Genomic DNA, 142744 nt, shown 5'->3' with positions numbered 1-142744 from the left:
TATGGAAAGTAATTCTTTGAGGGGCTTGTTCGGGGTATCTTCACCCCGTCCAGTAGAGCAAAGAGTTACTCCTCAACCTACTAAACCTATTGAAAATGAAACTCCTTTTGAATTTCCTTCGGGTATGATGGAAAAACTGCTAGCTAACCCTTTTATAGGAGATGGAACAAAGCATCCTGATGAGCACTTAATATATGTGGATGAAGTTTGTGGATTATTTAAGGGAGCCCATTATTTAAGCTTGCAGGTGTACCCGATGATGTTGCTAAGAAGAAGATCTTCCCTTTATCTTTGAAGGGAGACGCATTGATATGGTATAGGCTATGTGATGATATGAGATCATGGAACTATAAAAGATTGAAATTGGAATTTCATCAAAAGTATTACCCTATGCATCTTGTTCATCGTGATTGCAATTATATATATAATTTCTGGCCTCGCGAAGGAGAAAGCATCGCTCAAGCTTGGGGGAGGCTTAAATCAATGTTATATTCATGCCCCAATCATGAGCTCTCGAGAGAAATAATTATGCAAAGTTTTTATGCTCGGCTTTCTCATAATAATCAAACCATGCTCGATACTTCTTGTGCTGGCTCTTTTATGATGAAGACTATTGAATTCAGATGGAATTTATTGGATAGAATTAAACGCAACTCTGAAGATTGGGACCTCGACGAAGGTAAGGAGTCAGGTATGACACCTAAGTTTGATTGTGTTAAATCTTTTATGGACACCGATATTTTCTGTAAGTTTAGCACTAAATATGGACTTGACTCTGAGATAGTAACTTCTTTCTATGAATCTTTTGCTACTTATGTTGATCTCCCTAAGGAGAGTGGTTTAAATATCATCCTCCCATAGAAGTAAAAGTAGCTGCACCTATTAAAGTTGAAGAAAAGACTGTCACTTATAATGATCCTATTGTTCCTACTTCTTATGTTGAGAAACCACCTTTCCCTGTTAGAGTAAAGGATCATGCTAAAGCTTCAACTGTTGTTCGTAAAAGCAATATTAGAACTTATACACCTCCTGAGCAAGTTAAAGTAGAACCTAATATTGCTATTGTTAAAGATCTCTTGTCTGATAATATTGATGGGCACGTTATTCAGTTCGATGGTGAAACTGCTAGAATTGCTAAGCCTTGTGATAAAGATAAACATAGACCTATGGTAGGCGTGCCTGTTATTTCTGTTAAAATAGGAGATCATTGTTATCATGGCTTATGTGATATGGGTGCTAGTGCTAGTGTTATAACTTATGACTTGTATAAAGAAATCAAGCATGAAATTGCACCTGCTGTGTTAGAAGATATTGAGATGTCACAATTAAACTTGCCAATAGAGATACTATTTCAGCGATGGGAATTGTTAGAGATGTTGAAGTCTTGTGTGGGAAAACTAAATATCCTACTGATTTTCTTGTTCTTACTTCTCCGCAAGATAGCTTTTGTCCCATTATATTTGGTAGAACCTTCTTGAACACTATTAATGCTAGGACAGATTGCGAAAAGAATGTTGTTACTATTGGCTTGGATGATATGGTTCATGAGTTTAATTTCTCTAAAATTAGTAAAGAACATCATGAGGAAGAATTACCTAGTAAGGATGAGATTATTGGTCTTGCTTCTATTGCCGTACCTCCTAGTGATCCTTTAGAACACTATTTGCTAGACCATGAAAATGATATGTTCATGAATGAAAGAAGCGAAATAGATGAAGTATTCTTTAAACAGGAACCTATTCTGCAACACAATTTGCCTGTTGAAATTTTAGGGGATCCTCCTCCACCCAAGGGTGATCCCGTGTTTGAGCTTAAACCTTTGCCTGATAATCTTAAATATGCTTATCTTGACGAAAAGAAGATATATCATGTTATTATTAGTGCTAACCTTTCAGAGCATGAAGAAGAAAGATTATTGAAAACTCTGAAGAAGCATCGTGCTGCTATTGGATATACTCTTGATGATCTTAAGGGCATTAGTCCCACTCAATGTCAACATAAAACATATTTGGAAGCAGATGCCAAACCAGTTCGTGATCCTCAATGACGTCTGAATCCTAAAATGAAAGAAGTGGTAAGAAAAGAAATACTCAAGCTTCTGGAGGCAGGTATAATTTATCCCGTTGCTGATAGTCAGTGGATAAGTCATGTCCATTGTGTCCCTAAGAAGGGAGGTATTACTGTTGTTCCTAATGATAAAGATGAATTGATTCCACAAAGAATTATCGCAGGTTATAGGATGGTAATTGATTTCCGCAAATTAAAAAAAGCTACTAAGAAAGATCATTACCCCTTACCTTTTATTGATCAAATGCTAGAAAGATTATGCAAACATACACACTATTGCTTTCTAGATGGTTATTCTGGTTTCTCTCAAATACCTGTGTCGGCTAAAGATCAATCAAAGACTACTTTTACATGCCCTTTTGGTACTTTTGCTTATAGACGTATGCCTTTTGGTTTATGTAATGCACCTGCTACCTTTCAAAGATGCATGATGGCTATATTCTCTGACTTTTGTGAAAAGATTTGTGAGGTTTTCATGGACGATTTTTCCGTCTATGGTTCCTCTTTTGATGATTGCTTGAGCAATACTGATCGAGTTTTGCAGAGATGTGAAGAAACTAATCTTGTCTTGAATTGGGAAAAGTGCCACTTTATGGTTAATGAAGGTATTGTCTTGGGGCATAAAGTTTCTGAAAGAGGTATTGAAGTTGATAAAGCCAAGGTTGATGCGATTGAAAAGATGCCATGTCCCAAGGACATCAAAGGTATAAGAAGTTTCCTTGGTCACGCCAGATTTTACAGGAGGTTCATTAAGGACTTCTCAAAAATTTCTCGGCCTCTGACTAATTTATTGCAAAAAGATATACCATTTGTCTTTGATGATGATTGTGTAGAAGCATTTGAAATACTTAAGAAAGCATTAGTCTCTGCACCTATTGTTCAGGCACCTGATTGGAATTTACCCTTTGAAATTATGTGTGATGCTAGTGATTATGCTGTAGGTGCTATTCTAGGGAAAAGAGTTGATAAGAAATTAAATGTTATTCGTTAGGCTAGTAAGACTCTAGACAATGCTCAAAGAAATTATGCTACTACTGAAAAGAGCTTTTAGCAGTTGTATTTGCTTGTGATAAGTTCAGACCTTATATTGTTGATTCTAAAGTAACTATTCACACTGATCATGCTGCTATTAAATACCTTATAGAAAAGAAAGATGCTAAACCTAGACTTATTAGATGGGTTCTCTTGCTACAAGAATTTGAATTGCATATTGTTGATAGAAAGGGAGCTGAGAACCCCGTTGCAGACAACTTGTCTAGGTTAGAGAATGTTCTTGATGACCCACTACCTATTAATGATAGCTTTCCTGATGAACAATTAAATGTTATAAGTACTTCTCGTAGTACTCCATGGTATGCTGATTATGCTAATTATATTGTTGCTAAGTTTATACCACCTAGCTTAACATACCAGCAAAAGAAAAAGTTTTTCTATGACTTGAGACATTACTTTGGGATGACCCACATCTTTATAAATAAGGAGTTGATGGTGTTATTAGACGTTGTGTACCTGAGCATGAACAGGAACAGATCCTACGCAAGTGTCATTCCGAGGCTTATGGAGGACACCACGCTGGAGATAGAACTGCACATAAGGTATTGCAATCTGGTTTTTCTTGGCCTACTCTCTTCAAGGATGCCCGTAAGTTTGTCTTGTCTTGTGATGAATGTCAAATAATTGGTAATATTAGTAGACGTCAAGAAATGCCTATGAATTATTCACTTGTTATTGAACCATTTGATGTTTGGGGCTTTGATTATATGGGACCTTTTCCTGCCTCTAATGGATACACGCATATTCTAGTTGTTGTTGATTACGTTACTAAGTGGGTAGAAGCTATACCAACTAGTAGTGTTGATCATAACACTTCTATTAAAATGCTTAAAGAAGTTATTTTTCCGAGGTTTGGAGTCCCTAGATATTTAATGACTGATGGTGGTTCACACTTTATTCATGGTGCCTTCCGTAAAATGCTTGCTAAATATGATGTTAATCATAGAATTGCATCTCCTTATCACCCACAGTCTAGTGGTCAAGTAGAGTTGAGCAATAGAGAGCTCAAATTAATTTTGCAAAAGACTGTTAATAGGTCTAGAAAGAATTGGTCTAAGAAACTTGATGATGCATTATGGGCATATAGAACTGCATACAAAAATCCTATGGGTATGTCTCCTTATAAAATGGTTTATGGAAAAGCATGTCACTTACCTCTCGAACTAGAACATAAGGCATATTGGGCTATTAAAGAGCTTAACTATGATTTCAAACTTGCCGGTGAGAAGAGGTTATTTGATATTAGCTCACTTGATGAATGGAGAACCCAAGCTTATGAAAATGCCAAGTTGTTTAAAGAAAAAGTTAAAAGATGGCATGAGAAAAGGATACAAAAGCGTGAGTTTAATGTAGGTGATTATGTATTGCTATACAACTCTCGTTTAAGATTTTTTGCAGGAAAACTTCTCTCTAAATGGGAAGGCCCCTATGTTATCGAGGAGGTCTATCGTTCCGGTGCCATAAAAATCAACAACTTCGAGGGCACAAATCCGAAGGTGGTAAACGGTCAAAGAATCAAACATTATATCTCAGGTAATCCCATAAATGTTGAAACCAATATTATTGAAACCGTAACCCTGGAGGAATACATAAGGGACACCTTCCAGACCGTTTTAGACTTCGAAAAAGAATAGGTATGTGGTACCGTAAGTAAACCGACTCCAAAACAATTTTTAAGGCAATATCTCTCCGCTTTGGAATATTTAGAAAAATAGAAAAATAAGTAGCAGTCCGGGAAGGACACAAGGGCCCCACGAGGGTGGTGGGCGCGCCCCCCTACCTTGTGAGCATCTCGTGTGCCTTCCGGACTCCGTTTCTTGCACGATACGTATTTTGGTCGGTAAAAATTCATTATATATTCTCCCGAAGGTTTTGACTCCCGTATCACGCAAATTTCCTCTGTTTTTGTTTTCGAGCTGTTGCTGCTGCAGATTAGAGCAAGATGTCTTCTCAAGAGTCAATCGGGGAGAACCGGGTATCTAATATGGCACCGGAACCAAGGGCAAACAGCGATGCTGACCACTTTGGGCCAACAACGGAGGAAGAGATGGAGGCTGACTTGATGAGAGTAGATGCCATGGACAATCAAGAAGTCACCTCTCGCCTCCGAGCTGGGTTCACGATGGGGGAACTACAGAGCTCAGCTATTCCAAATTCGGTTATCCCTTCTAATGTTAGATTTCTTTCTTATGAAAATATGAAGAGGAGTGTCACTTGTTCTCCCGCAGCTATGCAACACCCTTGGGTGCAAGGAGCTTTAGCTGTCACAGGAAAGCTTCGTAAGGAAATAATGGACCTCAAACAGCAAGTCAATAAGCTCGAGGAGGAGAACCACATCCTGAGGGGAATCATCGCCAAGAATATTACACCGAAAACAAAGAAGGAGATATAATCACATGGGTATGGGCACTCCCCTTGGCAACCGCCAAGCTTGGGGGAGGTGCCCCGACACTGGTAGAAAAAGGGCCTATAGTCCCGGTTCGTAAGGGCACGGCCACGTGGAGCTCCACCTTTAGTCCCGGTTGGTAACACCAACCGGCACTAAAGGAAATTTTATGATTTTTTTTGAAAAAAAAATTTGAAATTTTTTTTTTTGAATTTTTTTTATTTTCAAACTTCTAAATTATTTTAACCTCTAGTCTGTAATCACCACCCCTCATCACTTCTCAACTTATCCTCTAATCACCCCTCATCATTCCAAATCATCTAACTTCCCGAACGGCCACCCATCCTCCCACTCCTCCAGCCTGAGCACGCTTAACTTACGGGTTCTATTCTCCCTCGCTCCAAGTCTGCACTTGTTGTTTTCCTGACAATAGTAAGATGTCAATCCTATTAACCTTCAGGAATTTTGCTTGAGCATGAAGTGACACATTTCACTGTTTGAGTTTGAAACTATTGTTTTAAAAAACAATAATTATTTAGTAACACTAATATTTCTTGAATAATTAGTTTGACCATTGTTTGACCACAGTTTGACCACAGTTTGACCAGATTTGACCAAAATTGAAATAACTAAAATAATTATTTAGTAACACTAATATTCTAGAATAATTAGTTTGACCATTGTTTGACCACAGTTTGCCCACTGTTTGAATATTTTTCAATTTTTTCCACTCTAGATCTTAAAAGCCCCGTAACTTTTTTTCTATTAGGTTTTTGAGGATTTTGAAAATGTTTAACAAGGTTCCCCGTTAAATTTGGATGTAACTTTTCAAGTAGATGATTTTTCATATAAAAAACTTTTTCATCCGAGTTAGTATGCAAAAGTTATGCCCATTTTTACAAATTTCAGAGAGATTTTGCAAATAAAGTCAAAATTCACATTTGCAAATTTTCCCAACAACTAGACCACATATCACATGAGAAACTTATTTTCTTTTATTTTTTTGACATTTCCATTATTTTCTTTTTTTAAAAAAAAACTGAAAAGGCGATCCACTGTGGGGGGGTAGAGTTTGAAAATGGGACCTTTAGTACCGGTTCGTGGCACGAATCGGGACTAAAGGTCTCAACCCCATTAGTCCCGGTTCGTGCCTCAAACCGGGACTAAAGGTCTAATCTTTAGTCCCGGTTTGAGGCACGAACCGGGACTAAAGGTCATCGCACCCTTTAGTCCTAGTTCATGTCTTAAACCGGGACTAAAGGGCCCGAGTGAACCGGGACTAATGCCTTAGCCGCACGAACCGGGACCAATGCTCACATTAGTCCCGGTTCTAGACTGAACCGGGACTAATGGGCTGAGCCGGCCTGGACCATAGCCCTGTTTTCTACTAGTGCGATATCGTATCACAATCAAAACTCCTATCTTTATCGTTTTTCTTAGTTCGATCCTATTAGTAGTATCTTGATCTAGTAGAATAAAGTTTATGGCATGATCTAGTTTTGAGTTTTGCTTTATGATATCTCTTTGTAATCGAGTCTGTGAGCTATATATAATAAAGATTAGTGTTGAGTCAAGGGCTTGATTATTTTGCCATGATCTTGGGTGAATAAAAGAAAGAAGAAAATAATAAAAAGAAACAAAAAGTTCATATTGATCTTATTGAGAGTAATGATTTCACATAGAAAGAGTATGATGATTAAAAGTTGTTGGGAGTTGGCAGACATAGCTTTGGTCATTGTTGCAATTAATAGGAAGTAATAAGGAAAGAGAGGTTTTCACATATAGATATATTATCATTGACATCTTTTATGATTGGGAGCACTCATTAAAATATGACATGCTAAAGGGTTGATGTTGGACAAGGAAGACAACGTAATGAGTTATGTCTTTCTTATATCTGAGATAAAGTATGTTGTCATGGATCCTCTAACTTGTTGAGGTTGCCTTTCCCCCTCATGCTAGCCAAATTCTCAGCACCAAGTAGAAATACTACTTGTGCTTCCAAATACCCTTAAACCAGTTTTGCCATGAGAGTCCACCATATCTACCTATGGATTGAGTAAGATCCTTCAAGTAAGTTGTCATCGGTGCAAAGCAATAAAAATTGCTCTAAATATGTATGATTGATTGGTGTGGGAGAAATAAGCTTTATACGACCTGGTGGGTCTCCGACGTCCATCTTCTGCTATATGAAGTCTTTCGATGAGAAAAAAATCAGAAGGAACTTTTCGAGACGAGACTCCGCCGCCACGAGGCGGAACCAATCTAGAGCTCCGGCAGAGCTGTTCTGCCGGGGATACTTCCCTCCGGGAGGGGGAAATCATCACCATCGTCATCACCAACGCTCCTCTCATCGGGAGAGGGCAATCTCCATCAACATCTTCACCAGCACCATCTCATCTCCAAACCCTAATTCATCTCTTGTATCCAATTCTTGTCTCAAAGTCCGGGATTGGTGCTAGTAGGTTGCTAGTAGTGTTGATTACTCCTTGTAGTTGATGCTAGTTGGTTTATTTGGTGGAAGATCATATGTTCAGATCCTATATGCATATTATTATCCCTTTGATTATGAACATGAATATGCTTTGTGAGTAATTACGTTTGTTCATGGGTACAAGGGAGAAGTCTTGCTATTAGTAGTCATGTGAATTTGGTATTCGTTTGATATTTTGATAAGATGTATGTTGTCTAGCCTCTAGTGGTGTTATGTGAACGTCGACTACATAACACTTCACCATTATTTGGGCCTAGAGGAAGGCATTGGGAAGTAATAAGTAGATGATGGGTTGCTAGAGTGACAGAAGCTTAAACCCTAGTTTATGTGTTGCTTCGTAAGGGGCTGATTTGGATCCATATGTTTCATGCTATGGTTAGGTTTACCTTAATACTTTTGTTGTAGTTGCGGATGCTTGCAATAGAGGTTAATCATAAGTGGGATGCTTGTTCAAGTAAGAACAGCACCCAAGTACCGGTCCACCAACATACCAAATTATCAAAGTATCAAACGCGAATCATATGAACGTGATGAAAACTAGCTTGACGATATTCCCCTGTGTCCTCAGGAGCGCTTTTCCTATTATAAGAGTTTGTTCCGGCTTGTCCTTTGCTACAAAAAGGATTGGGCTACCTTGCTGCACTTTATTTACTTTTGTTACTTGTTGCTCGTTACAATTTATCCTATCACAAAACTATCTGTTACAACTTATTTCAGTACTTGCAGAGAATACCTTGCTGAAAACCGCTTATCATTTCCTTCTGCTCCTCGTTGGGTTCGACACTCTTACTTATCGAAAGGACTACAATAGATCCCTATACTTGTGGGTCATCACCAGATCATCAACTCACACACCGATGCAGGTTGTAGTGTAGATCCATCAGCACGTACATATTGCAAAAAGTGTTGATTGATTGGTGATTGATTGGAGTTACCTGCGTGAGGATAGTATTGAGGAGTGTCGTGCGGGGACAGAGATGGAGAAATCTTGGGACGAGATGGTTACGCCACGAGAGATCCTCCTGAATTGAAGCGTCGCACGAGGGGAGATCTCGGCGAGCGAATAACCTGCGTCACGTCTGATTGTGGGCTACTCAAGGCAAGGCCCAGTACAGAAACACATCTGCTGGGGGACCCTTTGGGGTCGGGGGCCCGGGGCGCCCCCCCCCCCCCCGCCTCAGGGTCGGGCCTGTTTCTCTTGCCATGGTTAGCTTCATGAACATGTCATCTTGTTATTCATATGCTTATATTGTCATGCAATGCTTTGTGGTGAGTGGCATGAGCTCACAAAGTTGCTATCATAATTCTGTTTATGACATGCTCTGTTTTTTCTGCTGGCTGAAACTGTTAATAAAACCTGCTATGTTTACATGGGTGCCATCATATCTTCTGTACCCTTTTGGCTCATGTTCAGTAAGGGACTTTTGATCTATGCTTTTAGTAGAATCATGCCATGCCTTGGTTTGCTATGATATGTTCATGTAGCATGTTGTTTGCTTGCTCTAAACATTGCTTCCTGATGTTGTTTTTGACATGTTAGTATTTTCACGAAGTCTGTGAAGTTGATATCTTTTGCACTTTTGCCATTCTTGTTTGAACCTGTTGTAGTATGATTTAGCCGTAGCTCAGTGTTCATGTTTTCTCAAGCATCTCTTGTACATAACTTCCATATGCTTTGTTATTATGTTGGAGTGCAGTAGCTTAGTTTCTTGTTGCATTCTAAGTGGCATCGTGCTGTTAATCGCAGTTTTGCGTCATTCTTGTGATGCTTGCCATTTGCAAACCGTGCATCCGTTTCCGGTTGTCGGTGTCAAAACCGGCGGATCTCGGGTAGGGGGTCCCGAACTGTGCATCTAGGCCGGATGGTAACAGGAGGCAAGGAACACGATGTTTTACCCAGGTTCGGGCCCTCTTGATGGAGGTAAAACCCTACGTCCTGCTCGATTAATATTGATGATATAGGTAGTACAAGAGTAGATCTACCACGAGATCAAAGAGGCTAAACCCTAGAAGCTAGCCTATGGTATGATTGTTGTACGATGAAGTTGTCCTATGAACTAAAACCCTCCGGTTTATATAGACACCGGATAGGGTTAGGGTTACACAAAGTCGGTTACAATGGTAGGAGATCTTGAATATCCGTATCGCCAAGCTTGCCTTCCACGCCAAGGAAAGTCCCATCCGGACACGGGACGAAGTCTTCAATCATGTATCTTCATAGTCCTGGAGTCCGGCTGAAGGTATAGTCCGGCTACCCGGACACCCCCTAATCCAGGACTCCCTCAGTAGCCCCCGAACTAGGCTTCAATGACGACGAGTCCGGCTCGCAGATTGTCTTCGGCATTGCAAGGCGGGTTCTTCTCCAAATTCCGTGTACCTGCTGAATAAGGTCTGATTTTTGTAATGTAGCGCACCTTGGCTTCCACGCCTAATAATGGCCATCTTCCACGTGTCAAACGAATGCGAAAAGTCGGGGTGTTTTTACATTCACACCCCTAGCCGCATAAACGAGCCGCCTATTTAATGGGATGGCGATTCAGATCCAAACCACACCTTCTCCTCCCCGCGAGTAATCATCAGAGCGCCTCCAGCAAAGGTCCATTCCAACATGGCCAGCCATCACAGCTCCTCCTATCGCCCTTCCAGTCCTAAACCTGGAGACTGGGAGAGGTGCTCCATCCCGCACAGCGAGCTAGTGTCGCTTCAGGCCAAGGGATTTCTCCCTCAGGCCTACATGGTCCCGATCCGAGCCAGACTTGCCACCTATAACGGTGGAGAGCAAGCGGAGAGCACCCCCAATCCCTCCAAAGGAGAGCGGGTGTGCCTCGTCCCTTATCTAATAAGAGGACTTGGATTTCCAATTCATCCATTTCTCCGTGGGCTTCTGGAGTTCTACGGCCTCCAGCTGCACAATCTCACGCCTGGCTCTATATTGCATATCGCGGGCTTCGTCGCCTTTTGCGAGCTATTCTTGGGTGTTGAGGCTCATTTCGCGCTGTGGAAGAGGTTATTCTGCCTGGTGCCCCACTCTAAGGAGGGGTCAATGTATCAAGTGGGCGGAGCCGAAGTGTGGCGCATCGCCGGGACCGGATATCTATCCGGAACCCCAAAGAAGGCGTCCAAAGACTGGCCTTCGGAATGGTTTTATGTAGAGGACGTCCCACTGCCGGATCCTGTTCGGATCGGCCTCCCTGAGTTCAACAGTGCTCCCTTAAAGAAGCGCCTGAGCTGGCGTCCACGGAGCCCTCAGGGGGAAAGCGACAGGGACATCATTTACCTGATGGGCCGAATAAGATTGTTAGCCCATTCCGGACTGACCATGATCGGGGTTATGGCCGAATGCATTATGCGGGGGGTGCAGCCACTTCAGTATAGAAGCCACCCCATGTGGAACTTCAACGGGGAGGACGACGCCACCCGCTACGGCCGTAAGGGGCCGGATTCGGCTGCCGCTCTACTAAAGATCTTGTCCACTTTGTATAAGGGAGAAGAGGAGGAATTTCTCTGTGTCAACCCACAGGGTGGATTCTCTATGCATAATCCACCAAGCTGGGTAAGTAGCCGCATTTACTTGCCCATCCGTTTTGTATTCCCATTGTTAAATATTTAGTCTAACGACTTCAACGCAGGAACTGCGCCGGGCTGTTAAGGAAATAAACAGCCCTCCTCCACAACCCGAGGATCCAGGAAGGTCCCTCGACCCGGCCTCTCAAGAGGATCCAGACATATCTGTGGAGCTGATTGATGGAGTGTTCCATCAATTGAGCAAGGACAACGCCTTGGTGGCCATTACGGCCGATTACCCAGGGCTAATCCCGGCCTCCCAGGTAACTAAGATCGAAGTACCAGTACCCCGAATAGGTGTCCGCCCTCTCGTGTTTGCAGTTTTCTGATTACAACCGAGCTTTGCAGGGGAGGTTTTTGAGACGGGAGGCCGAACCTGCGGCGGCAAGCCAACGAGGGGCCGCAGGGCCCTGTGGGCGGAAAAGAGGTGCAGTCCGGACCGAGGTGTCAGCGCAAAGGTATGGCGCGCCCCCTTATCCCAGGTGTTACACCTGCGAGGCATATTAACACTCGTGCTCTCTTCGGGACAAAGAGACCTCGCCGGACTATACCCGGAGAGGCTGCCAACCGCGCCTCCACCAGCCAGGCTCCAAAGCCTGGTCCGGAGGCGGAGGCGAACACCAGGCGCGCACCGGACGCTCCTCCGATGGAGGATGTGGACAGGTTGTTGGGGAACGTAGTAATTTCAAAAAAATTCCTACGCACACGCAAGATCATGGTGATGCATAGCAACGAGAGGGGAGAGTGTGATCTACGTACCCTTGTAGATCGACGACGGAAGCATTTGGTTGATGTTGTCGTACGTCTCCACGGCCCGACCGATCAAGCACCAAAACTACGGCACCTCCGAGTTCTAGCACACGTTCAGCTCGATGACGATCCCCGGACTCCGATCCAGCAAAGTGTCGGGGAAGATTTCCGTCAGCACGACGGCGTGGTGACGATCTTGATGTACTACCGTCGCAGGGCTTCGCCTAAGCACCGCTACAATATTATCGAGGACTATGGTGGAAGGGGGCACCGCACACGGCTAAGGATATGATCACGTGGATCAACTTGTGTGTCTAGGGGTGCCCCCTGCCTCCGTATATAAAGGAGCAAGGGGAGGAGGCCGGCCATCCCTATAGGCGCGCCAAGGAGGAGTCCTCCTCCTAGTAGGAGTAGACTCCTACTAGGAGGGGGAAGGAAGTGGGGAGGGAGAAGGAAAGGGGGGGCGCCGCCCCCCTCTCCTAGTCCAATTCGGACCAGGGGGGGAAGGAGGCACGCAGCCCACCTTTGGCTTCCCCTCTCTCTCTCCACTAAGGCCCATATGGCCCATTACTTCTCCCGGGGGGGTTCCGGTAACCCTCCGGCTCTCCGGTTTTCCCCGAAATCACCCGGAACACTTCCGGTGTCCGAATATAGCCGTCCAATATATCAATCTTTATGTCTCGACCATTTCGAGACTCCTCGTCATGTCCGTGATCACATCCGGGACTCCGAACTATCTTCGGCACATCAAAACTCATAAACTCATAATATAACTGTCATTGAAACCTTAAGCGTGCGGACCCTACGGGTTCGAGAACAATGTAGACATGACCGAGACACGTCTCCGGTCAATAACCAATAGCGGAACCTGGATGCTCATATTGTCTCCTACATATTCTACAAAGATCTTTATCGGTCAGACCGCATAACAACATACGTTGTTCCCTTTGTCATCGGTATGTTACTTGCCCGAGATTCGATCGTCGGTATCTCAATACCTAGTTCAATCTCGTTACCGGCAAGTCTCTTTACTCGTTCCGTAATACATCATCTCGCAACTAAATCATTAGTTGCAATGCTTGCAAGGCTTATGTGATGTGCATTACCGAGAGGGCCCAGAGATACCTCTCCGACAATCGGAGTGACAAATCCTAATCTCGAAATACGCCAACCCAACATGTACCTTTGGAGACACCTGTAGAGCACCTTTATAATCACCCATTTACGTTGTGACGTTTGGTAGCACACAAAGTGTTCCTCCGGCAAACGGGAGTTGCATAATCTCATAGTCATAGGAAGATGTATAAGTCATGAAGAAAGCAATAGCAACATACTAAACGATCGGGTGCTAAGCTAATGGAATGGGTCATGTCAATCAGATCATTCACCCAATGATGTGATCCCGTTAATCAAATAACAACTCCTTGTTCATGGTTAGGAAACATAACCATCTTTGATTAACGAGCTAGTCAAGTAGAGGCATACTAGTGACACTCTGTTTGTCTATGTATTCACACATGTATTATGTTTCCGTTTAATACAATTCTAGCATGAATAATAAACATTTATCATGATATAAGGAAATAAATAATAACTTTATGATTGCCTCTAGGGCATATTTCCTTCAGTCTCCCACTTGCACTAGAGTCAATAATCTAGATTACACAGTAATGATTCTAACACCCATGGAGCCTTGGTGCTGATCATGTTTTGCTCGTGGAAGAGGCTTAGTCAACGGGTCTGCAACATTCAGATCCGTATGTATCTTGCAAATCTCTATGTCTCCCACCTGGACTAGATCCCGGATGGAATTGAAGCGTCTCTTGATGTGCTTGGTTCTCTTGTGAAATCTGGATTCCTTTGCCAAGGCAATTGCACCAGTATTGTCACAAAAGATTTTCATTGGACCCGATGCACTAGGTATGACACCTAGATCGGATATGAACTCCTTCATCCAGACTCCTTCATTTGCTGCTTCCGAAGCAGCTATGTACTCCGCTTCACATGTAGATCCCGCTACAACGCTTTGTTTAGAACTGCACCAACTGACAGCTCCACCGTTTAATGTAAACACGTATCCGGTTTGCGATTTAGAATCGTCCGGATCAGTGTCAAAGCTTGCATCAACGTAACCTTTTAGGATGAGCTCTTTGTCGCCTCCATATATGAGAAACATATCCTTAGTCCTTTTCAGGTATTTCAGGATGTTCTTGACCGCTGTCCAGTGATCCACTCCTGGATTACTTTGGTGCCTCCCTGCTAGACTAATAGCAAGGCACACATCACATCTGGTACACAGCATTGCATACATGATAGAGCCTATGGATGAAGCATAAGGAACATCTTTCATTTTCTCTCTATCTTCTGCAGTGGTCGGGCATTGAGTCTTACTCAACTTCACACCTTGTAACACAGGCAAGAACCCTTTCTTTGCTTGATCCATTTTGAATTTCTTCAAAACTTTGTCAAGGTATGTGCTCTGTGAAAGTCCAATTAAGCGTCTTGATCTATCTCTATAGATCTTAATGCCTAATATGTAAGTAGCTTCACCGAGGTCTTTCATTGAAAAACTCTTATTCAAGTATCCCTTTATGCTATCCAGAAATTCTATATCATTTCCAATTAGTAATATGTCATCCGCATATAATATCAGAAATGCTACAGAGCTCCCACTCACTTTCTTGTAAATACAGGCTTCTCCAGAAGTCTGTATAAAACCAAATGCTTTGATCACACTATCAAAGCGTTTATTCCAACTCCGAGAGGCTTGCACCAGTCCATAAATGGATCGCTGGAGCTTGCACACTTTGTTAGCTCCCTTTGGATCGACAAAACCTTCTGGTTGCATCATATACAACTCTTCTTCCAAAAATCCATTCAGGAATGCAGTTTTTACATCCATCTGCCAAATTTCATAATCATAAAATGCGGCAATTGCTAACATGATTCGGACAGACTTAAGCATCGCTACGGGTGCGAAGGTCTCATCGTAGTCAATCCCTGTAACTTGTCGAAAACCTTTTGCGACAAGTCGAGCTTTGTAGACAGTAATATTACCGTCAGCGTCAGTCTTCTTCTTGAAGATCCATTTATTCTCAATTGCTTGCCGATCATCGGGCAAGTCAACCAAAGTCCATACTTTGTTCTCATACATGGATCCCATCTCAGATTTCATGGCTTCAAGCCATTTTGCGGAATCTGGGCTCACCATCGCTTCTTCATAGTTCGTAGGTTCATCATGATCTAGTAGCATGACTTCCAGAACAGGATTACCGTACCACTCTGGCGCGGATCTCACTCTGGTTGATCTACGAGGTTCAGTAGTATCTTGTTCTGAAGTTTCATGATCATCATCATTAGCTTCCTCACTAACTGGTGTAGGTGTCACAGAAACAGTTTTCTGTGATGCACTACTTTCCAATAAGAGAGCAGGTACAGTTACCTCATCAAGTTCTACTTTCCTCCCACTCACTTCTTTCGAGAGAAACTCCTTCTCTAGAAAGTTTCTGAACTTAGCAACAAAAGTCTTGCCTTCGGATCTGTGATAGAAGGTGTATCCAATAGTCTCCTTTGGATATCCTATGAAGACACATTTCTCCGATTTGGGTTCGAGCTTATCAGGTTGAAGCTTTTTCACATAAGCATCGCAGCCCCAAACTTTCAGAAACGACAACTTTGGTTTCTTGCCAAACCACAGTTCATAAGGCGTCGTCTCAACGGATTTTGATGGTGCCCTATTTAACGTGAATGCGGCCGTCTCTAGAGCGTATCCCCAAAACGATAGCGGTAAATCAGCAAGAGACATCATAGATCGCACCATATCTAGTAAAGTATGATTACGACGTTCAGACACACCATTACGCTGTGGTGTTCCGGGTGGCGTGAGTTGCGAAACTATTCCACAATTTTTCAAATGTACACCAAACTCGTAACTCAAATATTCTCCTCCACGATCAGATCGTAGGAATTTTATTTTCTTGTTACGATGATTTTCTACTTCACTCTGAAATTCTTTGAACTTTTCAAATGTTTCAGACTTGTGTTTCATTAAGTAGATATACCCATATCTGCTTAAGTCATCTGTGAAGGTGAGAAAATAACGATATCCGCCACGAGCCTCAATATTCATCGGACCACAGACATCTGTATGTATGATTTCCAACAAATCTGTTGCTCTCTCCATAGTACCGGAGAACAGTGTTTTAGTCATCTTGCCCATGAGGCACGGTTCGCAAGTACCCAGTGATTCATAATCAAGTGGTTCCAAAAGTCCATCAGTATGGAGTTTCTTCATGCGCTTTACACCGATATGACCTAAACGGCAGTGCCACAAATAAGTTGCACTAACATTATCAACTCTGCATCTTTTGGCTTCAACACTATGAATATGTGTGTCACTACTGTCGAGATTCAATAAAAATAGACCACTCTTTAAGGGTGCATGACCATAAAAGATATTACTCATATAAATAGAACAACCATTATTCTCAGATTTAAATGAATAATCGTCTCGCATCAAACAAGATCCAGATATAATGTTCATGCTTAACGCTGGCACCAAATAACAATTATTTAGGTCTAATATTAATCCCAAAGGTAGATGTAGAGGTAGCGTGCCGACTGCGATCACATCGACTTTGGAACCGTTTCCCACGCGCATCGTCACCTCGTCCTTAGCCAATCTTCGCTTAATCCGTAGTCCCTGTTTCGAGTTGCAAATATTAGCAACAGAACCAGTATCAAATACCCAGGTGCTACTGCGAGCATTAGTAAGGTACACATCAATAACTTGTATATCACATATACCTTTGTTCACCTTGCCATCCTTCTTATCCGCCAAATACTTGGGGCAGTTCCGCTTCCAGTGACCAGTCTGCTTGCAGTAGAAGCACTCAGTTTCAGGCTTAGGTCCAGGTTTGGGTTTCTTCTCTTGAGTAGCAACTTGCTTGCTGTTCTTTTTGAAGTTCCCCTTCTTCTTCCCTTTGCCCTTTTTCTTGAAACTAGTGGTCTTGTTGACCATCAACACTTGATGCTCCTTCTTGATTTCTACCTCCGCAGCTTTCAGCATTGTGAAGAGCTCGGGAATAGTCTTATTCATCCCTTCCATATTATAGTTCATCATGAAGCCCTTGTAGCTTGGTGGTAGTGATTGGAGAATTCTGTCAATGACGCAATCATCTGGAAGATTAACTCCCAATTGAATCAAGTGATTATTATACCCAGACATTTTGAGTATATGCTCACTGACAGAACTGTTCTCCTCCATCTTGCAGCTATAGAACTTATTGGAGACTTCATATCTCTCAATCCGGGCATTTGCTTGAAATATTAACTTCAACTCCTGGAACATCTCATATGCTCCATGACGTTCAAAACGTCGTTGAAGTCCCGATTCTAAGCCGTAAAGCATGGCACACTGAACTATCGAGTAGTCATTAGCTTTGCTCTGCCAGACGTTCATAACATCTGGTGTTGCTCCAGCAGCAGGCCCGGCACCCAGCGGTGCTTCCAGGACGTAATTCTTCTGTGCAGCAATGAGGATAATCCTCAAGTTACGGACCCAGTCCGTGTAATTGCTACCATCATCTTTCAACTTTGCTTTCTCAAGGAACGCATTAAAATTCAACGGAACAACAGCACGGGCCATCTATCTACAATCAAACATAAACAAGCAAGATACTATCAGGTACTAAGTTCATGATAAATTTAGGTTCAATTAATCATATTACTAAAGAACTCCCACTTAGATAGACATCCCTCTAATCCTCTAAGTGATTATGTGATCCAAATCAACTAAACCATGTCCGATCATCACTTGAGATGGAGTAGTTTCATTGGTGAACATCACTATGTTGATCATATCTACTATATGATTCACGCTCGACCTTTCGGTCTCCGTGTTCCGAGGCCATATCTGTATATGCTTGGCTCGTCAAGTATAACCTGAGTATTCCGCGTGTGCAACTGTTTTGCACCCGTTGTATTTGAACGTAGAGCCTATCACACCCGATCATCACGTGGTGTCTCAGCATGAAGAACTTTCGCAACGGTGCATACTCAGGGAGAACACTTCTTGATAATTAGTGAGAGATCATCTTAAAATGCTACCGTCAATCAAAGCAAGATAAGATGCATAAAAGATAAACATCACATGCAATCAATATAAGTGATATGATATGGCCATCATCATCTTGTGCTTATGATCTCCATCTTCGAAGCACCGTCGTGATCACCATCGTCACCGGCGCGACACCTTGATCACCATCGTAGCATCGTTGTCGTCTCGCCAATCTTATGCTTCCACGACTATCGCTACCTCTTAGTGATAAAGTAAAGCATTACAGCGCAATTGCATTGCATACAATAAAGCGACAACCATATGGCTCCTGCCAGTTGCCGATAACTTGGTTACAAAATATGATCATCTCATACAATAAAATTTTAGCATCATGTCTTGACCATATCACATCACAACATGCCCTGCAAAAACAAGTTTGACGTCCTCTATTTTGTTGTTGCAAGTTTTACGTGGCTGCTACGGGCTTAAGCAAGAACCAATCTTACCTACGCATCAAAACCACAACGATAGTTTGTCAAGTTGGTGCTGTTTTAACCTACGGTCTCGCGTAAGCGTACGCGTAATGTCGGTCCAGGCCGCTTCGTCCAACAATACCGCCGAACCAAAGTATGACATGCTGGTAAGCAGTATGACTTATATCGCCCACAACTCACTTGTGTTCTACTCGTGCATATAACATCAACATATAAAACCTAGGCTCGGATGCCACTGTCGGGGAACGTAGTAATTTCAAAAAAATTCCTACGCACACGCAAGATCATGGTGATGCATAGCAACGAGAGGGGAGAGTGTGATCTACGTACCCTTGTAGATCGACAACGGAAGCGTTTGGTTGATGTAGTCGTACGTCTCCACGGCCCAACCGATCAAGCACCGAAACTACGGCACCTCCGAGTTCTAGCACACGTTCAGCTCGATGACGATCCCCGGACTCCGATCCAGCAAAGTGTCGGGGAAGAGTTCCATCAGCACGATGGCGTGGTGACGATCTTGATGTACTACCGTCGCAGGGCTTCGCCTAAGCACCGCTACAATATTATCGAGGACTATGGTGGAAGGGGGCACCGCACACGGCTAAGAATATGATCACGTGGATCAACTTATGTGTCTAGGGGTGCCCCCTGCCTCCGTATATGAAGGAGCAAGGGGAGGAGGCCGGCCGGCCCTATAGGCGCGCCAAGGAGGAGTCCTCCTCCTAGTAGGAGTAGGACTCCTACTAGGACCTCCTCCTAGTAGGAGTAGGACTCCTACTAGGAGGGGGAAGGAAGTGGGGAGGGAGAGGGAAAGGGGGCGCCCCCCCCCCCTCTCCTAGTCCAATTCGGACCAGGGGGGAGGAGGCGCGCGTCCCACCTTTGGCTGCCCCTCTCTGTCTCCACTAAGGCCCATATGGCCCATTACTTCTCCCGGGGGGTTCCGGTAACCCTCCGGCTCTCCGGTTTTCTCCGAAACCACCCGGAACACTTTCGGTGTCCGAATATAGCCGTCCAATATATCAATCTTTATGTCTCGACCATTTCGAGACTCCTCGTCATGTCCGTGATCACATCCGGGACTCCGAACTATCTTCGGCACATCAAAACTCATGAACTCATAATATAACTGTCATCGAAACCTTAAGCGTGCGGACCCTACGGGTTCGAGAACAATGTAGACATGACCGAGACACGTCTCCGGTCAATAACCAATAGCGGAACCTGGATGCTCATATTGGCTCCTACATATTCTACGAAGATCTTTATCGGTCAGACCGCATAACAACATACGTTGTTCCCTTTGTCATCGGTATGTTACTTGCCCGAGATTCGGTCGTCGGTATCTCAATACCTAGTTCAATCTAGTTACCGGCAAGTCTCTTTACTCGTTCCGTAATACATCAACTCGCAACTAACTCATTAGTTGCAATGCTTGCAAGGCTTATGTGATGTGCATTACCGAGAGGGCCCAGAGATACCTCTCCGACAATCAGAGTGACAAATCCTAATCTCGAAATACGCCAACCCAACATGTACCTTTGGAGACACCTGTAGAGCACCTTTATAATCACCCATTTATGTTGTGACGTTTGGTAGCACACAAAGTGTTCCTCCGGCAAACGGGAGTTGCATAATCTCATAGTCATAGGAACATGTATAAGTCATGAAGAAAGCAATAGCAACATACTAAATGATCGGGTGCTAAGCTAATGGAATGGGTCATGTCAATCAGATCATTCACCCAATGATGTGATCCCGTTAATCAAATAACAACTCCTTGTTCATGGTTAGGAAACATAACCATCTTTGATTAACGAGCTAGTCAAGTAGAGGCATACTAGTGACACTCTGTTTGTCTATGTATTCACACATGTATTATGTTTCCGTTTAATACAATTCTAGCATGAATAATAAACATTTATCATGATATAAGGAAATAAATAATAACTTTATTATTGCCTCTAGGGCATATTTCCTTCACAGGTTGTCTGCCACCAACTCTGAGGTGGAGAGTGCCATGAACCACAGGCGTCGCCAGACAATTCTTCGCGACGCTTGTTTCTCCCAAGAGGCATTAGATGCCTTTAATTCGGGAGATGCGTACCTCCGTGCCGCTCAAAATGGTCTAGCCAGAGCCATGGAGCAATATGTAAAAGACATATGGCTAAGAAAATTTTGGTAATTATATATATATATACCAGTAGCCCCCGAGACTTGAAACAGTTAGAGTAACTGATTTAAGGATTATTTGTTATGCAGGTTCTTACAGAGAAGAATATTGTACTGTCCCAGGAGCTGGAAGAGTGCAAAGCCCAACTGGAGGCCGCACTAGCCGCGGCAGGGGAGCCCAAAGAGACCCCCTCTGGTAATATACACTTCGAAAGATTAGTATCTTGCGAAGTGCGGCGTGGGTGTAAATCTGACAAATCATATTGCAGATGGCGCCGAACTGGATCTGGAGAGGCAACAACTCTTACGCCGGCTAAAGGCCAGTGAGAGTATGCTAACAAGGGTGAGGCGGGAGAAGAATGATCTTCAGGACGCCAACACCAAGCTGGACGTTGAACTTAAAGATGTTCGTGGCCAGCTGTCGGACTCCACTAAGGAGAATCAGCGGCTTCGACGCGGCATATTTAGTAAGTGCTTAAGCGAATCTTTGAAAGAAAAGAGTTCGGCGAGGAAGTCGACTAACAGAGTAATGTCTGTAGGTATGCTAACGGGTCGTCCTGCAGAGGAGATGCCCGGTTCTACGGGTGACCTTCTTCCTGAGCTCTCGCAACTGTACGAGCGAGTTCGGCAGGCGATGCGAGGCGTTGCCCAAGCCTTATGGCCTTCCCACTCCATGCCCGAGGGCCTTGGAGAGCTTTCGGAGAAGCTTAAGGGAGCTCGGCGGCGCTTCCGATTGTGGAAGATATCGGCCTGCCGACAAGGCGCTACGGAGGCCTGGGCCATGGTGAAGACGCGGTACACGAAGTCTGACCCAGACCACATGGCCGAGGTCGGACCTGTGGGGCCTGACGGGAAGGAGATCCCTGTAAGCTTAGTGTACGGCCAAGTAGAATTGGCCGCAAAGTATTCCTAGCAGGACTGTAAGTTAGACAGCCTATTAGATGGTATTGAAGAGGAATACAATCAGTCAGAGTGACTATGTAATTTTTAATTGACATGTGTAATGCCTTCTAGCCGGATTGTAGATCGTTTGTCGTTGCCGACCTTTTCGCTTCAACCTCAGGACCTGACGGTCCCGAGTGTGTCCGAATACCCTACCGGTTATGTAAGAACCGGGGTATGCATGGAGACAAGGCATAGGGGTCATTAGTGCTTTATCATACAAGTGCCCAACTAGTTATGTTATATTACATGGTTAGTAAGAAACATCTTCCAGAGAGAATAGTTCCGTTAGGGGTTCCTTTCTCTGGGAGGCATGCCCTAAAGTGCATGTCCGGACTGCAAACGCAGGAAAATCATCTGGGGGCATATATATAAATAAGTAAAAAAAAGGTCATCTTTTAGTTCACCGACCGAATATTCCCTTAAGAATGCTAGCTTTCGGCTTCACCCAGTCTGAGGTACACATCCGGCTGATCCGGCAGTAACAATCACAGAGGTGCTCCCTTTACCACCTAGCCGAACAATCGGGAACGTAGGGGTAAGCACAGGAGCCAGGCAACCCAGATTGGCCAAAACTTAAGTCATATCGATGCATATAATGGTGAAGAAAAGGTATATGCGGAAGTTTGACACAGGTGGTGGGCGTGAAGCCCGGGTAAATAAGCTTCTGTTAAAGAAGCCCCAGGTTCAATGAGCGCAAGTAGCACGTCACTTGAGGAGCCTTTAAGGGCTATAAAAGAAAAGAGGGGATGGAGAGAAATGTAAGACAGAAAATGTAAAAAATGGACAGAGGAAGGAGACAAACACAGAGTCCGGCGCTAGGCATAGAATCTTTGGAGACGGGCTGCGTTCCATGGGTTCGGCTCGAGTCGGTTATCCGACGCATCTCGCAGGCGGTATGCTCCACCAGTCAGGACTTGGTCGATTATGAAGGGACCTTCCCACTTGGGCTTCAGCTTGTCCTTTTTCTTGTCCGGCAGGCGTAGAACTAATTTGCCAATGTTGTAGTTTTTGGCCCGCACTTCTTTGCTTTGATATCTTCGAGCCTGCTGTTGATAGAATGCGGAACGGGCTTTTGCCACGTCGCGCTCCTCCTCTAAGGCGTCCAAACTGTCCTGCCGATCGAGCTCGGCTTCCCTTTCTTCGTACATGCGCACTCGAGGTGAGTCATGAATTATGTCGCAGGGCAAGACTGCCTCTGCGCCGTATACCATAAAAAATGGTGTGTATCCGGTGGTGCGATTCGGCGTGGTCCGCAACCCCCAGAGTACGGAGTCGAGCTCCTCTACCCAGTGCGTGTTAGATTCCTTGAGGGACCGCACTAATCTGGGTTTGATGCCGCTCATGATGAGACCATCTCATCTTTATATCGATTTCAACCGAAATCATCTCATCTTTCCAGCGGCATACTTGGTTTGCCAAGTTGATGCCTTGTTCATTCTTTCCCTTCCGGAGCACGCATATGCATTGCATATCATATCTTGCATATCATGCCATGTATTGCATCATGTTGCTTGTGCATTGTACCATGATTGATTGTTGGTCCTTTGCTTGTGTTCTTGCTTTGGGTAGAGACGGGAGACGAGTACGTGAACGAGGAACCTGTTGAGTACGCTAACGAGGATCAAGCTTTCGACAACTCTGAGAACTTTGCAGGCAAGATAACCATACCCTCGAAATCACTTTTATCTTTGCTTGATAGTTGTTCGTTCTATCGCTATGTCGCGCTACCTACCACTTGCTTTATCATGCCTCCCATATTGCCATGTCAAGCCTCTAACCCACCTTCCTAGCAAACCGTTGTTTGGCTATGTTACCGCTTTTGCTCAGCCCCTCTTATAGCGTTGCTAGTTGCAGGTGAAGTTAAAGTTTGTTCCATGTTGGAACATGGATTGATGGGATATCATTATTATATCTTATTTACTTTAATGCACCTATATACTTGGTAAAGGGTGGAAGGCTCGGCCTTTTGCCTGGTGTTTTGTTCCACTCTTGTTGCCTTAGTTTTCGTCATACCGGTGTTATGTTCCTTGATTTTGCGTTCCTTACGCGGTTGGGTGTTATGGGAACCCCTTGACAGTTTGCTTTGAATAAAAGTCCTCCAGCAAGGCCCAACCTTGGTTTTAACATTTGCCACCTAAGCCTTATCCCTTGGGTTTCCGCGAGCCCGAGGGTCATCTTTATTTTAAACCCCCGGGCCAGTGCTCCTCTGAGTGTTGGTCCAAAACAAGAGCACCGTGCGGGACCGTCCCTTGGCAACTTGGGTTATGTTGCTACCTGTACGCTTAGCTTATCCAGTGTGCCCTAAGAACGAGATATGTGCAGCTCCTATCGGGATTTGTCGGCACAGTCGGGTGGTCTTGCTGGTCTTATTTTACCATTGTCGAAATGTCTTGTAACCGGGATTCCGAGACTGATCGGGTCTTTCCGGGAGAAGGAATATCCTTCGTTGACCGTGAGAGCTTGTGATGGGCTAAGTTGGGACACCCCTGTAGGGTATAAACTTTCGAGAGTCGTGCCCGCGGTTATGTGGCAGATGGGAATTTGTTAATATCCGGTTGTAGAGAACTTGACACTTAATTTAATTAAAATGAATCAACCGCGTGTGTAACCGTGATGGTCTCTTCTCGGCGGAGTTCGGGAAGTGAACACGGTCTTGTGTTATGCTTGAACGTAAGTAGTTTTAGGATCACTTCTTGATCACTTCTAGCTTCTCAACCGTTGTGTTGCTTCTCTTCTCGCTCTCATTTGCATATGTTAGCCACCATATATGCTTAGTGCTTGCTGCAGCTCCACCTCACTACCTTCTCCTACCCATAGGCTCAAATAGTCTTGATCTCACGGGTGTGAGATTGCTGAGTCCTCGTGACTTATGGATACTTCCAAAACAGTTGCAGGTGCCGAGGATACCAGTGCAGGTGACGATACCGAACTCAAGTGGGGGTTCGACGAGGACTCGGGCCATTACTATGTTTCTTTTCCGGATGATCAGTAGTGGAGCCCAGTTGGGAAGATCGAGGATCTAGCATTTGGGGTTGTCTTCCTTTATTTTGGTTCCGTAGTTGAACCTTTGATTGTACTTTGGATGATGTATGGATTATTTATGTATTGTGTGAAGTGGCGATTGTAAGCCAACTCTTTATCCCTTTGTTATTCAGTACATGGGATGTGTGAAGATTACCCCTCTTGCGACAAGCCTACCATGCGGCTATGCCTCTAAGTCGTGCCCCGACACATGGGAGCTATAGCCGCATTGTGGGTGTTACACTTAAAAATTAATTTTCATAAGAGCGAGTTGTTCTGCTTTGGGAAGGCCAAAGACGAGGAACACACTTACAGACAATTGTTCGGATGTGAATTAGGTGCTTTACTATTCAGTTACTTGGGTATTCCGATCCATCACCGTAAGCTATCCAATAAAGAATGCAAGTGTATTGAAGAACGAATTGAAAAAAAAACTTAGCTGCTGGAAGGGCAAGCTTATGTCGTATGGAGGTCGGCTAGTCTTGATTAACTCAGTTCTGACTAGTATGACAATGTTTCTACTTTTGTTCTTTGAGATTCCAAAAGGGGTTCAGAAGCGACTTGATTTCTTTAAATCTCCGTTCTTCTGGCAGTCTGATGAGACCATGAGGAAATACCATCTCGCGCGATGGGATATCCTTTGCCGACCTATGGACCAAGGCGGTCTCGGTATTGAGAACTTAGAAATTAAGAATAAATGTCTTATGAGCAAATGGTTATACAGGCTACAGACAGAGCCGGAGAGTATGTGGTCACAAATCCTGCGCAATAAGTATTTACACTCGAAAACACTAGCTCAGGTTACCATGAGACCAACTGACTTGCCATTCTGGAAGGTACTTATGAGAATGAAGGACTTGTTCTTTCGTAGGGTCAAATTCTTGATGGGTAATGGGATGTCAACAAGATTTTGGGAGGATGCGTGGTTAGGAGAGATGCCACTGGCTGTCCAATATCCTACCCTCTATAATATTGTGCAACGTAAGGAGGATTACGTAGGCACAGTTCTTCAAACTATTCCCTTGAACATCCAGTTCAGACGGGTGTTAGTTGATGCGAGATGGACTGTCTGGATGCATTTGGTTCGGAGATTGATAGAAGTTCAACTCTCCGACCAGCAGGATGCATCACAATGGAAGTTAACTATGAATGGGATGTTTACGATGAACTCATTCTATACGGATTTGATTAATTCTGGCCCACTTTCAAGGTCATTGCACATCTGGAAAGTTAAGGTTCCTTTGCGTATTAAAATCTTTATGTGGTTTGTTCACAAGCAAGTAATACTCACAAAGGACAACTTAATTAAAAGGCGATGGGTAGGAAGTTCGCGGTACTGTTTTTGTGATCATGATGAAACAATACAACACTTATTTCTTGAATGCCCACTTGCCAAGCTACTTTGGAGATCGATTCATATAGCTTTCAATATTAATCCTCCAGTCGATATTGCGTCATTGTTTGGGACGTGGTTAGCTGGGGTTGAACAGATTATTGCGGCTCGTATCCGGATTGGAATATGTGCGCTATTATGGGCTATATGGAATTGCAGGAGTGATATGATTTTTAACAAACAACACACTTTAACTTTCTTGTAGGTCATCTCCAGAGCTACAGCTTGGATCCATACGTGGTCCTTACTCACTTCTATGGACTCCAGGAAGTCTTTGGTTACTGGATGCAACCAATGGGAGATGGTAGCTCAGGTTATATTCAACCGGTTCGGATGGCGCTCGCATAACATGATAGGAGTCTAGGGAGCTTATCCTTCTTATTACCGTATCGGTTGCCTTTGATAGCATGTAATTTTTCTTTTTTTTCCACTTTGTTATGCTCCGCTTGCGAGCTGTAAGACTTTTATGACAATACTTTGTGGATTTTTAATAAGATGGCTGCATGCATCATTATGATACAGAGGCCGGAGGCATGCCTCCATTTCTAAAAAAAAACAACTCATTAGAAGTATGTGTAGAAAAATCACAACACCTTGCCGGCATGCATGCTTTGTTGGGCTGCAACGTGGTCCTCTTCCTCTTCTTTTCCTCGGACTTGTCGCCTGCGTTCTTGAGTTGGAGCGGAACATATCACCATTCTCACCATGATGATAAAGATCCGGTCAAGGACGGCGGTGATGTCGGTGAAGAGGGTGAGCGCGTGTCCGATGTAGTCCATGTCACCGCGGTGTGCCCTCTCAACGATCTGATGCATGTCGTACACCATGTATCCCACGAAGATCAAGATGCCAGCATAGACCTGCAGGTACGGAAGCATTTGTATCATGTTCATTCAGCCAAGATGGATAATGTATATTGGGTGGCGGCTTCACAGTATGTATCCTACCTCAACCATGAAGCTGCCAGTCAAGAGGCCAAAGATGGATGTGGCCAACTGCAGCCAGAGCAGGATCGACAGGTCAGAGGAGAGAAGTACACGGAGGAACATGTACTCACTGCGATTGGCAATGCTGGTGACATTGCGCTTGGCAATGCTGGTGACGCAAGAGAAGCACCCTAATGCGATGGCAATTCCAACAAACCCTGTCACAAGGATGCTGGTTGCGCAGAGCAACAGCCATATTATGGCAGCCCTGTCAGCCAACATAAATTAGAGCAATGAAAAGCAACAAACTAAAGTCAAGCCCAATTGGCAAACAATCATTACGTGCAAGACAGTTGAGACAGCAGCAAAAACAAATTACCACAGTGTTTACTCCTAAACTATTTGTTATGTGCAAGACATTGGGGTTGGGGCATAAGCAAAAAATGAGCAGGCGTTTTATTTCAGATTTCTTTCCTAAGAACTGTTACCCTGCTTAATTTCCTTTGCTCCGAACACCTCTAAAGGGGGAAAAATCCACCGGAAACTAAACTGCCAAAATTCCTTCATAATTCCTTTAAGCTGAGAAAAATTCCACCGGAAACAATTTATCAAGGTCAGGAGAAGAAAGCTCGACAAACCTCCTCATAGACTGGCGTCAATGAAAACAAGACAATGTTTCCCATGCACGCGAGCGAAACCAGCCGGCGGCAGAGACCAAATTGCAATCGCGTAAATCAACGCCGTCGCATCCCGTATGTGAAACCCTAAAGACAATAAATCCTCGTTGAAGAGAGAGAGAGGGAGAGAGGGAGAGAGACAGACAGAGAGAGAGAGAGAGAGAGAGGAGGAGGAGGAGGAGGGGCGCGTACGAGCTTGAGGTGCGACCGCAGGGCGGGGGAGATCTGGCGGAACTTGTTGAGTGAGTCGTAACACCAATCGGCCGCCGCCGCTGCTGATGAGGTCGAGTAGAAGGCGTCCATCGTCCGTGCCGACTACCGTCCTTGATCTGGTACTTTATTGATTTTGATTTGATGATTGATCTGGTACTACCATTTACACGAGGGGGTAAAGAGATATATAAAGAAGCAGTTTTGCTAAAGCACATTTAGATGTGCCATAAGTATTGCACATCTAAGTCCTATGCCAATGATTTTACGTGAAGATTCGTGCAGCCATTTTCGTTAGTCTTTTTTCTTTTTCTTTCTAGTTTGATGGAGTCACTTAGATGGGCAATAACTAAAGGGTAATGTTTATACACGGCACACCGGCTGAACCGTTGCGCAGGTCGTGCGCGAAGCGTTTGACAAAGGAGCGATCCTGCGGCCCAGCGCGCTCGTCCCCCTGTAGGCCCACCTTATCCTGTCCCGGCTGTCTTCGTCCTCAACCCGTCTCCTTTTTCGCATCTCCATGGCTTCTCCTCGCCAATCTCGCGCGCTGCGGGCGAGCCTTTCAGCCATGGACACGGCACCCTCAAGCTTGACCTCTCCCCCTCCTCTATTTCCACCTCCCCACCAGAACCACAGTTTTGCACGCCCTCACCCCCGCTGCCGCACGGGCCACCCCTGCTACTACTCCAAGCTTTCTTTTGTCGGGCTTCTGCAGCCGACGACGACGCTGAGAGCGATGACCTTTTTCTTGCTTCAACCGAAACACACGCTGTGAAAGGAGACGAGGGTGAGGATGGCTCCAACGGCTCCTGTACGGACAGCCGTCCCGGGCGATGGTGGCGGCGATTCCGCGCTTGTCTCTGCTTCCGGCGGCCTCGACGCTGACGCTCAGGTCTCGGAGAGGGACGGGGTGGCGACGGCTCCGGCGGAGTCCAGGAGGACGGCCGACCATAATTACCGTGAGGGTGAGGATGGCTCCAACTGCTCCTGTACGGACAGCCGTCCCGGGCGATGGTGGCGGCGATTCCACGCTTGTCTCTGCTTCCGGCGGCCTCGACACTGACGCTCAGGTCTCAGAGAGGGACGGGGCAGCGACGGCTCCGGCGGAGTCTAGGAGGACGGCCGGCATTTCCTTGGGAGCGGCTCGGTGGTCGGGGAGCCGTTTTTGGGCGCTGGCTGAGGAGGTTTCTGACGAAGATGAGGTAGATGAGGTGTGCGCCGAGCCGGGTTCTGCGGCAGGCGTGCATGCGGCCTGCTCCATTGGGGAGTTTGTGGCGCGCGCGGAGGAGCTCGGGGGCTCCTTCAACCCCGGGCGCCGGCGTGCTTTTGCGCCCGGAGGCCGTCGCTCACGGAGGCTTACTCTGGCTACTGCTAGGGCGCCGCGTGCCTCTCCGGCGCGTGAGGGCCGTGGATGTCCTGGTTCGGCCGCCGCGAGTCTGTCCCTCAGACCTACGCCGGTCCTGCCCTGTGGTGGTGGCGACGGCGGCGCGGAGGTGGCGGTGCCGGCGGGTTCGGGGTCGTCACGCCCTAGGGTTGGGGAAGACGCGCCAAGTGGTGGGCTGGGCCTGTCTGCCAGGGCGCCTGAGTCGCAGGGGGCCTCGCTCGCGCTCGTGGCCTAGTCCGGCCCTAGAGTGGAAGCCCTGCCCATGACGGCCCACACCGCGCAGCCATATAAATGGCTTTGGCTCCCCCATGGAACCCTAGACATCTCGCTAGGGTTTCCTGCCTCCAAATCGGAGGTGCGGCGATTCGGTCACTCCGCTCGCTTTCTCCACCCCACTCCACCCCCCCCCACCCCTGCTTCGTTCCTTCGCGGAAGTGGTGTCGATGGGATCCAAGCCCGACCGCCGAGGGGAGAAGCCTCCCATGGAGCCGCTGCGGGACCGCACCCGTGGGCGCGCCGACAACGAGGGCGGATGGGGGCCGCCGCCCGCATGGTGGCTCAATGAGCAGGAGCATAAGAAGAAGAAAAAGGAAGAATACAGGAAGAAAGGTATCGAGCTCAATCGCAAGGGTCAGATGGCAGCTCAGGGTGGCGACCGTGCCGGCGACTCGCTTGCGAAGAAGCAGAAGTCCAAGCCTGCGGGGGCGGCGGCTGCCAAGCCTCCCCTCCCGCCCAAATCCGAGGCGTCGGGCTCGTCCAAGGGCACGCAGGAGGAGCCGATCCCCGTCGAAGATGATGGCAGTCCAGAGTGCTTCAAGTGCGGCCGCACAGGCCATTTCCAGAACCTGTGCACCTTCCAGCCGCTCTGCGTGGTGTGCAGCAAGGAGGGGCACACCTCGGCACAGTGCCCAACCCGCGGCAAGCCTCTGCTTCTCCAAACCATGGGGCACGCCATTGCCGGCGAGGGATTCTTCTGCCTCCAGTTTCCGGTCGATGCGCAGGAGGAGTCTCCGATCCAGCTGGGGGCCAACACGGCGGTGCTCTCCATGCCTTCCAGTGCGCTCTCCCATTAGATCCTGGAGGCGGAGCTACAGCATCTTTTTGAGGGTGAGTGGTATTAGCAGATCTCCCCTCTTGAAGGCGGGGCCTTCTCGGTGGTCTTCCCAGATCCAGCAATGCTTCGGATGGCTACTAGGAGCGGCAAGCTCTTCTTGTCCCTCAACAATCTCATGGTGGATATTCGTGACGCGGTCCTCGACGCGCCCAAGGCACTGGAGATGCGAGAGGTGTGGGTCAAGTTAGGTGGGATTCCCCCCAAGCATCGGTGCTTAGAAAGGCTCTTGGCGGCTACCATCATGCTCGGCCGCCCCCTGCTGGTCGATGAGGAATCCCTGCTCCGCCCCAGGCCGGTCTGCATGCGCTTTGCTTGCCGCAATCCTCGCAAGCTTCGCGGGTCGGTCCAGATCTGGTTCAACAACGAAGGCTACAACATCTCCGTCGACCCTGAGATCCCCCCGGAGCATCCCGCAGCGCCCGCCCTCCCCCCTCCACCCCCTCCCCCTCACGGCAAGGGCCCGGACGGGAAGGGCCGTGACGGCGACAAGGAGACAGACGCAAGCATGGAGGACGACTCCATCGACACGGCGGCGTGGGATAAGTTGGGCATCACCGACATCGGCGGGGCAAGGGCTTGCGAGCTGCAGCCCCCGGTGGAGAATTCTCTGGCGGGAGGGTCATTGGAGATGGAGGTCTCCATCCCGAACCAGTACGGCTCCAACCTGGGATCGGTCACGTCTCCTCCGGTGCGGATTTAGGCGGCGGTGGAATCTCTGCAGCTGGAGGAGCCGACGGGCACCCCCTCCACGGTGTCTGCGGACCCGAAGCCCCTGTCTCCTCCCTCGCACTCTCCTTCCCATGGTGGTCACAGCAGCAGCAAGCTCGGCGCGATGAAGCAGCTCAAGAAGGTGGCGGTGCGCAAGGTGACCGTGGAGGCCGGGCGTGCAGTGGAGAACTTGGAGGCGCCGCCGACGCCGCGTCAGGCGGTGATGGCGCTGGCCGTGCCTGCCTCCACTTCGATCGCGCTGGAGACGTCCATGATGGTGCCCGTCCCGGAGGCCAAGCGCTCCAAGGTGGTGGTGGATGGGCAGGCGGCCCCTGTGCGGGTCAGTGCGCGTGCTAAGGGCTCCAAGGGCAACTTGTCGTCGCTTCAGCGCGCCCAACTTCTCCAAGCACAGAAAAATCTGGAAATCTCAGGTAATCCCATGCCCTGCTTTACGATTCTAGAATCCTTTTCGGATGAGCACTTGAGCGAGGTTTTGGGGGGGAGTGGGGTGGAACCAATGGGAGAAGGCGAGATGAGCAAGCTTATCTCGTTGATCCGCGCGAAGGAATTGGCGCAAGCGGCGCAAGCAGCGGCGGCTGAGCAACACGCGGACAGTTTAGCACTGGAGGCTGAGGCCTCGACGGTGCTAACGACCCGGCCCAATGAGGAGACAACAACAGGGGTTCCTCCTCCTCCTTCGCCTCGCCATGGCAGGGTGAGATGTGTGGCCAAGGCGATCACATCCAGGGGGTGCGCCTGCGCAATCGCGTCATGTAGATGCGTGCGCTCCTATGGAATATCCGTGGCTTCAGCCACTCGGGTCGGCGCACCCAACTACGGGAGTACATTAGGAAAGAAACGATGGATATCGTAGGGCTCCAGGAAACAATCAAAATCTGAGTTCCAGCATCAAGATACCTTAGCGATTGATCCCTTAGAGCGTTTTGCTTGGCACCACAGTTCGGCCAACGGCCACTCGGGTGGCATGTTGCTTGGCTTTTGTACTGACACTTACGAGGTGCTGAACTGGGAGAGTGGCACCTTCTTCATTGCGGCTAAGATCCGCATGCGAGCGTCGCTTCGCGAGCTTGCGATCATGCAAGTCTACGGACCTGCAGATCACTCACGCTCGGCTGAGTTTCTGCGAGAACTGGAAGCCAAGGTGATGGCCTTATCGGCAGCTCAGATCCCGCTAATGGTGGGGGGGAGATTTCAACCTAATTCGTTCGGGGGCAGACAAAAACAACGACAACATCAACTGGCCAAGGGTGGCCATGTTCAACAACGCAATCGCATCTATGGCACTTAGGGAAGTGGCTAGATCGGGGGCAAGATACACTTGGACTAACAAGAAACTAGCCCCTGTGCGATCCATGCTGGATCGAGCTTTCATGTCTCTGGACTGGGAAGTTTTGTTCCCCTTATGCTCACTCCTTGCTGAAACTAGGATTGGGTCGGACCATGTTCCGCTAATCCTATCTTCTGGGGAAGATCGAGTGCGTCGCAGCTCGCATTTCTATTTTGAAACAGCATGGTTCGAGGTCCCAGACTTTGACACCATCTTCAGGGAGAGATGGCTGAGATGTGTCCAACTCACAGGCCAGCAATGAGGCCCTATGGAGTTCTGGACTGTGGTAGGGGGCCGCCTACGTGCAAGCCTAAAGGGGTGGGGCGCGAACCAGGGTCGCGACGATAAGGTCCTGAGGGCGAGGCTCCTTGAAGAGATTGCTCATCTCGACGTCCAGGCAGACACGCGCCCTTTCTCCAAGCAAGAATGGGCGCGCGATATGCCTTAGAGGGGCAAGTCGAAGCTCTGCTTCGGGCCGAGGAGGAATACTGGAGGCGTAGGGGCGGCCTCAAGTGGACGCTCAAGGGGGATGCGAACACGAAGTACTTCCACGCGTACGCGAATGGCCGGCGCATGAAATGCTCGATTCTCAGGTTGCAGGCGGAGCAGGGGCTCCTTCTACAACAATCGGAGATTTCCTGTCACATTTACGACTTTTATATAGGTCTAATGGGGACGGAGGAGGCCCAGCGAGCACGTCTGCGTGCGGATGTATGGCTTCCGTCTCAACGGGTGCTAGATAGCGAAAACGAGGGGCTGGGGCTCGCTTTCCTACCTGAGGAGATTGATGACGCACTCCAAAGTATGAAATCTGACACGGCCCCGGGGCCGGACGGATGGTCGGTGTCAATGTTTAAACATTTTTGGCCTTTGCTGCGCGAACCCATTTTCGAGGTGTGCAACGGATTCATGCGTGGTTTTGTCGACATTGCGTGGCTTAATTTCGGTGTGCTATCGCTAATTCCGAAAGTACCTGGTGCGGACAACATCCGCCCTTACAGACCCATTGCGCTCATTAACGTACCTTTCAAAATATGTGCTAAAGGTTGCGCCACTCGACTCACGCCGATCGCTCATCGCACCATTAGTCGTGCGCAGTCGGCGTTCATTCGCGGTAGGAATATTTTGGAGGGGCCGTTAGCCTTGCAAGAGACCCTTCACGAGCTCAAACGCACGCACGAACCTGCGATCCTCCTCAAATTAGATTTCGAGAAGGCTTACAATCGCGTTAATTGGGATTTTCTCCGACAAATCCTCACTAGCAGAGGCTTCTCGTCGGTGTGGGTGCACCGAGTCATGCAACTGGTCTCGGGGGGCCAAACTGCGGTCTCGATGAACGGAGAAGTAGGGAACTTCTTCAGGAACAAGCGTGGCTTACGCCAAGGTGATCCCATGTCACCGATCTTGTTCAATTTTATCGCGGATGCGCTGGCAGCAATGCTGAGGAAAGCCGTGGAGGCTGGGCACATTAAAGGGGTGTTGGGACACCTTATCCCAGGGGGGATATCATATTTGCAATATGCGGACGATACGCTATTGCTATTTCAGCCGGACCTCCACAGCGTGGCCACAGTTAAAGCCTTGCTTATCAGCTTCGAACTCATGTCGGGCCTTAAAATCAATTTTCACAAGTGCGAAGTGATGCCCATGTGCATAGACGAGCAGGAAGGTAGACGTATCGCGGATCTTCTGAATTGTAAACTAGGCAAACTTCTGCTTACCTATCTGGGCCTCCCGTTGGACGCCAAACGCGTCTCGATAGAGGGGTGGGCTCTGCTCTGGACTAAGGTGGGAGGGCGGGTAAGCCCGTGGAGGGGAAAATTTCTGTCCTCTGCAGCTAGGTTGGTGCTCACGAATGCGAGTCTCTCCTCACTACCGCAATTTGCCATGGGTCTTTTCCTACTGGCAGAAGGGGTGCATGCCAAGATGGACACACCCCGGTCCCGTTTCTTTTGGGAAGGATCGGGACCCAAGCGCAAGTACCACATGGTTAGATGGGAGGCGGTTTGCCGTCCCAAAGCCCAGAGAGGGTTAGGGATCACGAACACTAGAATCCTCAACATCGCGTTGATGTGTAAGTGGATTTGGAAGCTTTCGCAGGGGGCCACGGGTCTGTGGGTAGACCTGTTGCATGCAAAGTACTTCCCGTCCGGGGATTTCTTTGAAGGAGCGGCGAGGGGCTCTCCTTTCTGGAACGACCTGCAAGCGGTCCAGCCGGCTTTCGCTATGGGTGCCAAGTTCGGCATTGGCAATGGGCGTTCGGCCCGTTTCTGGTTAGATCATTGGGTGGGAATCCGGCCTCTATGGCAAGACTTCCAGGACCTCTACAGCCTGGCGGTTAATCCGGAGCAGCACGTTTCCAGGGCACTCGCCTCCTCTCCCCCGGCGATTTACTTCCAATGTGAGTTAACGGGAACTGAACAAGCCCACCTCACGGACTTGCTTGCACTTATCACGCCGGTGGCGCTTTCCTCGCATGAGGACACAGTGACTTGGTCCCTTACCCCCTTCGGCAAGTTCTCCGTCAAGTCACTATATCGAAAACTTTGCCAGGGCCAGTCCTCCCAAGTGCCGAAAGGTCTATGGAATGCGCGACTCCCGCTTAAAATTAAGGTGTTCTTTTGGCAACTGTTTCGTAACAGATTGCCCACCTCGGCCAACGTTGCCAAACGCAATGGCCCGTCGTCCGGCCTATGTGCGATTTGCAACGTATCGGAAGATGCGAATCACATGTTTTTTCGCTGCCCGTTAGCTCGTTTCGCTTGGAGTGTGGTTCGTACCGCAGCCAACACCACATGGAACCCGTGCTCGACCGCCGATCTCGTGACCATCGTTGACTCTGTTCAAGGAGGCAACAAACGCGTTCTTTGGAGCTGTGTGGGAGCTCTGGCCTGGGCTCTCTGGCTCACTAGGAACAAACTTGCGATCGAGGGTATCTTCCCAACCCACCCTGCTAACATCATCTACAAATGTAACCTTTTCCTGCAGCAGTGGAGTCCGTTGGCGAGGCGCAAGGATGCTGATAAACTCAAACATGCACAAGACCGTCTTCGCCAAGTCTACGTGATGGCTAGGGAGCCAACAGCCACTTCTTCGACGTGAAGTGGCCCTTTTGGTTTGCGCACGAGCGAGCCTGCATGCTCTAAGCTCAGGCTTCGAGCCATGTAATCTACTTTGCTTGCTCCGTGCTGCTTTCGGCCTGCCCGATAACTCTCCAGACTATGCGCTCGCTTTGGCCGGAGCCTCCGTGCTCGTGTTTGTGATCTAAGACTCTGTCGGTCACGCTGCCTAGTTGTGGGCTTTATTAATTTAAAGCCAGACGCGTCCAGCGTCTTCGTTCTAAAAAAAAGGAGACGAGGGCAGTGCTACAACCAGCAACGTCGGAAGCTACAACCGGCTTTGGTGAAAGCTACAACCAAAGAGTAGAATGTTGGAACCAGAAACAAAAAAAGCTACAAACCACCCATAGAGTGTTACAACCATTGACAAAAAAGCTTCAGGCACATATAGAAAAGCTTCAACCATCAACAGGGGAAGCTTCAACCAGCCGCTGTCAACTGAAAAAGTTGCAACCGTTTACGAAAAAAGCTTCAACCTTAGGTGAAAAAAGATTCAGCGGAAAGATATACAAAGTTTCAACCGGGCACTGCAAGATAAAAAAATTGCAACCGTTTACAAAATAAGCTTCCATCATAGTTTAAAAAAGCTTCAATCGACATGAATGAAAAGGTTCAATCTGCAAAAAAGCTTCAACCGGGCATGGGAAAAGCTTCAACCGGTGCGATAAAAAGCTTCAACCGGCGTGCCAATGGTGCGAGCGGCGATATTGAGAGCTGCGAGCGGCGGCACGACAGTACAACGACGGGGTGTGCTAAGACGACGGCGGCTGCTAGGTGCTGCATCGGCAGAAGGAGTCAGTGTGCTTCTAGGTGGCGTCGTTTTTTGCTACGAGGGGGAGGGGTGACAGCTTCCTGTTGGACCGGCGGCGACGAGGACGGCGACCGACGGCTACGAGGACGGCGAGCGCATCCAGCAGCGCAGGGCAGCGGAGGGAGGAGGTCAAGGTGAGGGAGTGGTGGCCGGCGGCCGGGAGTGGTGGCCGGCGGCCTGGAGGGACGACCGGCGCGGGGCGGCCGAGGGACGATAGGGGATGCGCGGGGAGAGTAAGAAGGAGAAGTGGAAGTCAACGCGCCCAAAACGCGACCGGCTGAACTGTTAGGCCAGTGCGCTGGCGCCTATAAGTGCCCATAACTAAAGCACATCTAGATGTGCCCTAAACAAACCCAGAAAGAAGCTAAGCTAGCCTACGCTTCTAGGAGTAAATACGAATCGGTGATTGCTCCTAGTCCGTATCGGACATGACTCCTAGACCGTGGTCCCACGGTGGAAGTGTTCCTGGGTTGCGCGGTCTGGTGCTGGTGCCGAGTATACACCATGTCTTCTTTTCAACATGTTTACTTGAGGCGAACCAACCTGTGGTTGAGATGGTTAGGTGGACAATGGTATCCCCAACCCACCAGGGTTCAAATCCTGGTGCTCGCATTATTCCTGAATTTATTTCAGGATTTCCGGAGGTGCTCATAGGGATAGGGTGTGCGTGTGTGCGTTCATAGGGATTTTCTTGAGAAAACAAACCTTACCGCCTGATAACACACATGCATCAGCCGCCTCCCCACACAGGACGGAAACACATGTGCGTCTGATGATTTTTTATACGATCCCTGTGCAATCCACACAGAATGATAACTCACAGACCGTCAGTCACCTATATGCACCCGATGGATGGCGTGCGATCCTGTGCGAGTTCATCACCGATATGCACGTACGTGGCGAGGCGGCTCCTTGTTTTCCGGCGCGGGAGTGATAGGAGACTCGTACGTGCTGCTCGGTGACGCGGAGCAGGTCTTCGACGTGCACGCGGGGAGGGACGAGGATGGCTTCGCCCCCTAATACAGTTAAGAATAAATGAAAATTGTTGAGGGGACAAGAAACCACTTGCCACACGCCATTAGTTTGTCTCATGGAGCAAATACAATAGTGGACTATAAACTCACTTACATGGCACTTTTGCCTATATGAAAAAGAGAGACAGGAAAAAAATAAAGGAGTAGGCTCTCATGCAAGAGCCAAGCTCTATGCGTGCTCCTAGACATTTAATGAGAAGAAAAAGATAGAGAGAAAGTGAGAAAAAAAGATGTGGGCTTATAGCAGTTAACCTTATAGCCAACTCTATTGTATGAGTAATTAATATTGCTAATTCTTCATGACATGGCATGCCTATATAGCTAGCAGCTGGCTATATTATTAACCATGCTCTTAGTGGATGGCAGTCACATGCAAAAATGACAATTAGCGGAGGAAAGGGGACACGAGAGAGAATATTTTTTCCTCGTTGTGATTTTTTTCACTGTGGCAACACACGGGCATGAAGCTAGTTTGAGTAGTGAATATGTTATGCAACATATCAGATAAGTTTCCTCGCAAGAGATGTCCGGTTATTGGGAAACTTTTGATTTTGGGAAACGAGCTGATCTGAATTTTAAAGTTGGGACGACGTCCCTCGATGTTGATTCCTGGGTGGTGGTTTCTGATTGGGATTTTGGGCCTGATTTGGGTACAGTTCCAGTTTCGTGTGGGTCTGTGGATTGGATTAAGAGTATGGTCAACTAACAAATACTACATTCATCGTGATTTACAGGTCCTCTTAGTATTTGTGCCAAACTTTGACCATAGATTTAATAAAAAATAATAATAATGCATGTCATCAAAAATTATATCGTTGGATTCGTATTTGAACATAGTTTTGAATGATATTATTTTTTGTTACATGCATTAACATTTTGTTAGTTAAATCTAAGATCAAAATTTAGCATCAATTGCAAAAGGAACCAATAAACCAGGACGGAGGTAGTACACTACACAGTTGATATTACTTATCTCAGATATTAACCACACAATACCATATGCTCTTGTTTCATCATACAGATATCACCAAAAAATGACACAGATCGACTACTTTCCCACAAACAGTACGCACTCTCCAAACAAATTGTTTGGTCGCAAAGACTGTGTCTCTACACAATTGATACGACTAAAGGGTCGGAATAAAGAGGGGTTGTACGAAAGATAGGAGTTGAACAATTTGTGGAAGTTAGTTTCTAGGACATGTTGTGGAAAAAATTACTAAGACATGTATTTTTAGTTTTTTCATCATCGGCGGTACGAATAAAACCTACCTAGTCAGACCTTAAGGTTCTATATATCTAGTCTTAATGTGCACAAATAGAATACTAACATGCATGCTAAAATAGCATACATAATTTAACCACATTAATGACACATTCATAAGATGCATAGCAAACTTCAAATTTCAACATTAATACAAAGGAATAGAGATCATCATTGTGGACACCGTCATGATCGAAGTATTAGGAAGCACATGGTCGGTCTATGACAGCGCACACATGTGGGGGATACCAGGCCTCTGACTTCCGGGTAGAATGCAACGACCGGATCGGTCAGAGCCCACTCGTCACCACCGACAATGCCACGGAAAGGCAATGTCGATGAAGGGAATGAAGGCTCGGCGGCATCGGGTGGTGGTGAAGCATGGTGACCGCCAATCTGCATCTTCGCGACGCACGGTGCTTTGCTGCACCCTTTGGTACTTTTCGAGTGACGGGTTGGCACCTGGACAGAGATGAGGTACACAAGGAAGACAGCCAGAAACAATGGAAGCCAGGAGAAAATGTCACGCGGGCAGCGAGGGTTTGGAATGGGGATGGGCAGTGGGTGAACGATTATAACAGGCCAGATACAAACTAACTCCGTCTGCCGGGAAACCCGAAGGGTCATATTTGAATCGGCTACATAGACATTCAGTGGTAATTTTTCGCCCATTTTTATCATCGGACCATCTTGTTTTAGTCCGCATTGTGATAAATATCAATCCGAGCCCAAATATCCTTATTATGGACGCCTCTGAAGTGTACGGTCAGTGCTAAGTATCATAAGTGACGCATGTCACAGGGAGGTCAGTGATGAGCGGTTAGTGCTATTCGAATCTATAGTTGTGGTCGGTGGTGTGGTGACGTTGGTACGTAGGGTGCGATGTGTGCTATGGATTTCCCTTTTGATGGTGTTCTTGCATTGTCCTGGCAGATGAGATGGTGCCATGCTGCCACTCATCGGTGGAGTCCATAGTGTTTCATCTCTCTCTCTCTCTGTGTGTGTGTGTGTGCGCGCGCGCGCTTTGTTTGTGCAGGAGTGTTTTTTCGGTTGTTTCTCTTTTCCCCGTGTACCCCATGTGTGCTTTGTTTCACTTCAACCTATCTTGTAGAAGGTTGCAAGGCTTCAGACGCAAAATGAATCAAAATATTCAAGTTGAAATTTAGTCCCCACCGTGACCGTTAAGAAAACTTATTTCCAAAGGAGTCACACTTGTTTGTGCATGCATGCATTCTTCATGTGGAGAGAGAGAGAGAGAGAGAGAGAGAGAGAGAGAGACGCTATACACCATGCACAAGATTGCAGGTTGTTAGGTGTGCAGTGATATACTCATGAGTCATGACTACATACATAGCTATCGGATGATCTACCTAGTAGCATTTGCCTGGTGGATATGTAAGTCTATCTCAAAGTGTACATCTTCCTTCCTCCACTAAAAGGTAGTAATAGCAAGTCAGCTAGCTATAGCTGTACTCGATGGAAGCAAGTAGTCACGGACTAGCAGCTTGATATTCTGATACAGTAACTATTACTAGTCTCAAAACCATTCTTCGATGTACATACAGTTAATTGTTATGAGATGTTGGAGTAAAACAATCAAGCCAGGTGTTTTCTGATACGAGACGTTTGAAAGGGTAAATCCAACCATGGAGGGAGAGTGGGATGTCATTCCTATTACCGAATGCATCCATCAACAGTGGTAGCGCGAAGCGCGGGGTGATCCACTGCGTCCATGGGCCCAGGATGCAACGAGGGGTCCTACTGCGACTTATCACCACCCGACCTCCCCGTGCCAGGTCGGTCCTCTATCGGCTCCACCATGCTCGTCCATATCCTATTTAGTTAATTGGCACTATTGATCTTACACGCACACATATTGAGCGATGCACTAAAAACATACAACATGTAGCAGATGTACTAAAAACATACAACATGTAGCAGACTCGAGGAAACACCAGTATTTGTGTATAAGGTTTGGAACACGATGTACAAGGATTAGCTGGTTGAATAATGCATGCTTACTACTCCGATCGAGTTTGTTTCCCCTACTATTGTTGCATTCGGCCGGCTTCAAGGTCATGGGCCGGACTACTGCTTGTGACTGGTTGTATGGATAGGCTGACACTAGTGCGGAACAAATTGGGTGGCGGTGAGTTGCATTGCAGGATACGATCAGGGAGCATTTTTTACAGATGAACGATGTGCCATTAGTACTCAACTTAGCACACCACTCTACCGATCGGCCGGCTATAAATTAAGAAGATCACAAATAATCTTGCCGGCCGGAGTCCATCCATCCAATGACAACGGGATCGAGATGGATGGAGTTCAGTTACCATGGCGATGGCTCGTTGTCAGTGGGTCACTACGGCAGCGATCATAACGGCAGTAGCGCTGCTGGTACACTATACTGCGGTACTAACGGCAGCAACATAAATTCATTCAGCAATGACGGCGTTGGCCAAGGCACAGAGGTTCCCTCCGGTGCTGCTGACCGAGCCATTCTCAGTGCAAAACCCCGGTGCCCCTTCATCGCTGTTGGCGGAGTTGAAAGCACCTCTTACTGTACCAAATTTTGTAAGACTGCCAAGTCTTTGTTGGATCAGAATATAAAAAATATTGCGGAAGTCTAATTGGGTGTTCTGAAACGGTTATCTCGATTGGCCACTTGCCCCTATTTCGGCCATGGTGTCAACATTTACAGCATAGCCTAGCCTAGTTATAAAAGGGATTGCTATCTTCTTTTTGGAGTACTAAGTACTGAATTTTGAGCAATTTGTACAAAATCAACAACAATTAATATGGATCCGAGGGAGTACTGACGATCGTATGCACGGGTGGGGTTGCGGCGACTGTTGGATACGTGATGTCCCTGCCTTGCTTGTCGGTTTGGCCAAGATTAAGAAACTTATCTAGATTTTGATTGCCTAGGAGTCACACATGTTGTACTTGTGCATGAGTTAACTCTTCATGTAAAGAGAAAGAGAAACAATATACTGATGACTACATACATGGCTATCACATGACTTAGTTAGGCATTTGCTATATATATGTATAGTCCATCACAAAGTAGCCGGTAGTAGTATAAAGTCAGCTAGCTATAGCTTGATGGAAGCATGTAGGCATAAACTACTAGCCATTCCAGTATTTGATGATTGTTGTTCTCAAAATCACTATTTTTAAGCATACTAAGCTTGAATGATGGCAAAACAATTGATATGTATGTGATGTTGGAGTGAAACAAACAATTCAAGTGTTTGAAAGATTTGATCCGGCTATGGAGGAAGTCTATCGTGTCATTCCTACCATTCAATCCATCAATTAGCAATGATACACCGATCAACAAGTGATGCGCCTGTGCACCGACTTAGCGATGATGGGTCATATACTACCACTGGTTAAGTCCATGCTCCCAATGTCGAGTCCAGCAGTGAGCTATACTTATTTTTTGAAGACGGCTACGTGACTGAGGGAAGTAGAAAAAAATTGAAAATTTCAAAGTATGCAGATGGGAGGATAAATGTATATATTTGCAAAGGTAATTAACTTGCCATAAAACCATTTACGGTATGTAAAAGAGAAAACAAATGGCCCAAGTTTACATTGAATCAATTATTGAGATCAATATAGTGGTCTAATTGTCTCATACAGTGATCATACTCTTAAGGTTGGATCAACCGCATGTCTATAGTTTGCTAACTTTGGAAAGGTCGGATTTGAGTAGTGATTTTGCCGCAAAGAGTACACCTTCCAGTTGGTGGAAGAAATGTTGCCCATTCAATTGGCAGGTCAAATGGTTTGTTAGAAGAACGGGGAAGGATATCCAACGGTAAGCTTCCACAAATGTTTAAAGTGAGTTTGAAAAATCACAAGCGATGCTGGAGATGGCAAATAGCACTCCAGGCTTGGAGAAGGGTTTCCGTTCCAGTCACCCATATTTGGAGGACATTTTAGGTTTCAAGACAATGACCATCAGCGCAGCTTAATCGGTTTTGTTCCAAAGATAAACCAGCAGATGTAATGTAATTAACATGATTGTCTTACGAGGCACCGGAAATTGCAACCATACAATCGCCAGACATTTTAGGTTTCAAGACAATGACCATCAGCGCAGCTTAATCGGTTTTGTTCCAAAGATAAACCAGCAGATGTAATGTAATTAACATGATTGTCTTATGAGGCACCGGAAATTGCAACCATACAATCGCCGATTCAGGTCAGGTATCTATGAAGGCGCTATATTTGTAAGTCAATTGGAAATTGTACCTTATAATTCCCTACAGGATTAGTAAAGAAATATTTGAGTATGTGTTGTTGTGCCTTTTATTTATTGTATATGATTGCATACTGGCACGCCCCACATGTTACTTGTTGCTACGCCATTAGGAAATACCCCTACCCGGGATATTTCTTTTTAGTAAAGCACTACTAATTACACAACATCATTGAGCACCTTTCCCATCTCTTTTCTAGTGCATCACCGGGTAACACTCTTGAACGACTCTCAATTGTGGCTAAGAGGAAGAGAGCGGATAAGGAAGAGGAAGTGTACAGAGGTTCCTAGGTTGAATCTTCAGAAATAATCTTGCATGCAATGGGTATATGCTGCCCAAGACCTCGCTAAGCAAAGATTGCATCAAGCAGAGAGGCTTTCACAAAAAAAATCATTCATTTGAGGTCGATTTGGACGAGGATCCTTTGGCCGCGCTCCCTCAAACTTCCACCGTGAACTCAGCCAGATCGGCAGGTTGGCATTGTTCGCGGCCAGATCCAGTATCTATGAGGGCCCGACCGATGGTCGAGCGAGCTTGGCCACAGCTGCGCGCTTGTGCTCAGGGTTGGCGACCTTGCTGCGGATTGCATTAGCCACCGAAAGATCTTTGCGAGGGTTACTTTTATCCTATGGTTGCCATTTATGGGGAGATGCAATCTATTGAAGATGACTTGACACAGAGGGTATGGTTGTGCAGCGGCGGCAGTCGGTTTTCAAGACCAGAGCATGCGGTTGCTAGGATCGCGGAAAAATGGTGGCGGCAACACATGATTGACTACGATGGTGGTGCTCCTCAAGTACTCAGTCTCGAGCTGCAAGGTGAAAACCTAGGTCTGCCCGAGTTGGTTGTATCGGGCTATGGCGATGTTTTTTTGCATCCTTACCTTGTTGAAGGCATTGCTCGGATATGCTCGGACTGGTTCTACAGGGTGAACACCTAAACTATGGCTTTTGGTGGACGGATCCGATGACGGTGGTGCTCGAACATAGCTCCCTTCCTGAAGGCGTTGTTGTTGAAGAATCTCGTTGTCCTTGTGGTGTCACGAAATGGTTTATGCGGATATGGGCATTGTTGTAATTTGTTGACCGTGAATTTGATCGCTTCCATTTTTTTTTTGCTTGCTTAGGCATAGCTTTGGTCTTATATGACTTTGTTATTTGCCGGCATGTTTTTTTGTTGTGTGTGCGTTAGTGTTGCCTGCGTGCATCCTAGCTATGCAAATGTTGGGTGTGTGCTCAATTTGATTGTATCCTCTTAATGCTTCATTTTGAGTAATAAAATTCACCCTTTGTTGAAAAAAAAATTGAGGTAGAAGGAAATTCCACATGAGCCTGATGCATGCGTTTGCTCGGACAGGGTTGGGGAAGTTATATTTGGGTTGTCTCCTCCCTCGGTAATGTATAAGTAGGCATGTTGTGCACGCATGCATTCTTCGTGTTGAGAGAGCTAGAAACAGTATACAGTATACAGTACACTTCAACAAATAGCATGCAGGGGTGGCTGGAGTAATATACTCATGACTACATCATAGCTATCGGATGATCTAACAAAGTGTTTGGCTGGTATATATAGTCCATCACAAAGTGCCTCTCTAGCTTCTTTACTTCAATAGCAAAATAGTAGTAATTAAGTCAACAAGATATAGCATTATGTGGAAGCATGTAGTCCTGGAGTAGTATAGCTATATATTTTAGTAAGTAGTGCTACACACACATGCTTTGAGGGTGTGAGATAGTGGAGTAAAACAAACATGCTATGTATTTTCTTATACGAGAAGTGTGAACGGGTCGATCTGGCTATCAAGGGTACCTCGATCGAGGCTATGTATGCAAGTTCCATCGATCGATAAATGATGCAACAAGCACTAGGCACCAGCGGCGAGACAGAAGATGTTGGGCCTGGCCTCGCCCCCACCGGCGAGATCGATGGATGACCCTTCTTGGTTTTATCCAACTCAACCAAGATGTTCCGGGGCGAGCTAGTAATTTTTTATTGCAATTCAATTCAAGAAAATCAAGATTTAATGAACCTGAAATGTGTATTCGCTAATGTAAGTAGTCGCTAGCCCTGTTATGTAAGGCAACGTCTTCGAATGACTGAATTTGGGTAGGGACTTTTGGGTGGAGACTACTTATCTCCCTGTTTTGGAATGTGTGGATATAGTATAAGCCATTCTATTAGCAGGACAAAAAGGTTTGGTAGAAGGCGAGAGAAAACAAAAATGATCAAAACGACAACGCAGCATCTAGCTAGCTATTGTCATTACTTTCGACATGCCTAAAGGCCGTCATCCTAGGATGTCGGTTGATTCGAGGGTCCATTAAATTGAAGTTTATCTTTTCTCTTTGATTTAATTTAGTTTGGAAATGTAATAAACTTGTAGTGGATACGGTTCTTCTAGCGGACTCTTCCAAGAGCAATATATATCAAGTGGAAGTTGTCTACATTAATTCGTGCGACTAGTTATGATTTGTCACTGCAATGTGATATGTTGTCTAATTAAACTACTAGGTAATCTTTTATGGACTGGTTTTACCACTTGTGGCCCGACTTTTATGGCTGGTATTTTATCAGTTTTGTTTTTTTTTGTTACATTTTGACGTATTCCTAGAAAATAGATCATCTTTATAACATGCATGTACTCCCTCCGTTTTTATTTATTAATCAAACTTAGTAATCTTTTACCATGTTTATAGAAAATTTTGATAACATCTAACATACCAAATTAATAAAATTAATACCATTAGATTTGTCATTAAATATATTATCGCATCACATATACTTGTTTTTTTTTACGAGAAATTTTTCAATCTATTCATCTTCAATCATGGCAGTACAACGAATACCAGAAATAATAGAAGTTCATCCAGATCCATAGACCATCTAGCGACGAGTACCAGCACTCAAGCGAGCCTAAGGCACGCCGCCGTCATCGCCCCTCCATCGCTGGAGTCGGGCACAACTTGTTGTAGTAGACAGTCCGGAAGTCGTCGTGCTAAGGCCTCGTAGGACCAGCGCACCAGAACAACAACCGCTGCAGATGAAGAATAACGTTGATCAGAAAGATCCAATTTCAAGACACACGAACGTAGACGAACAACGACGAAAGTCGAGCAAATCCACCAAAGATAGATCCGCCGGAGACACACCTCCACACGCACATCAACAATACTAGACGCATGCCGAACAGGGGCTAGGTGGGAAGACCTTTATTCCATTTTCAGGGAGCCGCCGCCGTCTCTTCTTCCTGAACAGGCACAAACCCTAGCAAAACTGAAACAAACGATTAAAAACGGAGCCCTCCCGCCGGCCCTTACCGAGATCGACCGCGCTCCCATGGCCCTAGGGCCACCGGAGAGGAGGCGGACCTACGGCGGCGCTGGCGGGAGACAGAAACCCTAGCTTTTTGTGGAGAAGGAGGAGGCGGCGGCAGCTAGAAAGGCTTCCGTGCCAACAACAACGTCTCTGCATCATATATACTTGTCATTGTAAATTTTCATATTGTCATAAACTTTGTCAAACTTCATACGGTTTGATTCAGGACAAAGCTAATATGCATAGTAAATATAAATAGAGGGAGTACGATATAAAAAGCTCTATGCATATGTACTACTTCCTCCGCCTGGGTTTATTGGGTCCCTAATATCGTGGGTCAAACTTTGATTATAAATTTAACTATTAATAAATCATGACTTATATGTCACAAAATTTATACCGTCCAAAATATCTTCTGAGTACAAGTCCAACAGTATACTTTTTGTAACATATACCTCATATTTTGTTAGTCATATAGATGGCCAAAGTTTGACCCAAAATGCGAGCAGGCCCAAGAACCCGGACGGAGGAAATAGATAGGTACCGTAGACACAATTCCAAGTTAGATTGTTGTGTATGCATCGGATGATGTAGCTCGCGTGTGTGAATTCTTAATTGGGATTTCTCACCTGAGAGTGAGCAGCTCAAACGCAGATGCGTGTTCTAGTAAGAGTCACACATGTTGTGTTCGGATGACTATTCATGTAAAGAGAAAGAGACATCATTACAAAGCATGATCGAAATGCATCATGCATGCAGCTAGGTGTGCGGTGATATACTCGTGACGATATACATGGCTACCAGATTATCTAGATAGGCATATATAGCCGGTATATATATAGTCCATCGCAAAGTATACATTTTCCTATAGGTGTACTGGTGGGTTACTCCTAGATTAGAAGATAGATATTCCGATCCAGTAACTATTACTTGCCTCAAAATCATCCCTCAATTGATTGGTAGCTACTTATGTGCAATTAACTGCTATGAGATATTGGAGTGAAACAAGCAAGCTAGGTGTTTTCTGATGTGAGCAATGTGAAAGAGTTGATCCTGCTATGAAGGGAGCATGGCATGCCATTCGAATGATCGAATCCATCCATTGACCATGGTGTAGCATTCAGTAACCTAGGGCTTAGGCTTAGGACAGTTTGCTTAGCCTGAACGATAGCACTGATTGTTATAATGTGCTATGTATTCAGTTGCTGCACTTTCTATTCTTCACTCGGTGTAAAACTTGGCCAACCATGTTCACTCGTCTTTTTTAAAGTTAATTAGCACTGATGATCTTACACTTTCTGTTCTTCACTCGGTGACCGATAGAAATTTAATAAAAACATAGTATGTGTCACACGCTTCTTGCTGTGAAGACAAAAGCACCCGGCAAATGAAACTCGATGTTCAAAAGTTAGCTGGTTGGATAATGCATGCCTACTACTCTGGTGTGTAGATTGTTTTTGCTCTAATTAAGGACACCGTTGAATAGCTAGATGCCTAGATCTTTGATGCTTATCCGATTTTATTCGCTCGGCATTGATGATTGTGCAGGAGCAGCTCTGACAAATTTAGACAAACTACCAAAAATATGGCATCGGGTGAACTCTTTTTATTTTACTTGAATCTCGGCATTTTCCTGGCAAAAACCAGGCGTCCTCTCGCTCCTTCCTTCATGCAGTGATATACTCGTGACTGCATGCACATACATGGCTATCGGATGATCTAGCAAGGCCTAGGCATGCATTTGGCTAGTCTATATATAGTCCATCCCAAAGTGTCTTCTATCCTCCCTCCTGTAAAAAATAGCAACAATAATTGTTAGCTAGCTAACTATAGGATTAAACAGAACCATGCATGTACCCCTGGACTATAATGGATACTACTCCCTCTGGAAACTAATATAGAAGTGTTTAGATCCCTAAAGTAGTGATCTAAATGCTCTTATATTTCTTTACAAGGGGAGTAGAAGAGATTGGCTACATCCAAATGCAGTGAGATATTGGAGTGAACCAAACAAGCCTACTTCTTTCCCTTATGATCACATATTCTGTCTGTATCTTTCTCTTCTGTACTTATCCAAAAAATTTAAGGCCTTGTTCTGTTGAGGTGGATTTAAAGGGGATTGAGAGGGATTGAGGGGGATTAAGTACCCTACAAGTCAATATCCCTTCGAATCCCCTCCAATCCTCTTCAATCCCCATGAGAGGAGGTTTAACCAAACAAGTCGTAAAGGGGAGAGAACCAAACCAAAAAACAACAGGGGACAAGCACAAGGCCTAGAGGTCGAGTGTCAACATTTTCTGTCTTTGCTGGCATACTACCCAGTTGACAAAATGGTGGAGAGAAGGCCTTCTAGCGTATACAGTGTCGCTTTAGCATTCCCACAGCTTTGTTACCAATCTTCATCACTCTCAGCATCATTGTCTGGGTTAATCTTCGAACAACCAGTCCTGCTCAGCACTATAGATCTTGGGAACTATGAGAGCACCATCCTGATGATGAACGTGACACATGTGCGACAACAAGGCACAACGCCCACGGGTGGATCCTAGGACAATCTCTACGTTGGTCTTTTGAATGTCCCTATGTGCGTGCTAATTGCGAGTTGGTATACCTACAAGTGGTCCGAAGGCCACAATCGAGAGCAGTAATTAGACTGTTGTGTGAATCGTGAAGATTGGTGTGAAATTTTACACAACAATGTAAACTTGCTTTGATTAGGCATCTTGATGTTGTTTGTTGGTCTGTTTGTTTGGTCTTACACTAGTATTATATAGGTTCAGCTTTCTGTGCTTTGCGTCGAGCTCGCGTGCTTGTTTCTTTGGGATTTACATGTGAATTTTAAATTAAATCAAAGTAGATCAGGCATCAAGTAGAACAACATGCTTGTTTCCTTGCGATTTCCGTGTGAATTTTAAATTAAATCAAAGTAGATCAGGCATCAAGTAGAGCAACAAGCTCTTGCTTTGACTCTCATTGCCATTGCCATACTTCCTGTATCCGATTCCCAGTCTCTCTCAGGAAGAAGAGCTTGAGAAAGTTCAGCACCAGGGGACTGTACCTGACAGGTGGGGAAGACAAATGTAATTGACACCTCTTCAACCAGGATCCGACCAGATCAGCAATGGGGGGCTCCTGGCAATGCTCCAAGTTCTCTATTTTTTTTTCAGGTGTGCTTTATGATACCTAGCAAATCACCTATAATCCTGACTAGCAAGAAGAATTAAAGCATACATCACTGCAGGGTTTTTTTATATAGACTACAAAAATTGAATATTGGAGCTGCCAACCACAACTAAATTTTTTACAGACCCTGAATTTGTTTTTTTTTGCCGAGAGTTGTTCAGATATCCAAATGACTTGAAAATTAGAGTGAACCTCATGCATCAAATTATCTACCACACAAAAAATTGGAATTTTTTGAATTTTTCTAGTATTTGTTTTAATTTTTTTCGTCAGCGCGGGTGCAGATGAGCCTGGGCTCAGAAATGAATTATCGGTAGACGTGTGCTCTATGCATGTGTCCATGCTAAAGAGGGAGAAGGGAGAAAGAGGAGAGAGATCACATTTTTATTCATTCAATAATTTGGCATCGGCGCACATAGGAGCTTCGGTTTCCTCTTTTTTTTGGCTTTGGCAGCACCCTCCGCAATGGTTTTCATCGACGCTAAAAGCTATTTTATCATTTGGGACTAGCATTTAGCTACACATTTAGTTAGCCTCGAATATTTAGTCAGGAGCCGGGTCACCTGACTGTTTACCAAACCACCAATCTTATTGATAAGATTGTCAATCAACACCTGCCTCATCGAGTCCCTCACTCCTCGTGCACGCTCCCACCTCGTCTTCCACCCATGTCGCTCGTCCTACATCGCCGGATACATCCTGGACCGCCGGCCGTCGATGCCGTCCACCACTTATTCGATACAATGTCTAAATAGAGTTTGACCATCTATTCATTGAACATTTGCAAGTGCACATGATGGACATGGGTGAAGAGTTTCTATACAATGAGTTCACCGAATCGTATATGGTACAACGTAACGCTGATTTTGATAATCTTCGCCAGAGCAGGTTGAAATCATTCTGGAGAAGCATCATCCACTTTGAGAACGAGATGCGCACCAACAACTCTCTCAATGATCCCGCGAATCATCATTTAGATCTGTGGACGTTCCTTGATTTTTTTGTCTTAATTATGAACTCCGTGTAATATTTATGTTTGAACTATGCATTTTAGATTGACTATGTGTTTCGAATATTCAAATAAAGTTTGAACAATAATTTTTTTTAAAAAAGTACAGAAAAATATGGACCGGGCACAGAGATTGTGGAGGCCTCGAGGGGTTTTTGGTGCATCCCCTTGGAGATGCACTCGTCGAAATCCCCAAAGTGCCCCTGTGCCAGATTGACCAAAGCGAGCTCGGCCTCCCCCGTATCGTTCCCCCTTCTCCAGCTCTCCCTCGCTCCCAGCGGCGGCGCCTCGTCGGAGCCGCCCCTCGACGGCGGCTAGCCTCCCTCGTCGGACGCGCTCATCGACGGCGGCGCGAGCCTCCCCGCGCGGCCCCTGGTGAGTCTCTCTCCCCCTCTCTCCCGCGCTCATCCCCTTGTACCCCGGGGAGGCGACCTAGGGTTAGGTGTAGGAGCTCCCCGCCGCCGCCCCGTCGTGTCGCTACCGCTGCTTCGTGCTGACGCCGGTCCCGCGTGCTCGTGCGCCTCTGCCGGCCCCACGCGCTCCGCCATGCGGCTGCTGCTTCTTGATGCCAGTCTCAAGTCTGATGAAAATAGTAGATTCAGTTGAAACAACACAGGGGAAATCATGAATTCAAACATTATAGCAAACACAGATTTTGGATGCTCACTCGCGAACTCTACCATTCGGTCTCCTGTGAATCAGAACTTCCCAATCCTTTGGGACTACAGCACAGCCATCATAGAGCATTGGGGATGTTGTGCTGTTGCTGCATCTTCTTCAGTTAAAAGAGGTATAACGGGTAGTCTGTCTGTCTGTTTGGACATATATCATCGAGAGCAAATGAAAGCAATTTGTTAGGTCAAAAGGGGAAAAAAATCATCCAACACCTAGTCCAGTATTACCTTCACCCTTTTCTGATTTGCGACACGAGGCAGCGACCAGTGGAATAGTTCTGCAGGCAATTGCCTTATAATCTGGTTGGAAGTTTGTTTGCTGGTACTGACTTTGTGTAATCCGTCTGTAGGGGATTCTTGCAGAACTTGAGTACAGCCCTGTGGGGTTCATCATCAGCTGTTGAAGGTTAAAGAGTGACTCAGTGATAGAGACCAGAACAGGTGGTAGTGGTAAGCTTAGAGGAGATGTACCGTGGTGGGCTTGACCGCTTCAAGAAAGCTCAGGCCTTGGAACCCTTCTCGGTGCAGCAGTCTGGTCCTGGCGCAAAGAGCGTGCCCACAGCTGTGAAAGTGCAGCCAGCTCCATTGGTGCCGCCGCAAAGCTCACATCTTGGTCCCAGCCAGAGTCAGCATGCTTCGCAGAGTGCCGGCTCAAGCATGGCCGGGCAAGAAGCTGCTGGAGCCCCCAGACCCGCCGGGACGCAGTTTGGTGGTGGGCAGTCGACGTGGCAACCGCCGGACTGGGCAATTGAGCCGCGCCCTGGGGTTTACTATCTTGAGGTGATGAAGGATGGGAATGCCATTGATAGGATTAATCTGGACAAGAAGAGGCATATATTTGGGAGGCAGGTGCCTGCTTGTGAGATTGTCTTGGACCATCAGTCCGTCTCACGCCAACATGCTGCTGTTGTTCCACACAAAAATGGAAGGTTAGAGACCTGCCTGATGTTTGATGCACTTGTGTTCAGTTGGACGTACGAGTTTATGTTTTTGATGGTTAATGAGACTTCTTTTTAGCAACCTGAATGTTAATAGATTTGATTTTCTTAACTCAATAGACAACGGTTTGCGCCTGTAATGGAATATTGTGCTCCTATATGCTATTGACCTTTTAGACATGCTTCGTTCAGAATTTTCTGCCCAAGAAATGGCAGGATTATAGCTGTAAAATTTTCTTTTATCTATGTTGTGTCTTAGGTGCATAACTAACAGTTGCTCCATGCTTCCTTTGTTTCCTTTCAGCATCTATGTTATCGATTTAGGATCTGTTCATGGTACATTTGTTGCAAACGAGAGATTAACTAAGGACAGCCCTGTTGAACTTGAAGTTGGACAGTCACTTCGCTTTGCTGCATCAACCAGAGCATATGTTCTACGAAAGAACACCGCTGCTTTTTTTCCCACTCAAAGCCTCCCGTCAGATGTGAGTTTGCCGTCTCCTCCAGACTCTGACGATGAAGACGCCGTTGTTGCATACAATACAATACTTAATCGCTATGGTGTTAGCAAATCAGAAGTGCCATTGAAGAGAAAAAGTTCTTCTGGGGATGCTTCTGCTTCTGCTGTAAATGATGACAACCAGGCAGTCGGTAGACCATCAAAGAGAAGCAAAAAGCGGAGAGTGTCATTTAGAGATCAAGTTGGTGGAGAGCTTATTCAGGTGGTTGGGATTTCTGATGGTGCAGATGTTGAAACTGAACCAGGCCCAGTTGGTGTGAAGGAAGGCAGTCTTGTTGGGAAGTACGAGTCTCTTGTACAGGTTACTGTCATACCAAAAGGAAAGGAGCAAACTTCATCAAAGGACAGTGCCTCCCACAGTGGGGTAACAGATAAGCTACAACAGATGCTTAACAAAGTTAAAAGCACATCCAGAGGTGGTATGTATGATGACCTTTACGGGGACTCTGTTCCAGCAAAGCTGGGCTCATCATGGGCGTATAAATCAGATGGCCAGCCAGAGCAAGTCAAAGTTGTTGATGAAAAGAAGTATAGCAGGGACGTGGGTGCAAATCCAGCTGATGATAGTGATGATGACTTGTTTGGCGACTAGTTATTTTGTCACATTTCCAGTTAGTAGTGAATTGCCTTGATTACAAACACATGGCAGCAGAAATGTTATGTTTGCCTTGGGTATTTTGCTTTGTTCTACATGATTGTATCCTGCTGTGAATCAAGGTAATCTCTTTTTTTGCCTAATATTAATGTTAGAGCATGCTTTCTTATGGTTGCGATCATGGGGATTGTACGTACCATGTTGCCCCATTTCTTCATTCTGTCATTGTGTGGTGCGTTAACTCCTTTACCCTGCCCTGGTTTCTTTCGTCTTCCTGTTTTAGCTTGGTTGTGCATTACGATGTACTATCTTATTGGACATCTCATTCTCATGTTTTAAATGCTTAACATTTAAATAGTAAAGCCGGAGTTTGCTTTGTAGCTTGAACCGTTGCTGTATTCATGTTCGTCTGGTCAAGTAGGTATATAATTTTATTGCATATACTCCCATATTCACATGCCATAAGTGTGCTAAGTCTCTAGTTTGTGACTTAATCATTAGTCATTTATTGATATTCTGTCCTATTTTTGGCCTGTTTTGCCTCTACTTTAGGAGCCCCTAATATGTAAGGAGTGATTTTTCTCCCTTTTCATTAATAAAAGGGAAGATAAAATAAGTAAATCACCTCGCTTGGTCCCCTGTTTCTCATAGACTCCCTCCCATTCAAGCCCTGCTGTCTGGACTCTTTCTGCATGGTAGACTTGGTAGTTAACCATCATGATCCTGTTATCCTACTTTTGGATGAAGACCCAAGTCCTTATGTATCCATTTGATAGTATTCCACCATCCAATCCTTGTGGGAAGTATGTTGAAACTGCATAAGGTTGCTTGCTTCGCACTTGTTAAGCCTAACTATCATGCATCTCCAGCTAGTGACCATTACTGCGACTTGGTATTTTTCTTAGTTTGGTCTCTCATCAGTAGGAGTCTTTGGTATCTGTGCCAGGTATGCTAGGTACTCTAGCAGTGGATACTATCTGCATGTTTACTGTCACATGGCAAAATTTATTTCCCTAGAGATATCATAAGAGTGGGTTGTGAGGATAGCTTTGGTGTGGTTCTCACGCCCTGGGCAATCTAATTCTAGACCATAACATTTGACACCCATGGAGTTGAGTTTCTTTGTATCATGATGGACTACCAGCGATTGGTTTGCTGCTTGGTGTTGGCAGATTTCCGAGATTTGCCAAGGAAAAAAATGGAGCTGCCAAACATAGCCTTATCTCTTTCAGTTAGTAATTTTGAATTGGAATCATGATGGAAGTTCAAATAAATCTTTAAAAAATAAGCTACAAAATGCTAGAAGAAGTCATATAATGTTTTCTGTTTTAATTAAACCCTTTCAAAGCTCTTCAAATGCACATGAAAAATCTAAAACCAGTATTTCAAATGTATATTGAGATGATATAATTTGTATGGAACTATGAATGAGTTTAAGAGTTGGCTACTGAATTGGCATTCATGTTCTTCAATATCTGTATGTGATTAAACTGGAACAAATTCGAACCATTAGAGCAAGTTGATGGGCTGGAAAATCCAGTTTTTATCAAAAAGGCGGTCTAAGGTGAACATGCCGTGCAAGTAGATGTGCTCCCTGTGCAATTAGCTCTTTATAATGTCATAGTTCCAACCTTGTATCCAACCTCCGCGTTAACAAGTTGTAGCTCCATACCGGTTCCCTAACTGAGTCTCTGGTGGCCATTCTAGAGCTAATGTTTAGCCACATTAATTTGGGCCAGCTCCATTTACTTGGAGTCAATCAAGATGGTCTAGTATGGTTGCACATGCTTCTAAACCCTGGGTACATAGTATTGCTTGCATATACTTGAAAAGATCTAAAATCAGTATTTTAAATATGCAGTTGTGAAAATTTGGATGTTAATTATAATTACTATCCAACTATTCATGTTCATCAATATCTGTACATGATTAAACTGGAATGCATTGGACTTAAATTTACGATGAGCTAATTTTACTATTAGACCAAGTTGATGGCTGAAAATCCAGTCTTTTTCTTAAAAAAAGTTGGTCACCGAAGAACTAGTGATGGATAGGGGTGCGTGGAAGTTAGCTATCCATGTGCCAGAACCATGAGTTGCTTGCGAGATCTTATGGGTTTCAGCTCTAGCCTACCCCAACTTGTTTGGGACTAGAGGCTTTGTTGTTGTTGTTGTTGTTGGTCTAAAGTGAACTTGCTGTGCAAGTAAATTTGCTCCCAGTGCAATTGGCTCTTTATGATGATGATGGGAATGATCAGGTTCCAGGTTGTTTTGTTTGTTGTTGCAAGAATCTTAGCGTAAAATCAATGACATATGACTTAGATGTGCAACTGTGTTTCATGTAACATTTATATTAAAAAAATTCTGGATGCCTACTCCCTCTGTTCCAAAATAGATGACTCAACTTTGTATTAATAACTTTACTAAAGTTAATACAAAGTCGAGTCATCTATTTTGAAACGGAGGGAGTAGTTGAGAATGACTAGTGTGTATAAACACAAGTAGGACCTTTGGCTGCTTGTGCTATTGGTAGTAGGTAAATCTTGCTTCAGTCCTCTCTACCTCGATTATCCGATTAAGAAGATAATCAAACACGTGCAAAGCTACTGTTAGTTTGGTGTGTCTGTATGTTGTATGGCTGAAGCGAGAGCTGGGACTGCAGATCCCGGTTTGGAGGTTGCATCCTAGCATTTCCCTACTCACCGTCGTTTGTGAACTTGATGCAGGGCAGTGTGTTTGCCTTTTGTTTCTTGTTCAAAACCCTGTGACAAACTTGGTTTGTGCTCCTTGTTTGGAAATTGGTTGATTCAGGTCAAAATGAATCAACTACATAGCCTCTTGTACTTTTGGGTCAAAATGACTGCTTGTCATGAACAAACATTCATGTCCTTCACTTCCTCTATTATTTTATTTTATTTCAGTGGCATATCTCTGTACTATGCTATGCTTTCTTGAATCCTCTCCAGGGTGTGTTCTTGCCAAGGCTACCTACTACTGCTCTTTTCTTTGTGAACATGTTCAAAATCGTTGGAGGGTATTGTCCACAACTGAACGCAGTTTCATGCCCTCTCTCTCTCTCTCTCTCTCTCTCTCTCGCCACTGCCAACCTCTTCCTTTCCATCCATGCACCAAGGATCTCCCGGCTCCATCCTCCCCATCACACTGAGGCCAGGCGAATCTGTTGCCTCACGACGACAAGGTGGGACCATATCTAGGCCATGTCGTCGAGTTCCTCTCCGTCTCGTGCTTTTCCACCACCGTCACCAAGCTCCTCCCTGCTGTTTGTGCTCATCTAATCAGAAAAGTTCTAGAACCAATTGAAACCAAATGAAGGGTTTCAGCCTCCACCCAATTATTTGCCTCTCCTCTTCAGAACTGGATCTAGTCATCACCATCGCCTCCTCCCTCCTCCTATCAAGAACATTCCCTTCCCCACCACTGCCAACCTCTTACCATCCATGTGCCAAGGATCTCCCGGCTCCATCCTCCCCACCACACCGAGGCCAGACGAATCTGCTACCTCACGACGGCAAGGCGGGACCATATCTAGGCCATGTCGTCGAGTTCCTCTATGTCTCGTGCTTTTCCACCACCGTCACCAGGCTCCTCACTACTTGTGCTCATCAAATCAGAGAAGTTCCGGAACCAATCGAAACCAAATGAAGGGTTTCAGCCTCCACCCAATTATTTACCTCTCCTCTTCAGAACTGGATCCAGTCATCACCATCGCCTCCTCCGTCCTCCTATCAAGAACATTCCCTTCCCCACCACTGCCAACCTCTTACCATCCATGCGCCAAGGATCTCCCGGCTCCATCCTCCCCACCACACCGAGGCCAGACGAATCTGTTGCCTCACGACGGCAAGGCGGGACCATATCTAGGCCATGTCGCCGAGTTCCTCTTGGTCTCGTGCTTTTCCACCATCGTCACCAGGCTCCTTGCTGCTTGTGCTCATCAAATCAGAGAAGTTCCGGAACCAACCGAAACCAAATGAAGGGTTTCAGCCTCCATCCAATTAATTTGCATCTCCATTCCTTCCACTCTCCTCCTCTTCAGATCTGAATCGAGCCATCACCATCGTCTGATTCCCTCCTTCCGGCATGAACATTCCCTCCCCTCTCTGTCAAGTACTTTCTTACCATCCTTGTACCACATATTTGTCGGCTCACACCTCCCACCACGACGTTGCATCTCCATTCCTTCCACTCTCCTCTTCAGATCTGAATCGAGCCATCATCATCGTCTGATTCCCTCCTCCCGGCATGACATTCCCTCCCCTCTCTGTCAAGTACTTTCTTACCATCCTTGTACCACATATTTGTCGGCTCACACCTCCCACCACGACGTTGCATCTCCATTCCTTCCACTCTCCTCTTCAGATCTGAATCGAGCCATCATCATCGTCTGATTCCCTCCTTCCGGCATGAACATTCCCTCCCCTCTCTGTCAAGTACTTTCTTACCATCCTTGTACCACATATTTGTCGGCTCACACCTCCCACCACGACGTTGCATCTCCATTCCTTCCACTCTCCTCTTCAGATCTGAATCGAGCCATCATCATCATCTGATTCCCTCCTCCCGGCATGAACATTCCCTCCCCTCTCTGTCAAGTACTTTCTTACCATCCTTGTACCACATATTTGTCGGCTCACACCTCCCACCACGACGTTGCATCTCCATTCCTTCCACTCTCCTCTTCAGATCTGAATCGAGCCATCATCATCGTCTGATTCCCTCCTCCCGGCATGAACATTCCCTCCCCTCTCTGTCAAGTACTTTCTTACCATCCTTGTACCACAGATTTGTCGGCTCACACCTCCCACCACGATGAGTGCCGAACGGATTTGTTTTCTTATTACGAAAAAGGTAGGACCAAATCCAAGCCATGTAGTTGGGTTCCTCTGCATCTCGAGCTTGTCCACCACCGCCACCAGGCTCCTCCCGCGCCTCTCGTTCTCAGCGAATCCCAAGAGTGGATTCATTGAAACAAGATGAAGGTGAGGCTCCACCTGTTAATTTGCGTCTCCATTCCTTCCACTTCCTTCTCTCCTCCTCTTCAGATCTAGATCGAGACATCGCCATCATCTCATCCCCTCCTTGCACCATGACCATTCCCTCCCCGCACTACCAAGTACTTCCTTAGCATTCATGCTCCACGGATCTACTGGCTCACTCCTACCTACCTCGAGGAGGTCGGACGGATCTGTTGTCTTACGATGGCAAGGTGAGAACAGATCCATGCCATGTGGTCGAGTTCATCTATGTCTAGTGCTTGTCCACCATATCCACCAGGCTCCTCCCAACTACTCGTGCTCACCATTCCCAAGAGTTCTAGCACCAATCAAAGCAAGATGAAGGTGCCAACATCCACCCAGTAAATTTGCTCTTCGTTCCTTCTATCCTCCTCTTCAGATCTAGATCAAGTCATTACCATCATCTCCTTCCCTCCCCCATTATGACCATTTCCTCCTCCCGCTGCCAAGTACTTCCTTACCATATATGGGCCACGGATCTGCCGGCTCACTCCTCCCCACCACGATGAGGCCGGATGGATCTGCTCTCTCTCCCTCCCTCCCTCCCTACCTACCTACCTCTATCCACCCAATTAATTTGCATCTCCATTCCTTCCACTTTTCTCCTCTTCAGATCTACATCGAGCCATCACCATCGTTTCCTCCCCTCCTCCCAGCATGAACATTACACCTCACTACCAACTACTTCCTTACCATCCTTGCATCACAAATCTACCGGTTCATGCCTCCCCACCATGCCAAGGTCGGACGGATCCGTTGGCTTACCACGGAAAAGGCGGGTCCAGATCCAGCCCATGTAGTCTGGTTCGTGTCCATCTCGTGCTTGTCCACCACCACCACCACCACTAGGCTCTTATCCACCTCTTGTGCTCATCGAATCCCAAAAGTGGGCCCAATCAAACAAGATTAAGCTCTCGGAACAATCTCCAGAAGAAAAATACTTTTTCTGTCATGTGGGATCATGACCTTCATGAAGTTTAGACATGCCTATTAAATTCCCGGACACCTACCCTAGCATTCGGAGCCACCCAATTATTTGCCTCTCCTCTTCAGATCTGGATCAAGTCATCACCATCGCCACCACCTATAAGAACATTCCCTCCTGACCACTTCCAACCGGCCACTTCCTTAGCATCCATGTGCCAAGGATCTCCCGGCTCCCTCCTCCCCACCACACCAAGGCCAGACAGATATGTTGCCTCATGACGGCAAGGCGGGACCATATCTAGGCCAAGTCATCGAGTTCCTCTCTGTCTCGTCCTTTTCCACCACCGCCACCACGCTCCACCCCGCTGCTTGTGCTTATCTAATCACAAAAGTTCTAGAACCAATCGAAAGAAAATAAAGGGTTCCATCCTTCACCCAATAAATTGGCATCTCCATTCCTTCCACTCTCCTCCTCTTCAGATCTGAATCGAGCCATCACCATCGTCTGATTCCCTCCTCCCGACATGAACATCCCCTTCCCTCTCTGCCAAGTACTTTCTAACCATCCTTGTGCCACAGATTTGTCGGCTCACGCCTCCCCACCACGACGAGCGCCGAACGGATTTGTTTTCTTATTACGAAAAAGTTAGGACCATATCCAAACCATCCTTGGGCCTTTTTTTGGGACAATGCTCTATTGAATGATGATCATCACACTTCTATTTATTTACAACTCAATGATTACAACTCGATACAAGAACAAAGTATGACTCTATATGAATGCCTCCGGCGGTGTACCGGGATATGCAATGAATCAAGAGTGACAAGTATGAAAAATTATAAACGGTGGATTTTCCACAAATACTATGTCAACTACATAATCATGCTAAGCAATATGACAATGATGAATGTGTCATGATAAACTGGATGGTGGAAAGTTGCATGGCAATATATCTCGGAATGGCTATGGAAATGCCATAATAGGTAGGTATGGTGGCTGTTTTGAGGAAGATATAAGGAGGTTTATGTGTGAAAGAGCGTATCATATCACGGGGTTTGGATGCACCGGCGAAGTTTGCGCCAACTCTCAATGTGAGAAAGGGCAATGCACGGTACCGTAGAGGCTAGCAATGATGGAAGGGTGAGAGTGCGTATAATCCATGGACTCAACATTAGTCATAAGGAACTCATATACTTATTGCAAAAATCTACAAGCCATCAAAAACCAAAGTATTACGCGCATGCTCCTAGGGGGATAGATTGGTAGGAAAAGACCATCGCTCGTCCCCGACCGCCACTCATAAGGAGGACAATCAAATAATACCTCATGTTTCAAATTTGTTGCATAATGTTAACCATACGTGCATGCTACGGGACTTGCAAACTTTAACTCAAGCACTTCTCAAATTCACAATTACTCTACTAGCATGACTTTGATATTACTACCTCCATATCTCAAAACAATTATCAATCATCCAACTTTTCTTAGTATTCAACGCACTCAAAAGAAAGTTTCACAAATCTTGAATACCAAGCAAGTTATTATTAAGCAAATTACCATGCTATTACGACTCTCAAAATAATTTAAGTGAAGCATGAGAGATCATAGTTTCTTTAAAACAAGCCACCACCGTGCTCTAAAAGATCTAAGTGAAGCACATAGAGCAAAATTTCAACGCTCAAAAGATATCAGTGAAGCACATAGAGCAAAACTACATAGCTCAAAAGATATAAGTGAAGCACATAGAGTATTCTATCAAATTTTAATTCATAGATGACTCTCTCAAAAGGTGTGTACAGCAAGGATGATTGTGGCACACTAATAAACAAAGACACAAATAATACAAGACGCTCCAAGCAAAACACATATCATGTTGGTGAATAAAAATATAGCTCCAAGTAAATTACCGATGGAAGTGGACGAAAGAGGGGATGCCTTCCGGGGCATCCCCAAGCTTTGACTTTTTGGTGTCCTTGGATTATCTTGGGGGTGCCATGGGCATCCACAAGCTTAGGCTCTTGCCAGTCCTTGTTCCATAATCCATCAAAAGAACTCATCCAAAACTTGAAAACTTCACAACACAAAACTCAATAGAAATCTCGTGAGCTCCGTTAGAGAAAGAAAGCATAAAACCACTTCAAGGTACTGTAATGAACTCATTCTTTATTTATTTTGGTGTTAAACCTACTGTATTCCAACTTCTCTATGGATTATAAACTATTTTACTAACCATAGATTCATCAAAATAAGCAAACAACACACGAAAAATAGAATCTGTCAAAAACAGAACAGTCTGTAGTAATCTGTAACTAACGCAAACTTCTGGAACTCCAAAAAATCTACCAAAATTAGAAGACCTAGATAATTTGTTTATTGATCAGCAGCAACTGGAATCAGTATTTTATCACGTTCTGATAATTTTTAGTAATTCGGGCACTGAACGCAAAGTTTCTGGAAATTACAACAAGATCAAATAACTATCATCCAAGAAGATCCAATAGGTCTAGCTTGGCACAGACACTAATTAAAACACAAAACCACATCCAAACAGAGGGTAGATGGGTTATTTATTTCCTAACATAAGAAAAACACAAAAAACAAAAAAAATAAAATTGGGTTGCCTCCGAATAAGCGCTATCGTTTGACGCCCCTAGCTAGGCATAAAAGCGAGGATAGATCTAGGTATTGCCATCTTTGGAAGGCAATCCATAAGTAGCTCTCATGATGATTTCATATGGCAATTTTATTTTCTTTCTTGGAAAGTGTTCCATGCCCTTTCTTAATGGAAATTGGAATCTAATATTCCCTTCCTTTATATCAATAATCGCACCAACCGTTCTAAGGAAAGGTCTACCAAGAATAATAGGGCAAGAAGGATTGCAATCTATATCAAGAACAATGAAATCTACGGGCACATAATTCCTATTTGCAACAATAAGAACATCGTTAATCCTTCCCATAGGTTTCTTAATAGTAGAATCCGCGAGATGTAAGTTTAAAGAGCAATCATCAAGATCGCGGAAATCTAGCAAATCACACAAAGTTTTGGGGGTAGTGGAGACACTAGCACCCAAATCACGCAAAGCATAAAACTCATGATCTTTAATTTTAATTTTGATAGTTGGTTCCCACTCATCATAAAGTTTTCTAGGGATAGAGACTTTCAACTCAAGTTTTTCTTCACAAGATTGCATCAAGGCATCAACAATATGTTCGGTGAAGGCTTTCTTTTGACTATAAGCATGCGGAGAATTTAGCACGGATTGCAACAAGGAAATACAATCAATCAAAGAGCAACTTTCATAATTAAATTCCTTGAAATCCAATATAGTGGGTTTAGCACCATCTAAATTTTTATTTCTTTCAATCCCACTTTCATCAATTTCATCATAAAGATCTAAATACTCCAAACTTTTGGAACGCCTTCTAGGTAAAGGAAGATCATATTCAGTTTCATCAAGATTCATATTGCAAAACAAAGATTTGATAGGGGACACATCAATAACTTTTAGATCTTCATCTTGATTCTCATAGGTATTGGAAGAACACGCTTTAATAAAGGCATCTTTTGAAGCACGCATCCTAGCGGTTCTTTCCTTGCACTCATCAATGGAGATTCTCATAGCTTTGAGAGACTCATTGATATCATGCTTAGCAGGAATAGATCTAAGCTTTAAAGAATCAATCTCAAGAGAAATTCTATCAACGTTCCTGGCCAAATCATCAACTTTAAGCACTTTCTCTTCAAGCAAAGCATTAAAATTCTTTTGTGAATTCATAAACTCTTTAACACTATTCTCAAATTCAGAGGGCATCTTATTATAATTTCCATAAGAGTTGTTGTAGGAATTTCCATAATTATTAGAAGGATTACTAGGATATGGCCTAGGATTAAAATCCCCTCTATAAGCGTTGTTACCAAAATTATTCCTACCAACAAAATTCACATCCATAGATTCATTGCTATTCTCAATCAAGGTAGACAAAGGCATATCATTAGGATCAGAAGAAACACTCTTAGTAGCAAATAATTTCATAAGTTCATCCATCTTTCCACTCAAAACATTGATTTCTTCTATCGCATACACTTTTTTATTAGAAGATCATTCAGTATGCAATTGAGAATAATTAACCATAATATTATCTAGGAGTTTAGTAGCATCTCCTAAAGTGATTTCCATAAAAGTGCCTCCCGCGGCCGAATCTAAAAGATTTCTAGAAGCAAAATTCAATCCGGCATAAATTTTTTGTATAATCATCCACAAATTTAAACCATGAGTAGGGCAATTACGTATCATTAATTTCATTCTCTCCTAAGCTTGTGCAACATGTTCATGATCAGGTTGTTTAAAATTCATAATATCGTTTCTAAGAGAGATGATCTTAGCGGGAGGAAAATACTTAGAGATAAAAGCATCTTTGCACTTGTTCCAAGAATCAATACTATTTTTAGGCAAAGATGAAAACCAAGCTTTAGCACGATCTCTAAGCGAAAAAGGAAATAGCTTCAATTTAACGACATCATTATCGACATCTTTTTTCTTTTGCATATCACATAAATCAACGAAGCTATTCAGATGAGTAGCGGCATCTTCACTAGGAAGGCCGGCGAATTGATCTTTCATAACAAGATTCAACAAAGCAGTATTGATTTCACAAGATTTAGTATTGGCAAGAGGAGCAATCGGAGTGCTAAGAAAATCATTATTGTTGGTATTGGTGAAGTCACACAATTTGGTAGTATCTTGAGCCATCGCGACAAACAAGCAATCCAACACACGAGCAAACAAAAGGCAAGCGAGAAAAAGGCAAACGGAGAAGTGGGGGAATAAAACGGCAAGGGTGAAGTGGGGGAGAGGAAAACGAGAGGCAAATGGCAACTAATGTAATGCGGGAGATATGGATTGTGATGGGTACTTGGTATGTTGACTTTTTGCGTAGACTCCCCGGCAACGGCGCCAGAAATTCTTCTTGCTACCTCTTGAGCTTGCGTTGGTTTTCCCCGAAGAGGAAAGGATGATGCATCAGAGTAGCGTAAGTATTTCCCTCAGTTTTTGAGAACCAATGTATCAATCCAGTAGGAGGCCACGCGCAAGTCCCTCATACCTACACAACACAAAGAGCTCAACGCAACCAACGCGATTAGGGGTTGTCAATCCCTTCAGGTCACTTACGGAAGTGAGATCCGATAGATAATATTTTTGGTATTTTTGATATAAAGATGCAAAGTGAAAAGTAAAAGGCAAAGTAAAAACAAAACAAGATTAAAGTGATGGAGATTGATATGATGAGAATAGACCCGGGGGCCATAGGTTTCACTAGTGGCTTCTCTCAAGAGCATAAGTTTTCTACGGTGGGTGAACAAATTACTGTTGAGCAATTGACAGAATTGAGCATAGTTATGAGAATATCTAGGCATGATCATGTATACAGGCATCACGTTCGTGACAAGTAGATCGAAACGATTCTGCATCTACTACTATTACTCCACTCATCGACCGCTATCCAGCATGCATCTAGAGTATTAAGTTAAAAACAGAGTAACACTTTAAACAAGATGACATGATGTAGAGAGATAAATTCATGCAATATGAAATAAACCCCCTCTTGTTATTCTCGATGGCAACGATACAATATGTGTCTTGCTGCCCCTTCTGTCACTGGGAAAGAACACCGCAAGATCGAACCCAAAGCTAAGCACTTCTCCCATGGCAAGAACTACCAATCTAGTTGGCCAAACCAAACGGATAATTCGAAGAGACTTGCAAAGATAACCAATCATACATAAAATAATTCAGAGAAGATTCAAATATTGTTCATAGATAGACTTGATCATAAACCCACAATTCATCGGTCTCAACAAACACACCGGAAAAGAAGAAGATTACATCGAATAGATCTCCACAAGAGAGGGGGAGAACATTGTATTGAGATCCAAAAAGAGAGAAGAAGACATCTAGTTAATAACTATGGACCCGAAGGTCTGAGGTAAACTACTCACACTTCATCGGAGGGGCTATGATGATGTATAAGCCCTCCGTGATGACGGCCCTCTCTGGCGGAGCTCCGGAACAGGCCCCAAGATGGGATCTCGTGGATACAAAAAGTTGCGGCGGTGGAATTAGGTTTTTGGTCCTGTTCTGATCGTTTGGGGGTACGTGGGTATATATAGGAGGAAGGAGTACGTCGGTGGAGCACCGAGGGGCCCACGAGGCAGGGGGCGCGCCCTGTAGGGGGGGGGCGCCCCCTACCCTCATGACCGCCTCTGGTACTTCTTGGAGTAGGGTCCAAGTCTCCTGGGTCTTATCCGAGAAGAAAATCACGTTCCAAAAAGGATTTTTCTGTTTGGACTCCATTTGATATTCTGTTTCTTCGAAACACTGAAATAGGCAAAAAACAGCAATTCTGGGCTGGGCCTCCGGTTAATAGGTTAGTCCCAAAAATAATATAAAAGTAGAAAATAAAGCCCAATATAGTCCAAAACAGTAGATAATATAGCATGGAGCAATCAAAAATTATAGATACGTTGGAGACGTACAAGCGTCGTGAGGGCCTGCAGAAAAAGGCGGACGAGTTGGCCATCATGTGCAACGCCAAGGCCTGCGTGCTAGTGTATGGCGAGGGCAAGCCGGTACCATAGGTGTTCCCGTCCCACTCTAAGGCGGTGGCTATCCTGACTCGGTACAAGAATATGCCGGAGGGGAAGTTCAAGAAGTCAATGAGTCATGAAGGCTTTCTTAGCCAACATTTTGATAAGCTCCATGCCAAGGGCCACAAGTTTTAGGGAGTCTGCATTGACAATGAGACCAGAATCCTCCTACACAAGGCCATGCTCGGAAGCAACCTCTCGATCCTCGATGGCCTCAACATCGAGGATCTCATCAAAGTTGGTCGAAAGCTGGAGGTGATCCTCCAGAGCATGGGGGAAAGCATCAAAGAAATTAGTGGCCAACCACCAGCCTTCGCACCACCGCCAGCTCCATACGTCACTGACTACATGCACATGGAGTCTCCCTCGACTTATCAGGCACCACCACCAGCTCCATACATGGACATAGAGTCACCATCTACTTTTCAGGCACCACCACCGACTGAGAACATGGACATGGGGTCTTCGATGATGTATCAGGCGCCATTGCCAGCTCCCTATGTCACTGGTTGCATGGACATGGGGCCTCCGACAATGTTTAAGGCCCCGCCGTAGCAATAAGAGGATTCACTTGACATGATGAGGTATGGAGGAGACCTCAACACCCCAGTCCACATTGGCTACAATACTAGTGGTCGTACTGACACCAGCACGAGCACTGGCTTGCCTAGCGGTGATATTAACTCGAAGAAGTCGTTCGAAGTGGGGTTTGGTTGGCAGTTCGGTGGCGCTGATCATGAAGCGTCTTCTTCAAGTCTTTTTCCCCCAATGTAAGCAAGGAGAGGATCTCTACATGTAATTCCTAAAATAATAAGTTAGTCTTGGTTGTGCTCTTTGAGAGAAAGCATATTTCATTTAGTCATTGGAATTGTTATTATGGATCTCTTCAATGGTCTATTTGTTTGATCTTCGTGATTTAGCTGGTTCTAACTTGTATGTTCCACCTACTCTTTGTGTAAACATGCATGTTTTGTCAGGAATACCTTTTTAATGATAGTTCTTGTTGACTCTTAACATTGCATCAAGTGATACAACCATGAAGAGTTCACTCAACACATGAAATTGTTTGACACAAAAATAAGAGAAAAATTCAAGAAATGGAAGACCAATCCGACGGCTACACCTTCATCCATGTTAGGTAAAGAACTCCTTAAAAACCACCTCTTCTATTGTGACATGCTTATGCGAAACTGTAAGAAAAACACCTGGGTACTTGATGCTAAGTGGGGACATTTCCCAACCACGAGTCCTCCCAAATTCTAACATGTGAGCCGTCCTTGATAGGGATAGTTTCAGACCAGAAAGAGTTGTGTTCGCTTCACCAAAACAACAAAAAAGTGGGAGTTCTCAGGTTTCCTCTAGACCTAGGATAGAACCTTACAGCCCATATATTTAGTACCGAATATATCATGCCATACCTCATCCTTGGTAAGAAGTTTGAATAACTATGTATTGATAATACATATTTGGTGATTTCACTCCATGCCAATCTCGAAGTCTTAATACCTTTGAAAATAAATTAATGAGCTCCTTCTAAATGTTCCAGGCTATTATAACAAATATTCTGATTTACCAAACTCCATTTTAGCATAGGACCAAAGCAATCCGCAAGGCATTCGGAGACCACTGGAAAGGTGTGTCCAACAAGAAATGCTAAAGGGGCAACGGAAAATGAGGTTCTCAACGGTCTCTTCAACAACATTACATAGGATGTAAGCATAGTTGTTACTGACATTAAATTGTCCCCGCTTTTGCATATTTAGCATATTAAGCCTATCATAAAGAAGCAACCACAGAAATACTTTCAACTCCATTTTTGACACTTCAACATAATACATCATGTAAATAATCATATTAGAAAGCAGAGCTGGTAAGGAGATGTCATCCTCCATAGGGAAAATGCACCCCTTTCCAACTATTGAGACACTTTATATTCGTTCCTCCACGTGTTCCACTCCTAGTGGTGTAGCACAAGTGGACACATTTCTATTATATGCAACAAATTATGTTTCCACTTGACCTTTAAAACTTTACATTTGACACTTTCTCTTTTATGGTACATAAGTAAATGGATGTGCAGAAGAGGTTGGAAGAGATGTACGATTACTACAATGTTCAAGTCCTAGCACGATGAGAATAGGATGGCAAATGGTGTGAGACAATACCTATGATAGTGGGATAAGAGGAATGTGTACAAAAGGCATACAATTTATGAGTTATGGCTAGAGCTGTAGGTAACAAGTTGACAAGGTGAATATACTTACCAAGTGGTTCTATGTTTCCAGATTGCCTAAATGATAAGAAGGTGTGTGTTTTAGGTGGTATTCAACTCTAAACATGTAATCCTTCCATGTTTTACAGACTACAAATGGGTCTGCCTTAAACATGGAGAAGGTAAGTGCGGTGGTTCACATGTATTTTTTGGGAGGGGGTCATGACAAAAATGAGTGGGTAAATGAAGCTATAGTGTCATTCAGAATGATTTCAAAATTCAAGTTAAGTGAAAAATTAAGGTCATACATCAGGGCTAGATTTATGTGATAGAAACAGAATAAAAGTATGATTGGTTTGATTTTGATTCACTGCTAGAGGCAAGGGAATAGAAAATTCAAGCATTGGAATTGCACTCCATAAGTGTCGTCGAGTGTCTTGAATGATGCATCGATAATGGGGACCTTTATTTAATGTTTAACATGCTACATTCCATTTCTGAATATCAAAACAGCAAGAACATGATGAGGGGAGCGGGCAGCATGTTTCACACATATGCTGACAACTTTTACAATATTGAGAGGAACTACTCTACCATTAAGATCTAGGTGACTAATAAATAAATGATAGGCAACACAACATGTTGGTTGTAATGGGACAAGTCCATACATACAGTTAATCTGACAACCCCTTGCTCTTGTGTATCCCTCTTTGGAATTTTCCTATGCCAACCCAGTTCAACTCTTGACAAGAATAAAGGATACGACAACGGATCATAGCACCCGTAGTATGATCAAATATGCTCTTTTTCGTTGTTGTTCCATGAAGTATTACATTCTTGTCATAAGTATCACTTCTTTCATTTTCTTTAATCCACACTGCAGCTACCTCTGAATTGATTAGCGCATTGTATGTTGGTCTAATTTTTGGTCAAGGGTTCAAGATGAGTCTCTAGTCAAGATTTTGGGCTTGTCCCAAACTCCTAAACTGTTGAGAGTACGGGTTACCGTGTAGGATGTCTGTTATTGTTCCAATCACATGCTTGTCTTGCTCATACATTTCCCTCACTACAATGGCGGTATCGACGATCTAAGCTTGGATCATCGTCGTAGAAGTATAGCTCCAGATCCTTTGGATATGAGTGACTATTACCAAATAAGTGTATATTTTGATATATTTGACCATGTCCTCAAAAGGTGTAAATATCAGTAGTTGTTCGCATGTCACTTGTGTCTATGTCAAGGTGATAAAATAGATTAGTAAATGAGAAGTGCCCTTTGAAAAATCTTATATTTTGTCGAAAATGTCTTGTGTCAGAGTCGTTGCTTGTACAAAGTCTTATGAGTTCAGGTGGTGTTTCTGAATTGGCTAGTCTTATATGTCCTTTTCCGCAGCATAACCCCTTAGTTTCATAGTTGAATTTTGTTGCATGGCCAAAATCTGCAATTTTCTTCTGCGTGTGCGTGGGTGTCTGTGGTGGGCTGACGGGTTGTGTGGGCTGGGCTGCTCCGATGGGCATGGGCTTTGGGCAGCCCAGCCCACCACATACAGACCCCCACGCGCACACGCAGTAGTCGTCTCCCATTACCTCTCCTCCACCTGGTCCACACGTCCGTCCCCCATAATATCTCTCTCTCCTCTCCCCCTCCCCTCTCTCTCCTCCACTCGTCGCCGCCGTCCAATCTCCGGCGAGATCCCCTCCCCCGCCGGCAGCCATGGCTTCCACCTTCAGCGGCGACGAGACCGCCCCCTTCTTCGGCTTCCTCGGCGCCGCCGCCGCCCTCGTCTTCTCCTGTAAGCCCCCTTCCCCCAGATCTCCCCTCCCCCTCCTCCAGATCGGCGATCTGACCGCGGTGTGTGTGATGCGCGTGCAGGCATGGGCGCGGCGTACGGGACGGCCAAGAGCGGGGTGGGGGTGGCGTCGATGGGGGTGATGCGGCCGGAGCTGGTGATGAAGTCCATCGTGCCCGTCGTCATGGCCGGGGTGCTCGGGATCTACGGCCTCATCATCGCCGTCATCATCTCCACCGGGATCAACCCCAAGGCCAAGCCCTACTTCCTCTTCGACGGCTACGCGCACCTCTCCTCCGGCCTCGCCTGCGGCCTCGCGGGGCTCGCCGCCGGCATGGCCATCGGCATCGTCGGCGACGCCGGCGTCAGGTATACATACATACACACGCGTCCCACCCCCTCCTTCTGCTGCCCTTCTTCCTGATGCACGCACGCACGCGACCTGAAGAGATTTGTCAAATGTGATGCGTGGGGAGTATGCAAATGCTGCCAGCTCCTAATGTAAACACATCCCTTCATGGTTGCGCGGCCTGGTAACAAAAGTGTGTGATCGCTGTGTAGATTGTGGTGGATGCGAGTGTAAATCTTGTGCTTGTTGTTGGTAAAGTAGTCTAAATTCTGGGAGGGTAAGTTACAGCAGGGAATCATGCTACTTCAGTCAGACTCAGGTGCTAGCAACTTGACATAGAGCCAGGTGGTTGGACCTTGGGTCAGTCAACGGTACATATTAGTAGAGTATAATCCATGGAAATGATCTTGTCATGTGGGACATGCTTACTAGAGTTAACAGATGAAATTGTGTGTCTCACTTGTTAAACCACACATATTGGCTTATTTCTCTGAACCAGTTTGATGTAATGTTATGCTGGTATGGAGAGAACACCAAGCATAGTGAGTCATGGTAGCCTACTACTATATGAATTGCAATATTGCCCTCCGTTCCCAAATATTTGTCTTTCTAGAGATTTCAACAAGTGACTATGTACGAAGCAAAATGCGTGAATCTGCACTATAAAATATGTCTACATACATCCGTATGTTGTAGTCCATTTGAAATGTCTAGAAAGACAAATATTTGGGAACGGAGGGAGTAGTATAAATCTGATTGATGATGAGTTAAATGCGTGGGAGTATGTGATGTAAATCCTGTGGTAGTTGGTACTAAAAACTAGTATAAATCTGATTGATGATGAGTTACAGCGGGGAATCAATCATGCTACTTGGTTCTGGGCTGTTGTTACTTGGGACATGCTTTACCAATGTTTACATATGAAGTCTGTCAAATGTGGTGTGCGGGGAGGATGCAAATGGTGGTAGCTGCTAATGTAAATAGATCCCTTCCATTGTTGCGAGGCTTGTGAACAAAAGTGTGGGATCGCTACGTAGATTGTCAAGGCTGTGTTATGCAAATCTTGTACTAGTTGGTAAAGTAGTCTACATTCTGAGGAGGGTGAGTTACAGCAGGGAATCATGCTACTACTACCTCATTTGGAATTTGGGTCAGGGGTTGGCAACTTTGACAGGCTACAACCAGATATTAGTAGAGTAATAATCAATGAAAATAAGTTAAAAAATATGTTGTCACCTGGGACATGCTTGACTAGAATTTACAGATGAAGTTGTGTGTCTCACTTGTTAAACTGCACACATCGGCTTATTTCTCTGAACCAGTTTGATGTAATATTATGCTGGTATGAGAGAACACCAAGGGGCGGTGAGTCATGGTAGGATACTATACACTGCTACTATATGAGTTGCAGATAGCAGTTTATTGTTCGTGCAGGATGGAAATAGCTTTGTCAATTAGTCAACAATGTGAATCTGATAGAACATGCTAGTGGTGGATTTATTTATTCTTGTGGCAATAGCTTTGTTTTTTAGCTGTGATATTAGATTTCATAATTCATAGTCCATCATCTAGTTCTACTTCATAATTTTTGGTGGGTCCTTTTACATTGTCTGAAATTATGGCTTCTTCTGTTTGAGCCATAACAATGTTAATATTTCTTTGGGTTGCACATGTTTGTCAAAGCAATTTAACTAGATTCTACATTGGCCTGCTATAATAACATCAGCTTGGGTTTAGCATGGTGATTTCACTTTTCTGGTTTGCACATGTTGTGGAAGCAATTTAACTAGATTCTACATTGGCCCGCTATACTAACTTAAGCTTGGATTTGCATGGTGATTTTTTTTTTGCATCTGGGTTTTTCTGTACACCAAATATATTCAAATGGATGGGGAATCATTGGTTATTAATTCCTTCGGTTGCTACTATGTATTGGTTTTGTGTACTTATATTATTAAATCTTAAACCTTCTGCTCCATATATCTTAAGCGTATGCATATAGTATAATCAAGATCCAATTGATCTTTGGTATGTATATCAAGCATTTTAAGGAACAGCACTAATAGCTCAGAATTGAGATTGTGCCACTAATAGCAGCTTGGCTCTAAACAATGCCTGCGAGTATTGCAATAACCAGAACATGCTGCCATCTGCTTTTTCCAGAAATATATTATTGCATACTTAAATGTTAAAAGGGGGAAAACATAGTGGTAAATTGATTTTTATATAGATAAGTGATAACCACCTTTTGTCTGGAAGTTGAAGTACTGATTTGACTCTGTTGTTTAACCTTCTTTGCAGGGCCAACGCGCAGCAGCCCAAGCTGTTCGTCGGAATGATCCTCATCCTTATCTTTGCCGAAGCCCTTGCCCTGTACGGCCTCATCGTCGGCATCATCCTCTCCTCGCGTGCCGGCCAATCCCGCGCCGACTAGAAACAAATCGCTTGCAAGCAAGGAGCATACGGTCCATCATTGTATTCTGTTTGAAAGGGTTTATTTCTTCTTAGAGACTTGTTTGGCATTACACTGTGGTTCTACTTCTGTGTTCATGATCAAGGAACATAATGTGGTTGGGATCATAGGGATTTCCACGCCCTCCATCTGTAATTTTATTCTATGTTCGGCAACACAAAGCTACCTGTATCTACTCGTCGTACCTAGCACCTGTTGTATTTATTGTTTGGAGTAATAATCGGCGATGAGCCTCTTGGGACGTGATGAGTGAATAAGCAAAGTTAGACCTAGTTCCACTTTTGTGTGTAACTCCAGTGTCTAGATTCATTTTGTTATGTCTGGGGCATGTGGAGTGAATGTTGTGTTTGTTATGTTTAGTGCGTATTTTGTGATGCCAACTACTAGCTGTATCAAGCACACTGGTGTTTGATTGTTTGCTTATGAAAATAAAATTGAAGATTTTGAAATGTGGTTTTGTGAAAAATTCTCGTTGTGTTGATAGATAAGGGGGAAAGATCGACTTGGCATATATAGTTTTTTTGGCTCCCAAGCTAAGTGATATGTGTTTTTAATGTTGAAATCGACTGAGAATCCGCAAAATTGCATGATATATTTTTGTGCTTGAGCTTTGAGTATCTCTGCCAAAGATTCTAAAACAGCCCCCCTATACCTATACAACTTATTGAAACTCGAGAAAAAAAAGTAACCTACAATGAACCCTAAATTTTATCGGAGAAAAAACAATGTTTCTTAATTTTATTGAAGATCCTCTCACCCGCTAACCGAGTAGGCAGCTCCGTTTCCATGTGAACAAAAAAAAAGATTCACCTAAGTGTTATCTTCCCGCATGGTGGCCGCCGCCTCCACCCTTCGCTCGACCCTCCTCCCATCATCCCTCACACCATGTCACCCTCCTCCCTACTCGCACCTTTTCCCCGCGACCTAGCGCACCCGCATAGCCTCAACATGCTGCCCCACAGGCCATGTAGCTCGGGTGTCTAACAGAGATTGGCTCGGATGGTGTCATAGGCTCTTTTGCAGGAGGCGGATGCCTGAGGGGAGAAAAGGTGATCCTGTTGTGAAACATAGGGAAGGTAGGGTGAAGGATAATAGATGCATGCATGCATGTGTACTCAAATCTTAAAAATTTTGCTTGCTTGACAAGGCCCATCGGTGGTGGCTGCTTCCATTGGAGAGGAAAAACAAATGAAGATACCCGAAATTATTTTTTCACACGGGGCAATTGCCATGTGAAGCCTCTCATGCCCTAAGAGCATTGGTCATGGCTGAAGGAAACCTAACCCTTAAGTTGGGTCCATTTGTTTGTCCTCCAGCATGACGCAAAATCATGTAGTGCATAAAGTTTTTTCTGATCTATAAGATAAACTCCATAGAAACAACATGTACGTAAAACAATATGTATCCCTGTATAGAGCGTTTGGATCACTATAAGCAGTGATCTAAATGGGTCCTATATTTATTTACAGAGGGGGTGGTTTTTCCACAAATCGATAAAGAAAAAACAGTATATACCACTAAAGTGAGTGCTAAAGGCGGCCAATTAATCAGCGCACCGTGTGTGTGCTCTAAAAGGGAAATTGAGCCGTATCTCCTCCGTGCTCGCTACACAATTCACATTACACCCTCCTCCATCTAAAAAAAATGTAAGCCGCATTCTATTGGACCGAGATATCAACTTCGACAAACAACCACGTACCATTAACAATCGGTATATATCTGTTAAAAAAACAATCGGTATATATCTGTTAAAAAAACAATCGGTATATCTGAACACAAATATTTCATGTTACCGAATCACAACCAACATAAAAACACTTGTAATTTTTTTAATAGGATGCTTAGAAAAACCCTGTCAAAGACAAAGAAGAAAAGAAATTATTCTCGGATACAAATCGGAGTCATGTGACGTTTTCCGGCCAAGGCCGAGGGAGCGAGCGGCCTGCCTGCCCAGAGAGAGAGAGAGAGCCGAAGAACCCTAGAGAGAGAGAGAAGGGGAGGGGAGAGCTCACTCGACGGCGCCGGCGGCCGCATCGCGCAGCGCGGAGGGAGGGAGGGAGAGGGGACAGCCAGCCCCGGCGGCATGGAGTACGCGGCGGCGGGCGCCGGGGGATACTACTACTACCCGCCCGCGCAGCAGCCGCAGCCGCCGCCGCAGACGCTCCGCCGCCGCCCGCGCCCCGCCGCCCGCTGGGTCAAGCAGTGGTACGTCCCGCGCCCCTCCCCTCGCTGATGCCCGTCCGTCTCCGAGATCGCCGCCCCGCCGCGCGGGACTGACTTGACTGACCGGCGCCGTCGCCGTTGCGTTGTCGTTGCGTTGCAGGATCCCGCAGGATCTCGCCTCCCCCGGCTCCAAGTGCGCCCTCTTCAAGTGGGTCAGAGGTACCGCGCGCTCCCCCCTGAACCTCCCCCCTCCTCCCCTCCCCTCCCCTTGAATCGGCGGATGTGTAGCCTGGAGCCTAACGGACCGACAATGTCGATCTGACGCATTTGTTCTTCATCTTATCATGAATCATAGGACAAATTTTGTCTTGCCCACTAGTTTGAGCAGACTGCGCGGCTGCCTGCAGTGACTGATGCAAAATTTAGTGCATCTTATCCTGAATTGCAGAGCAAAATTTATCTTATCCTCTGTAGTTTGTCGTTCAGTTTGAGCTGGTCGTGCGATTGCCTGCAATGTCTAATTGGCGATTGGCTTCTGCGTAACCTGTGTGCAGAGGACGTGTACAAGAATCTGAAGGAGAACGGCGGCGTGGGGCAGGAGCCGGAGGCGCAGCCGCGCAAGGTTGAGCCGGCCACGGAGATACTCTTCCTCTGCAGCTACGACAACTGCGGCAAGACCTTCGTCGACGTGGCTGCCTTGAGGAAGCATGCTCACGTGCACGGCGAGAGGCAGTACGTTTGCCAGGAGCCCGGCTGTGGGAAGGTAACTCCAAAAGTACCTTACACATTTAGCAATGTTTATGCTCGTGTTGGTGAACTTATCCGTTTACTAGCGTTGACAAACTTCCCTGTGATTTCAGTCTCATATGCAAAATGGTTTTAAGCTCTTTATCTTTCTGTCCACTAGGACCTTTCTCTGTTTTGCATAGTTATTGATGGATTTAAGGCCCAATAGATTTGTTTCAGTGCAACTATACATATAAGACCTTTGCTTATGTCCTATACGGGTAACTCATGAACGAAACGACCGTTATATGTGCGCTCACTGTTGATGGGAGAATGTAATTCCTAACTATGTGACTGTTCCTTTTGTACAGAAATGATGAATCCTTTTTCTGTTTGTTTTGCAGAAATTTGTAGATAGCTCAAAGTTGAAGAGGCACCACCTTACTCACACAGGACAAAAGGATTTTGTTTGCCCACATCCAGGCTGTGGTAAGGTAGGGATTCACATTCTATTTCACGACAGCATTCTTTGCATCTAATTCTCACCATACAACTTACATTTATAGTTACAGTGTTCTTCTATCTGGTGATCCAAAACTAAGTTGAGTGGCACCAATTCTATCGAACTGAAGATGTTCCGCTGATTTGATTAGATGAACTTAATGAAACTTCCCCTGATCCCTCAAGCTAGTTTTATGCTTGTAAATTCAATTGCTACGTGCCTAATCTGTTTCTAATTTTAGAGGTTTACTTTCTACTACGCCACAATTTCCTGTTTGCATCTTTGCAAGTGAGTGGTTGGTTTATGCTTTCTTATTGGTGAATACTTTCACTATGGTACGTTTTACATGTTCTAACAAACAAATCCTCTGAATTTCAGGCCTTCTCATTTTTTGCTTCTAATTTTCACCATACAACTTACATTTTTAAATTACAGTGTTCTTCTATCTAATGCTACCAAACTAAGTGGCATGCCAGATTCTATCTAACTGAAGATGCTTTGCGGATTTGATTTGATGAACTTAATAAAACTTTCCCTGACCCCTCAAGCTAGTTTAATGCATGTAAATTCAATTGCTATGGGCCTAAACTGTTGCTAATTTTAGAGGTTTCTACTTTGTACAACTCCACAACTTCCTGATTGCATATTTACAAGTGTCTGGTTGGTTTATGCTTTCATATTGGTTAATCGTTTCACTATGGTATATTTTACCTGTTCTAACAAACAAATCCTCTGAATTGCAGGCCTTCTCATTGGATTTTAACTTGCGTGCACACCTCAAAACACATGCTGTGGAAAATTATCATATATGCCCCTTCCCAGCATGTGGCAAAAGATTTACAAGCGACTTCAAATTAAAATGCCATATTAAGACACATGAAAAGGTATGTTGCTATACCACATTGACTTCCATGTTCATCTTTTGGATCATCTTTTCCTTCTATTCATGCTAGTTCCATGAAGTTCTGCGGTACATGTTCAGTTTTATCCCTGACATATTTGATCCACTGAGGAACTTTGTTAACTGTTTTCCGATTGGAACAATGGATGCCATGAATACATTAAGTTGGAGTGTGATCTAGTTTATCAGATTAGCGTCCTACTATCCCAACTACATAATCATTTATTAAAATGCCCATGGTGCCACACTTGCATAACGCGGTTTGCAGTTGTGTATATGAATCTTGTCAGTCTTATGTTTTACTTACTGTGTCTTTTGTGGCCATGATGCAGACTGGATCTCCTATTGCAGTGCAGCATACACCACCAGCAGAAAAACCACAAAGCACCATAAAGCCTTCCATACAAGCAACCCCAAAGCCTTCTGCGCCCACACCACCAAGCTTTTCCAGTGAGCGCCCTTATGTCTGCCCCTACGAAGGCTGTGGGAAAGCCTACATCCACGGTTACAAACTCAACCTCCATCTCAAGACTCAGCACCCTGACCACAATCAAGAAAACAATGGTAGGTCCGCCACACCTGCAGCGGGGTATAACTATGCTGACGGTGGTGACATTGCGCCAAACCCGAAAAGGAGCAAGACAAGCCAAGTGCACAGGGCCCCTCCATCTAACGCCTACAATGTCAAGGTTTCCAGCAGGATGGGTGTTGATACCAGTGGTGCAAAGAACCAGTGGCCAGGCAAGGGTATGTATGATGATGACAGTGAAGAGACCGAGGAAGATCCTGGTGGTAACAATGTAGAAGATGGCTGGAGATACGGTAACCAGAACGCCGACGATGAGGAAACAGAAGAAGATGAAGACTAGCTGGACATTCATTATTTTCCCTGTTTACTGACATTCCGCTGGAGCGTGTGCCCTAGGTTGTTTAGATGTGGTTGTCTGCTTCCTTTTAGTAAGTTTGGTGTATGCCTACGCTGAAAACTAGCAACGAATGGAACTAAGTGGGCATTATAATTATGGTAGAATTAGATTGCGCGGATGTGAACAGACACTTACTGATGTTGTTTGGTCATTTTGTTGAGATGGTCCATTTATGTAATATATCTGCCCTCCACCGTGTGGTAGTAAATCTTGTCTGGATGGTGATAAAGTAGCTACTCCCTCCGTTCCAAAATAGATGACTCAACTTTATACTAACTTAGTACAAAGTTGGGTCATCTATTTTGGAACGGAGGGAGTAGATGTTTCCGTTTCTGCTTATTCAAGTGGTGATTTATACCGACTGCCTGCGCCAAGGAACTCAACATGGAAAGGTATCATGTTGTGGCACACATGGTGAATTTTTTTCTGTAGAAATTTGAAGGTGCGTCATCTTATTCACACAGGACAATGGACAAAGGATTATATTTGCCCACATCCAGGCTGTCGTGAGGTATGGCTTCACAAAGTTTGTATTGCATTTTTTTAGTTCTCAAAATACAGCTCACGTTACAGTGTTCTTCTGTTTAATGGTGCAGAACTAAGTAGTGGGATGCTAATTTTATCTAACTCAACATGTTCCGTTGATTTGATTAAATGAAATTAATGAAACTTCATCTGATACTTTGAGCTAGTTTTTGTTTGTAAACCGAGTTCAATTGCTATCCTGGACTATTGTTAATTGTAGAACTTCGTGATTTCCACGATGTAACATCTTTCCTGTTTGCATATCTTCAAGTGACAAAACAAAAAGTAGTGTAAATGATCATGGATTCTTATTGGTGAATCCTTCCATTTTGGTACATGTTGCATCACAATACCTCTGAATTTCAGGCCTTCTCTTTGGATTTAACTTACATGCACCCTTCAAATCACGTGATGTAGAAAATAATCATGTGAGCCCGTTCTCAGCATTTGGCAAAAGATTTACAAGTGATTTCAAATTAAAATGACATATCAAGGCACATGGAAAGGCATCTTGCTATAGAGCATTGACTTCCATGTTCAGCTTTTATGCTTTCTTTTCCTTCTATTCATACTCACTAATTTGTAACCCCATCTTAGAAATATATTTAAATAGGTTCCACAGTAAAGCTTGGCAGTGCCAAACTGCCCCGTAGGCCCTAATGCTCATTTTCGTACATGCATTATAAGTTGTGCTCATACTGTTATTCTTCTCTATAAGTTATCCTAAGAAACCTTTCACATCTGGTTAAAATATTGCCCTTCAGGGCCATGGTGATGGTGGCCAACACTAGTGGTTGTACCTTCGTGCTGGAGTTGAGTGGTGGTCTGATCCGGTTGCTGGTCACGATCTGATACAATAGGTATGCAAGGAATTTGGAATGCTTATGTGTTTATAATTAGAAAAGTGGTAATTTCAACGCACTTGGATCTCTGACTATTCAAGCCATCGTTTGATATGTCATACATTATGTGCATGGAAGCCATGAGGCAACTGTGATGTGTACGCTAGGTTTACTGTTTTCTGTTTCAACAAATTAGCTATGGTTCCCACAGAAAGGTTGAATTGCCTATCTGCTAGCAAGTGATGTTTAGGACCAAATTAGCAATGCTGGCTAGAGTGACTGATAATAATTGTAGGCTGGCATTTGTTTGTCCACGGTATATGCATTTGATGATGTGGCTGTTTTTTTTTACATTGCTTCTTTGCAAACTTCTGAGATTTGATGGCACGCCTTTTCTCGCTGTGCTTCTGCTTGCTTTAAAATGGTGTCATATGATTCAGTTCCTTTGCTTTTGGCAAGAAGGTCTGTTATACTTGAGGGATATTCTGCATTTCAGACATGTGGGCTGTTGCTATAGACTCTATCACACAGTTAGCTGCGTAAGTGTTCATTAGCTATCTGCAGTTAGAGTGCTCAATCTGATGACTGCTTGTTTTTTTTTTCTGAATGTAGTAGATTCTTTTCTCTCCCAATGAGGTAATGAAATGCACAACAGAACCCACCATTTAACACTAATTTTAGTGCTGACCACACTGTTCTGGTGTTTATTGCCAGTTGAAGGATGTGTTTAAACTTAGATCCTTGGAAGAAAATAGAAGGCAAATGAAAAATCAAGTTTCGGGCCAAATGGATGGAAAAAGGAAAACAAAGGTGAGCAGCCACACGACAATGAGATACTGTTCTTCTTTTCGGCAATTCACTAAAAGAATCGTGTGCACCGTCTCCAACTGCAAGCAAAGCAAAGACTCTAGACTATGGAAGTAAGCATCTCATCGCCTCCAATTGCAAGCAAAGTGAAGGAAAGCAAAGGGAAGCCAGCAGAGACCTGCCATGCCCTGCAGGCTTTGGGATCAATTCCATTATGTTGCTGCAATCTACAGGTGTTCCCTCATGCACGCCCTATTTATACTGACATATGAGTACTATAAACAAGTCACATATGCATACTGATCATATCGCCCTCAGGTATTTTTCTAATCTATCCATAGTGTTTGAGTGTTCCTCTGTTTGGCCAACATGAGGATGCTGGGGGATCATCTCCAGCACAGCTACCGTCCCCAAAGCTCAACACAGCAGGTACACAAGTCAAAGATAAACAAAACTATTGTATAAATTAGGTAATATTTTTATTATTACATTGAACCGTTATTTTGGGCCTTGCGGCAGCTGAATGCTTGCTGCTGTTTGGATGAAGCTTTACTCTTCGCATGTACTGAGCCGCTGTTCTGTTATTTTGGTAATGCAACCTGGGGCTATGGGGCTATATGGATTAAAAAATTAGGTGCATTTCTTAAATTATATGCATGTGCATCTGGTATTATTACGTATCTATATAGTGTGATGTGCATTTGCGCGACTAGAGTTTCTATGTATCGTTGCATGTCATTTAACAAATTTAACATCCTCTTAAATATATACTCCCTCCGCCCCGAATTAGTTGACTCAGATTTGTCTACATACGGATGTATCCAAAACGTGTCCAGATACATCCGTATCTAGAAAAATCTGAGTCAACTAATTCGGAACGGTGGTTGTACAATTTTGACCACTCATTTACATGAGAATATACCTGAAAAAATATATAAATCACAGTGCTAGGAATCAAAATGGTGAAGAATATTGCCTAATTTTGTATATTATAATGTTTGATAGCCAATGTTATAAACGTTGGTGATCATGTTCTTCTCAACATATTTTTTTGTTCATGACATAGGTAATTTCATAGTGTTCTTGTGTGTGGTTTATTTAACATGCTCTTATGTGTTGCTGATTGAACACACATGCCCTGCAGTTGATTCAGCCTCTTCATTTCGTCTCCATGTCCAAGCCAAGCAAACACCCTAGACTATCTGAATCTGTTCTTTTCTCGTCAGTTGACTAGAAGGATGTTGCATTGTCTCAACCTTCAAGCAAAGCAAAGACTCTAGACTGTAGAATCTTGCGCCGTCTCCAACTGCAAGCAAAGGGAAGCAAAGACAGCAGGGATGAATTCCATTATTTTGCTGCAATCCTCCAGATTGTTGTGCCCTCATATATATGGCTCTATCTATACTGATTTGAAATATGAGTACTATAAACAGATCAGACACGCACAGTAATTTATGATATCCCTATCTACTATATTTGTCTAATCAATCCATTCTCCCCACTCAATCGAGCTAGTTTGAGCTGTGTTTGACCAACATGAGGATGCGAAAGGATCATCATAGTCCTTAGTTCGAGTCTATCTGCAGCACTTTTCCCCTCCTGAAGCCCAACACAGCAGGTACGTGATTCAACGTATAGACAAAAGTATTGTGCAAATTAGGTGATTTTTAAATTAGATTGCATCACTATTTGGTTCCTGGCAGCTAATGCGGCGTGTTGTTACTCTCTGGATATTTTTCTTCTTTCTGCTTTACCTTTTGCATGTACTGAACCGCCCTTTCATTATTTTGGTAAGAAAACCTGGGGCTTCGTATGAAAAAAGAACTACTTGCATTTCTCAAGTTATATGCACATATTTTTCTGGTATTTGCACATGCTTCTGGTATTTTTTGTAAACAATGTATCTGTAGACTCCGGGGGAGTTCTTTATCTTCAATTATCTATAATAAAATAAAAATAAACTCAAGTGGTAGTTATTGCACGCAAATTCAAAATCTCCTCATGAGGATTGGATGCTGAGAGACCATGTTTTTTCCTTTCTGCTTAGCTCTTTTTGTAGGCTAAACAATTGACGCTACCATGTCACGTTAATTTTTTTGCCGAGACAGCATCTCCATTCAGGTTCTGAAATTTATCCTCTTCAATTTGTTTTCAACTCCAAGAAAAGTGAAGAGCCTGGAGTATGAGAACCTGTTATGTTTTCCGGCAATTGACAAGAAGAATGTTGCATTGTCTCAAACTGCAAGCAAAAGAAAGACACAAACACTCTAGAGTATAAGCATCTTGCATCGTTTCCAACTGCAAGCAAAGAAAAGCTAGCAGAGACCTTGCACACCCTACTGGCTTTGGGATCATTTCCATTAGTTCAATGCAATCCTCTAGGTGTGCCCTCATATATATGGCCCTGTTCTGAGCGTTCCTCTGTTTGAGCAACATGAGGATGTTGAAGGATCATCAACACTCTATCTATGTCCAGTATGGCTACCCTCCCGGAGCTCAACACAACAGGTACGTAATTCGAAGTATAGACAAAACTAGTGTAATAATTAGGTTATGTACATTTTTTTAAACTATATTGAACCCCCTTTTTGGTGTCTGGGTGCTGCTGAATGTGGTGTGTTGCTACTGCTTGGATTTTCTTTTCTTTCTGCTTTACTCTTCACATGTACTACTACTGAACCTCCCTGTCCAATATTCCGGTAATGAAACGGGGCCATGGGGCTTCGGAAACTAGGTGCATTTCATACGTGCGCATCTGGTATTTTCAGTAAATGATGTATCTGTAGAGTCTGGGGGAGTTGTTTATCTTCAATTATGTAGCATGCAATATGAATAAACCCAAGCGCTAATTTGTGCGTAAGAACTGAAACATCACAGAAAAGCTGGACGATTGCAAAATAATTTCTCACTAAATGGACGGTCTTAAAAATTAAATACAGTGTATCAACATAATTTATTTTTGTTAAAGATGATTCTGTTTGGAGCAAGTTAAAGTATTTTAGCTTCTTGGCAGACTGACAGTAGCGAGCATCCAGCAGCTCTGGAATGAGTGGGAGATCCAGTGCTTGGTGCTTGTGAGCTTCTCCCTGCAAGTCTTCCTCCTCTTCTTCGCGGGGCTCCGGAAGCGCCATCGCTCTCGCATTCTCAGCCTGCTGCTGTGGCTTGCCTACCTGTTGGCGGACACCGTCGCGGTCTTCGTTCTCGGCCGCCTCACACGTGTTGGAGGCGACGACTCACTGGTGCTCTTCTGGGCACCGTTCATGTTGCTCCACCTCGGAGGGCAGGACACCATCACAGCCTTCTCCATGGAGGACTGTGCACTGTGGAAGAGGCACCTGCTGAACCTCACCACCCAGGTGGCACTGGCCATCTACGTCGTGGGCAAGCAATGGCAAGGGGACAAGCAACTTGTGGCTCCCATGGTGCTAATCTTCATCTCTGGGACAGCCAAATATATGGAGAGAATATGGATACTTGGGAGAGCCGGCTCATGGGGACCTATAAGCAGGCCTTGGGGTCCGTTGTGTGGGCAGAAAAGAACCTTGGGGGTCAGGCTTGACACACATGCTCCTATCTGGTCATTGTTCTCTTCTGACATGGAGGATGTGGCTCATGACATGTTTTATAATAGCATGAACTATTTCATGAACAGGACTAGTAAACGGCTTCGCGGGACTGGTTTAGGTCAGGAGGAACGAGATCGTCTCAAGTCAGACGAGGGAGTTAACTTGGCATACGAGTTGGCTGAGACCCAACTCTCATTGATCTATGACTTCTTGTACACCAAGTTTGGAAGCCTCGATGGTGTGTTGCACCGTCTCACCATCCTTGTCATAAGCTCTACAGCTCTCGCTCTGTTTGCTTATCATCATAAGGGAGGGATGGGGCGATCAGAAGCTGTGAAGTACTACTACAGAGTAGCTGATGTTGCCATCTCTTACATATTGCTTGTGGGTGCAGTGGCGTTTGAGATATCCTCTATATTGATGTGGCTCATGACATCATATTCGCCATCCAACGTATGCACAGGACCAAGCGGAGGCCATAGTCCAAGAATTGTGCTTAGCATCCTCAAGCGCCTCCGCCCAGCACCGAAAAGCAACAGATTGGAGTGGTCAGGTAAGCTGTGGCAGTATAACTTTATTGATGAAATCATCCAAAAGGAGAAGGCAACAAGGGAATATGGATGGCTGAAACGGATGATGTGGCGTATCGGCATCAAGCAATACCACCACACAACCAAACATGTTGCCATCTCCCCAGAGGTAAAGAAGGTGTTCCTTGATAAGCTGTGTAACAATCACTGGAAGTTGTACTTCAGCAGCTTCACTGCCGAGTGGGCAGCTTATATTCCTTCCTCCTCCTCTGGGTTTGGTGCAGCTAAGCAGAAAGTCCGAGGCATCTTCGAAGACAGGGATCTTGTATCAAGTGCCTTTCTTTGGCACCTTGTGACAGACATATGCCTAGTAAGGGACGAGACGCCCTCTGAGCTTAGAACCTGCAGCCAACACGTGTCCAATTACATCATGCACCTGGTCTACAAGTGCAACTTGATGGTTGATGCTGACGGGTGTTTATTTTTCGAAGAATGTATAAAGTGGATTGGCGCGTTTTGCGAAGATGCCAACTATGATAAGAGGGACCTCCTCCAGAGATTCTACGGTGACGATTCTCACTCTGAAGGTTCAGTTGGCCATCTAGCTAGTCTAGCTACTGATGTGGCTTTTCTGCTCAACGGTGAAGTAGCAGCTGCTGATCGGTGGGAGATGATCGCAACGGTATGGATGGAAATGCTCTGCTACATCGCAGTCAACTGTGATCATGGGTTCCATGCCAAGCAGCTGAGCGCTGGAGGGGAGTTCCTCACTCATGCCAAGATGATCATGTTTCCCATACTACAACTGGCTGATCCCGATGAGCAGTGACGACGGATGGGGGCGAGGCCCGGGGCGTGAGGCCCAAATCCTTTGTATATTACTCCCTCTGTAAACTAATATAAGAGCGTTTAGATCACTACTTTAGTATTCTAAACACTCTTATATTAGTTTACGGAGGGAGTATACCACAGTATACATAGGGGGCCTGGGGCGTGAGGCCCAAATCCTTTGTATATTGTAGCACAGTATACATAGGGGGCCTAGGGCGGCCCGCTGGGCTGGATCTGCCCCTACTGATGAGTGATGTAACATAAAAACACAACTATTGGGTTCATCTGCAAAGTTACTTTCTTATGGCTGTGATTTTCTAACCATTAGCAAGAAATTATACAGCTAATTAATGGCCAAACCTTTCTAAGTGACACGTACTTGCGGAGCCGGAGGATGACATGCAGCCCTCACGGTCTTCTTCATCGTCGCCGCGCCCGTCTACTCCGGCACTCGGGGCCATCGGGACTGCCACTATTGTCGGCCTCACTCCACCATCGCTGAGGCGCAGCGGTCGGCACGCCGTCGGTGTTGATGGTACAACAGCCTCCGACGAGGACTCGATGGTGAAGGCCATGCGTAGAACGGCGGCCCGCAACCTTGAAAGTCAAGGTACCTCTTCTCGTCAATCATTTTTGTCTTTTAATAATTCCAAAGTATCTTCAAATATTACTAGCCTTGGAGTTTCATTGGGACGCAACGAGAAAGAAGTGGATTTTTCGGTTAGGGCTCTTAAACAAGTGGAGTTCGACCGGCTTACGGTTGCTCCTAAGTTGTCGAAGTTCGTGGACCCTCTTGTGTCAGATGAGGAGGATGAGGAAGTTGATGCCAATAATGAAGGCAAGCTTCTCTCCCATCTAGTTAAAGACACAACTGAGGTAGATTTGGATGATACTGTACGTGACACTGTGCTGTGTGAGCTTGTTGCGTAGGTACGAAAGAACAAATCTAACTCAGCGAAGAAAAGAGGGCGCCCATCTAAGAGGGCAAAGGCCTCTAAACAAAAAAAATATGGTTCATCATGAGAGGCATGTTCTGAAATAGCAGAGGTCTTGGTGACTTGGCTAAACACAAACATATTGCCGATTGTGTAAAGGATCATGCATTGGACTTTGTGGCTATTACTGAGTCGGGCAAACAAGACTTCCCAACACGTGATCTTGACCACTTTTCATGTGGTTATGATTATGAATGGCACGTCTTACCTCCGTCTGGGAGGTCCGGTGGAATCTTGATAGGCATCCATTCCATGTACTTGGAACTTTTGTCCACGTCAAAGGGGGAATATCATATTAAATTTCACCTTCGAAACAAGTCCGACAACTTCCTTTGGAGCCTGGTGGCTGTATATGGCGCCGCTCAAGAAGAGTTTAAGTCTGCTTTTCTAAAGGAACTTGTTAATACCTGCCGAGACAATCTCCATCCCATGTTAATCGGGGGGGGGGGGGGGGGGATTTCAATATCCTTCGATATCAGCAGGAAAAAGCAATGACCAGTTTGGTACTAGGTGGCCTTTCCTATTTAATGATGTTATTGACAGCCTAGATCTGCGGGAGCTCACTATGTCTGGTCGTCAGTATACCTGGGCCAATAACCGATCAGTTCCAACTTTCGAAAAACTTGACCGGGTGCTGGTTACCATCGACTGGGAATATAAATATCCCCTAGCCTCGGTACGGGCACTAGAAATGATTGAGGCCTTATCGGATCACGCTCCATTGCTAACCGATTTTGTACAAACAATCCCAAGTTCTAACCATCATCAGTTTAAATTTGAGTTGGGATGGCTCACTGGAGAGGGATTCCTCGACATGGTCAAGAAAGTGTGGGCGCGTCAACCTCGCGGCAACACGCCCATTCAACGATGGAACAATCGAATTCACGCCTTGCGCCGCTTTCTTCGTGGATGGGCTAAACACACTGCCGACATTTACAAAAAAGAAAAGTTGCGGCTATCTACTTTAATCGATACCCTCGATAAAATTGCGGAGGCGAGGCCTCTTTCTGCTGCTGAGATTGAGCAAAAAAGCCATCTTAATGAGCAGATTGCACGCCTGCTTCGTGAGGAAGAGATTAAATGGTACCAACGTTGCAAGGCCGATTCGCTCGTTCAAGGTGATGATAATACGAAATACTTTCAAATGCTGGCCATTGGCAGACATAGAAAGAAACATATCTTTGCTCTTGACCAGGAGGAAGGCCGTATTGAGGGGGAAGCACCACTCAGAGACTTTATTACTAAATACTACAAAGAGCTTTTTGGCCCTTCCACTGAAACACTTTTTGAGCTGGACGAGTCTATCGCTCATGACATCCCTCAAGTTTCGGAAGTGGTAAATGAATTCTTAACCTCTCCGTTTTCTGAAGAGCAAATTTGAACCGCGGTGTTTCAAATGGAACACAACAAGGCTCCGGGACCGGATGGTTTTCCGGTAGAGTTTTATCAATGCCCTTGGGACGTAATCAAGGCAGACTTGGTTCAGTTGTTTAATCAACTACATACTGAAGACCTTGATATTTCCCGCTTAAACTTTGGGGAGATTATCCTACTGCCTAAGATTAAGGAGGCCAGCTCGTATTCAACAATATAGACTGATTTGTCTTCTCAATGTAAGCTTCAAAATATTTACGAAGGTCGCAACTAACCGGTTGAATGGGGTGGTTGACCATTGATACGTCCATTTTGCATCATGCTTTTATATTGATATTTATTACATTATGGGCTGTTATTACACATTATGTCATAATACTTATGCATGTTCTCTCTTATTTTACAAGGTTTATACGAAGAGGGAGAATGCCGGTAGCTGGAATCCTTGGCTAGAAAAGGAGCAAATATTAGAGACCTATTCTGCGTAACTCCAAAAGTCTTGAAACTCCACGAAAGTCAGTTTTGGAATATATAAAAAATATTTGGTGAAGAAAGCACCAGAGGGGGGCCACCCACCGTCCACGAGGGTGGGGGGCGCGTCCTACCCCCTGCCTCATGGGCCCCCTGGCAGGCCTCCGGTGCCCATCTTTTGCTATATGAAGTCTTTCACACTGGAAAAAATAAGGAGGATGCTTTCGGGACAAAGCACCGCCGTCTCGAGGCGGAACCTGGCGAAACCAATCTAGAGCTCTGGTGGAGCTGTTCTGTCGAGGAAACATCCCTCCGGGAGGGGGAAATCATCATCATCGATCCTCTCATCAGGAGGCGGTCAATCTTCATCAACATCTTCATCAGCATCATCTCATCTCAAACCCTAGTTCATCTCTTGTATCCGATCTTTGTCTCAAAACCTCATATTGGTACCAATGGGTTGTTAGTAGTGTTGATTACTCCTTATAGTTGATGCTAGTTGGTTTATCTGGTGGAAGATCATACGTTTAGATTCTTTATGCATATTAATACCCCTTTGATTATGAACATGAATATGATTTGTGAGTAGTTATGTTTGTTCCCGAGGACATGGGAGAAGTCTTGTTATAAGTAGTCATGTGAATTTGGTATTCATTCGATATTTTGATGAGGTGTATGTTGTTTTTCTTCTGGTGTTGTTATGTGAACGTCGACTACATGACACTTCATCATTGTTTGGGCCTAGGGGAAGGCATTGAGAAGTAATAAGTAGATGATGGGTTGCTAGTGACAGAAGTTTAAACCCTAGTTTATGTGTTGCTTCGTAAGGTGCTGATTTGGATCCATATGTTTCATGCTATGGTTATGTTTATTTTAATACTTCTTTTGTAGTTGCGGATGCTTGCAAGTGGGGTTAATCATAAGTGGGATGCTTGTCCAAGGAAGGGCAGTACCCAAACACTGGTCCACCCACATATTAAATTATCAAAGTAACGAACGCGAATCATATGAGCATAATGAAAACTAGCTTGATGATAATTCCCATGTGTACTTGGGAGTGTTTTCCTTTATATAAGAGTTTGTCCAGACTTGTCCTTTGCTACAAAAAGGATTGGGCCACCTTTCTGCACCTTATTTACTTTTATTATTTGTTACCCGTTACAAATTACCTTATCACAAAACTATCTGTTACCGATAAGTTTAGTGCTTGCAGAGAATACCTTATTGAAAACTGCTTATCATTTCCTTCTGCTCCTAGTTGGGTTCGACACTCTCTTACTTATCAAAAGGACTATTATAGATCCCCTATATTTGTGAGTCATCAAGATTCTTTTCTGGCGCCGTTGCCGAGGAGTGAAGCGCCTTTGGTAAGGAAAAATTTATATAGTGTGTTGAAATTTACTGTCACCTGTTACTATGGAAAGTAATCCTTTGAGGGGCTTGTTCGGGGTATCTTCACCCCGACCAGTAGAGCAAAGATTTGCTCCTCAACCTACTGAACTTACTGAAAATGTTTACTTTGAAATTCCTTCAGGTATGATAGAGAAACTGCTAGCTAATCCTTTTACAGAAGATGGAACATTACATCCCGATTTGCACCTAATCTATGTGGATAAAGTTTATGAATTATTTAAGCTTACAGGTATGCCCAAGGATGTTATCAAGAAGAAGGTCTTCCCTTTATCTTTCAAGAGAAAGGCATTAACATGGTTTAGGCTATGCGATGATATTGGATCATGGAACTACAACCGATTAAAATTGGAATTTCATCAAATGTTTTATCCTATGCATCTGGTTCATCGTGATCGTAATTATATATATATAATTTTTAGCCTCGCGAAGGAGAAATCATCGCTCAAGCTTGGGGGAGGCTTAAGTCAATGTTATATTCATGCCTAAACAGAGGGGTCATCTTAACTAGAGATAATCTGGCACGACGCAACTGGCAAGGCACCAAGGCGTGTGTCTTTTGCCAACATGGCGAGTCTATTAAGCACTTATTTTTTGAGTGTAAGTTCGCTTGGCCGGTTTGGGCCATAGTTCAAGTAGCTTCAAATTTATACCCACCACGTAGTGCTCGTAACATGTTCGGCAACTGGTTGAGGGGTATTGATAAACAATTTTCTGCACATATTTTTGTGGTGGCGACTGCCTTATGCTGGACATTGTGGCTTACTAGGAATGATGTAGTTTTTAATAAAAATATGTTTCATCTCCTATGCAGATTATTCATGTATGTACGCGATGGCTCCGCACTTGGTCTATCCTGTAGAGGCCGAAGGATAAAGACCTTTTTATAATGGCGTCTACGCGGCTGGAGCGTTCGGCCAAGGAGGTTTTCTCCCCCCGTGATGGCGGTGTGATCTCCGGATAGGATCTGCCACATCATAGGCTTGGACTAATTTATCTTTTTTAAGTTGTAAACAATTTTATTCTTTGGGTCGGTTGGACTTTTTGGCTGTGTGCATCGAGTTATGTAGAGGCCGGGCATTCTTTAGATGCAATTGTATCATCTTGATATATCAATTCAATGAAATGTCCTTTATCAAAAAAATATGTGAGTATACTGGAGGTTGCTTCATATGGTGGTTGATACCTCGTGTGTGGTCTGAGAGCTTGGGGATTGTCTTTTTTTTTATGGGAACTGGGAGAGGTTCTACTGTAACATCCCTAGTTTAGTAATTACTCTCTCTGTCCTGTAATATAAAAGCGTTTTTTACACTAGTATAGTATCAAAAATGCTTTTATATTATGGGGCGGAGAGAGTAGCAACTAGGGGTTGTAATGTGCATCATGTTCACTACCTACCATCATTTGTTCAATTGTGAAAATGAGGATAATTTAAAACCTTGAAAAATCAATGCACTACTATATGTCCTTCAAAAATCATGAAATATCTATCATAATTTCCTTTATATGTGAGAAGCTCTCATGTATACAGACTACTATATGTTATACATACACCTAGAAAATTGCAAGCAAAACGAAGGGAAGCCAGCAGAGAGCTGCCATGCCCTGCGAGCTTTGGTATCAATTCCATTATGTTGCTGCAATCTACAGGAGTGTCCTCATCCATACGGCACTATATGTACTTTTGAGAACCTTCAGCCATGATTTGAATCACATGCTGCTGGTTCATTTCCAAACACAATTCTCATCCCTCACCCATCTTATCACTTTATTAGCGATATCCACTAATGCAGAACCGAGTTTTAGCACCGGTTCGTAAGGCTTTTTAGTACCGGTTCTGCAACCGGCACTAAAATGTGGAGACTAAAGGCCTCCTCCCCCTTTAGTATCGGTTCAACACGAACCGTCACTAAATCGGTTGGTATTTTTATATTTTTTTTGAAATAAAGCAAAAACAGCCCACCTACTGGGCCGGCACGGCCTGCATACAACTGGAAACCCAAGCAGAAGACTTGCAATAGGCCCACAAAGGCCTACTTATAGAGGAGCTCAACACGGTAGCCGTGGCGGGTCTTATAAACCGGCGCGAGCTCCTCTCAACTAGCGAGGTGGGACTAAACATTGTGCACTGCGAGTGGCAGCGCACTCCTTTAGTACCAGTTGGTGGCATGAACCCGTACTAAAGAGGGGGTCTTTAGTATCAGTTCGAGCCACCAACCCGTACTAAAGGCCATCACCTCTTTAGTACCGGTTCGTGGCACCCGCCCGCCTAGCCGTTGGAACCGACACTAATAGTCGGTTTAATTACAAACTGAGACTAGTGAAGATCCTTTTTTTTATTAGTGATCGCAACTTTGTCGTTGGATTAGTGGCGTGTCATGCGTCCAAATGTTACAAACATGTGCATCTAGCTTCCTCTAATTTCTCTATCACCATCTAATTCCTCTGATTTCAGTGCCATTCTTCCTAGAGTTGTTTATTCTTATCTCATGGGCCATCTGGACGTGAAGAAATGATTTCGCCTTTGAAGGAGTTCAAGCTAGCTTCTGCAGATACAGAAAGAATTTCAAGGAAGAGCTGAAACTTCTCCTCTTTAGAACCAAGAGAAAGAAATATATCTCCTTACCGGCCTGGGCCTCGGCCGGTGTTTCAGTGACTCGTTTCCTTATTCTGTTTCATTTTTCTCTTTTCTATACAAATGTACAAACTATTGTTTGGAAATTTAAAATCTGCACAGTAGGAAGTTCCTACTATATATTTTGCATCAAAAAGAAAAAGGAAATTAACTGCTCTGGCATCTTTTTTACAGATACGACTTAGCATGGGCATCAAGAGTTCGGGCTGACTCAATAAGAGACAAAGAGGTTCATTGAAATTCTCATTAGAACTCGTGGGTTCATGTCGTGTGCACACCTCGCTTTTTATTTCTACTTATATGCTTTCTTATTTGTTTGTCATCTCCCTATTTTGGTTTCTCTTTTTTTATTTAGTTACAGTTGATGATGTGGTAATGTTCTTTTTTTGCCATTTTGGGTTTGATTTATATTTACTTACTACCTCCGATCCATATTAATTTTGCTGATTTAGTGCAACTTTGTATTAAATCACCAACAATTATTATGGATTGAACTAAATCAACAACAATTAATATGGATCGGAGGGAGTGTTTCTTTTTCGTCTTCTATTTTATTTTTTTTGTCGCTTTTTTATTTTCCTTTCCTTTTCACCTATATGTGCTTTTCGGTGTTTTAGTGTTTTTTTCATGTTTTGTCTGATTGTTTTGTGCCTTGCATTTCTTTATGTGTTTCGTGGGTGTTTGATTTGTTTTTCCATTGTGTTTTATTTGTTTACCAACATCGATGAAAAATTCGACAATGCTCTAGGTTGTGTTTTGAATAACATTTCTTGAGCTAGTAGCATGCTTTGTGATGCTAGTGGAAGTATTACAATTGGAATTATTTTCTTGAACTATATTCTAGCGGCATACGTCATTGGATTGCATTTAAACAAGTTTTAATGGCATTATTGGTGATCAAAATTCAAAATGTATGCGGTCCTCGTGAACCTAGAATGAACTCCTTCAAAGGCGAAATCATTTAGTTCCTGTGGTGTTTATGGTTTGAGATGTCATCTTGAGATATAAGTCCACGTTGATATGAAAATCGAGCTATGTTTGTTGAAGATCACTGATCTATGTTCGACTGCTTTGCCCATTTGTTTTCACTAGTACAGTGCTTATTATGGGCATTAAGACTCTGATGCGCGGCCATAGAAAATTGTTGTCAGGTGGGCTCAATAACAGGCGAAGAGGTTCATCACAATTATGATGAAATTAAAGTCATGGGTTCAAGTCATGTGCACACCTTGTTTATTTTTCTTATTCTTTTCAGCTCCCTATTTGGTTATTTGGTTCCTTTTACTTTTTTCTTCAGTTATACCTATACTAAATGATGTGGTGGTGTTCTTTTTTGTCATTTTTGTTTAATTTATATTTACTTATTTCTTTTTTGTCCCTATTTTTTCACCTATATGTACTTCGCGATGTGTTCCATGGACTTTTTATTTTTTTCACCTATATGTACTTCGTGATATGTATTTCTTTTTTCCATTTTCGATCTGATTGTCTCTTTAAGTCCCATTTCTTTATGTTCCATGGACTTTTTATTTGTTATGTCATTTTGTTTTATCTGTTACCAACATTCATGAACAGTTTCTACAACATTTTTGGTTGTGTTTTACTTGGAACGTTTTTTTTTTTGAGCTAGTGGCTAGTGTTATGTTTTCTGGCTCTAGACAACAACTTTTCATTCAATGGTTGGCGCATTTTTCTTGGACTACATGCATATTTTCTAGCACAAGGTGGCCATTTTCGTTGAAACAAATGGACATTTTTACGTTAGAATTGGAATGTTTTTCTTGAGCTATATTCTAAGGACACATGTCATTGGATTGCATTTAAAGAAGTTTCCAACTATACAACTTTTATGGTATTCTCAAAATAAAAAACTTTTATGGTACATAACACTTATTGCTCTAATTGATGATCAAAGTTCAAAATGTGTGCAGGCTTGGTGAACCAGCTGGAAGGATGGGGTAATACTTAGGAGCTTCAATTCCAGTGGCGTTGTATCCGGATATAAGTCAATGTTAATAAAATTATCGAGTTATGTTTGCTGAAGATCTTCGATCTATGGTGGACAGGTATGGCCATCTTTTTCACTAGCAGCGCTTAGTGTGGGCATTAAGTCTTGACACCTAGGTTGATGATCTTATCGGGTCATCTCAATAACAGATGAAGGGGTCCATCACAATTGTAATGACGAAAAGCCGTGTGTTCAAGTTTGCAAGTATATGATTGCTAACTAGGATGAACAAGAAAATTCCTAAGATTACAATTGAGTTGCACACGCACACTTGTGGAAGGAAAGATCACAAGTTCACAACTGAACATTCTATAAAGAAGATGAAATAAATAATTCTGAAATCAAAGATCATGCAACTTTCATGCAATGATTGGATATAAGAACTTACTATCCATCCAGGGGATGGAAAGGCAGTCACAACAAGATGATGGATGTAGCCCCAAGCACTGTTCTTATTGTCATATGCAAATGCAACTAATTAACTTGTTAAGAAATATTCAACCCAGAGCTGGACAGCAAGCAAAGGAGAGGTTTGCATGTGCTCTTGGCGTGGCATTAGCACCACTCACTCTTACTTCTCAGCTCCTCCTTCTCCTCTTAGCCCATCAATTACTACCCACCTATAGCCATAGACCCGGCCACCCCATGCGTGCTAGAGATGTTCCAGTCCCCTCCATTTTGCTCATCCTCTTCGCGCTCTCCGTCGTCGTCACGCAGGCGCCCTTCTTCCGGGCTCGGCACCTGATTAGCGATGACGGCGGTGGCCGCGCTACGGCTTGCACCAAGGACGCCGCCACCTGTGGCTGCGATTACTCTGATGGGAAATGGGTGAGGAGCCGCGCCACTGATGCTATGCCATACGGGGAGGACTGCCCGTTCCTCGACCCCGGCTTCCGCTGCGTGCAAAATGGGCGGAATGACTCTTCCTTCCGCCACTGGCGTTGGCAACCTCGCCGTGGCAGCTGCCACCTCCCTAAGTACGTCAGTAAGCATTGTTGTTGACATCTCTAATTGTAGAACAAATGATCTTGTATTGTCTCTGCCACCATGAATTCTAAGGAAATATGATCATGTTCTATAGGTTCAATGCGACGGATATGCTGGAGAGGAGCCGGAACGGCCGGATCGTGTTCGTCGGTGACTCCATTGGCCGCAACCAGTGGGAGTCCATGTTGTGCATGCTCGCCGCCTCCACGCCGGCCGGTTCGAGGATATATGAGCAGTTCGGGAAGCCTCTGAGCCGGCACAAAGGCTATCTATCCATGGTCTTTGCGGACTACAACCTCTCCGTGGAGTACTACCGTGCACCCATGCTTGTCATGGTTGATCGCCTCCCTCCGGCGAGCCATCGTGCCATCAAGAGGGCCATCCGGCTTGACGCACTGCCGCGGCATGCTGCCCGCTGGGCAGGCGCTGACGTGCTCATCCTCAACACGGGCCACTGGTGGAACCTACACAAGACCATCAAATCGTAAGTAATTAGCTAGCTATTTCATTACATATTTACATTGTTATGACAATGATTAATTATTTGACTAGAGTTGCAATCCATGGTCGCAGTGGAAACTATTTCACGATGGGCGATCGGTTCAACATGACAATGGACATTAAGGAAGCATTCCGACAGTCTCTCCAGACGGTGAAAGATTGGGCACTAACCAATCCACGACTCTCCAAGAGCAGCTACATCTTCTTTAGGAGCTATTCTCCATCGCACTATGGCAACGGGACATGGGACACAGGTGGGTCTTGCGCGGACCAATGGGATCCACTAACGATGATTACCAGTGAGAGTGACCAGCATGAGCACTTGTGGATCAACACAATAATTTCAAGTGTGGCACGGAGCATGAGGAGACGACATGGGATGAACAAGGATGCCGTCTTCTTGAACATAACGTACATGACGGGCTTGAGGAGGGACGGACACCCGTCGCGGCACCGGGAGCCCGAGATGCCATCGGATGCCCCAGAGGATTGCAGCCACTGGTGCCTGCCGGGTGTGCCGGACACGTGGAACCAGATGATGTACGGGCACCTCGTGTCCATGGGATTCGACATGAGGTCAATTAAAAGATAGGTAGATGCATGCTATATATGTGGTTGTGTGTGCATGTATATTGTTTGGAAGGCAAGATTGGACCAGTCCTAGTCATAGTTAATTTATTGTGTCATCTAAATACTTAGGTTGTAGTAGTTTATATAAGTATATTTGTTTTGAACTTTTATATAGTTATACCACATAGGCATATCAGACCTCCATTGAGATCAAGTGAGTTTAATTGGGTGATGAGTACTGAATTTAGTGACCATGTTTATGTTGGATTATGTGTAAAGAGAATATCCAACATAAGAAACGGTAGTTCCTACCAGAATTCAACAAGTCTCGGAGCTTAGATGTACACATCGTCCTCCGCTGTTCAAACAAGTTTGATCATCATAAACTTTTACACGAAGATGGACCCCAAACAGGATTTGCCGCATATATATACCACGGGAATCACCAACAGTGTGACCTACATGGACCGAGGCACATTTTTTGTGCTGCGTGTGCCAGGTTTCCAGTGCTTGTTTTCCTTTTCTGGTTTATCATGTTAGTATTTTCAGTGTTTTCTTCTTACATTTGTCGGGTTTTCCCTTTTCTTTTTCCTCTTTTCTATTTTTTCTCTATATATTTTTGTGTACAAGAAATATAAACGTCTATTGAGAAATGCATGAATCTTTTTAAATACGTGAACATGTTTTGAAATTACATGAATATTTTTTAAGGACATGAACACTTGTTAAAATTATAAGAACATCCTGTTCAAACATGTCAACATTTTTTGTTTACATGATGTGTCAACACATTCTGAAAGTAGATGTTTTTTAAAGGCAGGAACAAGTTTGAAAATTATGCGAATACTTTTTAATATAGATGAACATTGTTTCAACTCCAGTAAGTTTAATTTAAAAGGTAAAAAAATAAAGCAATTTTGTATGTTCAATTATTTTTACAACAAATGAATATATTTACTCCTCTTAATTATAGATTGGATTGTAATTTATATTTGTAACACAATTCCAAGAAAGCAAAAAAGAAAAAACATACCTATGTGAATGGGCCGCAGTGGCCGCGACTCATTTAAGTCACATGTGGTCGATTGCAGCGGCGAGGACAGGGCAGCATCAACGCCAGCCATGGGTACAGAGAGACGATGATTCGGCTGATGCCGGTCGATGGATCATGGAGGTGGACGACGGCAGTGATGAGGGCAGACGGAACGAGTTAAAAAAAAGTTTTAAGAGAAGTGAGCAAAGTTAGAGCTCAGAAGGGAAATTTTTAGTCGTGGCTTCAAGCGGAGACTATATCTCGCATTTACATACAGTGAGAATAAATAGAGAAGGAAAGGAAAAGGGGACTGTAGGGATCAAACCCTGGTCTACTAGGCGAGCACCCACAATGCTAGCCACTACATCCACGTCCAGTTTGTGATAACTAGTCGGAGCGAGACGTACTTTGGGACGAAAGGAGGCGGTTTTTCCACCGGTTTCTAGTTTTTATTTTTCTGTTTTTTTCATGGGGTTTTCTTTGTTTTTTTCTCTGGTTTTACTGTCTTTTCTCTTTTCTTTCTTTTTTTGTTGTTTTTCTTCATTTCTTTCTCGGCTTTCACTGGTTCTTTTATTTTCTTTTTTCCTTTTCCTTCATTTTTCCTTCGGTTGTCTCTTTTTTTTTCTCGTTTTGCAACAATTCTCTTTGTTTACTCCCCCGTTTCATTATTTTTCTACATATATATTTTGTATATATCTAAGACATTTTTCTAACACATGTTTTACATTTTTTAAATGCTGGATTAACAATTTTAAGTTCGAAATTATTTTTTTAATGCATGACTAACATTTTTTCTATACACATTTAAAATGTCTATTTTGCAAATGCTTCATTAACAAGTTTCAAATACAAGTTTAACATATTTTGAATACATGGTCAACATTTTTTGTATACGCATTAAACATTTTTTAATGCATGATTAAAATTTATTAAGACATCATGTAAATTATATATTTTTTAATATATATGTTATAATTTTCGGAATGTAAACAAAAGTAAAAAAAGGAAACAAAAAACGTGAAAGAAAAACAGAAAAAAAGAAACCCCCGAGGATGTGCCCTCCAGCGCACCTGGGCCTGCCCATCTGGCTTCACGCAGGGCGAAAGTAGCCATGGTGGGCCGCGCACACGGATCCTATCCATTCCCAGCCGCCCCCGCGGTTCTCCGCCCACCGCCGCCGACGATGACGCCGGCCGCCGCCCACCATGTCTGCCCCCACGGTTCCCAATGGCAGCAAACATGTGCCGGTTACAGTGAGCCCACCACGCCGTCCGCCGTCCACTCCCAACCCAGCAGTAGAAGCAACCGCAGCCGGCAGGGAGGTGACCCCCACATCGGTGACTGAATCGGCGGTCAGGCAGCAGCAGTCCACCCCAACAGCCGCGATTGGATTCCTCTCACGATCTAAGATCAAGAGGTACTACTACACCGCACTACTGCCCAGATTTTCGATTCCTCCCACAGTTTCTGATTTAGTTTGTTGTTATCCTGAAATAAGTGAAGCTCCAGTTGATGTGCATGTTTGATTCTCAGATGGATGGATCACATTCGCTCTGTGACGGAAAGAAAAGATTTCAGTACTAACTCGGAAGAGGAGATTCAGTGAGGTCTGACAGCAGGAGAATATATGGAAGTGAAAATTAATCGGCATAACAACCGAGTAAGGTAATCAACAGATTATTGTATGCACACACCTCTATTGCAAGTTTTTGGACATAAATATGGAAGTGCTAGATTGTAGCAGTATCTTGCAAACAATTAGTAGCACTATTACAGGGTAGTGTCCGGTGATTATTCATACGTCTTCAGACCTAATGGACTGAAAGCATCAAAATACAGTGGTTGCTATTGTTACAACACATGCGTACACAAAGTACAACCTTGAATGTTGACAGAGTATGGTAGTCCCTGTTTTGATTTATGGCATAAGTTCGTTTTCATATGAGACAAAAGGCTTCGGAGGCATCTGTAGGCTCTGAAGCCTCCCTGTTAGCATGTTAACAACCTTCGTCATCGACGGACGGTTTCTCGGGTTCCACTGGATGCACCACAGTGCGACAATAGCCAGCTGCCTCACCTTTTCTTTCTCCTCTTGAGTTGTTTCCAAAGTAAGCGCCAACCCATTGATCACTTTCTCGTAGATCCACTCAGGGAGGTAAACATTGTCCTGGCTCCCGATTCTTGGGTCTGCATTCCTCCTTCCGCTCACCATTTCTAGCACCAGCATGCCGAAACTGTACACATCTGACTTATATGACACTCCTCCAAAGTTCCGAGAATATAACTCTGGTGCAATGTAGCCCATTGTACCTCTTGCTGCTGTTAAGGTGACGATGCTTTGGTCCCTTGCGCACAGCTTTGCAAGGCCAAAGTCTGAGATCTTTGGATTGAAGTTGTAGTCGAGCAGGATATTCTGAGGTTTGATGTCAAAGTGGAGGATGCGTTGGTTGCACCCTTGATGCAAGTACTCCATTCCTCGGGCGATGCCTAAAGCAATATCTAGCAGCTTGTCTGGTACTAGAAGGTTCTGAAAAATATTAGAGTCATCAGAGAATATGTATTTCTCTAGTGACTCGTTAGGCATGAATTCGTAAATAAGAGCTCGTCTCATTCCTTCAGAGCAGAATCCTAGGAGACGGACAATATTGGCATGGTGGATTAGTCCGATGGTTGCAACTTCATTAATGAAAACCTCTCCCTCTCCTGTAGAGTTCTCTAGCATCTTGACTGCCACGGGCACTCCATTTGGCAGCTCGCCTTTGTATACGCTCCCAAATCCTCCTTGCCCTACTTTTTCCTTAAACCGTCTTGCCATCTTCTTAACTTCAGAGAAAGTGTACCTTGTGGGTTTCGATGTTCCATATGTCTTGAGAAACATTTCGACCTTCAAATGTATCTCTGCATTATATCTTGTCTTGAGTGAAAGATAAAGCACAGTGGCCACCGTCACCAAAAGAACGACAAATGCGGCCACCGATGATGTAGCTGAATAAGCAAACAATACGTCATCAGCACATTGCACCAGGACTTAAAAGCCGTTACTTAGTACTATTTGTTATGATAAGAGGATGTCAAGTGTCAGAGTAACCAGCAATAAGAATTTGTACAACAGAAAGCTTTTATTTTTTCCTTTATATTTTGATGATGAAGCTAAAAAGACTTGGTTGGAGCAGTACCTGCAATGACTTTGATACGTGAACCTGCATATACCAAGAAAGAGAATGAGATAAGCAGAAAGAAATTATATTTACAAACAAATGTAGAACAGACAAATTGAGTGTTGTCTACCGTGGCTGCAGTACATTGCCCTAGTATATGAGGAACAAATATACCATGCTATTTATGGATGCCTTTTTATCAACCAAATTTCCTTTTTGGGGAAATTTGTATTGTTTTGATGCTATTTATGATAGTGCCACTGGCCTATTAGTTTTTCTAACATTTTTGCATGCATACAACAGTTAGAGTCAACTTAAGGCCCTTTGACCGATTGGGCAACTTTTGTTCAGAAAATGCCTGCAGTCACATGCATGTGCACCCAGTGGCAGTCGGTTCTCTCCCTTACTCTGCTCTGTTCTCCCCAATTCATTCTCCCAAAACCTGCCGATGGTTGGCTGCTCAAGCGCAGCAGCAGGTGCAGCCATGCATGTTAACTGAGTGTTGCATAGAAATTTGTAGAATAAATAATGACTAAAGTGTTCCGGATTATTTAAGGCCAGTAGTGTCTGATAGATGGACAAAACATATTTTTTCCTGCTGGATTATTGCTCAGGTTTTTGTCCGGGTCCTTCAGTGTGATTGCTTGAGCAGGCTTTGTGATGCTAATTTTGAAAACCTTAGTTGACCGAAAATCCCATGGAGATTCAAACACATGGAGCTGTAGAATGGGTAAATTGTAAAGTAAAATTCTAATTGATTTCACAACTTTAGTACAGAATAAAACAGAATGATGTTATATATGGTTTTTGACTCATACCATGTGGGCCGGGCATGCAGAAACGTCTATCCCTTTGTGAGCTGAACGCGCAGCGTCCCCCACTGCGTTCACATCTCGCGCAATAGTAACCATACCAATACACTGTCGTCTCAGCAAAACTGAGGATTCTTTCTGTGCGTTCCTTGAAGGACACTGGGAGATTGTCCGACATTGGGTCGTCAAACATATATATGGGTATCAGACCGCCACCGACACCATCTGAGAGTGGGACGACCTTGCAGTCCAAAGGAAGAATAGACATGTCTTCATAACCATCCACCAAATAAAAGAAGTGGGTTGTGTTGCTAAGGCAGGAGACTGGGCCTGCAATCCCATCGGCAGCACCAGGTGCAAACTCTCTTGAACAGCGCACTAAGGTAGAATTCCATCGGTAAAGACCTGGCATCTCATCGTTGATAACATCAGCCCGTGGAGATGATGAGCTTCTAGAGCTGACAAGCTTCTGCTGTAGCACAAAACAAGGGTCTACAAGCGGGATGAGCTTCATGGAAGAATGCCTGTAATCTATGGCGCTGACACTGTATGGGCCAAGAACTGGGTGAACAAGGATGGTGTCTTGACCAGAGCATGTTAACTTCCTGATTGATCTGACGGCACATCCACATGATGATGACGACGATTTATTGCTGGATTCAAGGCAGAAAGGGTACCTGATCTCTGGGCCATGTTGGCTGCACTGGGACGGTGGGCAGTATTTGAAGAAATCTTGATCATCCCATGCGGTGGCCAAGTAGATTCCGTGGTTGATCAGAGGCAACAGCAGCAGGGCTATGACAAGTAATTTGCTCATCTTTCTGTACTTCTGTAATCGAGAGGGAGAAAATGTGGCAAGTAGAAAAAGAAAAAAACAGCATCACTTATTCCTTGTCATCTATAGGTAAGCAGTCAGAGTTATTTGAGGAGTAGATTTGAAATGCTAACGCCTGCCGTGCTCTAGTGGTTTGAGTGTGATTGCAGACTTGCTTCAGTCCAGTCCCTTGTTGCATGAGCAATAAATGTATGTTGTCATTGTCATCTCTGGAGAAAATGGCCATGAGCAATAAATATGTGTCAATTGGTATTTTGCATTGCGTGGAAGTTCTTATATGTTGTCATTGTCATCTCTGGAGAAAACGGCCATGGGACAGAAGACTCCAAGCCTGAGTCGTTTTTTATTCCTAGCTACACAATGGGAGAGAAATATCTTCCTCTTGTTCTGAACTTCATGTATATACCAATGAAGTCATAATCAGTATCCCAACCACATTATTAATTGGTATATACAGCTGGATATGATCAACTAGTTGATGTTGATTCCTTGCCCCCTTAGTACTCTATAACATAAGTAACTAGGATATGAAGTCCATAGTGCATATGTGAAGCTTTCATGGGGAACCCTGGTGCATCTCATGATTCTATTACCCTACAATCCTTAACTGTCTTCTCCCTCGTTGTAGTTTTTGCAGCAGATCATGTCCAGGGAGGAGATGATGGGTGCTCGCCTTTCTCCTGTGGACATCTCCGAGACATATCATATCCTTTCCGTCAGCGAGGTGATCCTCTTGATTGCGGTGTTGAAGCATACGAGCTGGGTTGTACCAGTAGCAAGGCTACAATTCACATCAACACAGGAACATACTATGTGACTGCCATCAACTACACTGGTTCCTACTTCTGGGTCATGGATCCCAACTTCAATACCAGTAGCAGCTGCCCTCTTCCACTGTGGAATCACCTTCCTTACATTGGATACTTTGGCGGAATTGATTCAGTTTCACCATCTGGCTTTCTGTATTTGGCCACTCAAAGCTACTACAGAGCATGTTTTACTAATTGTTCACGAGCAGTAACGAATAATAGTGCGTACAAGCCGGTTGCTTGCCTGAGTGCCAGCAATTCACATGTTTATGTCTGGGTGTCTGATTACATGCCTTGTATGGTTGAAGTTCTTGAACCTTACTGTGGATACCTGGGAGAGATTCCATTTGGTGACGAGTACTCCTCTGATTGGGGACAGCTACAGAATGCAAGTTATGCAGATATCACACAATTCATAAGTAAGGGGTTTACTGTCCAATTCCTGTGAACACCTCCAGGGGGCCACTCAAAGCTACTTTTGTGATGTTAAGAAAGAATATCAATTTATGCCTCAACAATTCAATCAGGTGATCACCCCCTTGTTCCATTTCCTCCCGACTTTAGTTTCTCACCTCCCTATTCTCTTGAAGAATTGACTTGGGGCTGTTAAGCCAACCTGACGGTGGCAGTCTGCATTATAATTTATTTTCAATTGTATCATTTGCAGCTACTTCAAGGAGCAAATATCTGGCACAAGCATTGTTAATTGGACTCATGCTATTTTCTGGAGTGAGGTGCACTTCTTAGAATGCATGACTCGGTGCTCTAACGATGATTACTACTACTACACAACAAAGTTGGTTTTGATTGGTGCAACCTTAGTATCTGCTATTGCTATCCCCCAGTTCTTTTTTGGTACGTGAGAATTGTATACGCATTTTACTTTTGAAAAAGAGAATTTACATTCTTTTAACTTATGTCCATATCTGTCGACTTGTTGTGCAGTACTGTGCAGGTTCTTGTTGGCACCCCTAGCTGTATGGATATTCCTAACCTACAAGTACATGAAAACAAGGATCATAATTGATGCAGTTGAGAAGTTCCTCAGGATTCAACAAATGATTGGCCCGACGAGGTACTCCTACACAGATATAGTTGCAATCACAAGCCATTTCAGAGATAAATTGGGCCAAGGGGGCTACGGCTCTGTGTACAAGGGTGTGCTTCTTCCAGGCGGTGTCCATGTCGCCGTGAAGATCCTAGAGGGCAACTCAAACTGCAACGGAGAAGATTTCATCAGCGAGGTCTCCACCATCGGCAGGATCCACCATGTCAACGTGGTGCGTTTAGTGGGGTTCTGCTCGGAGGAAATGCGAAGGGCCTTAGTCTACGAGTACATGCCCAATAGTTCTCTGGACAAGTACATCTTCTCTACCGAGAAGAGCTTCTCATGGGACAAGCTCAACGAGATCGCTCTAGGCATTGCCAGGGGGATCAACTACCTACACCACGGGCGTGACATGCAGATTCTACACTTTGATATCAAGCCGCACAACATCCTTCTCGACAGCAATTTTGTCCCGAAGGTCGCCGATTTCGGACTCGCCAAACTGTACCCGAGGGGCGACAGTTTCATGCCTTTGAGCGCCATGCGGGGAACTATCGGCTACATAGCCCCCGAGATGATATCCCGGAGCTTCGGCGTCATATCCAGCAAGTCCGACGTGTATAGCTTCGGGATGTTGCTGCTGGAGATGGCCGGCGGGAGAAGGAACGCAGATCCAAACATGGGGTCCTCAAGCCAGGCGTACTATCCTTCATGGGTGTACGACCGGCTGACTCAGGAAGAAGCGGGCGAGATATCTGCTGTTGCTGCTGACATGCATGAGCTGGAGAAGAAGCTATGCGTTGTCGGATTGTGGTGTATTCAGATGAGATCTCGTGATCGGCCGACGATGAGCGAGGTCATTGAGATCCTGGAGGCTGGGGTTGATGGCCTACAGATGCCTTCGAGGCCGTTTTTCTGCGACGAAGGGCACATCCATGTGGAGGACTCTTACCAGTTCACTTCCAAGCCGTCGGCAGTCTCGGAGGAGGAATTGAGTGTGGTGTCAGAGGAAGACGATGTGTGAGGTATATAAACAATGTGTGTACTATAATTTATGCATGTATATGTATGTATCATGGAGTGATGCACTGTAAAAGTTACGGTTGTAACAGTACCAACCCAGTATAAAGGCTTTGTACAAACTGCCTTGGTTGCTGTGCGGAGCAACTTCAAATAAGTTTGAAATGTTACATCAGTTTATTTGTTTGTTCACTGCTCTTGATAAATTCTGATGGAAAATATTGCTTCAACAGTAAATTCTTGATACAAATAAGTTTGTGAGAGGTGACAAAAGGCCGCCTTTTTCTTGTTGAGAAACATATTTAGAGAAAAATTGTATTTCATTCTGCTGTCAGTAACATGCATTATGGATGAGCATTGTTGCTGATAAACATTCTGATTCCGGTGCGACAGATAAGGCAAGTTTTTTGTTTTTGTTTTGCTGGATAACAGAAGCACAACTCAGGTCCCCAAATTTTTTTTTTCTTGAAACGGACTCAGCTCCCCAATTTCATCACCTTGTTCATTGAAATACAGTTTTAGTTTACAGCAACATCCCTCCTGCAGGTTGACCAATCTCTCATGATCAAAGTTGTGCATGCCAAAGAAACTAGCTAGGCAACAGAAATTCACACATATTTGAATCTCCGCACCGCCAAGCACGCGAACTTATGGTTGTTTTTCTTCTTTGCAGCTAAAAAATCGTCGCGGTCATGGAAATACTGCTGATCTACTGCTTGATTTAATGGAACCCTATGCCGTGTTGTCGTGGTTGCATATACTTGCTGCAACCCAGTCCTGTCAAATGCCACTTGTGCGTGGAACAAGGGGCGCCGTGTGGAAATTCCAGCAACAATGACATTGCCAGCCTAGAGATGGAATATGTGGGCCCTGTTGTTACCCAGCAGATGGGGCAGAAGAGTAAGCAAAGTCTTTTGTTCCAACTCCAGCGATTCTGATGTATGGTCCTATAATATGCTGGGACTGAAACAGACTCTGTTCCAACATATTCGAAGTTCAAGGTTTGCCTTAAGTTAAACCTCTTTAAATTTGACCAAGTATGTAAAAAAATATACCAACATCTACAACACTAAATTAACTTCATTAGATTCATCATAACATAGATATTAGCAATTTTTTCTATAAAGTTGGCTTAGGACAAACCTAGAACTTCAAATATTTTAGAACAGCGGGTATCAAAGTTATGGTTGTAATTGTACGGACCCTGTATAAATGCTTTGTACAAGCTGCCTTGCTTGCTGTGCAGGGCAACTCTAAATAAGTTCTAAACCTTACGTCAATCTATTTTTTTTTGAGGGAACCTTACGTCAATCTATTTGTTTGTTCATTGCTCTCGATACAAATTCTAAGGGAAAATATTGCTTGAACAACAACCTCTCTATACAAATAAGTTTGTGAGACGTGACAAAAGAACGTCTTTTTCTTGTTGAGAAATATTTACAGGGAATTTCTTTTCTTTCATTCTGCTCACAGTAACATACATTTTATGGATGAACATTGTCACCGAGAAGCTAGCTTACATACGTTTTTTAATGGAACCCCCTGTCGTGTTGTAGTGGATGCATGGACTTGGTGCAATCCAGTCCTGTCAAATGGTATTTGTGTGTGCGACAAGGGGTGCCGTCGCAGCATGGAAGTTCTAGTAACACTGACGTTGCAATGTCTGAAGAATGTGTGGACACTGTCTGTTACCCAGTAGACGGGGCAGAAAAATCTTGTGTTCCAGCTCCAGCAATGCTGAATGTGGCCCTGTGATACGTTACCCTAAGACTGAAGCTACTAGCAAGTGGCAGCCCCTGTCACAAACTGCCTTGCTGGTCATGCACTTGTTATTGCAGAAACAATAGAGTAATTTCAGTCAAGTTCAACATATATGACTGTTTATTTATTTGACTCTTATATACAAATTTCGTCTGATTCCTCAGAAGGAAGGATTTCCCCTGTGATGGGACAGATGAGAAAAAGAGCTTTGTAGAAAATCGAGGAACTTTACATTACGGGTGAACATTCCATCAACGATCGGCCAACGATGAGCGAGGTCATTGAGATTTTGGAGGCTGGGACCAATGGCCTGCAGATGCCCTCGAGACCGTTTTTCTGCGACGAAGGGCACATCCATGTGGAGGACTCTTACGATTTCACTTCGGAGCTGACGGTGGTACTATAATTTATGTACCATGGGTGGAACTGTGTGCGGTGTCCGAGGAAGACGATGTGTGAGGTATATACAATGGGTGACACTATAATTTATGTATGTATATCTATGTACCATGGAGTGCTGCACTTATCTGTAAATGTTATGGTTGTAACAGTACCAACCCAGTATAAATGCTTTGTACAAACTGCCTTGCTTGCTGTGCAGAGCAACTACAAATAAATTTGAAATGTTACATCAGTTTATTTGTTTGTTCATTACTCTTGAAAAATTCTGATGAAAAATATTGCTTCAACAGTAAATTCTGGATACAAATAAGTTTGTGAGAGGTGACAAAATAATGCATTTTTCTTGTTGAGAAACATTTTCAGAGAAACTTTGTATTTTATTCTGCTGGCAGTAACATACATTTTATGGATGAACGTTGTCACTGAGAAGCTAGCCTGCATACATTTTTTCTTTTGCATATGATAGATCCATAAAACCATTATTGAAACACAGTTTTAGTTTACACCAACATCATTCAAAATTTCAAATAGATGGTTGAGTTTCCAGCTTCATAATTCACATTGTTGCGGAGTCCCTCATATTCTCCCCTTCAGGATTGTGCACCCTCAAGTACGCGAAGACATAGATACATTTTTTTGCTCTTTGCCGCTAAGAAATTGCCGCGGTCATGGAATTACATATTTGCATTTGATAACCAGAGCCACAGGCCACAGCTGATCTTCCTTACATGTCGCCTTCGCCGTAGGCAGGAAAAAGAAAATTCCAGATCTGATTTAATGGAACCCCCTGCCGTGCTGTACTGGCTGCATAGACCTTGGTGCAATCCAGTCTTGTTGAATGCCACTTGTACGTGCGACAAGGGGCGCGTGTGAAAATTGCTGTAACACTGACGTTGGTCATGTCTGAAGAATGTGTGGACACTGTCAGTTACCCAGTAGACGGGGCAGAAGAGTTTTCTGTTCCAATTCCAGAAATGCTGATGTGGACCACTGCTTTGCTTTGTACTAGGGGCAAGTGGCAGCCCCTGTCACAAACTGCCTTCATGGCTCTGCACTTGTCATTAGACGAACAAAAATAGTAATTTCAGTTCAGTTTAAATTCTACTATTGCTTATTTATTTATTACTGCATTACTATTAGATGCATATTTCGACTAACAAAAAAAAACATTCTTCGAAGCACTTGAGGCCAAGTCCTGGCAAGGATTTTCCCCCGTGACGGGAATGGTGAGAGAAAGAGAAAATATTCTTTGCTGGAAAAACAAATCTTTGTGTTCCTTTTCTTATAAAAAACAGAGGTCAGGAACTTTGCATTATGGATGGACAGTCCATCAAAATCACTGAAAACTACTCCACTTGCATACATTCCGATTCCAGTGCGACAAACAAGACCAAAAGAAAATTTGGACACAGTCCTAGTTTCAAGCAGCATATGGCCATGCTCTTATTTTTTCCGGAAATATGGCCATGCTGTCATGAACAAAGTTCCACCATGCATGCATGCCTGCTGAATATTAGCTTATATATATACTGTAGATTAGAAGTGCCAACGGCAGCACACAGACTGAAAGTTCAAAAGATGGATCAGCGAAGAATCCATCGCATTAGGTGCAGGCATCGAAGTTTGATCACCGCATGGCAACAACAGCGGCTACCAACTACCTGGCTCTCAACCTTTTCTCCCCTTTCATGTTCTCCAATTCAGCACCAGTGTGCATGTAATCGAGTGATTCAGAACCAAATACAGTTCTCTGAATTCCACCTAGACTATTGTCGTGCTAACACTTGGTATTCAGTGCCAGAAATTTTTCCCACCGCCACCACCGATGTGGCGACATCCCTCCCCGAGACTCGGCAACAGTGACCAGATCAACTACACCGGGAGGCGATGGAGCCCCTCACCAAAGCTGGTCTCTGGCGATGGAATGCAGCTCCTTGAAGCCGGCAATCAACACGCAACAAAACTGCCTTCCTGGCCATGCGCTTGCATACATTCTGATTCTGCCGCGACAAATCAGACAAAATTTTTTCAATAGCAGAGGACTGCCTTCAACAGCTCCCTGATTTCATCAGCATATGAAGATGATCTTATGGACAAAGTTGTAGCATATGCCTGCTGAATAATGAGGAATAGATACTTGTATATTGCTCAGTAATGATTACAACTTACATAGATTAAAAGTGCCAACGGCAGTACACAGACTGAAAAACTGAAAAGAAGGATCAGCGAAGTAGCCCTACCACTCCTGAAGAATCGGTCGCATCAGGTGCACGCATACTGAAGCTTGCGTAACAATGACAAAGAGAGTAGCTAGACAATAAAAAATACCACTAATTGATGAGCAGAATACTCATTTCACACAGCATAATGTCGAATAAGACGACACGTGTTGGCATTGCTGTAGAACCCGATCCACAGCTGATCTTCTGGCATGTCTTCGATTCAAAGTGGTAGTAACAAGAAATAACCCCTTCCTAGTAAAAATTTGCATGAGCCGTTACTAGCTACCAATTGCTAATTTAATTCCGCCAGAAGAAGAAAAAGCGAACCCTAACCTTGGAGCAGAGATGATATATCGTCCGATCCTTTCCCAAAGTCCTTTTTGCGTCAGTCCAACTGTAACATTCCTTATGTGGCCAATCTTCACTAAATCTTCGCTGCATTTATCTGAATCTCTTTTTTGCCGGAGTTTCTCTATCAGCTCTTCTGATGTGTCTTTTAGACCTAATTTCTCAAGGGCTGCAAGATGTTCGATACCATCAGGAAGAAACCTTAGCTTGGGACAGTCTCCGAACCATAGCTCAACGAGGTTTTGCATCGCGCCCTCCTCTATTCCAACTTGGTTGAGCTGTGCGGCGCCCCCAATCAATAGATGCCTAAGTTTTGGAAACGACCCTGCAGAAAAATCCAACCTCCTCCCTTCAAAAGCTTTCAGCAGCTCAAGAGAGCATAGGCCATGTAACAGACACAGACAGGAAAAGGTTTGCTCATCAATACTAGAGAATACAAACTGCAACCGAGTGAGGCTATTAAGGTGTGACCAAGAAGAGAAAATCTGAGGCATCGATGTTTTTTCTAGCTGCCCTCCTAAACCAAACCAAGAAAGGGTTGGAGGTAAATATAGCCCTTCCAGCCACAACACCTCATTATCAGCTGTAGCACAAATTTCAAGATGAACAAGGTGGTGCATTTTGGTGATAGCATTGCTCAAGTCAACAGAGTGTTCGCTTCTTAGGTTGCAGACACCAAATGTTCTTAGCTCTGTCAAAGCTCCAACTTCACGTAGAAACTCTGGAGTGGCTTTGACGAACAGAAGAGCCTGCAGTCGTGCCAAGTGATGCATGCCATTAGGCACCTTGACTCCAGTTTCAGACGCATCTGATGCACTAATGCTATATGCATACAGGTATCTCAACTTCTGAAGTTTGACAACATTATTTGGCAAATATGTCAGCTTAGATCGGAAAGCATCCAAGTCTTCCAAATTTTGTAACCTCCCCACTGCTTCAGGGAGGCTTTCGATTTCGGTATCTCTAAGACACAAATAACGCAGATTAAACAAGTCGAATACCTCATTGGGAAGCATTTTGATATGAGTACCTTGCAGATCCAATGTCGACAGCAAACTTGAAGATGCTAGGATTGGCTTAAGCAAATCAATATCAATATAGCTCTCAAAAACATGGAGTGCACAAAGCTGTGTTGCACCAGATCGGCTGCGGCTGAGTTGTTTAATGTTTCCCCCTAGGACCGATATGCGACGTGCACCCTCTACAGAGAATGCCCCAGTACCACCAGAGCCGTTATAAACTTTACCAAAGCATTCTTCCTTGGCTTTGTTAAGGGCCAGAAGGCGTATGACATCATGCATCCGGCAGTGTTTCAGTCGTCCGAAATGATTCCTCTCCACTACCTGTAGTAGGCTTCTGTTCACAAGCTCAGCCAAGTATCCCTCTGCCACTTCCTCCAATGTTTTGCTCTCATCTTTTTCCGTGATAAACCCCGCCGTGATCCACTGCCTCATGATCTTCCTCCTCTTTAACACACAATCTTCTGGAGATAATGCACAGTGTAGGAAACAATTCTTCAAATCATACTGAAGGTCCTTCAAGCTGACCTTTAGGATCAAATGAGCACCTGGGATCACATCATTCGCCAACTGCAAATCTAGACCCCTGTACACATCCTCCCATTCAGAAGAAATTGGGGGTTTGCAAGAGAGTAGGCGGCTAATGCATGCAATAGCAATAGGCAAGCCTTGACACTTTGCTATGAACTTTCGAGCTAATTCTTGCAGCTCTAATGGGCACTCTTTGTCTTTAGCATCCCCAAAGGCTCCTTTGCAAAATAGCAGCCATGAGTGATGCTCTTGTAGCGGTTCCAGGTGAATTGTAGATGTAGACTCCCTAGTTGTCAACACTGCCTGCTTTCTTGATGTAATGACAACTCGGCCAGTACAATTAGATTTTGGGAAGATGTCATTTATCTCCGACCACAAGCGCTTAGCCCAAACATCATCCAGGACCAAGATGTACTTTTTACCTTTAAGGTAGTTGTGGATGGACTTTGCTAGGCCTCTCATCTCAATGTTGGCGACATCAACTGCGATGCCAAACTGGGCGGCAATCTTTTTCAGCAGATCCTCAATACGATAACTCTCTGACACAGTTACCCATGCTGCGGCGTCGAAATCCACTTTCACAGTGTTGTACACATGATCAACCAGAGTGGTTTTACCAACACCAGGCATCCCCCAAACCATGGTGACTTTGCTGCTGCTCTGCTCCGGACCATCACCACTGCCTGTCAGCCACCGTATCAACCTCTCCTTGTGCTCTTCGATCCCCACAAGGTCCTCATCCCTGGTGAAGTGCAAAGCTTGAACTTGATTCGTCGATCTGGCAGCAGTAGCAGATCTGCCAGTGACGGCATAGTCTCTCTTCCTCCGGTTGGCATCCTGCAGCTGGGCTTCAATTTCTTGGAGCTTGGCTGCCATGCACCGCCATGCCTTGATATGCTTGAGCCACTTCCTCATCTTGCCAACAAACCCTCCATGCTTGCAGTCCTCCAGCTTATAGATGAACTCATCGACGACGTCCTCGATCCGGAAGGCCAGGCCCCTGATCTCGCCGACGAAGATGGCGGTGGTCTGGTCGGTGTCCTTGAACCGCTCTGCCTCCTGCAGGTACGCTTGCATGCTCTCCAGCTCCGCCTTGGACCGACGGATGTTGCTGAAGAGGCCCCTGAGGGCGGTGGCTTCCTTGCCGAGCAGCGCCCGGCCCAAGATGACCGCCTCTTTCACCAGCGCCGCGCCAAGCATGACCACGAGCTTCCCGACAACAGCTTCTGCCATGGTTGTTGAGGCTTTGAGCTCAGATGTAGAGGATTCTTGCTACCGGAGGAGCAGGATTATTCTGGCTGCTGTATGGGAGGAAGAGGACATACGAATGGTTTGGTAACGTTGGCTACAATGGGTGATCTATTTTATTCTAAAACAAAATTCTGTCAAGAACTTTAGACGCAAATGGACAAATTATTGGGCGAGAACTTCAATGTTCTCAGCTAAATTATATAAGTATATGCGTTCTATGAGAAAAAAAACAAAAAGAGAAGAAGTGTACAAAACAGACGGTGTGATACTTATTTATTTTCTCTGGCACATCGCAAATGCACATATTGTTGGACGAGAACTCCAATGTTGTCAAATTATAGGATGACTCACACCGGACCCTTTTCTTACCCCTACTTCCAAACTTCATAGTTGCTGTCCGCCTCAAACTTTTGGAATGTATATCTTGGTAAATGCAAGGTTCACATCACGTACAGGACAGTCATAGTAGCAAGAGGGGCACAAGTAAAATTATCTTGGTTTAAACTAAGAAAAGATCCTAAACCGAAGTCATCAAGAAACACTTTCAAACTCTCGTGTTTTTCCAAAGGAAAACGTTTGGGTCCGGGGCGCTCGGCCAGTCGCGCGCGACCCGTGCAATCTCCTTCATCGTATGGCAGCCCTCTCGCGTGGTGGGACACGTGGCTGACTGGGCCCACCAACCGCTCGCCATCAACGCCCCGTGTGGCTGTGCTGTTCCCTGGCTCTTTCTCATCTTGTGGGCCGCACACACTCTCTGGTGGCCGTCCCTCGTCGGCCGGCCGCATCGCCAGTCCCCGCCCCCACCAAACTTTTTTTGAGAACTGATGATAGTGGGAGAGGATCCCACTGACTTTAAATTAAACGGTTAGTGAGTCAACACAGTGCTACATTGTGAGGGGGGGGGGGAGGTTACAAAAGTACAACTCTTACAAAGCAGCAACTAGAGATAAGATGTATGGGGGCAAACTCCTGTTTAGCCCTGTGGACTAGCATAGCAAAGTCATTCTTGAACCTGGCCTTCCAAGACCCGAAGTTTGGCTAGATCCCTCTGAAATGTTTGTCGTTCCTTTCCTTCCAAATACCCCATGCGGCCACCGTGAAAACCTCCACGAACATGGGCCTATTCCAAGAGTTTTTGCCAGCATGCAACAACGTGAGCCTGTAGTCGCTAACTGGCCACTGGATCCCTATGGCATCCCAGCATCTCTGACCGAAGGGGCAGTTGAAGAAGAGATGGGCAACGTCTTCTTCCGGGGGATTCTGACACAGCAGACATGTATAGTCATCGTTTTGGATTTTGTAGTGCCTCCTTCTCAGCATGTTTCTGGTATTTAGTTGATCAGCCAGTAGTAGCCAGGCAAACATCTTCCATTGCATTGTGCATATTGTTTACCATACCCAACAGAAGGCCTCGTCCACCTGCATGTTTCTGAAGCAATGTTCATAGAATTTGGTTGCTTGAAAACCATCTCCACCCCAAACACATTTCCAGGTATCCACTCCTTCAGCCAGTGCAACATCAGATGTGACCTGTTGCAATTCAAGCACTTCCAGGCGAGCTTCAACCAAGAGGGGTAGGTGGAATACATCACCCAATCTCTCAGAGGACAGCAGAGATCTAACCGATACGTCTAGTTCCTTGGCAAAAGAAAAGGCCCGCGGGAATGTTTCTTGGAACAATGTATCCTTCCACTCATCTTTCCAGAAGAGTACCGTGTCTCCTGCCACCACAGATGCTCTCGTAACCCCCCTGTAGACATCAAACAATTGCATGAGGTCTCTCCACCAAAACGAGCCACAAAGGTCAGTCGCATGTGGGGTTTGACCATTGTAGTACGAACGCCAAACCAGCTCAACCCAGAGGACATCCTGTTTATTGTAAAATTTGTGGAGCTGTTTCAATAGGAGTCCCTGGTTCTGAATTTTGAGGTTTATTATCCCCAGCCCTCCTTTGTTTTTCGGTTTGCATAGCAGGTCCCACGCTGCCAGAGAGTTACCCTTAGTGCCATCATCAGTTTTCTTTAGCCACAGGCAAGATCTACGTAGTTTATCAAGATGTTCAATGATCTTGGGGTTTAGCTTGACCGAGCACATTGCGTAGATCGCTAGCAAAGTCACAACGGAGTTTAGCAATGTCAGCTTGGAGCCGTAGTCAAGCAAGGAGACCGCTGCTGGAATTTTTCTCTGCACTGCCGTGACCATGGGCATCAGATCAGTCACCGTGGGGCGAGTTTTCCCCATGGGCAGCCCTAAGTTTGTGAAAGGCAGCCCCCACCAAACGTCCTTGTCACCGTTCGCCGTTTGCCTCCCCCGCCAGCCGTCCTCGTAGTTCCCGCCCTCAATGGCCGTCCTCATTGTCGTTCGCCACCCATGCAACATGTGGGTTGCAGCTCTAGGCGTGACGGTTGGAGCTCCAGTGGAGACGGATGTAGCTCACCGGCCGGCTTGCCACCACTCATGTCCGTTAGTCGCAGCTCGTCGCTCACATCCCTCACCATTGCAGCATCTTGCTCGCCCATTCCAGCAAATATGAGCATCGCTTCGAGGAAAAATCTGAGACATCGTGAATACATCATATAATGAGACAAAGCGCCACATAGTTCTTTTAGGAGAAAGAGACATCGTGGGAGTGGAGGGCAAGACAGACATGTCCGAAGATTATGAAAAGTTTCATGAAATTCTTCCCTCCAAAGTCAAGGCTAACCCAAGCACCCTGTTAAACGATGAAGATTATCCATGGTCACGCCGCAATAAGCAAAGTACACAAGCGAAGAAAAAGTGAAGACTTTCTCTCCACAACTATTATGACGATGCCTCTGATCTAGAATATCACTGCAGTTACATGTGAAGAAATGAAATGCCTTTTGTAGCAGATTGTCCATTTTGTACATGAAATGCATCCAATTTTATACACAAAGTGCATCCAGTTTTTGTCGTAACCCTCTCAACTTTTTAGCACATGCTATGTGGGTGAAATGATGATACCATGCCAACTTTCAACTTTTTCAGAGTTCATTTGAAGTGGTTTTCAATTTCAGGGTCATTTAACTCAAAAAATGAACTAGATGCATGAAAAATACCAAATGAAGTCAGAAAGGGTTGAAAATTGATTATGTGTCTTTGAATGGTGCATTTTGAACACACAAAAAGTCTGGAGTTCAAATTAGTTCGTAAAAATGAAATCTCTTTTGTAATAGATGAGTTTTGCTCTGAAACCCTGATACTTCGAAAGAGATTGTCCAATTTGTACATGGAGTGCATCCAGTTTTTGCTGTAACCCTCTAAACTTTTTAGCACATGCTATGTGGGTGAAATGATGATACCATGCCAACTTTCAACCTTTTCAGAGTTCATTTGAAGTGCTTTTCAATTTCAGGGTCATTTAGCTCAAAAAATTAACTAAATGCATGAAAAATACCAAATACAGTTAGAAATGGTTAAAAATTGATGATGTGACTTTGAATGATGCAGTTTAAACACACAAAAAGTCTGGAGTTCAAAATAGTTCAAAAAATGAAATCCCTTTGTAACAGATGAGTTTTCATCCGAAACCCTGATACTTCGAAAGAGATTGTCCATTTTGTACACGAAGTGCATCCAGTTTTTGCCGTAACCCTCTCAACTTTTTAGCACATGCTATGTGGGTGAAATGATGATACCATGCCAACTTTCAACCTTTTCAGAGTTCATTTGAAGTGCTTTTCAATTTCAGGGTCATTTAGCTCAAAAAATTCCAGCGCACGGCCTCAAACGGACAAATGTCCGGATTCCGTCCATTTTCGACCCATCCCCGGACCAAACTTGCGCTCGGTTTGGGGTGAAACGGACGCGCGCGGACGGCCTGGACGCACGCCCTTGTCCGCCCCGTGGCCCGCCTGTCGGGGACACTAGCAGTCCCTCCGCTCCCAACGCTTCCACCCTCTCTCTCCCGCCCCGCCCCGCCGCCGGCGCCGCCGCTATTCTCCAGCCGCCTCCTCACCGCGCAGCCCCCGGTCGTCCCTACCAAACCACGTCTCCAAAGGTACATGTTGGGTTGGCGTATTTCGAGATTAGGATTTGTCGCTCCGATTGTCGGAGAGGTATCTCTGGGCCCTCTCGGTAACGCACATCACATAAGCCTTGCAAGCATTGCAACTAATGAGTTAGTTGTGAGATGATGTATTACGGAACAAGTACAGAGACTTGCCGGTAACGAGATTGAACTAGGTATTGAGATACCGACGATCGAATCTCGGGCAAGTAACATACCGATGACAAAGGGAACAACGTATGTTGTTATGCGGTCTGACCGATAAAGATCTTCGTAGAATATGTAGGAGCCAATATGAGCATCCAGGTTCCGCTATTGGTTATTGACCGGAGACATGTCTCGGTCATGTCTACATTGTTCTCGAACCCGTAGGGTCCGCACGCTTAAAGTTACGATGACAGTTTCATTATGAGTTTATATATTTTGATGTACCGAATGTTGTTCGGAGTCCCGGATTTGATCACAGACATGACGAGGAGTCTCAAAATGGTCGAGAAATAAAGATCGATATATTGGACGGCTATATTCGGACACCGGAAGTGTTCCGGAGAAGTTTCGGATAAAACCGAAGTACCGGGGGTTACCGGAACCCCCCGGGGGTTAATGGGCCTCATGGGCCCAAAGTGGAGAAGAGGAGGGGCGGCCAGGGCAGGCCGCGCGCCCCCTCCCCCTCTAGTCCGAATTGGACAAGGAGGGGGGGGGCGGCGCCCCCCTTTCCTTCCTCTCCTTTCTCCCTTCCTTCCCCCTCTCCTACTTGGAAAAGGAAAAGGAGGGAGTCCTACTCCCGGTAGGAGTAGGACTCCTCCCTGGTGCGCCTCCTCCTGGCCGGCCGCCCCTCCCCCTTGCTCCTTTATATACGGGGGCAAGGGGGCACCTCTAGACACACAAGTTGATCTTCGTGATCGTTCTCTTAGCCGTGTGCGGTGCCCCCCTCCACCATAATCCTCGATAATATTGTAGCGGTGCTTAGGCGAAGCCCTGCGACGGTAGAACATCAAGATCGTCACCACGCCGTTGTGTTGACGGAACTCTTCCCCGACACTTTGCTGGATCGGAGTCCGGGGATCGTCATCGAGCTGAACGTGTGCTAGAACTCGGAGGTGCCATAGTTTCGGTACTTGATCGGTCGGGCCGTGAAGACGTACGACTACATCAACCGCGTTGTCATAGCGCTTCCGCTGTCGGTCTACGAGGGTACGTAGACAACACTCTCCCCTCTCGTTGCTATGCATCACCATGATCTTGCGTGTGCGTAGGAATTTTTTTGAAATTAGTACGTTCCCCAACAGTGGTATCAGAGCCTAGGTTTATGAGTTGATGTTATATGCACGAGTAGAACACATGTGAGTTGTGGGCGATATAAGTCATACTGCTTACCAGCATGTCATACTTTGGTTCGGCGGTATTGTTGGATGAAGCGGCCCGGACCGACATTACGCGTACGCTTACGCGAGACTGGTTCTACTGCCGTGCTTTGCACACAGGTGGCTGGCGGGTGTCAGTTTCTCCAACTTTAGTTGAACCGAGTGTGGCTACGCCCGGTCCTTGCGAAGGTTAAAACAGCACCAACTTGACAAACTATCGTTGTGGTTTTGATGCGTAGGTAAGATTGGTTCTTGCTTAAGCCCATAGCAGCTATGTAAAACTTGCAACAAACAAAGTAGAGGACGTCTAACTTGTTTTTGCAGGGCATGTTGTGATGTGATATGGTCAAGACATGATGCTTAATTTTATTGTATGAGATGATCATGTTTTGTAACCGAGTTATCGGCAACTGGCAGGAGCCATATGGTTGTCGCTTTATTGTATGCAATGCAATCGCCCTGTAATGCTTTACTTTATCACTAAGCGGTAGCGATAGTCGTAGAAGTATAAGATTGGCGAGACGACAACGATGCTACGATGGAGATCAAGGTGTCGCGCCGGTGACGATGGTGATCATGACGGTGCTTCGAAGATGGAGATCACAAGCACAAGATGATGATGGCCATATCATATCACTTATATTGATTGCATGTGATGTTTATCTTTTATGCATCTTATCTTGCTTTGATTGACGGTAGCATTTTAAGATGATCTCTCACTAATTATCAAGAAGTGTTCTCCCTGAGTATGCACCGTTGTGAAAGTTCTTCGTGCTGAGACACCACGTGATGATCGGGTGTGATAGGCTCTACGTTCAAACACAACGGGTGCAAAACAGTTGCACACGCGGAATACTCAGGTTATACTTGACGAGCCAGGCATATACAGATATGGCCTCGGAACACGGAGACCGAAAGGTCGAGCCTGAATCATATAGTAGATATGATCAACATAGTGATGTTCACCATTGAAACTACTCCATCTCACGTGATGATCAGACATGGTTTAGTTGATATGGATCACGTGATCACTTAGAGGATTAGAGGGATGTCTATCTAAGTGGGAGTTCTTAAGTAATATGATTAATTGAACTTTAATTTATCATGAACTTAGTCCTGGTAGTATTAGCATATCTATGTTGTAGATCAATAGCTCGCGTTGTTGCTTTCATATGTTTATTTTGATATGATTCTAGAGAAAATTATGTTGAAAGATGTTAGTAGCAATGATTGTTGGGGAGGTAGTAGAAATTCAAAATTTTCCTACGTGTCACCAAGATCTATCTATGGAGAAACCAGCAACGAGGGGAAGGAGAGTGCATCTACATACCCTTGTAGATCGCTACGCGGAAGCGTTCAAGAGAATGGGGTTGATGGAGTCGTACTCGTCGTGATCCAAATCACCGAAGATCCTAGTGCCGAACGGACGGCACCTCCGCGTTCAACACACGTACAGCCCGCTGACGTCTCCCATGCCTTGATCCAGCAAGGAGAGAGGGAGAGGTTGAGGAAGACTCCATCCAGCAGTAGCACAACAGCGTGGTGGTGGTGGAGGAGTGTGGTACTCCAGCAGGGCTTCGCCAAGCACCACGAGAGACGAGGAGAAATAGAGGTAGGGCTGCACCAACGGGGAGAGGAACTCATGTGTATTGGGCAGCCCAAACCTCAACTATATATAGGGGAAGGGGAGGGGCTGCGCCCCCACCTAGGGTTCCCTCCCTAGGGGTGGCGGCAGCCCCCTAGATCCCATCTAGGGGCGGCCAAGGGGAGGGGAGAGGGGGAGGCGCACCAGGGTGGGCCTTAGGGCCCATCTGACCTAGGGTTTGCCCCCCTTCCCCACTCCCTTGCGCCTTGGGCCTTGGTGGGGGGGCGCACCAGCCCACCTGGGGCTGGTCCCCTCCCACACTTGGCCCATGCAGCCCTCCGGGGCTGGTGGCCCCACTTGGTGGACCCCCGGGACCCTCCCGGTGGTCCAGGTACGTTACCGATAAAACCCGAAACTTTTCCGGTGACCAAAACAGGACTTCCCATATATAAATCTTTACCTCCGGACCATTCCGGAACTCCTCATGACGTCCGGGATCTCATCCGGGACTCCGAACAACATTCGGTAACCACATACAAACTTCCTTTATAACCCTAGCATCATCGAACCTTAAGTGTGTAGACCCTACGGGTTCGGGAACCATGCAGACATGACCGCGACGTTCTCCGGTCAATAACCAACAGCGGGATCTGGATACCCATGTTGGTTCCTACATGTTCCACGATCATCTCATCGGATGAACCACGATGTCGAGGATTCGATCAATCCCGTATACAATTCCCTTTATCTAGCGGTACGATACTTGCCTGAGATTCGATCGTCGGTATCCCGATACCTTGTTCAATCTCGTTACTGGCAAGTCTCTTTACTCGTTTCGTAACACATCATCCCGTGATCAACTCCTTGATCACATTGTGCACATTATGATGATGTCCTACCGAGTGGGCCCAGAGATACCTCTCCGTCACACGGAGTGACAAATCCCAGTCTCGATTCGTGCCAACCCAACAGACACTTTCGGAGATACCCTAGTGCACCTTTATAGTCACCCAGTTACGTTGTGACGTTTGGCACACCCAAAGTATTCCTACGGTATTCGGGAGTTGCACAATCTCATGGTCTAAGGAAATGATACTTGACATTAGAAAAGCTTTAGCATGCGAACTACACGATCTTGTGCTATGCTTAGGATTGGGTCTTGTCCATCACATCATTCTTCTAATGATGTGATCCCGTCATCAACGACATCCAATGTCCATGGTCAGGAAACTGTAACCATCTATTGATCAACGAGCTAGTCAACTAGAGGCTTACTAGGGACATGGTGTTGTCTATGTATCCACACATGTATCTGAGTTTCCTATCAATACAATTCTAGCATGGATAATAAATGATTATCATGAACAAGGAAATATAATAATAACCAATTTATTATTGCCTCTAGTGCATATTTCCAACAGTCTCCCACTTGCACTGGAGTCAATAATCCAGTTCACATCGCTATGTGACTAACACTCAAGGTCACATCCCCATGTGACTAACACCCAAAGAGTTTACTAGAGTCAATAATCTAGTTCACATTACCATGTGATTAACACTCGATGAGTTCTGGGTTTGATCATGTTATGCTTGTGAGAGATGTTATAGTCAACGGGTCTGAATTTTTCAGATCCGTATGTACTTCACAAATTTCTATGTCATCTTGTAGCTGCAACTACTATGCTACATTTGGAGCTATTCCAAATAACTGTTCTACTACTATACGAATCCATTTTACTACTCAGAATAATCTGGATTAGTGTCAAAGTTTGCATCGGCGTAACCCTTTACGACGAACTCTTTTACCACCTCCATAATCGAGAAAATTCCTTAGTCCTCTAAGGATAATTTTGACCTCTATCTGGCGATCTACTCTTAGATTACCTTTGTACCCTCTTGCCAGACATGTGGCAAGGCACACATCAGGTGCGGTACTCAGCATGGCATACCGTATAGAGCCTATGACAAAAGCATAGGGGACGACCTTCGTCCTTTCTCTTTCTATTCTGCCGTGGTCGAGCTTTAAGTCTTAACTTCATACCTTACAACTCAGGCAAGAACTCCTTCTTTGACTGATCCATCTTGAACACCTTCAAGATCATGTCAAGGCATGTGCTCATTTGAAAGTACCATTAAGCGTTTTGATCTATCCTTATAGATCTTGATGCTCAATGTTCAAGTAGCTTAATCCAGGCTTTCCATTGAAAAACACTTTTCAAATAACTCTGCATGCTTTCCAGAAATTCTACATCATTTCTGATCAACAATATGTTAACAACATATACTCATCAGAAATTCTATAGTGCTCCCACTCACTTCTTTGGAAATACAAGTTTCTCATAAACTTTGTATAAACCCAAAAATCTTTGATCATCCAATCAAAGCATACATTCCAACTCCGAGATGCTTACTCCAGTCCTTAGAAGGATTGCTAGAGCTTTGCATACTTATTAGCATCTTTCAGGATTGACAAAACCTTCTGGTTGTATCACATACAACCTTTCCTCAAGAAAATCGTCGAGGAAACAATGTTTTGACATCCTATCTGCAAGATTTCATAAATAATGTAGTAATTGCTAATATAATTCCAACAGACTCTTAGCATCGCTACGAGTGAGAAAGTCTCATCGTAGTCAACTCCTTGAACTTGTCGGAAAATATCTTAACGACAAGTCGAGCTTTCTTAATGGTGATACTTACCATCATTGTCCGTCTTCCTTTTAAAATCCATCTGTACCTAACAGCCTTACGACCATCAAGTAGTTCTTCCAAAGTCTACACTTTGTTTTCATATATGGATCCTCTCTCGGATTATATGGCCTCGAGCCATTTTGGAATCCAGGCCCACCATCGCTTCTCCATAGCTCGTAGGTTCATTGTTGTCTAGCAACATGACTTCCAAGACAGGATTACGTACCACGTTGAAGTAGTACGCATCCTTGTCATCCTACGAGGTTTGGGAGTGACTTGATCCGAAGTCTCATGATCAATATCATAAGCTTCCACTTCAATTGGTGTAGGTGCCACAGGAACAACTCTTTGTGCCCTGCTATACACTAGTTGAAGTGACGGTTCAATAACCTCATGAAGTCTCCACCATCCTCCCACTCAATTCCTTCAAGAGAAACTTTTCCTCGAGAAAGGACCCGATTCTAGAAACAATCCCTTATTGCTTTCGGATCTGAGACAGGAGGTATACCCAACTGTTTTTTTTGGGGTGTCCTATGAAGATGCATTTATCCGCTTTGGGTTCGAGCTTATCAGCCTGAAACTTTTTCACATAAGCGTCGCAGCCCCAAACTTTTAAGAAATGACAGCTTAGGTTTCTCTAAACCATAGTTCATACGGTGTCATCTCATCGGAATTACGTGGTGCCCTTTTAAAGTGAATGCAGTTGTCTCTAATGCCTAACCCATAAACTATTGTGGTAATTCGATAAGAGACATCATGGTATGCATCATATCCAATAGGGTGCAGTTATGATGTTCGGACACACCATCACACTATGGTGTTCCAGGCTGTATTAGTTGTGAAACAATTTCCACAATGTCCTAATTCTGTGCCAAACTCGTAATTCAGATATTCATCTCTATGATCATATCATAGATATTTTATCCTCTTGTCACGATGATCTTTCAACTTCACCCTAAAATTACTTGAACCTTTCAATAATTCAGACTCGTGATTCATCAAGTAAATATATTCAACATCTACTCAAATCATCTGTGAAGTAAGAACATAACGATATCCACTACATGCCTCAGCACTCATTGGACTGCACACATCAAAATGTATTACTTCCAACAAGTTGCTTTCTAGTTCCATTTTACTGAAAACGAGGCTTTCAGTCATCTTGCCCATGTGGTATGATTTGCATGTCTCAATTGATTCAAAAATCAAGTGAGTCCAAACGGTCCATTTGCATGAAGTTTCTTCATGCATATACACCAATAGACATGGTTTGCATGTCTCAAACTTTTCAAAAACGAGTGAGCCCAAAGATCCATCAACATGGAGCTTCTTCATGCGTTTTATACCGATATGACTTACGTGGCAGTGCCACAAGTAGGTGGTACTATCATTACTATCTTTTGGCATGAACATGTGTATCACTACGATCAAGATTCAATATACCATTCATTTTAGGTGCAAGACCATTGAAGGTATTATTCAAATAAATAGAGTAACTATTATTCTCTTTAAATGAATAACCGTATTGCGATAGTCATAATCCAATCATGTCTATGCTCAACGCAAACACCAAATAACAATTATTTAGGTTTAACACCAATCTCGATGGTAGAGGGAGCGTGCGATGCTTGATCATATCAACATTGGAAACACTTCCAACACATATCGTCAGCTCACCTTTAGCTAGTCTCCGTTTATTCCGTAGCTTTTATTTTGAGTTACTAACACTTAGCAACCGAACCGGTATCTAATACCCTGGTGCTACTAGGAGTACTAGTAAAGTACACATCAACACAATGTATATCCAATATACTTCTATTGACCTTGCCAGCCTTCTCATCTACCAAGTATCTAGGGTGGTTCTGCTTCAGTGGTTGTTCCCCTTATTACAGAAGCACTTAGTCTCGGGTTTGGGTTCAACCTTGGGTTTCTTCACTAGAGCAGCAGCTGAATTTCCGTTTCATGAAGTATCCCTTCTTGCCCTTGCCCTTCTTGAAACTAGTGGTTTCACCAACCATCAACAATTGATGCTCCTTCTTGATTTCTACTTTTGTGGTGTCAAACATCACGAATATCTCAAAGATCATCATATATGTCCTCGATATGTTATAGTTCATCACGAAGCTCTAGCAGCTTGGTGGTAATGACTTCGGAGAAACATCATTATCTCATCTGGAAGATCAATTCCCACTCGATTCAAATGATTGTTGTACTCAGACAATCTGAGCACAAGCTCAACAATTGAGCTTTTCTCCTTAGTTTGCAGGCTAAGAAAATCGTCAGAGGTCTCATACCTCTTGACGTGGGCACAAGCCTGAAATCCCAATTTCAGCCCTCGAAACATCTCATATGTTTCGCGACGTTTCAAAAACGTCTTCGGTGCCTCAACTCTAAACCGTTTAACTGAACTATGACGTAGTTATCAAAATGTGTATGTCAGATGTTCGCAACATCCACAGACGACGTTCGAGGTTTCAGCACACTGAGCGGTGCATTAAGGACATAAGCCTTCTATTGTCTGCATAATTGCTACTATCAACTTTCAACTAATTTTTCTCTAGGAACATATCTAAATAGTAGAACTGAAGCGCGAGCTATGACATAATTTGCGAAGACCTTTTGACTATGTTCAGGATAATTAAGTTCATCTTATGAACTCCCACTCAGATAGACATCCCTCTAGTCATCTAAGTGATTACATGATCCGAGTCAACTAGGCCGTGTCCGATCATCACGTGAGACGGACTAGTCAACATCGGTGAACATCTTCATGTTGATCGTATCTACCATACGACTCATGCTCGACCTTTCGGTCTCTTGTGTTCCGAGGCCATGTCTGTACATGCTAGGCTCGTCAAGTCAACCTAAGTGTTTTGCATGTGTTCCGAAGCCATGTCTGTACATGCTAGGCTCGTCAACACCCGTTGTATTCGAACGTAAGAATCTATCACACCCGATCATCACGTGGTGCTTCGAAACGACGAACTTTCGCAACGGTGCACAGTTAGGGGGAGCACTTTCTTGAAATTTTAATGAGGGATCATCTTATTTACTACCGTCGTTCTAAGCAAATAAGATGTATAAACATGATAAACATCACATGCAATCAAATAGTGGCATGATATGGCCAATATCATATTGCTCCTTTTGATCTCCATCTTCGGGGCTCCATGATCATCATCGTCACCGGCATGACACCATGATCTCCATCATCATGATCTCCATCATTGTGTCTCCATGAAGTTGTCTCACCAACTTATCACTTCTACTACTATGGCTACCGGTTAGCAATAAAGTAAAGTAATTACATGGCGTTGTTCAATGACACGCAGGTCATACAATAAATAAAGACAACTCCTATGGCTCCTGCCGGTTGTCATACTCATCGACATGCAAGTCGTGATTCCTATTACATGAACATGATCATCTCATACATCACATATATCATTCATCACATCCTCTGGCCGTATCACATCACATAGCATACCCTGCAAAAACAAGTTAGACGTCCTCTAATTGTTGTTTGCATGTTTTACGTGGCTGCTATGGGTTTCTAGCAAGAACGTTTCTTACCTACGCAAAAACCACAACGTGATATGCCAATTGCTATTTACCCTTCATAAGGACCCTTTTCATCGAATCCGTTCCGACTAAAGTGGGAGAGACAGACACCCGCCAGCCACCTTATGCAACTAGTGCATGTCAGTCGGTGGAACCGGTCTCACGTAAGCGTACGTGTAAGGTTGGTCCGGGCCACTTCATCCCACGATGCCGTCGAAACAAGATTGGACTAGTAACGGTAAGCATATTGAACAAAATCAACGCCCACAACTACTTTGTGTTCTACTCGTGCATAGAATCTACGCAATAGACCTAGCTCATGATGCCACTGTTGGGGAACGTAGCAGAAATTCAAAATTTTCCTACGTGTCACCAAGATCTATCTATGGAGAAACCAACAACGAGGGGAAGGAGAGTGCATCTACATACCCTTGTAGATCGCTACGCGGAAGCGTTCAAGAGAACGGGGTTGATGGAGTCGTACTCGTCGTGATCCAAATCACCGGAGATCCTAGTGCCGAACGGACGGCACCTCCGCGTTCAACACACGTACAGCCCGGTGACATCTCCCATGCCTTGATCCAGCAAGGAGAGAGGGAGAGGTTGAGGAAGACTCCATCCAGCAGCAGCACAACGGCGTGGTGGTGGTGGAGGAGCGTGGTACTCCAGCAGGGCTTCGCCAAGCACCACGAGAGACGAGGAGAAAGAGAGGTAGGGCTGCACCAACGGGGAGAGGAACTCATGTGTATTGGGCAGCCCAAACCTCAACTATATATAGGGGAAGGGGAGGGGCTGCGCCCCCACCTAGGGTTCCCTCCCTAGGGGTGGCAGCAGCCCCCTAGATCCCATCTAGGGGCGGCCAAGGGGAGGGGAGAGGGGGAGGCGCACCAGGGTGGGCCTTAGGGCCCATCTGACCTAGGGTTTGCCCCCCTTCCCCACTCCCTTGCGCCTTGGGCCTTGGTGGGGGGGCGCACCAGCCCACCTGGGGCTGGTCCCCTCCCACACTTGGCCCATGCAGCCCTCCGGGGCTGGTGGCCCCACTTGGTGGACCCCCGGGACCCTCCCGGTGGTCCCGGTACGTTACCGATAAGACCCGAAACTTTTCCGGTGACCAAAACAGGACTTCCCATATATAAATCTTTACCTCCGGACCATTCCGGAACTCCTCGTGACGTCCGGGATCTCATCCGGGACTCCGAACAACATTCGGTAACCACATACAAACTTCCTTTATAACCCTAGCGTCATCGAACCTTAAGTGTGTAGACCCTACGGGTTCGGGAACCATGCAGACATGACCGTGACGTTCTCCAGTCAATAACCAACAGCGGGATCTGGATACCCATGTTGGTTCCTACATATTCCACGATGATCTCATCGGATGAACCACGATGTCGAGGATTCGATCAATCTCGCATACAATTCCCTTTGTCTAGCGGTACGATACTTGCCCGAGATTCGATCGTCGGTATCCCGATACCTTGTTCAATCTCGTTACTGGCAAGTCTCTTTACTCGTTCCGTAACACATCATCTCGTGATCAACTCCTTGATCACATTGTGCACATTATGATGATGTCCTACCGAGTGGGCCCAGAGATACCTCTCCGTCACACGGAGTGACAAATCCCAGTCTCGATTCGTGCCAACCCAATAGACACTTTCGGAGATACCCTAGTGCACCTTTATAGTCACCCAGTTACGTTGTGACGTTTGGCACACCCAAAGTATTCCTACGGTATCCGGGAGTTGCACAATCTCATGGTCTAAGGAAATGATACTTGACATTAGAAAAGCTTTAGCATGCGAACTACACGATCTTGTGTTATGCTTAGGATTGGGTCTTGTCCATCACATCATTCTTCTAATGATGTGATCCCGTCATCAACGACATCCAATGTCCATGGTCAGGAAACTGTAACCATCTATTGATCAACGAGCTAGTCAACTAGAGGCTTACTAGGGACATGGTGTTGTCTATGTATCCACACATGTATCTGAGTTTCCTATCAATACAATTCTAGCATGGCTAATAAATGATTATCATGAACAAGGAAATATAATAATAACCAATTTATTATTGCCTCTAGGGCATATTTCCAACAGTCTCCCACTTGCACTAGAGTCAATAATCCAGTTCACATTGCTCTGTGACTAACACTCAAGGTCACATCCCCATGTGACTAACACCCAAAGAGTTTACTAGAGTCAATAATCTAGTTCACATTACCATGTGATTAACACTCGATGAGTTCTGGGTTTGATCATGTTATGCTTGTGAGAGATGTTATAGTCAACGGGTCTGAATTTTTCAGATCCGTATGTACTTCGCAAATTTCTATGTCATCTTGTAGCTGCAACTACTATGCTACATTTGGAGCTATTCCAAATAACTGTTCTACTACTATACGAATCCATTTTACTACTCAGAATAATCTGGATTAGTGTCAAAGTTTGCATCGGCGTAACCCTTTACGACGAACTCTTTTACCACCTCCATAATCGAGAAAATTCCTTAGTCCTCTAAGGATAATTTTGACCTCTATCTGGCGATCTACTCTTAGATTACCTTTGTACCCTCTTGCCAGACATGTGGCAAGGCACACATCAGGTGCGGTACTCAGCATGGCATACCGTATAGAGCCTATGACAAAAGCATAGGGGACGACCTTCGTCCTTTCTCTTTCTATTCTGCCGTGGTCGAGCTTTAAGTCTTAACTTCATACCTTACAACTCAGGCAAGAACTCCTTCTTTGATTGATCCATCTTGAACACCTTCAAGATCATGTCAAGGTATGTGCTCATTTGAAAGTACCATTAAGCGTTTTGATCTATCCTTATAGATCTTGATGCTCAATGTTCAAGTAGCTTAATCCAGGCTTTCCATTGAAAAACACTTTTCAAATAACTCTGCATGCTTTCCAGAAATTCTACATCATTTCTGATCAACAATATGTTAACAACATATACTCATCAGAAATTCTATAGTGCTCCCACTCACTTCTTTGGAAATACAAGTTTCTCATAAACTTTGTATAAACCCAAAAATCTTTGATCATCCAATCAAAGCATACATTCCAACTCCGAGATGCTTACTCCAGTCCTTAGAAGGATTGCTAGAGCTTTGCATACTTATTAGCATCTTTCAGGATTGACAAAACCTTCTGGTTGTATCACATACAACCTTTCCTCAAGAAAATCGTCGAGGAAACAATGTTTTGACATCCTATCTGCAAGATTTCATAAATAATGCAGTAATTGCTAATATAATTCCAACAGACTCTTAGCATCGCTACGAGTGAGAAAGTCTCATCGTAGTCAACTCCTTGAACTTGTCGGAAAACATCTTAACGACAAGTCGAGCTTTCTTAATGGTGATACTTACCATCATTGTCTGTCTTCCTTTTAAAATCCATCTGTACCTAACAGCCTTACGACCATCAAGTAGTTCTTCCAAAGTCTACACTTTGTTTTCATATATGGATCCTCTCTCGGATTATATGGCCTCGAGCCATTTTGGAATCCAGGCCCACCATCGCTTCTCCATAGCTCGTAGGTTCATTGTTGTCTAGCAACATGACTTCCAAGACAGGATTACGTACCACGTTGAAGTAGTACGCATCCTTGTCATCCTACGAGGTTTGGGAGTGACTTGATCCGAAGTCTCATGATCAATATCATAAGCTTCCACTTCAATTGGTGTAGGTGCCACAGGAACAACTCTTTGTGACCTGCTATACACTAGTTGAAGTGACGGTTCAATAACCTCATGAAGTCTCCACCATCCTCCCACTCAATTCCTTCGAGAGAAACTTTTCCTCGAGAAAGGACCCGATTCTAGAAACAATCCCTTATTGCTTTCGGATCTGAGACAGGAGGTATACCCAACTGTTTTTTTTGGGGTGTCCTATGAAGATGCATTTATCCGCTTTGGGTTCGAGCTTATCAGCCTGAAACTTTTTCACATAAGCGTCGCAGCCCCAAACTTTTAAGAAATGACAGCTTAGGTTTCTCTAAACCATAGTTCATACGGTGTCATCTCATCGGAATTACGTGGTGCCCTTTTAAAGTGAATGCAGTTGTCTCTAATGCCTAACCCATAAACTATTGTGGTAATTCGATAAGAGACATCATGGTATGCATCATATCCAATAGGGTGCAGTTATGATGTTCGGACACACCATCACACTATGGTGTTCCAAGCTGTATTAGTTGTGAAACAATTTCCACAATGTCCTAATTCTGTGCCAAACTCGTAATTCAGATATTCATCTCTATGATCATATCATAGATATTTTATCCTCTTGTCACGATGATCTTTCAACTTCACCCTGAAATTACTTGAACCTTTCAATAATTTAGACTCGTGATTCATCAAGTAAATATATTCAACATCTACTCAAATCATCTGTGAAGTAAGAACATAACGATATCCACTACATGCCTCAGCACTCATTGGACTGCACACATCAAAATGTATTACTTCCAACAAGTTGCTTTCTAGTTCCATTTTACTGAAAACGAGGCTTTCAGTCATCTTGCCCATGTGGTATGATTTGCATGTCTCAATTGATTCAAAAATCAAGTGAGTCCAAACGGTCCATTTGCATGAAGTTTCTTCATGCATATACACCAATAGACATGGTTTGCATGTCTCAAACTTTTCAAAAACGAGTGAGCCCAAAGATCCATCAACATGGAGCTTCTTCATGCGTTTTATACCGATATGACTTACGTGGCAGTGCCACAAGTAGGTGGTACTATCATTACTATCTTTTGGCATGAACATGTGTATCACTACGATCAAGATTCAATATACCATTCATTTTAGGTGCAAGACCATTGAAGGTATTATTCAAATAAACAGAGTAACTATTATTCTCTTTAAATGAATAACCGTATTGCGATAGTCATAATCCAATCATGTCTATGCTCAACGCAAACACCAAATAACAATTATTTAGGTTTAACACCAATCTCGATGGTAGAGGGAGCGTGCGATGCTTGATCATATCAACATTGGAAACACTTCCAACACATATCGTCAGCTCACCTTTAGCTAGTCTCCGTTTATTCCGTAGCTTTTATTTCGAGTTACTAACACTTAGCAACCGAACCGGTATCTAATACCCTGGTGCTACTAGGAGTACTAGTAAAGTACACATCAACACAATGTATATCCAATATACTTCTATTGACCTTGCCAGCCTTCTCATCTACCAAGTATCTAGGGTGGTTCTGCTTCAGTGGCTGTTCCCCTTATTACAGAAGCACTTAGTCTCGGGTTTGGGATCAACCTTGGGTTTCTTCACTAGAGCAGCAGCTGAATTGTCGTTTCATGAAGTATCCCTTCTTGCCCTTGCCCTTCTTGAAACTAGTGGTTTCACCAACCATCAACAATTGATGCTCCTTCTTGATTTCTACTTTTGTGGTGTCAAACATCACGAATATCTCAAAGATCATCATATATGTCCTCGATATGTTATAGTTCATCACGAAGCTCTAGCAGCTTGGTGGTAATGACTTCGGAGAAACATCATTATCTCATCTGGAAGATCAATTCCCACTTGATTCAAATGATTGTTGTACTCAGACAATCTGAGCACAAGCTCAACAATTGAGCTTTTCTCCTTAGTTTGCAGGCTAAGAAAATCGTCGGAGGTCTCATACCTCTTGACGTGGGCACAAGCCTGAAATCCCAATTTCAGCCCTCGAAACATCTCATATGTTTCGCGACGTTTCAAAAACGTCTTCGGTGCCTCAACTCTAAACCGTTTAACTGAACTATCACGTAGTTATCAAAATGTGTATGTTAGATGTTCGCAACATCCACAGACGACGTTCGAGGTTTCAGCACACTGAGCGGTGCATTAAGGACATAAGCCTTCTATTGTCTGCATAATTGCTACTATCAACTTTCAACTAATTTTTCTCTAGGAACATATCTAAACAGTAGAACTGAAGCGTGAACTATGACATAATTTGCGAAGACCTTTTGACTATGTTCAGGATAATTAAGTTCATCTTATGAACTCCCACTCAGATAGACATCCCTCTAGTCATCTAAGTGATTACATGATCCGAGTCAACTAGGCCGTGTCCGATCATCACGTGAGACGGACTAGTCAACATCGGTGAACATCTTCATGTTGATCGTATCTACCATACGACTCATGCTCAACCTTTCGGTCTCTTGTGTTCCGAGGCCATGTCTGTACATGCTAGGCTCGTCAAGTCAACCTAAGTGTTTTGCATGTGTTCCGAAGCCATGTCTGTACATGCTAGGCTCGTCAACACCCGTTGTATTCGAACGTAAGAATCTATCACACCCGATCATCACGTGGTGCTTCGAAACGACGAACTTTCGCAACGGTGCACAGTTAGGGGGAGCACTTTCTTGAAATTTTAATGAGGGATCATCTTATTTACTACCGTCGTTCTAAGCAAATAAGATGTATAAACATGATAAACATCACATGCAATCAAATAGTGACATGATATGGCCAATATCATATTGCTCCTTTTGATCTCCATCTTCGGGGCTCCATGATCATCATCGTCACCGGCATGACACCATGATCTCCATCATCATGATCTCCATCATTGTGTCTCCATGAAGTTGTCTCGCCAACTTATCACTTCTACTACTATGGCTACCGGTTAGCAATAAAGTAAAGTAATTACATGGCGTTGTTCAATGACACGCAGGTCATACAATAAATAAAGACAACTCCTATGGCTCCTGCCGGTTGTCATACTCATCGACATGCAAGTCGTGATTCCTATTACATGAACATGATCATCTCATACATCACATATATCATTCATCACATCCTCTGGCCATATCACATCACATAGCATACCCTGCAAAAACAAGTTAGACGTCCTCTAATTGTTGTTTGCATGTTTTACGTGGCTGCTATGGGTTTCTAGCAAGAACGTTTCTTACCTACGCAAAAACCACAACGTGATATGCCAATTGCTATTTACCCTTCATAAGGACCCTTTTCATCGAATCCGTTCCGACTAAAGTGGGAGAGACAGACACCCGCCAGCCACCTTATGCAACTAGTGCATGTCAGTCGGTGGAACCGGTCTCACGTAAGCGTACGTGTAAGGTTGGTCTGGGCCACTTCATCCCACGATGCCGTCGAAACAAGATTGGACTAGTAACGGTAAGCATATTGAACAAAATCAATGCCCACAACTACTTTATGTTCTACTCGTGCATAGAATCTACGCAATAGACCTAGCTCATGATGCCACTATTGGGGAACGTAGCAGAAATTCAAAATTTTCCTACGTGTCACCAAGATCTATCTATGGAGAAACCAGCAACGAGGGGAAGGAGAGTGCATCTACATACCCTTGTAGATCGCTACGCGGAAGCGTTCAAGAGAACGGGGTTGATGGAGTCGTACTCGTCGTGATCCAAATCACCGGAGATCCTAGTGCCGAACGGACGGCACCTCCGCGTTCAACACACGTACAGCCTGGTGACATCTCCCATGCCTTGATCCAGCAAGGAGAGAGGGCGAGGTTGAGGAAGACTCCATCCAGCAGCAGCACAACGGCGTGGTGGTGGTGGAGGAGCGTGGTACTCCAGCAGGGCTTCGCCAAGCACCACGAGAGACGAGGAGAAAGAGAGGTAGGGCTGCACCAACGGGGAGAGGAACTCATGTGTATTGGGCAGCCCAAACCTCAACTATATATAGGGGAAGGGGAGGGGCTGCGCCCCCACCTAGGGTTCCCTCCCTAGGGGTGGCGGCAGCCCCCTAGATCCCATCTAGGGGCGGCCAAGGGGAGGGGAGAGGGGGAGGCGCACCAGGGTGGGCCTTAGGGCCCATCTGACCTAGGGTTTGCCCCCCTTCCCCACTCCCTTGCGCCTTGGGCCTTGGTGGGGGGGCGCACCAGCCCACCTGGGGCTGGTCCCCTCCCACACTTGGCCCATGCAGCCCTCCGGGGCTGGTGGCCCCACTTGGTGCACTCCCAGGACCCTCCCGGTGGTCCAGGTACGTTACCGATAAAACCTGAAACTTTTCCGGTGACCAAAACAGGACTTCCCATATATAAATCTTTACCTCCGGACCATTCCGGAACTCCTCGTGACGTCCGGGATCTCATCCGGGACTCCGAACAACATTCGGTAACCACATACAAACTTCCTTTATAACCCTAGCGTCATCGAACCTTAAGTGTGTAGACCCTACGGGTTCGGGAACCATGCAGACATGACCGTGACGTTCTCCGGTCAATAACCAACAGCGAGATCTGGATACCCATGTTGGTTCCTACATGTTCCACGATGATCTCATTGGATGAACCACGATGTCGAGGATTCGATCAATCCCGTATACAATTCCCTTTGTCTAGCGGTACGATACTTGCCCGAGATTCGATCGTCGGTATCCCGATACCTTGTTCAATCTCGTTACTGGCAAGTCTCTTTACTCGTTTCGTAACACATCATCCCGTGATCAACTCCTTGATCACATTGTGCACATTATGATGATGTCCTACCGAGTGGGCCCAGAGATACCTCTCCGTCACACGGAGTGACAAATCCCAGTCTCGATTCGTGCCAACCCAACAGACACTTTCGGAGATACCCTAGTGCACCTTTATAGTCACCCAGTTACGTTGTGACGTTTGGCACACCCAAAGTATTCCTACGGTATCCGGGAGTTGCACAATCTCATGGTCCAAGGAAATGATACTTGACATTAGAAAAGCTTTAGCATGCGAACTACACGATCTTGTGCTATGCTTAGGATTGGGTCTTGTCCATCACATCATTCTTCTAATGATGTGATCCCGTCATCAACGACATCCAATGTTCATGGTCAGGAAACTGTAACCATCTATTGATCAACGAGCTAGTCAACTAGAGGCTTACTAGGGACATGGTGTTGTCTATGTATCCACACATGTATCTGAGTTTCCTATCAATACAATTCTAGCATGGATAATAAACGATTATCATGAACAAGGAAATATAATAATAACCAATTTATTATTGCCTCTAGGGCATATTTCCAACAATGATGCGGATTGGATCCGTGATCTGAGGTTTATCCTCATTGCTGCACAGAAGAATTATGTCCTTGATGCACCGCTAGGTGACAGACCTATTGCAGGAGCAGATGCAGATGTTATGAATGTTTGGCTAGCTCAATATGATGACTACTTGATAGTTTAAGTGCACCATGCTTAACGGCTTAGAATCGGGACTTCAAAAATGTTTTGAACGTCATGGACCATATGAGATGTTCCAGGAGTTGAAGTTAATATTTCAAGCAAATACCCGAGTTGAGAGATATGAAGTCTCCAACAAGTTCTATAGCTAAAGGATGGAGGAGAATCTCTCAACTAGTGAGCATGTGCTCAGATTGTCTGGGTACTACAATCGCTTGAATCAAGTGGGATTTAATCTTCCAGATAAAATAGTGATTGACAGAATTCTCTAGTCACCATCACCAAGTTAGTAGAACTTCGTGATGAACTATAATATACAAGGGATAACGAAAACGATTCCCAAGCTCTTCGTGATGCTAAAATCGACGAAGGTAGAAATCAAGAAAAACATCAAGTGTTGATGGTAGACAAGACCACTAGTTTCAAGAAAAGGGCAAAAGGAAGAAGGGGAACTTCAAGAAGAACAGCAAGCAAATTGCTGCTCAAGTGAAGAAACTCAAGTCTGGTCCTAAGCCTAAGACTAAGTGCTTCTACTGCAAAGGGATTGGTCACTGGAAGCGGAACTACCCCAAGTATTTGCTGGATAAGAAAGGATGGCAAAGTAAACAAAGGTATATTTGATATACATGTTATTGATGTGTACTTTACTAGTGTTCATAGCAACCCCTCAGTATTTGGTACTAGTTCAGTTGCTAAGATTAGTAACTCGAAACGGAAGTTGCAGAATGAACAGAGACTAGTTAAGGGCGAAGTGATGATGAGAGTTGGAAGTAGTTCCAAGATTGATATGATCATCATCGCACACTCCCTATGCTTTCGGGATTAGTGTGGAACCTAAATAAGTGTTATTTGGTGTTGAGCATGAATATGATTTGATCATGTTTATTGCAATACGGTTATTCATTTAAGTAAGAGAATAAATAGTTGTTCTGTTTACATGAATAAAACCTTATATGGTTACACACCCAATGAAAATGGTTCATTGGATCTCGATCATAGTGATACACATATTCATAATATTGAAACCAAAAGATGCAAAGTTAATAATGATAGTGCAACTTATTTGTGGCACTGCCGTTTAGGTCATATTGGTGTAAAGCGCATGAAGAAACTCCATGCTGATGGGCTTTTGGAATCACTTGATTATGAATCACTTGATGCTTGCGAACCATGCCTTATGGGCAAGATGACTAAAGACTCAGTTCTCCGGAACAATGGAGCGAGCAACTAACTTACTGGAAATAATACATAATGATGTATGCGATCCGATGAGTGTTGAAGCTCGCGGCGGGTATCGTTATTTTCTGACCTTCACACATGATTTAAGTAGATATGGGTATATCTACTTGATGAAACATAAGTCTGAAACATTTTGAACAGTTCAAAGAATTTCAGAGTGAAGTGGAAAATCATCGTGACAAGAAGATAAGGTTTCCACGATCTGATCGCGGAGACAAATATTTGAGTTACGAGTTTGGTCTTCAATTAAAACAATGTGGAATAGTTTCACAAATTCGTGCCACCTGGAACACCACAGCATAATGGTGTGTCCGAACGTCATAACCATACTTTATTAGATATAGTACAATCTATGATGTTTCTTACCGATTTACCACTATCGTTTTAGGGTCATGCATTAGAGACACCTGCATACACGTTAAATAGGGCACCATCAAAATCCGTTGAGACGACGACTTATGAACTGTGGTTTGGCAAGAAACCAAAGTTGTCGTTTCTTAAAGTTTGGGGTTGCGATGCTTATATGAAAAAGTTTCATCCTGATAAGCTCAAACCCAGATCGGAGAAATGTGTCTTCATAGGATACCCAAAGGAGACTGTTGGGTACACCTTATATCACAGATCTGAAGGCAAGATATTCGTTGCTGAGAATGGATCCTTTCCAGAGAAGGAGTTTCTCTCGAAAGAAGTGAGTGGGAGGAAAGTAGAAAACTTGATAAGGTAATTGTACCATCTCCCTTATTGGAAAGTAGTTCATCACAGAAGTCTGTTCTTGTGACTACTACACCAATTAGTGAGGAAGCTAATGATGATGATCATGTAACTTCAGATCAAGTTACTACCGAATCTCGTAGGTAAACCAGAGTGAGATCCGCACCAAAGTGGTACGGTAATCCTGTTCTGGAAGTCATGTTACTAGACCATGACGAACTTGAGAACTATGAGGAAGCGATGATGAGCCCAGATTCCGCGAAATGGTTTGAGGCCATGAAATCTGAGATAGGATCCATGTATGAGAACAAAGTATGGACTTTGGTTGACTTGCCCGATGACCGGCAAGCCATAGAAAATAAATGGATCTTCAAGAGGAAGACGGACGTTGATAGTAGTGTTACTATCTACAAAGCTAGACTTGTCGAAAAAGGTTTTTGACAAAGTTCAAGGTGTTGACTATGATGAGATTTTCTCACTCGTATCGATGCTTAAAGTCTGTCCGAATCATGTTAGCAGTTGCCACATTTTATGAAATCTGGCAAATGGATAACAAAACTGCAATCCTTAATGGATTTCTTAAAGAAGAATTGTATATGATACAACCAGAAGGTTTTGTCAATCCTAAAGGTGTTAACAAAATATGCAAGCTCCAGCGGTCCATCTATGGACTGGTGCAAGCATCTCGGAGTTGGAATACACGCTTTGATAAGTTGATCAAAGCATATAGTTTTATACAGACTTGCGATGAAGCCTGTATTTACAAAAAAGTGAGTGGGAGCACTACAACATTTCTGATAAGTATATGTAAATGACATATTGTTGATCGGAAATAATGTAGAATTATTCTGCAAAGCATAAAGGAGTATTTGAAAGGAGTTTTTCAAATAAAGACCTCGGTGAAGCTTCTTACATATTGAGCATCAAGATCTATAGAGATAGATCAAGACGCTTGATAAGTTTTTTCAATGAGTACATACCTTGACAAGATTTTGAAGTAGTTCAAAATGGAACAGTCAAAGAAAGAGTTCTTGCCTGTGTTACAAGGTGTGAAATTGAGTAAGACTCAAAGCCTAACCACGGCAGAAGATAGAAAGAGAATGAAAGTCATTCCCTATGCCTCAGCCATAGATTCTATAAAGTATGCCATGCTGTGTACCAGATCTATTGTATACCCTACACTGTGTTAAGCGAGGGAGTACAATAGTGATCTAGGAAGTAGATCACTGGACAGCGGTCAAAATTATCCTTAGTGAAATAAGGATATGTTTCTCGATTATGGACATAACAAAAAGGTTCATCGTAAAGGGTTACGTCGATACAAATTTTTGACACCAATCTGGATGACTCTAAGTCTCGATCTAGATACATATTGAAAGTGGGAGCAATTAGCTAGAGTAGCTCCGTGTAGAGCATTGTTGACATAGATATTTGCAAAATACTTACGGATCTGAATATAACAGACCCGTTGACTAAAATTATCTCACAAGCAAAACATGATCACACCTTAGTACTCTTTGGGTGTTAATCACATAGCGATGTGAACTAGATTACCGACTCTAGTAAACCCTTTGGGTGTTGGTCACATATCGATGTGAACTATGGGTGTTAACCACATAAAGATGTGAACTATTGATGTTAGATCACATGGCGATGTGAACTAGATTATTGACTCTAGTGCAAGTGGGAGACTAAAGGAAATATGCCCTAGAGGCAATAATAAAGTTATTATTTATTTCCTTATTTCATGATAAATGTTTATTATTCATCCTAGAATTGTATTAACCGGAAACATAATACATGTGTGAATACATAGACAAACAGAGTGTCACTAGTATGCCTCTACCTGACTAGCTCGTTAATCAAAGATGGTTATGTTTCCTAACCATAGACAAAGAGTTGTTATTTGATTAACGGGATCACATCATTAGGAGAATGATGTGATTGACTTGACCCATTCCGTTAGCTTAGCACTCGATCGTTTAGTATGTTGATATTGCTTTCTTCATGACTTATACATGTTCCTATGACTATGAGATTATGCAACTCCCGTTTACCGGAGGAACACTTTGTGTGCTACCAAACGTCACAATGTAACTGGGTGATTATAAAGGAGCTCTACAGGTGTCTCCAAAGGTACATGTTGGGTTGGCGTATTTCGAGATTAGGATTTGTCACTCCGATTGTCGGAGAGGTATCTCTGGGCCCTCTCGGTAATGCACATCATATAAGCCTTGCAAGCATTGCAACTAATGAGTTAGTTGCGAGATGATGTATTACGGAACGAGTAAAGAGACTTTCCGGTAACAAGATTGAACTAGGTATTGAGATACCAACGATCGAATCTCGGGCAAGTAACATACCGATGACAAAGGGAACAACGTATGTTGTTATGCAGTCTGACCGATAAAGATCTTCATAGAATATGCAAGAGCCAATATGAGCATCCAGGTTCCGCTATTGGTTATTGACCGGAGACGTGTCTCGGTCATGTCTACATTGTTCTCGAACCCGTAGCGTCCGCACGCTTAAAGTTACGATGACAGTTTCATTATGAGTTTATATATTTTGATGTACCGAATGTTGTTCGGAGTCCCAGATTTGATCACGGACATGACGAGGAGTCTCGAAATGGTCGAGACATAAAGATCGATATATTGGACGGCTATATTCGGACACCGGAAGTGTTCCGAAGAAGTTTCGGATAAAACCGGAGTACCGGGGGTTACCGGAACCCCTCCGGGGGTTAATGGGCCTCATGGTCCCAAAGTGGAGAAGAGGAGGGGCGGCCAGGGCAGGTCGCGCCCCCCCTCTAGTCCGAATTGGACAAGGAGGGGGGGGGCGGCGCCCCCCCTTTCCTTCCTCTCCTTTCTCCCTTCCTTCCCCCTCTCCTACTTGGACAAGGAAAAGGAGGGAGTCCTACTCCCGGTAGGAGTAGGAATCCTCCCTGGCGTGCCTCCTCCTGGCCGGCCGCCCCTCCCCCTTGCTCCTTTATATACGGGGGCAAGGGGGCACCTCTAGACACACAAGTTGATCTTCGTGATCGTTCTCTTAGCCGTGTGCGGTGCCCCCCTCCACCATAATCCTCGATAATATTGTAGCGGTGCTTAGGCGAAGCCCTGCGACGGTAGAACATCAAGATCGTCACCACGCCGTCGTGCTGACGGAACTCTTCCCCGACACTTTGCTGGATCGGAGTCCGGGGATCGTCATCGAGCTGAACGTGTGCTAGAACTCGGAGGTGCCGTAGTTTCGGTACTTGATCGGTCGGGCCGTGAAGACGTACGACTACATCAACCGCGTTGTCATAACGCTTCCGCTGTCGGTCTACGAGGGTACGAAGACAACACTCTCCCCTCTCGTTGCTATGCATCACCATGATCTTGCGTGTGTGTAGGAAATTTTTTGAAATTACTACGTTCCCCAACATATAACAGTACCAACCCAGTATAAATGCTTTGTACAAACTGCCTTGGTTGCTGTGCAGACCAACTCCAAATAAGTTTGAAATCTTACACCATCTATTTGTTTGCTCGTTACTCTAGATACAAATTCTGATGGAAAATATTGATTGAACAATAAATTCTGATGCAAATAAGTTTGTGAGAGGTGACAAAAGACCACCTTTTTTCTTGTGGAGAAACATTTTTAGAGAAAATTTGTATTTCATTCTGCTGGCAGTAACATATATTTTATGAATGAAGGTTGTCACTCAGAAGCTAGCTTGCATACATTTTTCCTTTTGTATATGAAAGATGCATAAAACCATTGGTCTCCAATTTCATCACGAATTTATTGAAACACATTTTTAGCTTACAACAACATCATTCCAGGTTGAGTTTCCAGCTGCATAATTGGCATCATTGGATTTCGTACCCCCAGGTATGAGAAGGCATAGATAGATAGTTCATTTTCCTCTTTGTTGCTAAGAAATCGCCTCGGTCATGGAATTACATAATTGCGTTTGATAACTAGAGCCACAGGCCACAACTGGTCTTCTTACATGTAGTCTTCGATCGTAGGCAGGAAAAGAAAATCCAATGCTGTGTTTTAGTGGTTCTGTGGTCATTGGGGAGCCAGTTCTGTCGATTGCCACTTGTGCGTGCGACAAGGGGTGTCGCACCCTTGTCGCACGACAAGGGGTGTCTGAAGAATGTGTGGACACTGTCGGTTACCCAGTAGATGGGGCAGAAAAGTCTTCTTCTGTTGTTGTTATCCACTTCTTTGCAAACTGCCTTCCTGGCTATGCACTTGCCATCGAATGGAACCCCGTGCCGTGTTGTTGCAACCAGTCTTGTTGAATGCCACTTGTGCGTGCGCCACGAGGGACGCCACGTTGAGATTCCAGTAAGGCTGACATTGCCATGTCTAGAAGATGTGTGTACACTGTTAGTTACCCAATAGACGGGGCGGAGAGGTCTTCTGTTCCAATTCCAGCAATGCTGACATGGTCCTGAAGCTGAGACTGAAGCTGCTATTTGTTGTACTGCTTGTCCACTCTTTGTACTAGTGGCAAGTAGCAGCCCCTGCACCTTCTGCCTTCTGTGCACTTGTCATTAGAGAAACAGACATGGAGTAATTTCAGTTAAGTTTTATAATTTATTTAGTATACTTCTAGATGCAAATTTGGATCGAAATAGATGTCTGAATCTCTCGGCCGATATGATTCCCTGCAACGGGAAAGGTAAGAAAAGGACCGCCTTTGTTTCTTTGCTGGATACAGAAGCTCCCAAATTTCATCACTTTGTTCATTGAAATACAGTTTTAGTTTACAGCAACATCTCTCTGGGTTGACCAATCTCTCATGAACAAAGTTGTGCATGCCAAAGAAACTGGCTAGGTAACAGAAACTAGACACATATTTGCACTGTTTGCATAGCCTGCCATACTCCAGAAATTTTGATCTGACATATTGTCCTATAATATGCTGGGACTGATACAGACTCTGTTCCAACATAACCTCTTTAAGTTTGACACTGTTCACACAAATTCTGATATTTTGGAACGGAGGGAGTAAAAGTTATAGTTGTAACAGTGCCAAACCAGTATAAATGCTTTGTACAAACTGACTTGCTTGCAGTGTAGGGCAACTTTAAATAAGTTTGAAATCTTACATCCATCTATTTGTTTGTTCATTACTCTCGATACAAATTTTAAGGGAAAATATTTCTTGAACAATAACCTCTCTATACAAATAAGTATGTGAGAGGTGACAAAAGAACACCTTTTTCTTGTTGAGAAACATTTTCAGAGAATTTTTTTTATTTCATTCTGCTAGCAGTAACATACATTTCATGGATGAACATTGTCACTGAGAAGCATGGGAAATGCATGTAAATATATTGCACAGCAAATTCAGTTTTTGTTTAATAACGAGTCTAGAGAGCCTTTGGCTAATGTAGATGCTCGAGAAGTAGAGGAGGAGGAACATAGTAGTGAAGTGAAGACTAGCTATCAAAGTCCCTAGCAAGCAGAAACTTGGCACTGGAAACTCTTGAGAAGTAGATCTACATCAGGAACTGAAATTCTTCCAACTCTGAACAACAATGCAATGCAGGAGAAGAAATTAACTTATACTCCCTCCGTTCCAAAATAGATGACTCAACTTTGTACTAACTTTAGTACAAAGTTAGTACAAAGTTGGGTCATCAATTTTGGAACGGAAGGAGTACATAATTAGTGAAACCCAGAAAATATCCTCGATGTCCATAGGCAGTTATATCGGCCAAATTAAGACGCAGAAAGGGGCATTTTAACTGAACTGAAGGTATAGCATAGAGAGAAGGGGGATGTCTCCTACCTGCGCTGGGCCTCACACGCGGCAGTGATGTAGTTCTCCTCCAGCGGCACATATGTAGTTCTCCTCCATCTACCTGAAGGGGGATTTTAACTGAAATGCAGTTTTAGTTTTTGTTTG

The 142744-nt window shown here is 44.4% G+C and overlaps 10 protein-coding genes, 1 long non-coding RNA gene and 1 pseudogene across 14 annotated transcripts; 8 read left to right on the top strand and 4 right to left on the bottom strand.

The window, feature by feature from the left end:
* Positions 1 to 26894: 26894 nt before the first annotated feature.
* LOC125532535 (bax inhibitor 1-like) lies at positions 26895 to 28300 on the bottom strand. The gene is made up of 4 exons (XM_087534845.1): positions 28190 to 28300; positions 27959 to 27969; positions 27342 to 27588; positions 26895 to 27254 (listed from the first exon to the last, which is right to left on the bottom strand). The coding sequence occupies exons 1-4, from the start codon at positions 28298 to 28300 to the stop codon at positions 26979 to 26981; spliced, it is 645 nt and encodes a 214-aa protein (XP_087390971.1). The 3' UTR covers positions 26895 to 26978.
* A 22654-nt stretch (positions 28301 to 50954) lies between these two features.
* On the top strand, positions 50955 to 53666 carry LOC125542740 (SMAD/FHA domain-containing protein). The gene is made up of 3 exons (XM_048705916.2): positions 50955 to 51145; positions 51795 to 52373; positions 52687 to 53666. Exons 2-3 carry the CDS (start codon positions 51910 to 51912, stop codon positions 53492 to 53494), a joined length of 1272 nt encoding a protein of 423 aa, XP_048561873.1. The 5' UTR covers positions 50955 to 51145; positions 51795 to 51909; the 3' UTR covers positions 53495 to 53666.
* Positions 53667 to 65959: 12293 nt separating this feature from the next.
* Positions 65960 to 69275, top strand: LOC125532534 (uncharacterized; annotated as a pseudogene).
* Positions 69276 to 69889: 614 nt separating this feature from the next.
* LOC125542731 (V-type proton ATPase 16 kDa proteolipid subunit) lies at positions 69890 to 73179 on the top strand. The gene is made up of 3 exons (XM_048705907.2): positions 69890 to 70114; positions 70195 to 70480; positions 72762 to 73179. The coding sequence occupies exons 1-3, from the start codon at positions 70036 to 70038 to the stop codon at positions 72892 to 72894; spliced, it is 498 nt and encodes a 165-aa protein (XP_048561864.1). The 5' UTR covers positions 69890 to 70035; the 3' UTR covers positions 72895 to 73179.
* Positions 73180 to 74834: 1655 nt separating this feature from the next.
* On the top strand, positions 74835 to 78359 carry LOC125542724 (zinc finger transcription factor YY1). The gene is made up of 6 exons (XM_048705896.2): positions 74835 to 75138; positions 75257 to 75315; positions 75651 to 75859; positions 76227 to 76316; positions 77068 to 77208; positions 77558 to 78359. Exons 1-6 carry the CDS (start codon positions 75017 to 75019, stop codon positions 78092 to 78094), a joined length of 1158 nt encoding a protein of 385 aa, XP_048561853.1. The 5' UTR covers positions 74835 to 75016; the 3' UTR covers positions 78095 to 78359.
* Positions 78360 to 78452: 93 nt separating this feature from the next.
* Positions 78453 to 85573, top strand: LOC125542714 (uncharacterized). Of its 3 annotated transcripts, none has more exons than XM_087544302.1 (4): positions 78453 to 79536; positions 80233 to 80754; positions 81470 to 82833; positions 83339 to 85573. In XM_087544302.1, exons 3-4 carry the CDS (start codon positions 82760 to 82762, stop codon positions 85248 to 85250), a joined length of 1986 nt encoding a protein of 661 aa, XP_087400428.1. In that variant the 5' UTR covers positions 78453 to 79536; positions 80233 to 80754; positions 81470 to 82759; the 3' UTR covers positions 85251 to 85573. The 3 variants fall into 3 exon arrangements, with proteins under 3 accessions (XP_087400428.1, XP_087400430.1, XP_087400432.1); XM_087544304.1 differs by having other exon boundaries at positions 78453 to 80558; positions 80644 to 80754; XM_087544306.1 differs by having other exon boundaries at positions 78453 to 80754; positions 81470 to 81943; positions 82373 to 82833.
* Positions 85574 to 94687: 9114 nt separating this feature from the next.
* On the top strand, positions 94688 to 96305 carry LOC125536649 (protein trichome birefringence-like 8). Its single transcript, XM_048699916.2, has 3 exons — positions 94688 to 95122; positions 95227 to 95616; positions 95706 to 96305. Exons 1-3 carry the CDS (start codon positions 94791 to 94793, stop codon positions 96223 to 96225), a joined length of 1242 nt encoding a protein of 413 aa, XP_048555873.2. The 5' UTR covers positions 94688 to 94790; the 3' UTR covers positions 96226 to 96305.
* A 2049-nt stretch (positions 96306 to 98354) lies between these two features.
* Positions 98355 to 102797, top strand: LOC147988440 (uncharacterized). Its single transcript, XR_015616898.1, has 3 exons — positions 98355 to 98653; positions 98770 to 98901; positions 102670 to 102797. It is a non-coding gene; the product is annotated as an uncharacterized LOC147988440 (long non-coding RNA).
* On the bottom strand, positions 98959 to 102106 carry LOC125542705 (rust resistance kinase Lr10). The gene is made up of 3 exons (XM_087544297.1): positions 101213 to 102106; positions 100413 to 100436; positions 98959 to 100221 (listed from the first exon to the last, which is right to left on the bottom strand). The coding sequence occupies exons 1-3, from the start codon at positions 102021 to 102023 to the stop codon at positions 99155 to 99157; spliced, it is 1902 nt and encodes a 633-aa protein (XP_087400423.1). The 5' UTR covers positions 102024 to 102106; the 3' UTR covers positions 98959 to 99154.
* Positions 102798 to 103189: 392 nt separating the features above from the next.
* On the top strand, positions 103190 to 106032 carry LOC125530274 (rust resistance kinase Lr10-like). 2 transcript variants are annotated; one of them, XM_048694665.2, is made up of 3 exons: positions 103190 to 103377; positions 103518 to 103705; positions 103796 to 105217. In XM_048694665.2, exons 1-3 carry the CDS (start codon positions 103334 to 103336, stop codon positions 104920 to 104922), a joined length of 1359 nt encoding a protein of 452 aa, XP_048550622.2. In that variant the 5' UTR covers positions 103190 to 103333; the 3' UTR covers positions 104923 to 105217. The 2 variants fall into 2 exon arrangements, with proteins under 2 accessions (XP_048550622.2, XP_087400408.1); XM_087544282.1 differs by lacking the exon at positions 103190 to 103377 and adding an exon at positions 105592 to 106032 and having other exon boundaries at positions 103796 to 104923.
* Positions 106033 to 109397: 3365 nt separating this feature from the next.
* On the bottom strand, positions 109398 to 112458 carry LOC125530276 (disease resistance protein RPM1). The gene has a single exon (XM_087539961.1). It carries the CDS (start codon positions 112432 to 112434, stop codon positions 109582 to 109584), a length of 2853 nt encoding a protein of 950 aa, XP_087396087.1. The 5' UTR covers positions 112435 to 112458; the 3' UTR covers positions 109398 to 109581.
* A 1032-nt stretch (positions 112459 to 113490) lies between these two features.
* Positions 113491 to 114807, bottom strand: LOC147988439 (uncharacterized). The gene is made up of 2 exons (XM_087534837.1): positions 113851 to 114807; positions 113491 to 113712 (listed from the first exon to the last, which is right to left on the bottom strand). Exons 1-2 carry the CDS (start codon positions 114805 to 114807, stop codon positions 113491 to 113493), a joined length of 1179 nt encoding a protein of 392 aa, XP_087390963.1.
* Positions 114808 to 142744: the final 27937 nt, after the last annotated feature.

Source organism: Triticum urartu, chromosome 1A (assembly GCF_056163025.1).
Source record: "Triticum urartu cultivar PI428250 chromosome 1A, HENAU_Tu73, whole genome shotgun sequence".
Taxonomy (NCBI): Eukaryota; Viridiplantae; Streptophyta; class Magnoliopsida; order Poales; family Poaceae; genus Triticum; species Triticum urartu.
This window is presented reverse-complemented; position numbering and strand designations above follow the sequence as displayed.

What these genes read in the sequence shown, in the direction of transcription:
- LOC125532535 (XM_087534845.1), bottom strand. Translation starts at nt 28,300, where the DNA reads ATGGACGCCTTCTACTCGACCTCATCAGCAGCGGCGGCGGCCGATTGG. An exon ending in CTGGCAGCTTCATGGTTGAG is followed by an intron (nt 27,255 to 27,341) that starts GTAGGATACATA and finishes CCGTACCTGCAG; the next exon opens with GTCTATGCTGGCATCTTGAT.
- LOC125542731 (XM_048705907.2), top strand. Translation starts at nt 70,036, where the DNA reads ATGGCTTCCACCTTCAGCGGCGACGAGACCGCCCCCTTCTTCGGCTTC. An exon ending in CGCCGCCCTCGTCTTCTCCT is followed by an intron (nt 70,115 to 70,194) that starts GTAAGCCCCCTT and finishes ATGCGCGTGCAG; the next exon opens with GCATGGGCGCGGCGTACGGG. An exon ending in GTCGGCGACGCCGGCGTCAG is followed by an intron (nt 70,481 to 72,761) that starts GTATACATACAT and finishes CCTTCTTTGCAG; the next exon opens with GGCCAACGCGCAGCAGCCCA.
- LOC125542705 (XM_087544297.1), bottom strand. Translation starts at nt 102,023, where the DNA reads ATGAGCAAATTACTTGTCATAGCCCTGCTGCTGTTGCCTCTGATCAAC. An exon ending in CTGCATGCCCGGCCCACATG is followed by an intron (nt 100,437 to 101,212) that starts GTATGAGTCAAA and finishes TGGTATATGCAG; the next exon opens with GTTCACGTATCAAAGTCATT. An exon ending in ACGTATCAAAGTCATTGCAG is followed by an intron (nt 100,222 to 100,412) that starts GTACTGCTCCAA and finishes TTGCTTATTCAG; the next exon opens with CTACATCATCGGTGGCCGCA.
- LOC125530276 (XM_087539961.1), bottom strand. Translation starts at nt 112,434, where the DNA reads ATGGCAGAAGCTGTTGTCGGGAAGCTCGTGGTCATGCTTGGCGCGGCG.
- LOC125530274 (XM_048694665.2), top strand. Translation starts at nt 103,334, where the DNA reads ATGTTAAGAAAGAATATCAATTTATGCCTCAACAATTCAATCAG. An exon ending in TGCCTCAACAATTCAATCAG is followed by an intron (nt 103,378 to 103,517) that starts GTGATCACCCCC and finishes TATCATTTGCAG; the next exon opens with CTACTTCAAGGAGCAAATAT. An exon ending in TATCCCCCAGTTCTTTTTTG is followed by an intron (nt 103,706 to 103,795) that starts GTACGTGAGAAT and finishes CTTGTTGTGCAG; the next exon opens with TACTGTGCAGGTTCTTGTTG.
- LOC147988439 (XM_087534837.1), bottom strand. Translation starts at nt 114,807, where the DNA reads ATGAGGACGGCCATTGAGGGCGGGAACTACGAGGACGGCTGGCGGGGG. An exon ending in TGGACGAGGCCTTCTGTTGG is followed by an intron (nt 113,713 to 113,850) that starts GTATGGTAAACA and finishes CTGCTGTGTCAG; the next exon opens with AATCCCCCGGAAGAAGACGT.
- LOC125542740 (XM_048705916.2), top strand. Translation starts at nt 51,910, where the DNA reads ATGTACCGTGGTGGGCTTGACCGCTTCAAGAAAGCTCAGGCCTTGGAA. An exon ending in GTTCCACACAAAAATGGAAG is followed by an intron (nt 52,374 to 52,686) that starts GTTAGAGACCTG and finishes GTTTCCTTTCAG; the next exon opens with CATCTATGTTATCGATTTAG.
- LOC125536649 (XM_048699916.2), top strand. Translation starts at nt 94,791, where the DNA reads ATGCGTGCTAGAGATGTTCCAGTCCCCTCCATTTTGCTCATCCTCTTC. An exon ending in GGCAGCTGCCACCTCCCTAA is followed by an intron (nt 95,123 to 95,226) that starts GTACGTCAGTAA and finishes CATGTTCTATAG; the next exon opens with GTTCAATGCGACGGATATGC. An exon ending in CTACACAAGACCATCAAATC is followed by an intron (nt 95,617 to 95,705) that starts GTAAGTAATTAG and finishes CCATGGTCGCAG; the next exon opens with TGGAAACTATTTCACGATGG.
- LOC125542714 (XM_087544302.1), top strand. Translation starts at nt 82,760, where the DNA reads ATGAGGATGTTGAAGGATCATCAACACTCTATCTATGTCCAGTATGGC. An exon ending in CCCGGAGCTCAACACAACAG is followed by an intron (nt 82,834 to 83,338) that starts GTACGTAATTCG and finishes GCTTCTTGGCAG; the next exon opens with ACTGACAGTAGCGAGCATCC.
- LOC125542724 (XM_048705896.2), top strand. Translation starts at nt 75,017, where the DNA reads ATGGAGTACGCGGCGGCGGGCGCCGGGGGATACTACTACTACCCGCCC. An exon ending in AGGAGCCCGGCTGTGGGAAG is followed by an intron (nt 75,860 to 76,226) that starts GTAACTCCAAAA and finishes TTTGTTTTGCAG; the next exon opens with AAATTTGTAGATAGCTCAAA. An exon ending in ATATTAAGACACATGAAAAG is followed by an intron (nt 77,209 to 77,557) that starts GTATGTTGCTAT and finishes GCCATGATGCAG; the next exon opens with ACTGGATCTCCTATTGCAGT.